This window comes from Mauremys reevesii, linkage group 18 (genome assembly GCF_016161935.1).
Source record: "Mauremys reevesii isolate NIE-2019 linkage group 18, ASM1616193v1, whole genome shotgun sequence".
Lineage (NCBI taxonomy): Eukaryota > Metazoa > Chordata > Testudines > Geoemydidae > Mauremys > Mauremys reevesii.
In genome coordinates, this window is record NC_052640.1 from 3,201,850 (window position 1) to 3,313,498 (window position 111,649).

The 111,649-nt window shown below is 41.5% G+C and overlaps 3 protein-coding genes across 15 annotated transcripts; 1 reads left to right on the plus strand and 2 right to left on the minus strand.

The window, feature by feature from the left end:
* Nucleotides 1–12,747: 12,747 nt before the first annotated feature.
* ANKRD13A (ankyrin repeat domain 13A) lies at nt 12,748–33,445 on the minus strand. Of its 5 annotated transcripts, none has more exons than XM_039505327.1 (15): nt 33,328–33,445; nt 29,904–30,036; nt 29,619–29,743; nt 29,040–29,085; nt 28,154–28,297; nt 27,397–27,592; nt 25,988–26,054; nt 21,679–21,760; nt 20,781–20,839; nt 19,484–19,614; nt 18,581–18,738; nt 17,614–17,727; nt 16,327–16,487; nt 15,807–15,874; nt 12,748–14,820 (listed from the first exon to the last, which is right to left on the minus strand). In XM_039505327.1, the coding sequence occupies exons 3-15, from the start codon at nt 29,706–29,708 to the stop codon at nt 14,622–14,624; spliced, it is 1,515 nt and encodes a 504-aa protein (XP_039361261.1). In that variant the 5' UTR covers nt 29,709–29,743; nt 29,904–30,036; nt 33,328–33,445; the 3' UTR covers nt 12,748–14,621. The 5 variants fall into 5 exon arrangements, with proteins under 5 accessions (XP_039361261.1, XP_039361259.1, XP_039361257.1 ...); XM_039505325.1 differs by having other exon boundaries at nt 33,316–33,334; XM_039505323.1 differs by lacking the exon at nt 33,328–33,445 and adding an exon at nt 32,856–33,109 and having other exon boundaries at nt 17,623–17,727.
* Nucleotides 33,446–33,826: 381 nt separating this feature from the next.
* GIT2 (GIT ArfGAP 2) lies at nt 33,827–91,813 on the plus strand. 7 transcript variants are annotated; one of them, XM_039505321.1, is made up of 21 exons: nt 36,128–36,326; nt 48,523–48,656; nt 50,943–51,055; nt 52,254–52,359; nt 52,780–52,866; nt 53,020–53,150; nt 54,194–54,288; nt 55,900–55,945; nt 61,278–61,329; nt 63,304–63,376; nt 63,723–63,820; nt 64,499–64,610; nt 65,711–65,853; nt 66,730–66,879; nt 71,203–71,451; nt 73,159–73,248; nt 77,822–77,904; nt 78,038–78,226; nt 81,248–81,373; nt 86,506–86,569; nt 87,330–91,813. In XM_039505321.1, the coding sequence occupies exons 1-21, from the start codon at nt 36,275–36,277 to the stop codon at nt 87,540–87,542; spliced, it is 2,406 nt and encodes an 801-aa protein (XP_039361255.1). In that variant the 5' UTR covers nt 36,128–36,274; the 3' UTR covers nt 87,543–91,813. The 7 variants fall into 7 exon arrangements, with proteins under 7 accessions (XP_039361253.1, XP_039361255.1, XP_039361252.1 ...); XM_039505318.1 differs by lacking the exon at nt 81,248–81,373 and adding an exon at nt 85,551–85,572 and having other exon boundaries at nt 87,330–87,486; XM_039505319.1 differs by lacking the exons at nt 36,128–36,326; nt 81,248–81,373 and adding an exon at nt 33,827–33,845.
* A 1,073-nt stretch (nt 91,814–92,886) lies between these two features.
* LOC120386231 (trichoplein keratin filament binding) lies at nt 92,887–105,167 on the minus strand. 3 transcript variants are annotated; one of them, XM_039505328.1, is made up of 12 exons: nt 104,753–105,166; nt 104,068–104,278; nt 103,167–103,223; nt 102,095–102,163; nt 99,675–99,848; nt 98,592–98,704; nt 98,195–98,261; nt 97,717–97,889; nt 96,594–96,675; nt 96,138–96,323; nt 95,622–95,765; nt 92,887–94,707 (listed from the first exon to the last, which is right to left on the minus strand). In XM_039505328.1, exons 1-12 carry the CDS (start codon nt 104,941–104,943, stop codon nt 94,675–94,677), a joined length of 1,500 nt encoding a protein of 499 aa, XP_039361262.1. In that variant the 5' UTR covers nt 104,944–105,166; the 3' UTR covers nt 92,887–94,674. The 3 variants fall into 3 exon arrangements, with proteins under 3 accessions (XP_039361262.1, XP_039361264.1, XP_039361263.1); XM_039505330.1 differs by having other exon boundaries at nt 104,068–104,339; nt 104,753–104,887; XM_039505329.1 differs by lacking the exon at nt 102,095–102,163 and having other exon boundaries at nt 104,753–105,167.
* Between the last annotated feature and the right edge of the window lie 6,482 nt (nt 105,168–111,649).

Consider the following 111,649-nt stretch of genomic DNA (forward strand, 5'->3'; position numbering starts at 1 on the left):
CCTCTGGAACCGGGCCTTGGGGCGCGCCGCTGTCTGCCCCACAGCCCCTGGCAGTCGCCAGGCCTCGCTCGGTCCTGGTGATCGCCCCGCTGAGGTGCCCGGTCTGGGACCTGCGGGGCAGGGGCCTGGCACCCCCTGAACTGCGCGCCAAGCCTTGGGGAGACCCATGGCCCGTTCTGCCGCGCTCCGGCCCCCGCGGGCATTTCCGTGTCGGGGAAGTGCCGACCCTCTCGCAATAGTTTGGGGGATTACAGGCTTTGATATTTTTTTCCTTTCAGAAAATTGATTTTGTTTTGTTTGTATTTTATTATACATATAAAATAAAGTCAAAATCCAAACAAAACATTTTGCTTTGGGCTAAAGTAATTTTTTTCCTGCGTTTTCTTTAGTAGAGAATGTTGAACTTTGCAGGGTTGAGTCCTAATTGGGATGAAAACATATTTGAAAGTCTCAATATAGTCCACAAAATATAACTTCTGTTCTCCACACAGCTGTAGAGCACTGACTCATTTTTCACAGTGAGGAAGGAAGGAGAGGCCAAGGCCATGCTGGTGGGTTTTCCTCTCCCTAGCTGTGAGATTGTCTGCTATTCCCTCTTCCCTTGTGGCTGCTAGCGCCAGAGCTAGCCTAGACAGCCAAACGTGCTGCTGCTGATTTGATTGTTAAACCTCTTGAAATGATGTAAGCCTCAATGGAAGACCTCAGAAGGTCCTGCAGAGCGAAGGCCTAGGTACAGCACAGGCACCTGCAGGGCAAGCTCCCCTCACCCTGTGTTGCAATGTGCCCCCAATTCTGGAGAGACCAACTCCAGTGGGTGTCTTCTATGGCCTACTTCTTGATATCTCTGAGATGGCTGAAGTCAGGGGACTCATACGTTGATGTCCGGTTCTGTGACATGGGCGGCAGCGGTTGCTCAAGCTGTACTGAGAAGAGTCACACTGAGGAGCCAGATATGTATTTGATAAATACATACAATCTGCGATGGACAACTTCCCCTTGTTGACCTCACCTCAAAACCTGCAGACTCATCAGTCTGTGCCCTGGGGGAATACAGTCTAATGTTCTTGAAGCTGGATGATGTAAATCACCCTTGACTGACTGATTCCTTCAAGTTCAAAGTTCTGATATTTACAAACTATGGCAGGAGTTCCTTTGTAGGTTTGTGAGCAAGGGAAACACCATATTTTGACGTTCTTGGAACAAAATGTTTTGTTTCCTTTTGAAATAACGTTTGTTTTGTATTGCTTTTATTTTGTATTAGATTTTATATTATAACACTTAAAAGTCAAAAGGAAATTGAAATGTTTCAATTGACCTCTTTTTTTTTTTTTTTTTTAATTTTCTGTAGAATTTTTTTAAATTTTCAGGTTTTTTTCCTAACTGGAATGAAAACAAATTTCAAAATCCTGAAAGCCTCCATGAAATGGAATTTCCATTCTCCACACAGCTCTGCTTATCTCCAAGTGGGTGTGGGTAGCAATTGCAAACTGAGGAGCAGGTTGGATAAGTGAACCTGAGTCAGCCCTATGACAAGGCTGGTCTGGTTAGGAAGGGTCTGATGTATCCAAGGCTACCCCAGCCTAGGTTCTCACCTTCTGCTGAAACAAAGAATGTGCCTACCTAGGGGAGTATGTAGCTTGCTGAGGGGAAGGTGGTGTGTGCATGCACCACAGAGCTTCAAGGGGGGAGGAGATGGGGATAGCTCAGTGGTTTGAGCATTGGCCTGTTAAAGTTAGGGTTATGAGTTCAATCCTTGAGGGGGCCACTTAGGGATCTGGTGCAAAAATCTGTCAGGGACAGTACTTGGTCCTGCTATGAAGGCAGGAGACTGGACTCAATGACCTTTCAAGATCCCTTCCAGCTCTATGAGACAGGTATATCTCCTTTAGTGGTTGCAGGCCCACTGTGGGTTGTGATCCTAAGAACTAGGGCCTGCTCTATACCCCAGCGCGCCAAGTGCGCACTTGGGGCAGCTTGCCGCCCGGAGAGTAGCAGGCGGCTCTGGTGGACCTCCTGCAGGCATGCCTGCGGAGGGTCCAGTCGTCCGGCGGCTCCGGTGGACCTGCCGCAGGCATGCCTGTGGTGGGTCCGCTGGTCCCGCGGCTCGGGTGGAGCTCCCGCAGGTTTGCCTGCGGATGCTCCACCGGAGCCGTGGGACCAGTGGACCCTCCGCAGGAGGTCCACTGGAGCCGCGGGACTGGCGACCGCCAGAGCGCCCCACGCGGCGTGCTGCCCTGCTTGGGGCGGCGCAATTGCTAGAGCCGCCCCTGCTAAGAACCCCCAGTGCCAGCCAACAAGGGGGTTACAAGAATATCTTGATTCTAGTATGTACATTCTGGTTCACCAAAGACTGTTGTAAGGTCTTAAATGAAAGCCAGGATCACATTAGTCATTAATGTCATTATTAGTTGTATGTGCAGATATTATGCCAAGAGTTATGCATGTACACTGAAAATGTGTTTAAAAACCTGTATCAAGGCAAAGTTGACCAATAGGTTTTCTGTTTGACACATTGGCTGCACATCTACATACAAAATCAACAGGTAAGACGCAGGACAAAGGAAAAACACCTTTTTTACCATCTCTGAGTACAAACAAAGAACTTTGGGAATATAAGTAGAAGACAACAAGACCTTTATCCTGCATCTTGAAAGTAAATGGTCAGCATGTTTACGTTCATGAAAACAAGATCTCTGCCTGCCTTGGTGGAAGATGTTGAAAAATACTTTGGGTTAGATAGATCTTCTTTAGACAGTAGGTTAGCATGTTTAGTCTCTAGAAAGAGTGTTATGATTTTGTTTTATATGTAACCCTTTTGTTTCCATTATTCTTACTCATTATCTCTTGAATCTTTGGTAAACTTACCCTCAGTTTCAGTAGAAATGTATCTCAGTGCTGTGATATTAAGTTATGATCTGATTGTAAGATGAATCAGCAGGGGCAGCTCTAGGGATTTTGCTGCCCCAAGCATGGCAGGCAGGCTGCCTCCGGCGGTTTGCCTGCGGAGGGTCCGCTGGACCAGCGGACTTTCCACAGGCACGCCTGTGGGAGATCCTCCGAAGCCGTGGGACCAGCAGACCCTCCGCAGGCAAGCCGCGGAAGGCAGCCTGCCTGCCGCCCTCGCGGCACTGGCAGAGCGCCCCCTGTGGCTTGCCCCCCCAAGCACGCACTTGGCGTGCTGGGGCCTGGAGCCGCCCCTGTGAATCAGTCAGGCTGGTGGGTTTAGGGACTGGGGTGCACCTACAAGGTAAAGTAAGGGCTGGCATTGCCCAGAGGAGATTTTGTTCAGGTGGCTAACAGGCTGGTGGTGTCAGGGAGCTGATACTCAGTTAAGGGCAACAAGTTTTCCTCTCACAGAAGACAGGCAGGCAACAAGGAGACTCGCAGTCCTGGGTACCCCAAACACCATCACAGGATTAGTAACTGAAATTCTTCTTTAGCTCAAGTAGCTCTATGGGTTGCATTAGGGGTTGTCTGAGCCAAAGTTTTTGGGTTCTATCCCTCATGCCCACCTGTGTCTATATAGCTGAGACCCCTCCTATTCCATAGCCTTAAAATTCATCCCTTGTTGCAGAATTGGGCTCCAGAATCTTTGATTTCATTTAAAAAACAGTTTCTAGCCCTCATGGTTATTGCAAAAATGACCTCAGAATGGTAAGCTGAGACAGTGCTGTTTTCCTGAGTTTGAAGATGGCCTGAAACTATAACCTGGAGAGCCGTGAGCTGCCCCATTCATCTAATTAGGTGGGGACTCTGGAACCTAAAGATATGTGGCATTCTGAAAACTGAAAATGTAGAGATAGTATAAGACTAGATTTAAATATAAAAATTACTCACAGCTGACGTACTGATGGATTTTTTTCACTCCAGTTGCATTCAATAAAAACTCCATTCTAAAATATATTGAAGTTGTCACAGAATTGAGGTCCAGTTTGCTGCAGACAGTGTGGGTGCTTGAGTAGCTGGTGACTGTCTGTATATATACAGACATGGATGCATTAATCTAACAAGCTGTGTCTTACAGCTGCCCAGTTTATATGTTTGGCAGATCTGGTAGTCCCAGGTAGCCCTGATCTAGAAATGCAGTAGTTTTCATCCTCCTTGAGATGGTAGCAATGGCATCGGGGTCACTGGAACTGGAAACTGATCTCTCCAAGTTTGGGATCCTCTCAGGGCCGGGCCTGTTCATCCACACCAGTGAGTATCCAGCATAAGCATCCCATCTTGTTGCTAGTTTAAACAGCAGTTAGGGGTGAGTAGAAAGTCTCATCTAGTTATCAGATTAAAATCAGAAGTGAACAAGGGAACAAAACTATTGTGGAATAAAAAGGATGCCAGCCGCTCAAGTTGTGTTCTGTTCTTATCTCTCTCTGGCTGTTGCGTACATTAGATGAAAGGTTTCTGAAAGCAGAAGCCTTTGTGTTGTATGTGCCAGTGAAGTAATTTTAAAGTTTCGTTTGAAACATTATCTCTAGGAAATACATTGTTGATAAGGAGATGTTCTTCATGTGACAAATTGTCTAATAGCAACAATCAAATAGACTGTGAAAAAAATGAGCATCTGAAAATGAGAGCAGCAAGTCGGGAGGAAAGATAATATGCTAGTAGTGAGCAGGGGAAAATACAAGTTGGTTATAAATTTTCAACTACGGCTGTTGGAGCCTGTAGGAGAACTAAGTGTATGTTACGTGCCCATAAAGCTTCACCTGTGAGGGAAGGAGGGGATGGATAGGATTTTCTAAATTGGGATGACCATATGGCATTATCCAATAATAAAATGCACCCCCTATTATATGGATTAAAAAATGGATAACTTGTAGTTCTCTAAAAGTAATCATATATGGGGAACCAGCATTCTAGTGGTGATGTTTCTAGAGGGGCCTAGTAGGGATCAGTTCTTGGCCCAGTGATATTCAATATCTTTTCCAGTGATGTGGAGGAAACCGCAACACGATTGTTGGTAAAGTTTGCAGATGACACAAATTGGTGGAGTAGTGTAAAAAAAAAAAAAAATTGTAAGGGCAAGTTGGGTCTATAGAGCCATCTGGATTGCATGGGAAAGTAGGCTCACTTGGGACAAAAAGAGGGACTGTGACTCTGACAAGGACTGCAAGGTTGGGGATCGGGAGGAGGGTAATCCTGGTGGATAATCAGTTAAACTTGATCTTGCAGTGTGATGTGGTATCTGAGAGCAAATGCAATCCTTGGCTGTATACGCAGGGGAATATTGAGTAGAAGTTGGTAGATGTTATTACAACTGTATTGGGCATTTGGGAGACTGTTACTGGGGTAGTGTGTCCAGTTCTGGTGTCACCACTTGAAAAAGAATGTTGACAAATTGGAAATCCTTCAGGAAAGGGCTACAAGAATGATTCGAGGTCTGGAAGACTTGCATCACAGTGAGAGACTAAAGATCAGTCTTTTCAGCCAATCAAAGAGAAGGTTCAGAGGCGCTATGAGTATCTACTGGAGAGATTTCTGGTAGTAAAGGCCTCTTCATTCTAGCAGACAAAGACACAAGATCTCATGGCTGGAAGCTGAAGCTAGACAAATTGAGGCTAGACACAACGTGCAGATTATTTAGTGTAATTAGCCATTGGAGCAGTTTACCTCGGGTATGGGTTCATTTTATCACTTGAAGTCTTTAAATCAAGACTGGCCCTTTCTAAATTCTATGAATTAGTAAGTACTAAAATCCTGCCTCTGGCCACCCACTCTCAGTAATCACACGTTATTCCAGATGAACTCAAACAAGCAGCAGTTTATTTTGCTTGATAACGCTATCAAAAAATACAAGCAAGTGTTCTAAGGCAAGTGGGTGGTGGGGCATGTTCAGAGTGACTAATGGCCCATGTGTGTGCACCAGGCATACGTTTCACAAGCGCTGGTGAGGGCAAATGTTCACATGCAGCTTTAAAAGGGTGAAAATCTGGCCAGAAATGCAAAGGCAAATTAAGGGGGTGGTCCAACTCCCATTATAGACCAGGGAAAAACTGACTTCACTGGGAATTGAGTGATATCTAGGGACTCCTGACAAATTCACAGCAGGACCTTTGATGTCACCAGTTTGGGATATGATACACTAAATCGGAAGATAAACATACACCCACGTAACCTTTTCCCTCTTATATTTGCACCTATTCAACACATGCCATTTCTTCCCTCTTGCAGTGCTCATGGGGAGCATCTTCAGTATCCTGTTGATCACCATGATCCTGATGGCAGTATGCGTCTACAAGCCCATTCGACGACGGTAGCAGAGCGGGAAGAATCTGAACAGATTGGTCACCTTCCTTGTGGAAATTTTGAGATCAAATCCCTGGCGCTCGAAAATGACCTGTGCTGTGCAGCAACTGTAAATCCAGCCTGATTTGTAGTCTGAGTTCTGGCTTGTAAACGACTACAGTTGCTTAGTAAAGAGACTGTGAGAAGTATTTTTTTTTTTCTCTAACATGTAATGTAACCAGTTGTTTCCCTTGCAGAAGCATGCCTACAACTGCTTGGCTGCTCTCAGACACCATAGCTAGAATCTGAAAATCTCCCAGATCTCTAGCAATTAGTAGCTCAACTGAGGTTTGTCTCTTCAAACGTGGATGCCTAAAATTAGACACTTAAATAAATGTGGCCTCAGTCTGGCAAATTTTATGTCGGTGACTAATTCTAAGCACTCGCATTTGAAAATGTTAGCTGTGAACTTCATTTAGTATTTGGCCTAACTCTGATAGGAAAGGCTAGGAATATGTGAAGTATTTTACTTTGGTATTGCCCACAGGAAGACACTACCACTTAGACTTGCTGTATTTCTGAATTCTGTTCTCAATTCCTGGGTGGGAATGTGACATGAGTAACCCTCATGATACTCCTTAAACACAGCCTCTAAGTGATCCTAACATGAAAACAATGTACTTTAGATAATGTGGTTCACGTGCCATTTTTGGCAGCAAGGCTGATTACAATTTCAGCTGTTTTGAATGTCGAAGTTTTCTTAATCTAGTCTGTCAAATACCCAGTGGACTAAAGTGTGGTGGTATCAGAAACAGAGTTAAATGGAAAGTTTATAACTTTTGATTTGTTCTAAAAATCATAATTTTGCAAGCAGGCAAGTGCATTGGATTCTGATGTATTGATTGGTTTTGCAGTCTTAAGGAATGCAACTCTCCCCTCAAGCATGAAGTCTATCAGGTTTCTAGAGTGAATCTTATAAAAGTCAGTCAAAAGACGAGGGCTCTAGTCATGAACTTGGCTTTGTAGGGCTGGCCTACGCACACATTTGAACTGAAATAAAAGTGTGAATTAAAACTGATTTCATTATTTTGGGGGCATGTTGGTTTGTTACTGACATTAGCGGCTTTTATTCTGAAATAAGTGTCTACACTCAGACTTACCAAAATAGCCATGTTGGTTTTTGGAATCCAGTCCAAGTTTTTTTTGTAGACCAGACCCCAGGGCTGAACAAATGTTCATGTCCTTAACTGTGTAATAGGTTTGGGCTCAGTAGATAAAATGACTAACAGTGTAAACTTCAGCCCCTTAGATATTTCCAAGAAAGTCAGTCAGGGTTGAGAGCCTGCTTTAATAAGATTGAGGGACTGTCACTTTCAAAACCTTGTGGAAGTGTTGTGTGTTTAAGTTATGCACAGCTCTGTTATGTGCATTGTACGTGGTAAGTGTTTACAGTGGCAAATCCCACTTGCATATAAATGCTGCTATTTTATTTTGCACTGGTATAAGTGTTAGTTGGATTTTTCTTGTTTGTTATTTAACAAAGGACTGCTTTGGTGGTGGTAATTTATTTTAGAATATTTTAATTTCACATGAGGAACACCTCCCTGCATCTCTCTATTGTTTTCAACTTTCTATTGTGGCTTACATAAGTAACAACTGCTGGCTCCATTTTATTTAAAGGGGCGATGTGATGGCTGGTGAAAGAAGTGATGACTCTTTGCTGCTTGTCTGTATTGTAATAAGATGATGCCCTGGTGTTTGTACCCTGCAATTCCCAGCCTTTAAGTAAAATTTGAGCTAAAGTGAGAGTAAACTGGTGGTAAAGTTTTAGTTCTTGCTGCTCCTTTTTCAGTTTTGTAAACTGTATCAGCCAAGTCATCTGTCTACTCCATCTGTCTTCATTTCACCGAAGATTACACTTCCATCTTCGCTAGTGTGGTAGTGAGGGAAAGTCCAGCTGCACTCAAGGTTATAGGCTTGTAGCTACAAGCCTATATCTGCTTGCTTGGAGTGATATTTTTGTTTACATTCTCCACTCCCAGCTACCTCCCTCGTTGTACAAATAAAAAGCTAACCCAACGAGTCTGTTGTGTGTGTACAGATATTCTGCACGTTATAAACTCTGCCACAGTTCTGTGGAAGGACTTGGCAAGCTGCCCTGCAGCCATTACTGACAGTCACTCTACAAGCAGTGACAACCCCAGGGTGAGTGAGGATTACCAGATAAGACCTTATGGGCTCATCTACATAGGGACACTCAAGAAGGTGAAGACCACATTAACTAAAGATGTGAAGTTACTGTGTGGATGTTGAAATGTAGGAAGCCCTTGTATGGATATTTAGAAGTAAAGTGGCTTTAGTTTGTTGTAACTTAGTCACAATCAACTAAGCCCATGTCATTTCTAAGCCACAGTCAAGTAAGCCCACCTACAGGTTTAATTCACTTTAACTTCACACTTTAACTCATAGTCACTTTCCTGAGTGTCCCCATGTAGATGAGCGTTAAGAGCTTTTTAGCTGTAACAAGCTACAATGTGGCCAAAATTCTCAAAGATGCCCACTATTTTAGGGTGGCATGTTGAGGGGGCTTGGGACAGCCAGGGTGTGAGTTTCAGAGCTAAGCACCTACAACCTCTTGTGACTGCATTTGGAGTACTCAGCACTAGTGAAAGTCAGGTTCTCGGTGGCTCCAGTGAGGCACCCTACATTAGGAAACGTATGAATTCTTTTCCCGGAGAAGTTGGAGAATATTTATCTGCAGCACTTCATGACAGTCTAGCCCCCATGGTCACCTGTGCTGATCAGCTCGCTACACTGGCCAAACAGGAAATGAAATTCAAAAGTTTGTGGGGCTTTTCCTGTCTACCTGGCCAGTGCATCTGAGTTGAGAGTGCTGTCCAGAGCGGTCACAATGGAGCACTCTGGGATAGCTCCTGGAGGCCAATACTATCGAAGGGCGTCCACACTACCCCAAATTCGACCCAGCAAGGTTGATTTCAGCGCTAATCCCCTCATCAGGGAGGAGTACAGAAATCGATTTTAAGAGCCCTTTAAGTCGACAAAAATGGCTTCGTTGTGTGGACGGGTGCAGGGTAAAATCGATCTAACTGCTAAATTCGATCTAAACTCGTAGCGTAGGCCAGGGCTCAGAATGTAACAGCACTTCTGAATTTTTCTGTTCCTCTGGCGCAACATACGGTACTTGCTGTACATGTTGCCCTCAAAACCTACCTGTCTCCCTTGATGGGCTCGTCATCTCAGACTGTTCGTCTGAAATATACTGAGGCTGAATAAGTCAGTACCCTGCTCACAGCTCCTCCCAGAATAAACTGAGGAACTACAGCCCTGATTCAGCAAGGCACTTAAGCAGACCTAACTTTAAGCCCTTGAAGTAAATGATACTGAATGCGTGCCTAAGTACATACTCAGACCCTCCTGAATCAGAGTCTTAAGTGAATTACAATTGATCCTGCTAATAATAATTGTCCTGTTCACTATGCTTTCCTATTGCAGTCATCAAAAGATAGCAATTCAGACAAATAAAACTTAGTTAGCTCCCTAATCGTAGACTGAACTCTCCCCTACATCAATACAGTAATGCAGCAACTGCACATCTTCCCGATACTTTCAGGATATCTAAATGCAGTAGAAAAGTGTCCATATTAAACTGTTCAGAAGAAATTACAAATATACCTAAGTGCTTGAAAGACAGCAGAATAGCACCAACAATTTGTCCTAAACATTTAGCCTCATTTTCAGGGACAATTATAGGCCTAGTGTAGATCACATGGAGATTCAATCACTGTCAAATTACAGCATGAATTTTAAGAGCAGAGTTAATCTGGATTTATAATCCATAAAAGATGGTTACAGCTTTAATGATTCATAGCTTTTTAGAGAATGGTACGTACTTTCTAAATAAGCTCTGTAGAAAGTGAGAACCACGTAAACTATTCATAAATATATATTTGCCCTTTTAAAAAAATGATTCTGTAAACATCAACTATAATATGCACTACTTTACTGTTCTACTCCTATCGCCTTCGCATACAAGGATACTTGCAGATCTCACACAAAAGGACTATATTTCTAAGGGTCTAAAATTCTTCTCATTTACTCGGAGAATATTTGTACTATACAAAGGGTTTCAAAACAGAAGATTCAAAGTTACCTATAAATGTCAGAAAATGTCTGCATGGATTATATGTGTCAGTTTTAAACTACTTAATAATCTTAGACCAACACTGCATATTTGATAGCTTTGTATATGAAAATGTCTCATTTAAGCAAAAAGGTACATCAAAAACATAGAAAAGTAAAAAAAAAATTTAAATATCAGACTTCAGTTACTGTGCTTCAAGGTAGGAGTTATTAAATCATTAATATGCACTGTGGTTTCAGACAGCTGCACAGAAAAAGAAATGCACTGAACAAACAGGCATTAAACTCAAAAAAATCAAACTGTGTGAATGAACTAGATTTATATCATTTAGAGGAAGCCTTTAACAAACTCAGGAGAACCCAAGGCTTAACAATCTTTGATTTGAGAAAAACAATTTCTATCCCAATAGAGCAAGGAACTTCGCTATTAGAAACATGCAGCAGCCACACAAGAAGTTGTGATCTGTTTTTTTTTAAACACCATAAGAACATACAGTGAATTACATGAGCAGGTTACACAGCTGATGCTTTTACTAATTAGTAACTAGCATTTAAAACAAAAAAGCTAGACATGTTAACCTTGGACTTTTTTCAGAGGAGGGATAGTAGCAATTTTCCACCATGACATTCAATTGCCTTAGCCATGAAACCAGTTCTCTCCTGGCAGTTCCCTGCCTCACTCATCGCCTGCCTTTCAAACTTGGAAAGTTCAAAAATCCTGAGTCAGACCCCTCCCAAAATTATGAGACAGAAAAATAAAAATAAAACTGTTTTTTGGTCTGTTTTTGAACCCCCAATATGCCTGGATGACAATGACAGAGAAAAGCGATTTGAGTTCTCACCAGAAAACCCAATTCAAGATCAAATTCTAGATTTGTATGAAGTGCTGCCTCATGGTACAGCACCTCCAGTTTCTCCCCAAACCCCAGAATCCTAGTTTATTTTGTGCCCTTTGCATGCCAATCCTTGCAATTAGTTATGCCATCCCAACCTTCGTCTCAACTTTGCCCACCCCCCAAGCTCATCACTGCCCTTCCTGCAGCTCCAGGGGTTTTTCACCCTTCCATTAGGGGGAGCTCCAGGGGCTTATCCTCTCTTCCCCTTCTCAGGCCTGCTGTTGCAAGGATGGAGAGGGGCAGAGCAGAGAGCAGACTGATCCTTTGCTCACAGGAGGCAGCAGGGGGAGCAGAGCTGCTGGGCTGTTTCTGCTCCCCCTCTCCGGAGCTTTGAGAATGCGGTCAGCTGGCACCTTTCCTACCCCAGAACTCCTCTGGCTCATGAGAGAGCTCTGACCTGCCTCTTGCAAGCAGCCCTCATTGGCTGCTCATCCCAGGAGGTGGCAAAGTGGGGAAGGAGAGGGAGTTCTGGACAGGATTGAGAAAAATCAGACAAGTGCTAGAAATTGTGTCATTGTGAGAGTGGCCCCAGCAGGGGCTAAAATAATGTTACAATTAATTCAGAAGTGCAGGCACTGCTAGTGTTCATCTCCTCTTTCCAGCCAGTCCCGGGCCCAGTCGTTTCCTAGTCAGATTCTGTCCCAGCACTCCAACCCTCCTGATCCCAGCTCCCGTCTCAGTCCCCTCCACACATTGCACGGAGGGTGTTTTCTTTTCTACATTCGCTGGGCACCCCAGCAAGAGAGAGTCTCCCTGGTCTCAGCTCTTGGGTACAGACAGTTCCACTGCAGTTACTGGTGGAAGTAAATGCAGTGAAAGTCCTGCTTAATTCCTTTAGCCCAAGGATAGAGCAATCAAGCACACTCAGTGCAGAGAATGTAGCTGCTAATTAATGACAAGCCTCTACTGTGTATGTAGGAATTGCTGTTTTTTCAGATGCTTATAACCTGGGCAAATTTGGCCAGATTTTGCCGGGAGCAGCAAGTATCACAGCCCAAGCCTACATCCCTGCTCCAGAGCATGGCAGCAGTAGAGCTTCTCAGTTAAATGATTTTAACAGTTTTACCAACATTTCCCCTCTCCCACAAGCTTGGTTCTCAAAAAGCAATGAAGCTTAAAAAAATAAAACAGTAATTTGGCCTGAGGCAGACACCAGGCATGGTAAGTTTCAGTCCAAATGGTCACAGTTGTACAGCAACTGAAAACAGCATTTTATAATGGAAAGTATTCAGCAACCTGACCTATGGTTGTTGGTGCCAGCTCTGCCTAGAATAAAATTTATGTGCTTAACAAAGAATTATTATCCCACCAGCTTCCACTCCCATTTGGGAGGATTCTTCAGTGAATAGGAAGCAAATACACATTTCATTTATGGTGACCAAAGCACAAAAAATAAATTGCTGGGGGGAAGGTGGGTTTGAGATCTTGTTTTTCTATTAGTAATCAGAATGCCAGACAAATGCTCTTAAAGGGAGCAATGCTCTTTATTTCCACATGAGGAAAAAAAACCTGAATTCTTGTATCTGTTATTTCACAACTTGTCACAACGCTAACGAAAGGCTTTAGTCCCTCAGGTAGGTTTGACAGTTACAGCAATTCTCTTTTCAAAGAGAGGAGCAATAATTCCAATGTATAGCTGCTTATGGGTAAGCAAGTGGCAGTGTTACTCCTAATCCCAAATAAACTATTTAGGGATGAAGTCAAAGTTTTATGAAATGCAAGCTGCATAGTCTGAAACAAACATGGCACAGATTATACTGGCACAAGTGTGCATACAAGGAATTTTAATCTGATTGCTACATAAACAATGGATGATTATATGGTATAAAATTGAGTTCTAAATTACCTTTTACTGATTATGATCATGTCAATTTTATTGCAAGTTAGACTGGTTAATAGTATGTCACAGAGCCAGAGGCAGCCCTGTGTTTTGCCTGAGTAACAAATGCAGGATAAGACCACATGTACCATAGGTTTCTTTGCACTTCTGCCAGCTATAAGTAGGAAATATTGCTCAGTAAGATGTTTCACTGCAATAAGGCTTTCCTATGGTTGTACAGTCTGTACTGGAGGAGTGCATTTAACAATCACAGCATGTATGCTGTGTACATTTACAGAAGTGCAGACAAAAGAACTAAAAATATATAGTATGAATAAAGACCTGAGAAAACTTGGTAAAAATACACTCCTGTATTGCTAATGATACTATTCCCTAAGAGTGTAATTGTATTGACTTGGTTTGTCTTAAAAATCAATAAAAAGATTTAGATAAAAAATATGTATTCACATGAAGGATTTACATTTGACTTTTAAAAAGCAATATTTATATTTCCCTTTGAGATGGCAGAACTTACTTATAGGCATACATTAAAATTTCATCTAATTTCTCTGTATGAATTCAGCACCCTACCTCCAAATAAGTGTAAATTTCTTTCACAAAAAAAGTAAATCGATCTTTTAAAAAAGCACCTATTTCTATGTATTTTCTTGCTGCCCTCTTTGATTGTGTGAACTAAGCTGGTCTTGAATCACTAGAGAAACCTATATTTGAATGAACAGGTAGTCCCTTTTCAAGGGAAAAAAAAACTTCTATTAGCTATCTTTTTTGCCCTTGGCCAGAAAGCATTAGTTTAATCTTGAGTGCACCTTTAGCCTGAATTAACTCAAGTTTAAAAATCAACCATATTGATAAGCACCACTGCATTTTAAATGCTCAGGAACTGAAAAGAGAAAATATCCTTAGCCATGTGCACCCAAACCTAATGGAAACCACTCGCTGGAGTGAAAGACTACTTCACACATTCTCCTCTCTATTTAGAAAAGAAACAGGGACTGGCATTCAATTACTAGGAAAGACTGAACAGATTAATATGCCTTTGGTAGGTAATAAGGAAGTTTCTCTTCTGAACTCTCTATATATCAGGTTCTCAAATATCGCTGTGCTCCTACATATATAGCCCAGGCAAGGTGTCCAGTTCTTTAATATATTTCTCTCTCTCTTCCCTTTATGAAATTTTTGAACAGGATATGGCCTGGGAGCCAAATATAGCTCCTGGAATTCTACCACTGCCCTCACCTTTAATCATGGAGGTAGCAGCCCATAGAAACTACAGGTGTCCGCACACAACACGCCAGGGCACTTGGGTCAAGATAGAGAACTGCATGCCCAGAGCTGTAGCATCTCTGGGACACATCTCTATGTTAAAGGTGACAATTAAAAGGTGGCTAGGACGTCCTCTACTTATGCAACCCAAGAGTGGTCCTCAGGCTCCTAGCTACTGCAGCCCTCAGTGTCACATACATTGAGGCACCTCCCTTTTAGAGGTTTGAAGGAGGAGTCTATTTTTCTGTGAGAGAGCGCTGCAAAGCTTGTTGAAATTCTTCCTCCTCCTCTTCACGACGCCGTTTCTCCTGCTCCTGCTGCTCTCTGACAGACAACTCCATGGCAAGCTGTAAGTCTTTATCAAAACTGGAAGACTCATTTGGAGTGCTAACATGGGGAGTACTTGAACTCATAATATAGCTCTCCTGAAGTGCCCTGGTGAGAGAGAGAGAAACAGTTTCAAGAGCTGAGAGGTACATATCCCATTTGACTTCATTTTCTTCCTATCAGTTTTTGAGCAAGGTCTCCAAGAGACTCTCCAACTGCCAGATAGCCTCCCTTTCCTGAAGGGGAAGAAAGCAATCCCCAGGACAGCTACAGAGAGGATTGTGTTCTAGGAAGTAGTCATGCAGTTTCCAAACATGAAATCCATTTTTCTATGAAAGTTCCTGAGAGCCTGCTATCGAAGATCTGCTCCCTAATGGCTGTTTTCAGCAGCCTCTAAATGTGCACTCACCTAGTTTATAAGCACAACCTTCTGCATGTACAAAGCTGATAGTGAGATGATATTCTTTATGCATACACAAATGCTTGTTTGCATCTGCAAGAGGAAGAATCTAAGATACTGCAACCTATTTTCAGAGGGCCATTAAAAATTTGCTCCTAAATTTGTAGGTAACAACAGGTAACTTAAGTTTGGGAAAAAACAAAAATTCTCAAGTGTCCAGGGTGTGGTAAATAAGTGTGAGGACACTTGTTAGAGGGGTGACATTAGCAGCTGTTGCAGGAGAAAAAGAGAATCTTCAATTCTGGTCTAGTTAGATAAAGGATCCTTTGTTCTGAGGGTGCTCAAGGGCTGGTCAAAGAAATCAAAACTCCAATCCTTAGACTGAGCTAGCAAGGCCATATTCTACTATACAAGGAAAACAAGGAGTTTGGTGGCACCTTAAAGACTAACAGATTTATTTGGGCATACGCTTTTGTGGGTAAAAACCCTCACTTTTTCTTGAAAGCTTATGCCCAAATAAATCTGTTAGTCTTTAAGGTGCCACCAAACTCCTTGTTTTCCTTGTATGCAAGAGTACAGCCAAGTAGGAGAGTACAACGTGCAGCATGCCTGTGGGCTACTGCTGGAAGTATTTACACTCTGGCCCAAAAATTTGGCCTATTGCGTTTAAGAATTTTAGAAAAGTTGAAATTACCTTTGATACTGTATATTAAAGTCCTGTGCATAAGCAACTGCTCCATTGGAATGCATTCCTAAGGCTTCCTGGGGAAAAGGGCCACAGTGATTCAGGAATTAGCAATGCAAGTCATATTTGAAAGTCATTTCTAAGTCAGACATGAATATCTCATTGATATTTGCTGTGACAAGTTTCAAAAACTTTCTGTGTTTAGATTCTTTTGAAAACTGCAGTATTACAGGGATCTGTCATCCATTCCTGTAGAAACTATAAATACCTTGGTATGAGTTTAGAGACGTGTCTTTCTATATACAGCTCATGTTAAAATAAAGAAATATTGCTTTGGTGGATAATATAAAGCTGAAACAAGAAGCTAACTCTGTATTAGGTGTACAATTACTTTGGTGAACTGGTACTTCATTTTTAAACTAGCCAAGTAAATTTTTCCAAGTCAAAACCAGGACTGAGGTAAAAGGAGACATACTATACTGTATCTAGAAAAAGAAAGAACATTGAACAGCTGGCAGTACAGACTTACTTTATTCCCACTGGACTCCAACAAACTCTGCCGAATAGCAAACTGCATTATTTCATTATCTTCATCTTGCACACGCACGTTCCTACCATCATGTTGAGTGTGATAAGATTTGGGGATCTCAAACACAGACTGGTCGACCTCAAAGCTAGAGGCTGTAGAAGCTAAAAATATAGTTAAAGATATACTGTATTGTACGCTTACAGCTTGTTAATCCAAAAATCAACTCCCAAAGCCCACTTTCAATTACATAAATAAGCCAAAACAAGACCCCAAGAACATAAGAATGGCCGAACTGGGTCAGACCAATGGTCCATTTAGCCCAATATTCTGTCTTCCGACAGTGGCCAATCCCAAGTGCACCAGAGGGAATGAATAGAACAGGGAATCATCAAGTGATCCATCCCCTGTCACCCATTCCCAGCTTCTGGCAAACAGAGGCTAGGGATACCTCAGAGGATAGTTTTGCATCCCTGCCCAATAGCCACTGATGGACCTATCCTCCATGAACTTATCTATTTCTTTTTTGAACCCTGTTATAATCTTGGCCTTCCGTTCAGATGAACCACCCATAGTATATCCATCATATGTGAATGGGGTCCGGAGAGGCTTACATAGCAGCCAAGGTACAGGAATAAATAGAACATAGATGAACATGGTGCCAGCAAGTTTTGCAGCAGGGAAAACCGACATGTGGCACCAAAGAACTAAGCAGGCTACACTGAACTTTGATAAGTAAAAACAAAAGAGAGGCAAGTTTGCCAAAAAGTTAAGAAACATGAAGTGCAGCCAACCTATCACTAAGGCTGACGACTCCTAGCAGAAGAGTGTGTCAGCAGTTCACAGGGGAATGCATTATACATCTGCAATGTTGTTTCCCCACTATCGTGCACACCCTCCCCATTGTAGCCCTTTCTATATAAGCATGGAAACAAATCCATCGCTGACGATTTACCATTGTACTTCTTTCATATGCAGTATTTGTATAAATGATAAAGGCAAGAACATTAGTCTCCAGTACCCAAGGAGTTAACCTGCAACAGGCAATTGAGTGGGGGTTTTGAAGTGAGAACGGTTATTCTGATTGGTGAATACACATTCCAGCCACTTAGATATTTTACTACACATATGGCTTTCCAGATCAGTTACAGTAAGAACTACAACCTACTGTAGTCTCTTCAGTTCAAGCCTGTACAGCCTACAGGTTTGCTTTATTCTATAAAGCCCATTGCTAGGAAGTACACAAACAAAGCCCGCACATAAACCCACCAGAGCTTTACACCTTCTTACCCAACTCACACTCTGCACCTTCAGCAGTTTGTGATGAAGTTTCCTCAGCTGTCCTGCAGCCATTAACATTTTCAAATGTAATTCGAGCATTAAGCACATGAAACAAGGGAATTTCTGTAAATGGAAGAAGTACAAGATTTCTGTGAGAGACAGCAGAGCTACACACTTTTCCACAGTTACAGCAGCAGCAATGGGGTTTTTATACATGCTTAAAGAGATAAATTTCACAGATATTATGTAGCCGCACAGTGAACTGCACCTCACTTTACCACAGAATAAAATGTCAGTGGTCACTTTGTCTCATAACTTAGCATTGTGCAAGTGAAGTTTTTAGACACATTATATTCACAGAACAGTCAACCAACCCACCTCCCCACAATACACCCGGTGCTGATCACTGCCATGCACTCTTCACAGGGACACACCTTGATGCCATTTGGAAGTTGCAGCTAGTGTAGAATGCAATGGTGGCCCCTTTATTAAGCCGCAGCTCTATGAAGAGAGCATATCACACCTTGCTTCTTGCCTGCAGTGGCCACCTCAGTGAAGTTTAAGATGATGATTTTGACCTATAAAGCCCCAATTATTTGAGTCCCAGCTTTGTGTGGAGAGAGGTGATCTCTTGAGATACTGAAACAGTTGCAGTTATGCAAGGCACTAATGCTAATAGACGGGACTAGCAATAGCTAGTTCTTAGCAACGTATCTTTGCCTTTGGAATTCACTTCCCCGCTTGGTCCTTCAGAGTTTAGATTTAAGGACCATCCAGACAGATGGTAAGGCTCAGCTGTTTTCCCAGGTTCTCTGACTGGGAAATGGGTGGGCTGACAGGTGGCATTTTTAGGAACTGAATTGTATATTAATTTTTGTCCCTGTTTTTAAACTTTTGTGCTGTGGTTAGAGAACACGAATAGAAGCAAAATGGAAATGAAGAAAGAGTCTATGTGCAAAAGATTGCTGAACAGTACCAATTTTGACAGGAAATCCAGGTGGAAATTCCAAAGTGATGAAGTCTTTAAGTCTAGCAAAATGAGCACTAGCTCTGGCCATCAGATCAATGATTGGAGTGACCTGCTCCATGAGAGAGAGGGGGAATTCTTCACACATCCACAAGGTTGCTTTAAACCTGTAACAGCGAGTTATACATGAGGATATTAGAAGAGTTTTCACTTTTCTACTATACATGTGGCAAAATACACATAGTATTAGGCTGATGACAATACCACTAGGGTTGGAAAATGAATTATATGGCCCTGGCACATCCTGGGATACATAGCTTCTTTTTGAAGCTGTGGCCTAGCTGAACTATAACCCCGGTAAGCAGTAAGGACCAAGAATAATTACCATCTGAATGGCTTAGAATGCATGCAGTGAGAAGGTGGTGTCAGTCCAGTTTCCAGCAGAGAGATGTGTGCATCACAGAAATCAAACCTCATAACTGTCCCACTTGTTGGAGGTCTCAGAAGCTGAAGACCGAACTGCACACCCAGTCAGACTTGAGGCACAGTATGGGAGAAACTAGTGTTGGCACTCTCCATGTTACGTCTGGTTTGCTGATAGACTTCAGCCTCCAGAGCCCTCAGACAGACTGGCACCATTCACTTGTATAAAGGGTAGGATTTTACTAAATGGTTCACATTCACCTAACTCTCCTCCCACTGGTTTTATAGGGAGCATGGGCAGGCCAAGACTGAGTGCTTTTGAAAATGCCACCCTTAATTCAATCCCCACTCCCTGCACAAAGTGAATTGTATTAGACATTTACAATATGATTTCTAAAAGCAAAACACTGGAGGAGAATCAAAGCAGGTAGACCTCAAACAGGAAGCGTTTAAGACAAGCATTTCAAGTTATACATTAACATTTCTCACTTCTGTGTTCTAATAGTGACTTCTTTGGGTCTTCCTATGTCTCTATCTTTCAGATCGAACTTCGGGTCAAAATATTCCTCCAGAGTAATGGCTGTAGGGTTATTCATTGTGGCATACTCTGTTTTGAGGTCCTGTAAAAATAAACAGTACATAATAGGTAGACATCAACCCCTCCTACAGAAAGCTTCAGCTGGTATCTCAGATTCTAGTGCAATCTAAGTGACAACTGCATAAAGCAGCACATTTCACCTAAATTGAGAGTCAGCAGTGAAATGAACACACAGATACAACAGACTAAAAGACAGATCTATACATTAATATAGTGATTTTCATGCAGATTGTAGATCTCACAATGCTTTACGAAGACAGGAGAGTCTACCTACAAAAATATAGCCAAACTAGAATGGTGTAAGGATTTAATATGTCAAAGTTAGAAACTATGAAGAAGAGCTCTGTGCGGCTCAAGAGCTTATTCCTCTCACCAATAGAAGTTGGTCCTATAAAAGATATGACCTCACCCACCTTGTCTCTCTAATATCCTGAGACTGACATGGCTACAACTACACTGCATACATAATATAAAGCAGTCCCAGGCTCCGCATTATTCAGAGCAGCCAGTATTATGGCGGGGACTTCAAATTCCAAGAAGGCCAAGTACCTAAGCAAGATCCTTAGCAAAACCCATGGCAGAGCCATCAGCTGGTAAATCAATTACCTACTCATCTTCAAACCCGTACAGATGTAAAAGCATTCTCTCTTATGCAGGGCTGGTAACATCAATAATTCACACTCTGAATAGAACCCAAGGACACCTCCCATTTCTCAAAGTTGCTATATGCTAGCATGCTGCTGCAGCATTTGTACCCCCTGCCACTTCTTTGTAGTGCTGGGTCAGCAGTGAAACATCATATCTTCAATCCAAAACTGCTGCAGGTCTGCATGTTTACAGTTTCAGTACATTTGGTTATTCCAGTCTTCTTGGGAGGTGTGGGGGGGGGGGGTAAGAACAGAAGCCCATGGCAAACCCTCAGAGTCTCATCTCACTCCAGCAGCCCAATTTCCCACTCTTCCTTCCGGATTCCATGACCCGCCTCCAGTACTGAGCTTCTTCAAAAGGAAAAGTACAATTACTCTTACAGCAACAGGCAGGGGTGGAAGGATTAAAACTCTCAAGTGTAAGTCTAGAACCCAGCGTTTGAACTAAGTTGTCTAGAACTGAAGAAACAGTCATTCGTGTTACTTCTCAACACTGCGTGACTGCTTTTAAAGTCAGTGATGAGAGAAAGATTTCACTCACCTGCGCACCATACTCATGCTCTACAGTACCAAGAAAAGATTCCAGTGGATTTCTGTCAGCTTGAGAAAAAGGGAGGGAGAAGGAATAGGCTCATTAGCAGAGTTAATTAACACAGAAGTGCACATGCATCCATCTCAGGCTCTGTGACAAGGGAAGCCCCAGCTCCATAGTGAAAAGAAGATGGACAGAGCCTTGTTTGCTCTGCTCATTCAATGGGGGACAACAGTGGCGAGGCTGGTTTTCGATGAACCCTTTGCTAGAAAAGCCCAAGATTTAAGAATAAAATAGGGGATGGGATGATGATTTTAAGGACACTAACATCAGGGGCATCTAAAATGTATCATTGTCCACCATGCCTGTTTCGGGGAGTGTCTGAAAACTGCTGAGAGGCAATTGTTCCCCCCCACAAGATTATGGTCTTGTTTCCACCTTCTACTATAATCTCAATATGCACCCCAGAATTAAGAGTACAAAAATAATGCAGACATCTTATAGTTTTAACCCAGGTAAAAAGAACAGCTAGGAAGTGAAAATACAGAGGCTTTCACGGCAGAGAATATGCAGGGACAGAAAATGAAACCATGGGGAAGGGTACCACTTTTTGCGGCTTTAGAGCAAACTCTGTTGCTAATTTTCAAACACGTTTTCCCAATAAATAGAATCAAAACTACAGAGAATCATTCACACTTACATTAGAACTTCAGAGAGCCAAGTAATAAGCCACCTCAAGTATACAGCAATTGGAATTAGCCTCAGTGGGTTCAGAGGCAAGTGAGAGTAACCTGCCTGGTTACTCTTCACCAGGATTGTGTTGTGCACAAAGGTTATGTCTTGCCTCTTTGTACAAAGATCTTAACAAAATGTTCTATTTAGTTTCCTTTAACCTATGGGAAGTTACCTTTATATCTTTTTTTCTCTTCTTCTGTCAAGTGTTCTGTTCGGATTTTTGTGACTACATTCACATTGTTTGCCGTATAGACCTTTAAAAAGGATATTATTATCATCATCTATCATACGTATTACTGTCTTGCCTAGGGGTTCCAGTCATAGACCAGGGCCCACTGACAACTATTAAGGATAAGAAAAGCAGCATCTTTAAAGATATCCAAGCAACAAATTCAAAAAGTTAAACCAAGAGGCAGAGGAAAGAGGAGGAACAAGAATCTGTCTACATTTAATGCATCAGAAATCAGTAAAACATGATTGTGTGATCTGTCTATTTAGCTCATTTTTCCATGAAGTGCTGAAAATGTTACAAATATGTATTGTTATGTCATTACGTTGACAGAGTCCCATGCTAATGCTGAGCTAGACAGCCATCTGCTGGGCAAGCTGCTAGAATCAATATAAAAATATCTATCCAAGAATCCATTAACAAAGGAAAACTAGCTAGCATGAGTCATCATTTAGGTCCAATCCTACAGCAGCAAAAGTCAAAGGAGTTTTGTCACTGACTCCAGTGAGAACTGGGTCAGGCCCTTCCAGAGACTCTTGGGAGAAGATTCAGGTGCTTGCAGACAAATTTCCTGTTAATGAAGTTGGTTCCAGCTGAAAGATTGGATGGGCACTTTAAACTGAGGAAGTGTAGAATCCCCCATTTGTGTGTTAATTTTGAGGGAGGAGGAACAGGGAAGAGCAGATAGGCTGCGGCTGTGCTCTCTTTCTACTTAAGTCACTGATAAGATTCTGCAGATGGAATTATGCAACAACTAGAAGGAACTCCAGTTCTCACAGGTGCACACTCATACTTAGGAGTGGTTCCGTAGCAGTGATATGATTCAATCCTTGTTGGTTTGATCCTAAGCAACCAGAGGGGCGAGAAGGTTCCATTTATGGTACCAATTTTTTGACCATACCAGAGCTTCAAATGAATTCAGTTACACATGGGTCAATTGTACAGGTTTAAGCCACTACACTTTAACAAAAAAAAAAAAAACAAAAAAAAAACCCACCCAAAACCCCGCCACATTAAAAGAACAATAAGTCTGCAAAGACCTACATTCACAAGTCAAGAAATGCCAGAACCTTAAATTGGCCCTCTTGAGCATCTACATTATGTTATGGTCACATACCACCCGGGATGGACAGTGCTCATTGAATGGGAGGCTATTCATTGTTTATTTTAATCTTCATTTAATGTACAGTAAATAATGCAGTAGACTATATACCATCCAAATCCTTCACCAAACAAAGGTAACTTAGAATTTCTTCATAGGTTTTCCGTGATTCTCTCATTGCAGTATCTTAGTTCTTTACAAAGATTAATGAATTTATCTTAACAACCCTGTGACCTGAGTGGGCATTACCCCCATTTTACACATGGGAATCTAAAGCACAGGGCAATTAAGGTCGGAAACGTCAACAAATTTTGAGTGCCCAATTTGACAAGTCAAGGAGCTGATTTTTTAGAGTACTTAGTGAGTGCTATGTTCAGAGTACCTCTCCCACTGACCTCAGTTGCAGTTTTGAGTTCTCCGCTCTTTTGCAAAAACAAAAAACAAACAAAAACTAAATAAAACCTCTGGACATCAAGATAGGCACTTGAAAATGAGGAACAGTTAGTGACTACCAGTGAAAAAGTTTGTTTACTTGACTTGCCATGTGATGCTGTGGACTCTGTGACAGAGGCAGGGATAGAATCCAATTCTCCAGAGTGGTGTTCAACCGCTTCAGCCATGTTTTCTCTTCCTGCAGTTCCCTGCCCTCATTCACCACGAAGTGGGTATTCATCCACGAAAGCTCATGCTCCCAAACGTCTGTTAGTCTATAAGGTGCCACAAGACTCTTTGCTGCTTTTACAGATCCAGACTAACACGGCTACCCTCTGATACTATTCTACACAGGTTCTTCTACCATGCTCATCACCATAGTATCTGAATGCCTACAGCAATGTGACTAATAATGGGCACATAACTGGTCCCTCATCCTCTCCCCAGAGGAAGGTGTGCGTGCAGGGGACGACTGTTTGGAATTTTATAATACACACCCCTACTGATATATTTATTTTAGAGAAGGCAAGGTCAAAGTAGTACACTTGCACTGAAAATGAAAGGTGGTGAGATTTGGATTGTCCTTCGTTTCTGGGAGAGTTCATTCCACAGTCTTGGGGGCAATCCCAAGAAAGCTCTGTCTACTGCACAGATGCACTTTACTCTTATGGTAGAAAGTTACACTGTGCCAGAGGAGTGGAGTTGTCAACCATGGTCTTCATCCCAGAGCTTGAGTTATCTTTTAGAGACCCTGGGTCCAGGCCACTGAGTACCCTGAAAATAAGGACCAAGACCTTAAACTTGACTCAATATTTTCTAGGACGCTAGCACCAGAAGCTGAGGATGGGTCTGATGTGTTCACAGTGTTGCTGAGGAGACATGATGCAGTGTTCTGCATCAACTGGAGTTTCCTAAGCACTGAAGGCTTCACGTGCAGGAAATAGTCCAAACAGCTGTAGTCCAAATGAGGTGACAAAGGCATAAATAATGAGGCCAGGTCACTGTCCACCAGTCTCCTAGCCAATGGGAGATGGTAGAAACAGTTACTTGCGTATGCTGCTATGACAGAACTTCACATCAGTGATGAATTCAGGAGTCTCCTAAGCTAGAAGACAGAATTGACCAATTGTGGGTATGTACCTTCAAACAAAAAGTGACTGGACCAGGGCTGTGAATCATTCAAAATGCCTTCCTCTGCCCACCAGCACAGCTTCTGTCTTGCTTCTGTTCAGCTTCAGCCAGCTGTTCTTTGTCCTTGGATTTCACCCAAGCCATAGGCAGTCTTTGTGGCAATGGGATGGGCATGTGGTGAAGGAAAACTAGAGCTCCATTATCCGCATATTGGTGGCACTGGAGTCCATGTTGCCTTACCGGCTCACCTAATGGCTGCGTGTAGATGATGAATAGGACTGGAGAGAGAATTGATCCTTGTGCAGCTCCACAAAGGAGGGGTCAGTTTCCCATCACTACTCAAAGGATGCATCCCTCCAGGAAGAACTTAAACCATTTTAAACACATTACATTGACTGCTACCACCTTTCTCAGGAGAGACAACGGTATCTTTATATGGTCAACAGCAGCAAATGCTGCAGAGAAGTCCAGATGAGAGTCAACATTTCAACAGTGAATGAGAGATGACAGGTGGAGTGGGCATGGGATGAAAAAGGGCTTTGAAAGTGAAGACAAGTAGCTTACATTTGATGCCAGAGAGGAGAGCTAGTGGAGGGATGCAAATAGATGGGGACAAGGTGGTCAAGGTGATGGCTGGTAAATTATCTTTGCAGCAAGATTCTGAATGGATCTGTGCAGGGAAAGATTGCTTTTGCCAAGACGAGAAACAAGGATTTTCTATTAACAGCAGATCATGCATTATTCCCGATTCATTCCCAGAGCACAGTCCACCTTGTGCACTGGATCTTGCAGAAAATAAATGTAATCATGTAATTTTAGATTAATCATCATGCATATGCACAAAGACAAATTAGCTATGCAGAGACCTTACCTATGGCATTTCCTAACTTCTGAGTGCTTGACTTTGCAACCTTAATGTTTTAAATACAATTTCAGTTTTGGGAAAGCTTAAGATGGGGGGGGGGGGGGAGGGGAAGAAGAGATTCAATCATGTTTAAATATATTGACCCTCCATATTGGTCATCCGCAGAGTTGGGATCTTCAGCTCAAGTAGTGGAAGACTCTGCTATGGATCTACTGGAGTAACTGGAGCAGAAGAAGGTTGTTATCTTCTCCTAGACCTGCCACTAGAGCGGATGGAGACACTTTGCTAGCGGGTTTCACAGCTACTTGACAGACAAAGGAATGTAGATACGCAGAAACAATGAGCTCAATTCTAAGTTCTGGAGAAAGCATTCTCTAGTGGTTATACCATTCTGCCTTTCTCCCCAGCAGCCTCTCTCTGTCTGCTTTTGCTCCTACCCCCACCTCCTGAGCTCCTGCCCCTTTATCTGCTACAATCTCCATGGTGTCTGTCATCCGATGTTCCCCTCCACCCCTTGCAGCTCTCACCCACAGACACCTCTCTTGCTATTTGGTACCCTCTCCAAGACTTGTCACTCCCAAAACAGATCTGGTGGCAAAACCACAGAAGTTACAGATACCAAAGCAAGCTATAAAAATCCAAGATACACAGGGGATACAGAAGATCACAATTCTAATTCAATTAGCTAGGAGATATCTTAGTTGTAAATAATTGGTTTTTACCTTTGCTTCATAACCATTAACACCTTCTGCTTTCTCTGTCCTCCATACCCAAAATCCAGATGTATTTCTGATAAAGAGTAAACACCACAATTATCTATGCATTTGCAGTTTATATTTAGCCCCAGGCCGCTGTTTTCCCTAACAACATTTCACCTGAATAGTGTTTTGAGAGGTACCAAAAGTAACAGCTCTAGAGAAAAGGTGCAGCAACAACATAAGCTGTCCCTGCAAACACCAACACTCTTTTCCAACACAGGACTCAGAGTATTTTAATTTCTGTTCACATTCAGACTTTGCCTTAATTGCAGAGACCAATGAACCATGACTTTAGTTTGTGATGTGAATGCCTGACCAGCTAGGAATTGGGAGTTTCTGGAAACCATTGCATCATTTCTATCACTATTAACTTGCTGAGCTTTATTTCAACTAGCAACGTGTAGCTGACAGTTGGGGGACCTGGACTGGTAGAGCTGAAGAAACATTTATCTATGAAATGTCAGGTAATGTTTTCAAACGCTCCTAAGTCCCATTTTCAAAATGAATTTAGAAACTTAGGAACTTAAGTCCCATTGAGAGTCTGTGAATTTTAGAACTTAAAAACTTTAACATGTTACCCCTTAAGTACATCTCAGTATTCAAGAACAAAAAAAACAAAACAAACAAACAAAAAAAACAACAATCTTTACACATCTAGTGGAATCAATTAGCGAGCTTTGATAGCTGCTGTCCCTCAATGGCTGCAATTCTGCATCCATGTTTTGACAAACTCTTCTTCCTTGCAGTAAAAAAACAAAACAAAACAAAATCCACGTCTTCCAGCAGTTATAACTGCTTTATAGCATCCCAAAAATGCGCAGCACAATCGAGATGCTTTCTAGAGAAAACAAGCTCCTTTGACCATGCAGATTAAACGTCAGATAAACTAATGTAACAAAAGGAGGAATATGGTTATAAGTAGTTTGCTGTATTCTCTAATTGATAATATTTAGAAATATTCTTATAGACTTATATGATTAAACTAAAGCCAGAGTAGAATGAATAAGTCAAGAAAAGCTGTAAACCCTACTATTGGTTTTTCAATACTGCACATATGCTTCACAAAATAAGCAGGAACCACCAGTACATATCTGAAATCAGAAGATATAACCCTTGCCTTACTAATATGGGAAACCATATCTTATGGTGCAAATAGACTTCACACCAAATGGAAATTGTTTGCCAGACAAAAAGTAATGAGCTGAGAGGTTATAAAGTGTCTATACGGAACAAGATAGGCAGTTATTGTTACATCCCATATTATTGTTAAGATACATATTACAAGACTTTTAAAAACTACATTGCAAGTATAATAATCTTGCATATTTCATATCTGGAGGATTTATTCATTAAGAGAAGCTTAAATACCTTACCTTTCAAAAGCAATATTTTTAGTATCAAGGCACGTATTAATAATTGGAGACGTAAGGCGTCTTTCCACCTCCTTTCTTTCTGGCATCACAGAGCCCAAAGTCAGACGCTTCATTTGTTGAGAGATTTCAAAACGCTCTGTCGTGACAACTTTGTCATCATGGTTTATCTCAATTAGTTCTGCCCAGCCTCCAGTGTCTGTTGAAAGGGTATATTTTATGGAGTAGACTTCAGAACAAACCTTCAGGATGAAGAGCTGACCAAGACACACACTATAGACTAAAATGAGGATTAAAGCTGCCTTGCAAAGTTTTAATCACTCACTTACCTAGGGCAAGTTACTAGACACCAACATGGTAAGGATGTGCAAGCAGACTGTGTGCCTGCCCAAGTCATTTTTATGATAATTTTGCATAATGGAATTAAGAGACTCTAATAATGAAGCTTCAGGCCTCCAAGAAGAAAAACACAGTGGATTTCTTTTTTGTTTTTGTTGAGAGTGGGAGAGAAGGGTAAAGTCAAGTTCTAGTGATTCATATGTGCTCCAGAAGATTTTTCTTAACAGAAAGTCCAATCACTTTTGCTTAGCCCAGTGACCTGATAGCCCAGAAAATGCATTTCCCAGCACAAATAAGTCTGTGAAAGCATGCAAAAATAAAGCTTATAATTACGTGTGTCCTTTTAGTAACACTAGGAATCTGTCAGGGTAGTTTGCGTACTAATTGATGATCAATGAATCAAATGTAGTCAAGCATTTACCTTCTCCCTTGAAAATTAAGCTACGTTTCCCTCGTTCCCAGCTCATATTTTCAAAGCCCAATAATGTGATATCAACGCGTAACTTAGCTCCGCTTTTCCAGATGCGACAGGTATCATTTGGACACACTCTGGAAACGAGTGGAACTATAAAAGAAACAATGACACACACACATGCAAATATAAAAATCCTTAACAGAGAGGACAAATGTAGGAAGACTAAACTCAACCAGAAGTTATGTGCTTGGTGAAAATGTTATGGTCTGTGTTATGCAGGCCATAAAATAGATGATTATAATGTTCCGTTCTAGCCTTAAACCTATGAATCAATGTCTAGATAACAAAGAACAGAGAGATTATCAGGACTGATTCTTGATTTATTGATTAACGCAATAGGGAAACGAAACATGAGAACAGACCAGTGGCCTGACGCAATTTTGTATCCTGCCTCATGCAATGGCTAAATATGTAGTGGTCTGGAGAAAGTCAAATCACCTGTAATGCTATTTTGCAGTTTCCTGAATATTAAGTTTCCTGAATATTTTATGTCTTGATGCATAATGTTTGTGTAACTGTCTTAACTTATATGTCTCCCAAAAATCAGGATGGCCTTAGAAGAATCTTCAGCACAGTACTCCTTTTTTTAAAAAAAAATATTTAAACAAGAGATATTTGAAGGAAGGGTATAGTTTGTGCAGCAGGCTAAGGTGGTCAGAAGCAATCTTCAAGACTTCAGAGACTTTTTGGGTTGAAGGAAAAAAAATATGGGTTGGGAGAGAGTAAGGGCTTGACAATTGTGTTTTCTTTGCAAACATACTTTTTATTTCAGCAATTTTTTAAACTTAGAGGTAAGAAAGATGTAAAAAATCCCCCAAAAAACCAAACTTACCCCAGCTAGTGAATTCCCATTTCATTTCCACATAAAAATCAGAAGTCTAGTGTAGAAACAAAGTATTCAAATGAACCACCAAGGGAGAGAACACTAGATTAATATTCAGTACAGCATGTCAAATGTACATTTTAGAAACAAGCGAAAGTAGAGGTTTTGAGATGCTCCTGATAGAAAGCACAATGAAACCAACAAGTATGAATTTTACATGTGCTGATATTTGTCATTTAATTTAAATTAATGGGCACAGAGTGTAACACTGTTCTGCAACAGTCTAATGCTATCATTGTTTTCTACTGAATTACTCTTCATTTGTTATTCTACTACAAAAGCACATAACTCTCAGCCTTTGACGTAAGAAGAATAAGCATCCTCCTCCAAGACCCGAGATCATTAATAAAAACGGAGAAAACTCCATAGTCTCCCACATGTTTATGTAGAGCTGATAGGCACAATTTTGAACTGAATAATGCATCATCCTGACTTTAAAGTTGCCAATTTAAGTCAACTAGAACCAAACTAACAATTCGTCCAGCTGCAACTGACCAACATGCCATTCAGGTCTCACTAAGCATTTACCTCATTAATTTTTTGGAGTAATTCAGGAACCCCTCCAAGTGTTGCAGACGTTTGGTGGTAGTCTCGATGCTGCAGTATTAGGTATGCCATCTCTGGGTCTCCTGTGCTTACAGCCTCATGTAAAACTGCAAGAAACCCAAACACAGGCAAGGTTTAATATTAACAAAAGCAAAGTGAATGCTGCAGCCACATCCCACGGTCCTAAGGTGACATTTATAGAGACAGATTTTAGACCCTCAATGTTTAAGGTGAAAACGATTAAGTGCCTGTGAGCTGATCTCTTACCTGTCCATCCCTGTGCATTCTCTTTGGTAACATCTGCCTTGTGTCGAAGGAGGACTTTGGCAGACTCTATATATCCCAAGGAAACAGCGAGGTGCAGCAAGGTCCGACCCCGTGGATCACGCTGATCGACATCCTGTTGAGTAATCAAGAGTTAGTGCAGCTTCAGCATTAGCTATCAAATGTACAATCAGAACACATTTAAGAAAGTTAAAACAAACATTTTCAGCAATAAGCTGTAATCACTCAATATGTATTCCTACAGAACAGTTTGTTGCTTGGAACCACTTATCCTACATGACGTGCTTTGATACTGCTATTGAATTGCCTTCTTAAAAGCCTGATCCTACCGCCCTACTGAAGTCAAACAGGAGTAGAATTGGGCACCATAGAAGTGATTGTGGTAAGGGAGGTATGTGTCACCATGACAAGAAAAGGGGAGGGAAATGAGAGGGAGGAAAAGGGGAGAAACAAAAACAAAAACATTCTAGATTATTCCTTCCCCCTCTCCCTCTCCCTCTCCCACTTCTTTATGAACAGTTTCTTTTAGGAGGAGTAGACAGTGCTCCATTCTTTTTATTTTGTACCATGGGCAGTCACCAGTTAAATGGCCACTGGAGGGTGTAATGGAAGATATCCAACATGTTGGAATCAGCAAAAAAATGTAAGAGCAGGTGACAGTTTACAATGCACATTTTGTATTTTTTTGGTGAGAATATGGACGAACATGACAATTAAAAAAGCATCTATTTGACTGACACACAGAACAATGAAGAGTGAGTGCATTCTCTACAAGTCACTAAGAAATGGAACTACACAAGGCACAAATATCCAAAACATGCAAGCACAACATACTCATACCTTACATATATTTTTCACTACTAGCTTTAGAGATTTGAAACAGAAGAGCATCTATAACTAAAGGAAAATGGGAAAAGTCAAGAGTGGGCTCAGAAAAGAAAGTTATTACATAACTTAACATGGTTATTTGACAGCATTATGTTTAAAACACCAAGTAGTGAACATAAAGGAATCTGAGTTAAACCATCCTCATCTCATTGCTGCAGCTCATATGATCTTCAATCCTACTTTCTCCAAACTGCAATGCCTATTGCAGTGACCAAAATATAAAGGACTTTGGAACCGTCTTATCTCAATTTCTTTGCTACGATTATCCTGTAGCTGTATATTATAGCCATTTATCATTTCATATGCTGACTATATCCAACTAGAGTTTCTTTCCATCCCTCAGACCCTATCAAAGCACATCTGCCACACACAGCAAGCAGTTTGTCCTGAAGATGTAAGAGGAAGTGTACTCCCAGAATGCCTTTTAAAACTTTCACTTAAGAGAGATGTTTCTAGGCTTGATGGAATATGTCTTTCCAACCCTTCATATGTTGTCTGTCTTCTTGTATTATAAGCTCTTTGGGACAGGGAACAGGACTACAGTGTGCACAAACAGGGCTTTATGCATTGTGGGTGATACCAGAATACAGATGATAAAAATAAACTGAGGCAGTAAAATCATATTTGTTGTTACAAGTGTTTATTTTAATACTGCTATAACCTTAAAAGAGAGAGATGAACACCCCAACCAAGGGTTCAATAATATCTATAGAGAATCCCTTGGTACAGACTGAAGATTATATGAATTAGAGACAGTAACAGCATTCCAAGATTCTCAAGAAACAACACAGGTATGCTTTAAGCCAATACTACTGTTTCATAGTGTACAGCTGGAGTTGTGGATGACCATCAGGATTTGTGTCAGAAGGTAGCATTAGCTGATGAGTTCAGAACACATACTCACTATCTCGGGCACAATACAAGCAAATAGGCTATGCTTCTACCAGTGTGTACCCTGCACTACTGAACCTCAAAGTTCAGTCTGTGTATTCCTAAAGCAGCTATAACCATAGTACCTGAGTTACACTAGCATGTTTATTGCTTGGGATTTGATGCAGATTTTTGAATGTTTCTCTTACTGCCTTTCTTTTAACTCTGGTACTTTCATCACAGCTCTTGGCTGACTACAGGATTTTTGTGTTCTCTGTTCTACAGTGAGCCATGATGATCAGCTATTTTCTACCACAGTTGTGGTTCTATATTCTAGAAAGTGCAGAGCTGCTGGGCTCCTATGTTCTAAGGCAGCCAGTGAAGCTCAGAGGACTACACTTGAAATAAGCCCTTTGTGTTTTAACAAGGAAGGAAATTACTGCACTGACAATCTTTGCAAAGAAGTTATCTTAACACCAGATCAGTACTAGGGGAAGGAAGATAATGGCTCAACACAATATAAAGAAAGAAAAATAACCCCCCTCAATTTTCAGTGAACTGTTGGCTCCCTGAGGGTGCCATTCTGATTTTTAAAAAAATCAATTTGTGTTTCATCTTCAGCAGTAGCTGACACCCCTTCTGTGTGTTGGTTTCCTCCTCTCTCTCTCTCTCCCCCCAGCTAGGTGGTACTTATCTGCTGCTTTTCTGGCAAAAAGCATTAGTGCCTGTCACATCTGCCTGTCTTTTGGCCCTGATTCAAATGATTTCTAACATTTTCCTGACAGCTACAGAGTTTTTTACAATCCATCTGTATCTCTCTCAATGCCTTGAATCTGGCTATATTGAAAGACAGTCAAATATTTAATATGCAGAAGTTGCATGACAAAGGGTATAATCTCTGTGCCTTCCTGAGGTGATCCCCTTTTAATCACAAAGAGCTGTAAAAAACAAACAAAAATAAACCCCTACTAAGTTTAACAAAGAGAAACTTAACTAAGATATAAAGTTACTTTCTAAGTCCTCACATCACACAAAATGCATATAGATGATCTATTATCTTGATCTAATGATCAGTCCATCATGTCCTGTACTGTGCCTTGGGCAGTTTCAGAGGAGGACAACCCCTATCTCTACAAGAAGTCACTGCACCACATGTTGGTCTGGTGCCCATTTTACCTTGCCTTCCAGCTCTTTATCCAGCTGTTTGTAGTCATTATTCCAGACTAAGACGTGCAAAGGAAACTTGCTACGAGCCTCGCACGGAGAGCTCATCTTGCCACGTATTAGAGGGCTCAAACCTCCCTGGGGGGGTGGGGGTGCCTGCCCACTCTGATCTCCCCCTCTTTGTTTCTCACGGGGCCCTTACCAAGCCCCTCAGCCCTAGCCCCACAAGACTCTCTCTCCCCACTGACTCCCACCCCCTTCTGGTGCCTTACAAATACCCTCCCCACATCAACCCCCCTCGAACAACCCACATGCCAGCCCCTCACCCTCTGCCCCCCAAGAGGCTCCAGCCACCAGCCCCCTCTGCCCCCCCAACAGGCTCCTAGCCCCCTCGCCCTCTGGGCCCCGCTCCCCTACAGTCTCTCCCCCTCCCTCCCGCGGCGCTCCCGAGCCCCCTCCCCTGACCTCTCACCCTGCCGCTGACCTTTCCCCTCTCCTGACCCCAGCCCCTCGCTTTCCTTCTCTCCCTAGAATGTTTCACACCGGCCAGGGCAGCGGCCGGAACGAACCACTGGGCTCCCGGAAGAGGGTAGGCGCCCGGCTCCCACAAGCCGCTCCGGGGCCAGTCCCTGGCCCCGCTAGCGAGCCCAGGGGGTGGGAGTTACCCCTTACCGCCCCCCCTTCTAGCAGGCAGATGGACCCTTCCTTCCCCCAGGCTCGCCCATTGCCTGGCGGAGGAAAATACACGGAAGTGGGCGCTCTTCCCCCGCCCTATCAGGGCATTGGTTTCGCCTACAGGCTCCGTAATCAAGTGGGAGGGAGTGACCCTTCCTAGTACTTCCGTGCGGCCGAGGTCACCGTTTTGGGTGAGGGTAGTTATCACGCACTGACTCCCCGGCCGCCATCTTGGGGTAGGGCAGTGTGAGGCTCCCCCAATCCGTTTCGTCCCGGCTGCCATCTTTGATGAGGGCAGCAATGCTCTCCCATCGGCCGACACAAACCGTGCGTGACAGCAACTTCCTTTCTACCCGTGCGTCTCAGGTTGCCATCTTGGAAGAGGGCAGCTGGCCAACCTGGGCAGAGCAGTGGTTCAGACCATTGGCTGTGGTAGTGTGTCTCCATCACTGGCCAGTGCCTTGTTGCTTCAGAGATAAGTGAGGGTGCCCTTCAGGGCCCTCAGACACTTTACTATTAGGTGCTTTATACATAAGATGGCAATAGAGAACTGGCTGGATAAATGGGTGTGCAGTCTGGAGACAGCTAGATAAATGGGCAAGTATGGAGATAGACTGATGGATAGATTAGTACATATCTATAGATTGGGCGACGGGTAAGTAGGTAGGGAGTTAGATAGCTGCCATAGGGTGAGACAGCTAATACATATCATATGATCAGTTGTGCAGATTTGTACACTTGCAAGCAGACCTCCCCCTCCCCATTCTAGCCCCCTATTAACTGGCTGCTAAGCTACAGCAGGAGGGTGGATCCTCTACTCTTCTCTCTGCCTAGTGCAGGGGTTCTCAAACTGGGGGTCGGGACCCCTCAGGAGGTCACGTGGTTATTGTTAGGCCTGAATGAATATATAGCAGACAAAACAGTTATGCTAACCTGACTGAAATCAGGCTAGCAAAGGTTTTGATAATCCCAGAGTGGAAAAGTATTAAAAAGCAGTATTGTTTAACAGAGCCCTGGAAAACGTGAGACAAGCCTGAAATAAACCAGGAATTGCATTGCTGGCATGCCATTAGCTGTGCTAAAAACAGTGTTTAAAAAGCTAATAAAAAACTCTAGCATCCCACGGTTCAAATTCTAACTTTTTGGTTGAGTTATAGGTTTGTTTAAAAACTCCCCTGTATTTCTAACTTTTGGGTGTTGTTAAAATATAATTAATAATCTAAAGTTGTAAACATAAAGTCTAGGCATGTATATATATTAAAAGTGTCTAGTTTTAAGTTGTTAAACAAAGAAAGGTGGGTTTTGCTCAAGTCAATAATGTATAACGTAATAAAACTGTCTATATAAGCTAATGCTAAGCTGTAAAAAGGGCTTGGTTCTCACTGGAAACGAGCGGCCTTTTGTTAATGCGTGCACTTGTCAATAAAAAGCTTTTAATAAAATCTTGCTGGTGTTAACTGTCTCTCTAGCTAAACAAACAACAAATTTCGCTGTTGGGGTTAAAGTCCCTAACATTATTACATGGGGGGTCGCGAGCTGTCAGCCTCCACCCCAAAGCCCGCTTTGCCTCCAGCATTTATAATAGCATTAAATACATAAAAGAGTGTTTTTAATGTATAAGGGGGGGGGGGGTCACACTCAGAGGCTTGGTGTGTGAAAGGGGTCACCAGTACAAAAGTCTGAGAACCCCTGACCTAGTGGTTGCAAATGATCAGACAGATGACCCTCAAGGTGAAAGATGGCAGCATTGTTAACACTTACAGTTTTATGGTAAGTCTTGCAATATTTTTTTTTTAACTTTAAGGCCCAGCTCTTGGAAACAACGGAATACATGAGAATTCCAGCTGTCATTTTTAATGTTAGTTTTTAGCCCTCATGGTTAGTGAGGAAAGCTTGAAATTGTGAGCCAAGTGAGCCCTAACAGCTTGAAAACCAGAAGCCAGAATCTAAAGTTCATTGCTAATTTTTGCATCTAATTATTTTTGGGGTCTAACATAATATTTGAACAGTTGGGCTTGGTACTGCTGTTTAGACAAAGGCAAGTTTATATAGTAATTATATAAGTTATACAGCCCTGTCTGGGATGGTTTAGTTGGTGTTGGTCCTGCTTTGAACAGTGGATTGGACTAGATGATCTCCTGAGGTCTCTTCCAACCCTAATCTTCTATGATTCTATGGTAGAACCTCCCTACTTTGCTCTCCTCCTTCTTTACCATGTGCTCTTGCTTATGGCGGTAGACAGAGCATCTCAGAGAGGGAAAAAGGTTAGGGGGACTAGCTTGGCCTTGAGTCAGCCTTTTCCACCCACCAGTCTGGTCTCAGACACCCACTCCCTTCCTGACTGCAATGATGGTGCCCCTGTGCCTTGGTGACAAGGAGCCTGTGGGATTTGCCCTTGTGCATGGTCAAATGGTGCTCTAAGAGCACACAGAGTTTCCTTGGGAGCAGTGGATGCACAGGTTATAATTTGTCTCTCTAATGTTAAAGTAGACATAGGAGGGCTCTGAGGCTAGTCTGTTTCTGGGCCTGTTTCTGCCAGGAGCTAAAATGGTGTCCGAGCCGGCTCCAGCCCTAGCCATGCCAGGAAGTAAGATGGTGGCCGCCGCCTTGGCTGCCTCCCTGTCACGTGACAGTCTGCTGCCTGGCTTGGTGAATGGCGCTGGGGGCGTAGCGAGCGGCGCTGGCGTACGCCTGGGGCGGCCCCTCAGTGGGACCCGTTAGAGCGGCAGGAAGAAGCGGCCCCCGCCCGCGCCAACATGTCGAAGCGGCTGAGGAGCAGCGAGGTCTGCGCGGACTGCAGCGCTCAGGGTAGGCGCGGCCGGGGCTGAGGGGGATGGGCGGCCCCGAGGAGCCCCGTCCCTTGGGACTCTCGCTCCGGGGCCTTCCCCACGGGAGCCCTGCCCGGGGGCGCGAGTTCGCCACGCCCGGCCCGGCCCGCGCGCTGCACCTGGACCTAGGCCGAGCCCCCGCGGGGCTGCGTGGCCGGCGGGCCCTGCCCCAGGCTCACGCCCCCGGGCAGCCGGTGGCGCAGGGCAGCGGCGGGCGCCTCGGGGCGCGAGCGGAAAAAGCCGCCCTGGCTGCGCGGAGCAAACAGGAAGCCCGGTGCAGAAGTCGTGCAGGAGCTGAGCGCTGTGCGCTCCTCGCAAGTGACAGCGGCTGCTCTGGAGCGAGGAAACAAGCCCGGTCTTTGCATCTGTGGTGACAGGAGTGTCCTGCCCGGGGCTGGAGCCTGGGCGTCCCCGTTTCCGCTCCCCGGGGCCGGCAGCACCCTGGCACCCTCTCTGCCTCCAGCCACGAACCGTGCTGCGTGCCCCTGTTTGAAAACCATTGTCGAGCCCGGCTGCCCTAGGACTGTGTCTGACAAAGGTTGCCAAGCATGGTCGCGGCTAGTCTGGTTTGGACATGGGCTTTTGAAATACCTTTGGTGTATTCTGGGCAGGGTCTGTGTTTATAGAGTGTAGGGCACAATAATTGGGGCCTCTGAGCACTATTGGAATATAAATATTGATATAGACTAACATAAACAAAAGAGGGTTTCTAGAATGGTTTCTGATAACTTGCCTGTACACTGAAAATGGTTTTAAACAGTTTCTAGTTTGGGCAATGGCCATCTGGCCAAATCACAAAACTAGAAATCAATAGATGTGGGTGCTGCTAGCCCGTGGGGAAGGGATAGCTCAGTGGTTTGAGCATTGGCCTGCTTCCCTTCCAGTTCTAGGAGATCGGTATATCTTATTTAATCAGTGTGTATCACTTTTGGTGTGTCACTTCCCCGCTCTGCCCCTGTGAAATACGAATAATAATACTTTTCTACGTCTTGAGTATTGATGGGCTTAACTCATCTGGGTTTGCAGTGGGTTTTAATTTGTTGGATGAATGGATGGTATGGTAGAAGTGCAAAGTATTAGTGTTATTCTGACACTACGTCACCCAGACTTCATAGAAACATAAACTAGTTATTCACTTACCAAAAAATAAATAAATAAATAAAATGTAAATAAATGTATGGAGATATACCTATCTCATAGAGCTGGAAGGGACCCTGAAAGGTTATTGAGTCCAGCCCCCTGCCTTCACTAGCAGGACCAAGTACTGATTTTGACCCAGATCTCTAAGTGGCCCCCTCAAGGATTGAGCTCATAACCTTGGGTTTAGCAGGCCAATGCTCAAACCGCTGAGCTATCCCCCACATTGAAGTTGCAGTTGTAGAATAGGGCAGCCACCTTTCCATGCCCTTCCAGAATGTGGACCTAAAAGTCCCAAACTGAAATGTTAGAAAACTAGTTTCTGAGTTAAGGACTCCCTGTTTATGTCACCATATACAGTACTACTATTACTAGGTAAAAGCAAATTGTTTTCTTTAAATTAAATTGTTGCTCCTGTCTCATTTCTTGACATTTCAGTCCTCCAGTTATGCTCTAAAGCAAGAATTACTGCTTTAAAATGATGCTTTGGTAAAGTTTCTTAATCTTGAGGAACCATCTCTAGAAACAAGAGGTTGTAGCTCATTCAGCCACTGACATTTCCAGAGAAGGAAGTGAAAGGGCATATTGGACCACCAGCTTGTTAGCCATGGGAAGCTGTTTGGGTGTGTGCTTGGGGGAGCTGTTTAAATATCAGTACTATTGTAGTCATTCACAACTTCAGTTTACTATCAATTTCAAGTTTGAAACATGAGCTGTACAATGATACCAACATCATTTAAAACAAAATTATTTGGTGGCTCAGCTACTAACATTTAGATTGTAAATTCTTTGGGACAAGGACTGTCTCTTTTTTTGCATGTTTTTAGATTTTTAGCTGCAGTGATTTAAATAGGTTTGGGGTGGGGCAAGGCTGTAGCAGCCAAGTTCAGAGAGAAAACTTGTAGGTAAGCAAGATAAGGTGAAGGTCTGAATGAAAATTGTTGTGTTGTGAACAAAGAGGGAAGGCCAGAGGAGAGTGTTTGTGTGTATATATATGAATCAGCAAGATTTAGGCATGGTCTGGTAGACTGAAGAGACTGGAAGGATGGTGGTGTCGTCCCTGGGTGATGGACAGCTGAGGGGAAAAGGGTGGCCTTTCAAGGCAGGGAGTGTGTGGGGTGACGACAGACAATGACTTTAAGGGTCTAGAACAATGGTTCCCAAACTTTAACAACCCGTAAATCCCTTTCATTAAAATATCAAATCTTGTGAACCTCTTCCCCCCCCCCCCCCAAATTAATATTTCCAGGGATTTTCTCCTTTGCCTGAGCATAAATTATAGAAGAAGTGGCTTGGAAATAATTTGATTTTTTATGACATTTATTATACACTATTATATTATTTATTTTATTACATTATGAAAACGGCAACACTCTTCCAAGATTTCATTTTTGTAGCTTATATCACTTCGATTAAGCTTCCTACATGTTTCATCAAGGAGTACCAGACGTGAAACAGCATGAAGGTATTTAAGAAGCCCACTCAATAAAGAGTTCCTCCCACAAGCATTCGAGTCTTGAGCAGTCCAGGCAAGCAATGCACGACTACAACAAAGCTTAAACTTGTTCTGCCAGGAAGTCATGGTCATGGGGCTCGGGGTGCCATGCCCGGGATCCCTAGGGACGGTTCTGTCCGCCATTACAGAATTTTTTTCTGAGAACCCCCTGATACATTTCACGAACCCCAGTTTGGGAACCACTGGTCTAGAATGAAACTTCTAAGTCTGCGAAGTTACACCTTACTCATCTCACAATTTTAAGTATCAAGTTTAAAAAATAAAATGTCTAACATAAAATTTGACGGAAAAACATTTAGTGAGATAAATCTTGTAAATTGGCATACTTATATAATGTAAATTGCTAATTCCATGAGTGAACCTCCATTTAAGGAGATACAGTCCAGATACATTACCCTTTTAAACATGTTTCCATACATATGTTTATAATCCAACAGAATATTAAAATGGGAGAATTTAAAAATTGATTTACTTTTTGTGTTTGCTGTTCCTTTTTACACTTTTTTTTCTGCTTAGATCAGGGGTTCTCAAACTGGGGGGTCAGGATCCCTCAGGGGGTCACGAGGTCATTACATGGGAGGTTCCACTCCAAACCCCGCTTACCTCCAGCATTTATAATGGTGTTAAATATATTAAAAAGTATGTTTAATTTATTAGGAGGGTCGCACTCAGAGGCTTGTGATGTGAAAGGAGTCGCCAATAAAAAAGTTTGAGACCCACTGGCTTAGATGTTTATTAAAGACTTTATTTCATAGTCAGTTTCACTTCCTGACAATTCAGTCAGTGTATTGTGGGTATGCCAAGCCATAGTAGTGTTGCCAAAGCATAAGCATGAAGCATAATCCTGTGGGATTTGTTGAAGGTAGGTACAGTTTTCCCAGGATAGGGCTTCGGTGTGTTCAGGAGTTTATCGTCCATGTCCATTCATTATGCCTGTACTGCAGAGATTGTATGAGAAATTGAATCATAGAATCACGGGACTGTAAGGGACCTCAAGGTCATCTAGTCCAGTCCCCTGCACTCATGACAGGAGTAAGTATTATATAGACCATCCATGACAGGTGTTTGTCTAATCTGCTCTTAAAAAATCTTCAGTGATAGAGATTCCACAACCTCTCCAGGCAATTTATTCTAATCCAATGATTAGAAATAGCGTAGGGCAATGTTTTAATTTGATGAGGTTTGTAAAACCTAAAGTATAGCTTTTAAACTATGATGGATGCATTTAAAATCTTTCAGAATAGTGGAAATGGTAACATTTCCACCAATAGTATCACTCTAACAGGGAATGCCTCTAAAATGTTACACATTTTAAGGGTGTGCACTCTACTTGACAGTGTCCCTTTACACATATTTCATGCTTCTTTTATATCTGTATGTGAGTGATCTATAATTTTGAAGGCTGTGTTCAGAGAAGAATTGTGCTTCATCAAGTCAGGTTAAAATAACATTGAAGTGTTAGCTTTTTGCATAAGATTGTTCATAATGTACCATACTACAGCTAAGTTTAGAAATCACATTAAATTTGTTGTGCTGCCATGAAATATGTTAATTTCTACAAATTCAGATCTCTTGGTCTCTTATAGCACAAGACTCTTGATTTGTAAACTGAATAAAGCAATTTTGTAAGTAGATTTAAACATTAAACTAGCATCAGAGGAGAAAAAAAATCTGTTGACAGATGTTGCTCTTCTAACATTACTTTCATTTTACAGTTGAACTAAATTGAGCTCAGAACTTGGGTAATTCCTTATGAGCTTGCACGAGGAATGACTCTGAGGGCATGTCTACACTGCAATTAAAACCCCCCATCTGGCCTGTACCAGCTGACTCAGTCTCGGGCTATGGGGCTGTTAAATTGTGGCATAGACATTTGGGCTCAGGCTGCAGCCTGGGCTATGGGACCAAGGAATCTGAGCTGCAGCCCTGAGCCCAAACATCTACATTGCAATTAAACAGCTCCTTGGCCTGAGCCCTTGCCTCTGCTATATATGTATAGTAGAAAAGCGCTGGTGTCTAATTGAAGTGTAGACATACCCTAAGACACCAGAATTTTGTCAGTAGTGAGTGATATTATCTGCTCAGTTTTAGTGCTGCTCAATAAAACTACTCAAATATTTAAATGGCCATGGTAAAAAAAAAATTAACATTAAATTATTTACCTTTCTTACAAATAACATCATAAATTGTTAAAACTGAAGAGTCTCAGCAATCAATTTTACTTTCCTCCATTGTAATTTACTCTCTGCATTTTATTCAGCTTGAATAGAAAAACTAGATTAGTGAGTTTCTACTTGGTTTTGCTTGAGAGGATTCCTGCACTAGTCCAGTGTTTTTGTATCTGAATTGCCCTATCTAAGTTGGCTTTTTGGGCCTCCTTTTGGCATCTTTCCTGCAAACCATTATGCAAATATGTAACTGTACTTATGAATAGTCCCATTAACTTCAATAGGGCTACTTATAAAGGTGAAGTTATACACATACATAAGTATTTGGAGGATCATGGCCTTAGGGGCTAACTGAGAAACCATAATTTGGAAGTTTTGTTTTAAAAATGTTTAAAAACTTATGCATTTTTGTTTTTTCATTTACATCTGCTCAGTAACAATTCTTTCTAAGGAATACCCGAGCATCATAAATAGTCTTTCCTTCTCAAGCTGTTGTGATTCATACTATATTTGTGTTTTGTGCTGTGATTTATTTGTCAGGCCAGTGATCCTCTCAAAAGAAAGACTGGAATTAATCACTAGACTGCAATGCACAGAAACTCTGAACATCCCAAAGTTTTGGAATAGTAATATAAGGCTGGAAGGGACTTTTGAGAGGTCATCAAATCCAGCCCCTTGTATTGAGGCAGGACCGGTAAACCTAGACCCATCCCTGCAGGAGTTTGCCCAACCTGTTCTTAAAAATTTCAGTGATGGGGATTTCACACTCTACCTTGGAAGCCTATTCCAGAGCTTGACTAACCTTATAGTTAGAAAGTTTTTCCTAATATCTAATTTAAATCTCCGTTGCTTCAGATTATGACCATAACTTCTTGTCCTACCTTCAGTAGACATGGAGAACAATTGATCACAGTCCTCTTTACAACAGCCCATAATGTAACTGAAGACTTATCAGGTCCCCCCTCAGTTGTCTTTTCTCAAGATTAAACATTCATATTTTTTGTACCTTTCCTCACAGGTCAGGTTTTCTAAACTTTTACAATTTTTGATGCTCTCCTCTGGACTCTTTCCTCTTTGTCCACATCTTCCTTAAAGTGTGGCGCTCAGAATAGTACAAAGTACTCCAGCTGAGGCCTCGCCAGTGCTGAGTAGAGCAGGACAGTTACCTCCTGTGTCTTACATACAACACTCCTGTTAATACGCCTCAGAACAATATTAGCAGTTTTTGTAACTGCATCACATTGTTGACTCATATTCAATTTGTGTCACCACTTATTTCCCCTTTTTTTATTTGTGCATTTGATTCTTCCTTCATAAGTGAAGAACTTCATGGTTATATTTACTGAATTTCATCTTGCTGATTTTCATATCAATTCTCCAATATTTCATGGTTGTTTGGAATTCTAATCCTGTGCTTCAAAGTGCTTACAACTCCTCCAGTAGGGATGTAAATATCGGTTTAAAAAGTTAACCAGTTAAACAAAATTACATCGTTTAACCAATTAATCATTAACTGAGGTCGCTTTGGCATGGCTGGGGCTGGGGTCTCTCCAGCCCAGCTGGGGTCCCGCTGGCCTGGCCAGTGCAGGGCCGCCAGGATTAACAGTTATGGTGGGTTAATGGTAAGCCTAATGCTTACCGGTTAACTTTTTACATCCCTATCCTCCATCTTGCTGTTTTTCTACAGATTTTATAAGCAGACTCTCCACTCCATTAGCCTAGTCATTAATGAAAATATTGAATAATATTGGACCCAGGACTGACTCCTATAGGATATGCCCTCCCAGTTTGATAGTGAACCATTGATACTTTTTGAGTATGGTCTTTCAACCGTTTGTGCTCCCACTTTATAGCAATTTCCCCTAGACCACATTTCCCTAGTTTGCTTATGAGAATGTCATGTGGGACTGAGAAGCCTTACTAAAATGAAGATATCACATCTACCACTTCCCCCCCCATCTCCTAGACCAGTAACCCTGTCAAAGAAGAAAATCAGGTTGGTTCAGCATGATTTGCTCTTGACAAATCCATGCTGGCTAGTCTTTATAACCTCATTATCCTCCAGGTGCTTACAAATTGATTGTTTAATAATTTGTTCCATTATCTTTTTAGGTGTCGACGTTAGACTGATCTTTAATTCCCCAGGTCCTCTTTGTACCTATCATTAAAAAGGGGAACAAAATATTCTTTAACCTGTGATTTCCCTATTTTTGGCTTGTGTTCCTTTTTCCTTGGTGTTTATATTAATTGTGTTAAATATCTGGTCACCATTAACCTATTTAGTGAAGACTGAAGCAAAATAGGTATTAAACACCCCTGCCTTCATGATGTCCTCAATTATAAGCTCTCCTTCCCCTCTACACTTTCCTTTGTCTTTCTGTTGCTCCTAATGTATTTAAAGAACCACTTATTGCTTTTTATTTGACATGTCCCTTGCAAAGTGTAACTCATTTTGTGCCTCAGCCTTTCTGATTTTGTCCCTGCATGTTTATGCTATTCTTTTGTACTCCTCCTTAGCAAGTTGTCCATCTTTTTTACTGTTTGTAGGATTCCTTTTTGATTTTCAGATTATTAAAGAATTCTTGTGGAGCCACATTGGCTTCTTGGATGTTAACAGCCTTAATAAAATTAGGGCTTTGTGTGTAAAAACAAAGCAAACAAAAAAGATAGTTTCATTTCTGTATCTTAATGAAAATAGAGTCTCGGGTGACCAGATTTGGAGTTTACCTGTACTGAATTTTTCAACAACATGAATGAGGATTCCAGAATTAATGTGCGCGGCTTTTCCCTACCTGATACCAAATGGTTAATGTCACACACATATCTGCTAAACTGTCAGGTGCACCAGGATTCTATTATAAAGCTTCATTTGTGCTGCTTAAGTGTATTAAACATTATGGAGTAAATTGGAGTTACTACCACAGTTAATCCTTCACTTCTTGTGTAAGTTATTTTTTTCCTGGCCTGCCTTTCTCTTGATGTAATTAATAATTGTTAATTCTAGCTTCTTAAATGCCTTAAAATAATAACACTTTGCATTCTGTAGCAAAGTGCAAGTATTTTGTTCTTCTTTGACATAATGTGATTTCATATGTGCTTTGTCATTATACTTCCTATTTTGTATTATTTTACAAATTCACTTTTCAAACTTAGCTACGTCGATCACATCATACTTCTTGTTTTGAATTGCTCTGTAGTGTTCCTGTAAGCATATTTTGGCCTATCTCTCTGGCTTCCTTGAACATCTTTCAGCAACATGAACTTAATTGTGGCTAAAACTAGGCGTTGTCTATATACAAAGTTTCACCAGTTTAACTTTGTGTCTGTTTAAAAAAAATGATTGTTAAACTGTGTGCGCACAGGATTTTGCACTAATTAATTCAATTTTTAAACCTGGTTTATATCCATTTAGTTTAACTCACCATTTCCTACCTCACACTCACATCACTCTGGAAATTTCCACCACGTGCATCTGATGAAGTGGGTATTCACCCACGAAAGCTTATGCTCCAATACTTCTGTTAGTCTATAAGGTGCCACAGGACTCTGTCACTCACATCATTGTCCTCCAAGCCACTTGAATTTAACTAAATCAGATGAAGATTATATTTTATAAGGCCAGAACGGTTCACTGTGATCCAGTCTGACCTCCTGTAAGGCAAGTTTAAATTGAATTAACAGGGTTCATGCAGCTTTTTGCACAGTCTGTCCAAATCTGTTTAAAACTGCACCTTTAGGGTACGTCTAGACTACTCGCCGTATCGGCGGGTAGCGATCGATTTGTTGGGAATCGATATATCGCGTCTCATCTAGACGCAATATATCGATCCCCAAACGCGCTCCCATCAACTCCGAAACTCCACCAGCGCGAACGGCGGTAGCGGAGTTGACAGGGGGAGCCGCGGACGTCGATCCCGCGCCGTGAGGACGAGAGTTAAATCAATCTAAGATACTTCGACTTCAGCTACGTGAATAGTGTAGCTGAAGTTGCGTATATTAGGCCTGGTCTACACTGGGGGGGGGGGGGGTCGAACTAGGGTAGCGTAGCTGAACTCGAAGTACCCTAGTTCAACTGACTTACCCCGTCCAGATGCGGCGGGGTCGAACTCCGCGGCTCCAAGGTCGACTCCGCCACCGCCGTTCGCGGTGGTGGAGTTCCGGAGTCGACCGGAGCGCGCAGGGAGTTCGAACTATCGCGTCTTGATTAGACGCGATAGTTCGAACTCCGAGAAGTCGAACTCACCGTGTCGACCCGGACGGTGAGTATAGACCTACCCGAAGATTGATCCCCCCCACAGTGTAGACCAGCCCTTAGTTAAACTAGTGCAATTCTGACTATAATGAAACTCCTCAGCCCTTTCCTTTCCTTCTCTGCCTCCACTCCCACACACTCAGTCAGAACCCATTATCTTCTCCGTCACTCAGGCCTGTAATCTGGGGGTCTTCTTTGACGCCTCCTGCTTCCTTGCCTAACACATCCAGGTGTCGTCTAAATCCTGCTGCTTCCTCCCCAAACACTTTACAAAATCAAATATTTTCTTTGAGTCCATGTTGATAACTCTTATTTAGACCCTTAGCATCTCATGATTTAATGATTATGTCCATCTTCTCTCTGGTCTCTAACACAGAAGCAGCTAAGAACATCATCTTGGCCCATCACTTTGATTGTGTCAATCGCCTGTGAATCCTTCCATTGACTCTCCTGTTTTCCACTGTATCACATTTTAACTCTGTTCTTATCACATCACTCCCTACACTCTGCCAATGACTCAAGGCCTTAAATGCTTATTTGTCATCTTCTGCCACAAGCTTCTGCTTGCTTTTGTCCATACTGCTCCTCATGCATAGAATGCACTCTCTGAACTATTCAGGGAGGCTGCTGTCTTCTCAATATCATTACTCTTGTACTCTCCCCTCTTGGTAGTTCCACTTGCAATATTTTGTTTCAAATCAGATTGCAGGCTCTTTGGGGCAGGGACTGTCTCCTGCTGTGTGTTTTTTACAGTGCCTGAAATTGATTCTGTTTTTTGGGTCCAACAGCAGTAAGAATAGTTACTATAGTTAGCAAGCAGAATGCACATGGTCTTTGCACAGTAAACTATGCCCTGTTAAAAATGTTCTCCAGTTACACAGATATTCTAACATCTGTCTAAGATGTGATGTGGGTATATTTTGTTTAGTGTGTATACTGCTTTGAAGTGTCCACATACGAAATATTCTGTCAGTATAAGCTGTAGTGATGTTCAGATAAGGATAGCTGTAGGAATCGACATACTCATATTTATTTTAAACTGTTTAAATTTTATAGCCCTTGCTATTTTGAGCAAAAACTTGTTTCTGTATAGTTGATAGAATATTAATTCTCTGAAAGCTGACCACGTTCTGGTTGTCCACTTGTTGGCTTTTGGTCTTTTGAAACTTCGTACTATCTGAAACAGAGTCTTAAGTACTTGAGTCTGAAAATCCTTGGAAATAGTAGTACAGTAGCCAAGCTTAAATTCAAAAAGAATCTTGCTTTTTATCTAAAACAAACTTTATGTAAACATAAGAAACAAAGGAGGGCTTGTACACTTTGGAAACTTCTAATGTATCTGAAGAGAGGAGAAACACGAGGAACTGAAATGTTCTGTTTAGATATTCAGTACTTAAAAATATATTGTCGTTTTCACTGATTTATGTTGAAGAGCATGCTGGCATCAAAAAGCTTAGTTTGTTAATTAGTTCTAATTATATTGAATGATCCTGTAAATTAACTGGCATGAATTAGCTAAATAACACAGGTCATCATATTACCTTTATTTGTGTTTTGTTCTTGACCAGATGGGTTTACTGTGAAGACAAACACCTTGTTTAAACATCATAATCTTAAAAAAGTGGTGTAAGTGAAGAATCCCATTGGCACATGTCCTGGGGGGGTAGTCTTTCTTTAAAACTTAACACAGCTTTATTTTTTAGTGGTGAAACTAGCTAAACTGTAAATAATAATTGTATTGGTTTTACTAAACTTATCTTGCTTGCACTACCACTAAAAGGAAACAACATCTCTGACCTCAGGCTAAATTGCAGCTTGTTTCATGTGATGCTAAAGATGCTATATAAAATACATAATCCACTTCAAAAGAGTGACGTACATTCAGTAAAAAGAGTGTGTATTTCCCATTTCCCCCTAACCTTTGTGCGTTTGTCTGTTAGTTTGTGAGCCCTTCAGGGCAGGGACCATTGTTTCTTGTCTGACCTGAAAGTGCCTGGCACATAGTAGGGCACTACCATAAACCAATAATAAATTATAAAAATAGGAATTGCAACTTCAGAAGTAGATTGGGAAATGAGTTAGTGACTTCTTTTGAGACCATATTGGAATACAGTACAGGAGTTTCAAGTGACATACACCTTTAGTATGTGGGTAAAGATTGTAGGGATATACTTTTATCTGGTTTTTCTCACATACCAGAATGGCAGCGCAATACCCTAGGGAATTGTGACGTCTCATGATGGTCAAAATCATTCCATAGAACACTGAACATATCTCATTGACCGGCCTAGGTGTCTTTTACTTAGTCTTACTATGGGGAACTGTTGATAATGAAACATGCTGTGCTATAACATTAGATGATTACTGGCTTAGTGTAAAAGTAGCATTGTAAGGAATTGTCAGTGTGGCATTTAATTTTTGTTTTAACCAGTTCTTGAAAGTAACATAGCTATATTTTTCTCTTTTGTCTTACAAAAGTAGTGCCTCTTATTTGTATATTAAAATAAAAATACATAAGAATACACTGCAGATTTAACAAGGCAGGACTTAAAACTTTGAGCAATAAACAATAAATACAATACTTATTATTTATATAGTATTTTGCATTTAGAGATCTCCAGGCCGTTTACAAAGATGGGATATGTATCGTTATTCCTATTTTACAGACAGGAAAACTGACACATTAATAATTACAGGATTTTCTATGGCACGCCTCATTGTAGTATCTGAGCACCGCATGACTGTAATGAATCTAGCCTCATAAAATTCCTATTGAGGAAGGGAGGTATTGTCCTCACTTTATAGATGGGAAACAGATCAGAGTAAGTTGGTTTTTTCCTCAAGGTCCCACAGCAAGTCAGTGTCAGAACTTGAAACAGAACCCAGATCTCCTGAGTCCCAGTCCAGTGTCTAACCACAAGACCCATATTTCCCCCAATATCTTGAGGCCCAGGGAGTCTGACTTTCCCAAGTTCATATAGCAAGTAAGTGATGGTAGATCCAGGAATAGAACCAGTTACACCTGATTCCCAGTCTCGTGCTCTAACCACTTGCCCATGGTGCTGCCCATATTATAATAAATATACCTGCTTCTCTTTTCCAGACCCCTGCTGGGCATCTGTAAACAGGGGAATTCTGATTTGTGATGAATGCTGTAGTGTTCATCGGAGTCTAGGACGTCATATCTCTCAAGTGAGGCATCTTAAACACACACCATGGCCTCCAACGTTGCTTCAGGTAAAAGCTGAGGATTGCTTTCTGATGAGAATCGGAAAATGCAGTTCTTAGAGAATTCTAATTACTAAACTTTCTGATGGGGAGGGTTGCTTCATTAAGCTCTTCTTAAAATAGATTTCTTGGTTTCTGTTACATTGCTGTAATAGATTATTAAAGTCAGTGTTACCTCCACATTTTAAACTTACTGTTAGGGCAAATTCAGAGCCTGGGGTATAGTTAAAATTTCCTTGGTTTTGAGAGTTAACTTCTGTCTGTCTGTCCAACCGGAGTACTGCAGTGCATCCACTTCTACTCAAATTGTCAGGTTGTAACAAGCCTTTTTTTCCCCAGAGCTACAGATGAGGTCTGTTGCTGTGGCTATTTAGGAGAATCTAATTCTAAGCGCCTGCCCTTTCTGCTTTCATTTCTTCTTTCTCACATGTTCTCTATTTTGGGAAGCCTAAAAGATCCTTTGGTAGCTACTTTAGTGAAGCCTTCTTGAAAAGTTGTTTTGCTCTTTCAAAGTTTAAATTTACTTGAGGGTATGTCTACGCTATAGAGACTGTACTAGCATAGCTACATCACCACAGCTATGCTGGCATACCCTGGGATTGTAGATGTAGCCTACACTGGTAGAAGGGATTTTTTCCACTGGTGTAGGAACAACACCTTCCTGAACAGTAGTAGTATGTGTCTACACTGGGGTCTATATTGGCATAGCTTTTATAGCTACGTCATTCAGCTTTTCACACCCTGACCCACGTAGCTATGTCAACCCAAACTTTTAAGTGCAGACCAAGCAGTAGTGTTTGTGGGTGAGAGTTTGTGGACCATCTGCACTTGCAGCAATAATAATAATTTGCCTGGCATCTGCAGGCCAGTTAACAATGAGTAAAAATTGCATGATTTTCCATTTCTTTGCATTTTGCATATTGTAGCAGTTCTCGGTCAGAACATATACTGGCACGGACACTGATTGTCAGACGTATACAAATATGTGCCTGTGAACATTTATTCCCAAAACAAAGGCTTTCTTCTAGTTAATTTAAAGGAACTATCCTTGCTCAGTATAGGAATCTGGTATACACACAAATAGATCTGACATTCCATTTAGGGTACAGAAACATGCAAATGTGTTGCCATTCTCATTTACCTCCATGTGAGCCTGTCCTTTTTTCTAAACAAAAACCACAAACCAAAGGCTTCTGGATGAATAACTTAAAAAGTGAGATGTTACTTTGTAGCATGTCTGGATTCCAACACTTTCACTATGTAAATGTGTATGAAATTAAAATAAAAGTGAGAGTTAGATTAAGATTCAGGCAAATTATATTTTATTTTAAAAATAAGTTTAGATTGTATGTGTCTGATTTGTCTCCCTTTCCCCACCCCAAAATGCACACTACCTCTCTGCTCTGTGCAATGGTGCCAGTTTCTAAGTACAGAAGACAGCACTCTTCTCGAGATAGGTGGCTGCTGCTTTTAACAGCAGAAGATCCACAGCTGGGAAGAAACCAGTCCATATGTCTCACCTGCACACCCTAAAAAAAGATTACTCCCAGCCAAAGTGAGGAGAAGCCACCCATGCTTTCAGTTCCTACGCAGTAGGGAGGTCTGAGGAGACAACCAGTTTCCTCTTAACCTATATCCCTACAGCAAAACAAAGAACCTGTGGGGAAAAGAGGCAAGTGGATAATGTGCCAGTTCATGGAATGTAACTGGTTGACTGATCTCCCCAGGAATTCTGCCCATCTCTCCTTCATGGCTGAGTTTGGGTCTCTTTGGGAGAACAAAGTCTTCTGGTGCAATTTAAAACAGCATTAGGTGTCTGCCTTCAGGTAAATGCTGCCTTCCCTGCTTGCAATATAATCTGTGAAACTACTTTATTTTTAAGGCACATCCCAAGATATTCCAGGTGCCATACAACAATAAAGGGAATAGAATAGGTAAACATACATGATGAACCTCTTCTTGAACTCAAATTGAGGGGAGGGGAGGCTCTTACTGAAAACAAGAGCTGCAGCAAGCTTAACTGGGCTTTGGGACTCGTACAATCTAAAATTGATAATGGAAAATATAGACAAAAGAACATCATCCTAACTCACTCTCTTTTTAACAAAATAAGTTTTGACACTAGCTGTCTTTTAATATTAATAAAAAAGTAAAAAAAACAAACCCTTTTCCATGGCAACTTTCTGTAGTAGCGTAAAAATGCTCTCCACTTAGGAAATACCATCTGTGAGCTGCTCTGCCTGTGCGGGTAGTAATAAAATACTTAATGCCTGTTGCACACATTTTGGGTTTCAGATGGTTGAAACACTGTATAATAATGGTGCTAATTCCATATGGGAACATTCTTTGCTGGACCCTGCATCTGTTATGAGCGGAAGACGCAAAGCCAACCCACAGGATAAAGTGCAGTAAGTAGAATGTTTATAAAATTCTCTGTCTTCAGGAACCCCTTTGTAAAAATGTACCTACTTTGACTAGTTGTGAGAAGGGCAGCAACAGATGAGTAAAAACCTGATCTTGTATCAAGTGTAATCAAGGACATTAAAGAGTATTGCTGATGTGAATAAATCTGAGAAAACCCAGTCTCCTTTATTCACTGACTTAACCCCTGATCTGTGCTCACAGTAGAGGAGATGTTAAATATTCTCTGAAGTATCCTTGAAGATCACTAAGGTTCTTCTTCGAGTGATTGCTCCTATGCATTCCAGTCAGGCGCACACACCTGACTGGAATGGATAGGAGCAACACATCTCGAAGAACAACAGTTACTACGGTGAGTAACCGTCTTTTTGGGTTTCAAAGACTATGCTGAAATGAGTGAAGAGGTCTTTTCATTCTATTGCATCATGTGCATCAATAGTATTAATGTATCATCTGTGGTCCCAATTGTTGGGTATTGATTTTTTTTTCAAATCTTCTCTTATATGCCTCAAATGTCATCTTTTCCATTTCTTTATCAGTATTTTCTTTCAGAAGCTCAGCTAATTAGTTTTAAAAGCACAGTTTCTTATCTGACTTTGTATATTAGTTTAAGTTGTTGATCCTGAGAGGTGCTGAGCACCAGCAGCTTTCAGTGAAATCAATAGAAGTTGAGGGTTTTCATAACATTTCAGGACAGGCCTTAAGCTTGTAAGCAGGATAATTGAAAATAGTGAAGTAACTTTATTACTTTTAGAGTTGGTCAGAAATTTTCACCAAAAATCTCAATTTTTTTCCAGCATTCTAAGGGTTATTGTCTGAAAACAAGCATTTTCAGTTTTTCTACGAACCTCAGCCCTCCTCCCCCAAAAATGTTTGTTGTTGTTGAAGAAAATAACATTTTCATTTTTTATCAAAAATTTTCCCTGGGAAAGAGAGAGAATTTCACTACTAGCTTTAATTATTTTGACACTATTTTCAATAACAATACCCTTCAACAGGGAATTAAAATCTGGATTGAATTATGTACCAGATGACAATATTTCCTAGTGTCTTACACTGTCATTTGCTCTATGCAAAAATCAAATCTGTTAGCATATTTCAATACAGAATGCCATGTGCTTTAATTTTATTTATAAAAAGCCAACATTTATTTTGCGACTCCTTTGCTTTGATTTCTTCTTACAGTCCCAACAAAGCAGAATTCATTAGAGCTAAATATCAAATGTTAGCATTTGTTCATCGCTTGCCATGCCGAGAAGATGACAGCGTTACTGCCAAGGACCTTAGTAAGGTAAGTATTGCTTTCTTGCAGTTTGTGGACTGAAACAAAATAGCTTGCAGTTGTCACAAGATACTGTAAGACTGATACCTGAGTAGACTTGAATTACTCTGATCTTAATATGAAAGATAACTAGTATCTCCATGGTACTGCATTTTTGTGTATACAAATATATTAAGCATTCAAACTTAACCCTGAAGGGAAATATTTTTCAACAGTGTCTGGCACTAACAGAAGTTATATATGGATGTTAGAGAACCACAGGCCTCAAGTTAACTGACACACCTTACTAGAAACTGTTGGAAAGTAAAATATTCAGTGGCTATATATAACTAGTTTTTTTAATATCTGTTCCTAATACAGTGAAGATTACTTTGACTCATTGTTCTTGTATAGCCAGACTTTTAACATACTGTCCTTTTTGTTTTTCAGCAACTCCATTCCAGTGTGAGGACAGGGAATCTGGAGACGTGCTTGAGATTACTCTCTCTAGGAGCTCAGGCCAACTTTTTTCATCCTGTATGAAAACCTTTTTTATTAGCTTGGTGTTAGATCAATTTTTAGTCTGTCATTATATTTATGTTGATTTCAGCTGACATACATTTTATATCAGTCACGTATTCAGACCTGCTGATTGAACATAAGCATGTGTGGTTTTTAATGACTTTTTAGGAGAAAGGAAACACCCCGCTTCATGTTGCTGCCAAAGCAGGACAGACTTTACAGGCAGAGTTGTTGGCAGTCTATGGTGCTGACCCTGGCACACAAGACTCCAGTGGAAAAACTCCAGTTGACTATGCAAGGTAAATGGCTTTGATGTTTTGATTTTTAGTTTTGATTTATTTATTTTTTTAATGGTAAATTATCACCTCTCCCAGGTTCTCTGGGTATCCTGACAGACATTTAATTTCACAATTAAATCTCAAATGAGTGCTTTTCCCAGGATAAAATAAATGCACACAGGACAAATAAAATATCTCCAGTCTTCAACCTAAGGGAACAGATTGGCCTTGCAGGGTCTCAGAAGGGCTTTGCTCTACCAGCTAATGGCTCTCTAGTATTGGTGGGGACTCGATTCCAAATTCCCTACCAAAGAACACACTGCAGGCAGCTTCCGCTCTTTTGCATCAAGGGAGCTCCAGGGGCATGAGTGCCTGTATGATTTCAAGTGCAGCAATATGGCAAAGGAAGATGGACATCTAAGTAACCAGGTCTCAAATAATACATTATTTATTTGTATTACTATAGCAAGACTTAACATGCATTGTGTGTATGAAATTACAGACAAGCCACCAAGCTAAGGCTGTATTCCAAACAATTCCAGTAGCAGCAAGATTCAGAAGTCGTGCAGTCTCAGTGCTTGGATTTATTTATTGCTTTGGAAATGGTATATGAGGAGACACGGAGGACAGAACAAGTCTTCTGTGAGAATCAGATACCATGTACCAGAGTTGTTGCCACTGTTGTTATTCCAGTACTAAACTGGACATGGTTGGTTTACCATCTCAAAAACTGCTCAGAAAAGACTATTGTGCCTGTTTTGGATAAATTGTTAATCAGCTTCTCTAGCAGGTAGATAAGCAAAGCTATTCCAGAGTACGCAGCAACTCATTTTGAACAGATCAGAAAAGTCTTATTCCCTTTTAGTATTTACTTCTGAAGATTCTGTTGTGATTCTGACACCCTTTGGAAAAATCTCAAACACATACTAAATTGAAAATGTTGCTATGATCTGATGTTGTATTCATGATGCTAAATTTAATATTTTCAGAGCAATTTTTGAACCTTTACATTTTATAGCCAGTGAATCATAAATGAATGCCATTTTCTGTTTTATGTCTAATAGACAAGGAGGGCACCATGAATTGGCAGAGCGCCTTATAGAAATACAGTATGAACTTACTGACAGACTAGCGTTCTATCTCTGTGGCAGGAAACCAGGTGAGTACAAAAAAACTATCCCAAAAAGTGTTATTTTTCAGATAGTGATTATTTGAACATACAAACTAAAAAGAATATTACACTCATGTCATTGATGTTAACACTAGCCCCATGAGATCATTTATAAAAATTCTCAAGCCTGTTAAAAATAGGCATGAAATCATAGAACAGCAAAGGAAATGTTAGTAGCTTAAATTAGAGATGGTACAATTAAAATTTGAATTACATTTTTGAGTGTTGCTAGACAAAATGGTAAACTAAAATCCCCTTTTTGTTGTAACAAAACATGCATTCTGTCTCCAATACCCCATGCTCTGACTAGTAGGGTTATAGGGTCACAAGGTACTGGATGATTTAAGTGACAGAATCTGCTTAAGAGCTACCGAAGACTACAAAAGAAACTATCATGGAGTGAGATGCAGCATGTTCCCACAGCTGGCTAGGAGACAGAGTAGGAATAAATGGTCAGTTTTCATCATGGCAGGGGGTTACAAGGGTGTCTCCCAGTTCTGTGCTGGGTCCAGTGGTGTTCAATATATTAACAATCTGGATAAGTGGGTGAACAGTGAAAATTTTCAGATGTCACACAGTTATTTAGGTTAGTCAAGTCCAGAAAGAACTAAAGAACTTCAGAAGACCCAAGCAATCTACGTGAATGGGCAACACACTGGCAAGTAAAGCTCAATATTGATGAACAGAAAATAATGCACATTGAAATGAAAACCTTAAACTACTCATACGCCTTTCACAGCTCTAAATTAACCATCAACTCAGGAAAGGGACCTGAGTGTTATTGTAGACAGCTCAATGAAGACCTCTGCTCAACCTGTGGTCAAAAAAAGTGATCTAAGGATACATAAGGAATGGGATGGAGAATAACATGGAAAATATGCCATTATATAAATAAATGGTGTGCCTCACCTATATTCTGTACTACTGGTCACTCCATCTCAAAATAGATGTTGCAGGATTAAGGGTGCTCAGAGAAGGGTGACAAATTATTAGGGGCAAGGAAAAAATCATAGAGAGATTTTGGGATTGTTTACTTTAGAAAGGAGATGAATAAGGGGAGACATGATGAAAGTGTATAAAATAATGAATAGTCTGAAGAAGGTAGATTTTGAGCTTCTGTTCTGTGTCTCACGATCCAAATGCAAAGGGATGTTTAGTGAAATCAAAATGTGGCAAAAGGAAATACTTTTTCAAATAACACGTAATTAAACTATGGAACTTCTTGTCACAGGATGTCATTGAGGTCTAAGTCTTAGTATATTTCACAAAAGGATTGGATATTGACATGGATAACCAGACTATCCAGCATTGTTAGTTAATGCTAACAAATTTTGGAAGAAGCCTTATGCTTCAGGGCTTTAGACACTCTAACTGAGGGGGATTAGAAGGAAACCTAATGTGGGAGGCCAATCATCCTGCATCTGCTAAATGCAGATTCCCTCTCTGCAGGTTGGAGAGCTAAGATCTGTGACTTTAAACAGTCTAGTAGTAAAACAAATATGTTGTATAGTCTAATAAAACTGAGAAATGTAGGCTAGTAACAATGGTTGTTTGAAACACATCCTAAGTATTTTAACATTTAGCTTAACTCATTTTCAGATCACAAAAATGGACAACACTTTATTATACCTCAAATGGCAGACAGGTAAGACTGCTGATTGAATAGCATGTATTTGAATAAATATCAAATAATTAATAATTGGTACTTTAAATTTTTGAATTTTCTGTTGAAATATCTTTCAACTTCCTTGTCACTACACTGTGTTTATTCCTTTTTTGACACGTTTGGTTCATCATATGAGATTTTCTGCTTTAGTATTTTAAAGAATCTGAGGAAAACTAGAAAAGTAAAAGGGTGTGAAACTTATTAGTTAGGTATGTGAAAGAAAATGCACAAGTAGTGTTGGAAAGCAAATTGGATTGATAATATCAGTAATTACTCTTGAACTTGTATCCTGATACAGCACTGTAAGACTTATATTTGCAGGAAAATGGTGTCTTTTCTAGTAAGCTTTCTGTAGTGTTTGCTGTGCTAGTGATAAGAATTTAGGAATGTAAAGGTCATGTTTGTTTAAAAGAAATATAAAGAGTTAACATATCATAACAAAGGCCATATATTTTTCTTTTATTGCTGTGCAATTGGAAATAAGACGGCTGTAAGTAAACGACAGACTTCAGTTTTTTTGCAAACACACTAATGAATGTAACAAAGTTGCTTTAAAAAAAAACTTTAATTAAAACCAGTTAATCTTCAGTTAGATATACAGGTGATGAGTATAGTTTTGTACAATACTTTATGGTGCAGTAAGGTCTTTTTCCATTAATAGTAATACTTAGCTCTTATGTAGGACTCCTCATCCATAGGTCTCAAAGCACTTTACAGAGCAAGGTGAGTTTCTGCAGCCCAGCATCTCACATTCTGGACATCTGGGCTGCTTTGCTCTCTCTGCAGCTCACTGAGGCGGAGTTTTGGAGCTGAGTGGTCAGGCTACACCCCCTCAGTTCTTGTTAGCTTCCTTTCTCTGTCTCCATGGCAGCATTCAAGAACAATCAAGGGGGAACAAGAAGCCCAGCACTACGTGCTGAAGCAATGCAAATCACACAGTGGGTGGAGCAGTTTCCCCTTTCCCTCAAGGCAGCTCACATAAAGAGAGACCTGAACCAGAAGGCGGACTGGCTCAGCAGGCACAAGGTGAACAGCTCCGAGTGGGGCCTGAATTAGGATGTCTTAGAATTAATCGTATGATCATTCGGCCTGCCCTCAACCAGCTTATTTGTGAACCATGTGAAGACACTAGAGCACTTTACCAGGGAAGTGGACCCCAGATCCATGGGAACAGAAGCCCTATTGCACTGATGGGTAAAGGGTCTGCTCTATGCATTTCCACCCTTCCCATTATTAGGGAAGATGGTCAAGAAAATAAAATGAGAATGGGAAACCCACATTGGATGAGGAGACCCTGGTTTTGGGACTTGTTAGGGCTGAAATTGGGACTGCTGCTACAAAGCTCCGAATGGGACAGGACATCCTCCCATGAGGTCCTTCTGCTTTCTCTGGACCTGAACCAGCTGTATCCAACAGCCTGGCTATTGAAAGGGAAGCACTAGTATCATTGACTCTGTCCTCCAAAGTCATCAGAACACTTCTTTATCCTAGAAGAGTATCAACCTTGAAAGCATACTCCTCTATCTGGACCAAGTTTTGCATCTGGTGCCAGGAACATGAAGCAAACCCAAGAAATTTGGGAATTCTGGCTATCTTGCGTTTTCTCCAAGAAGTTTTTGACAAAGGTCTCCAGCCCAACACTGTTACTTGTCAGGTGTCTTCCCTTGGTAGTGTGATGTTTTCAGGATCCACAGGTTCTCTGACAAAGAACCCCTATATAGCCAGATTCCTTAGGGAAGTGCAGTTAGCCAATCTGGTGGTTAGAACTCTTTTTACCAAGTGGAACTTGCCATTTGTACTGAGAGCCCTGACAAACCCTTCAAACCACTGATGTCAGTGTCACCATTTTATTTGTTCATCAAAACTTGTTTTGATAGCCATCACGTCCAACGGGCAGACATTGGAGCTGGCAGTGCTCTCTATGCAGGAACTTTGCGGCATGCTTCATGAGGACAAGGTGGTGCTCAGAATTCCAAAATCATTGGTCCCGAAGGTGATTTCCTCTTTCCACGGTTCCCAAGAGATGGTTCTACCTTTATTCTGTCCAAGGCCATAGCATCCCACCACAGAGAGGTGGCACACCTTAGATGTCAGAAGGGCTCTGAAAATTTGCCTTGAACAGAGTCCACAGGAGATCAGGTGCCATGTTTGTATCCTTCAATGAAAGGACTCAGAGCTTTCATTTCTCTATTGGTAGTGGATTAGACTATGCATTGTGGAAGCAAAAAAAGCATTGGAGATTCCAGTTCCAGAATGTTAAGGCATGCTCCATGTGATCCCTGGTGACCTCATGGACAGAAAGAGTTAGTGCCTCCACAGCAGAGATTTGTAATGCTGGTCAAATGTTCCCACCTTTATTAAGCACTATTAGCTGGACTTCCTGTCCTCTACAGAGGCATCCTTTGGCAGGAAGGTGCAGCAGATGGTGGACCAGAAATGATTGCACCCTTTGAGCAAATATTCTTATAGATGGGGATGGATACTGTTTTCCTTTTTCTGCCCTTTTCTATAACATTCTTCCCAGACATCAGGAATTGTGGGAGATGCTGGGCTGCAGAGCAGGAAATTTCTTACCAATAATTTCCTTTCTGCTAGTAGCATTTCCCACAATAGCCACCCTGGATGGCTCATGAGTCAAAGATCAGATATTAAGTGGAATCATTACCATATGACACTCTTCCTTGGTGTAATGTAAATAGTTCATTATCTCTGTAATATTTATTTGTTAGTGATGTTATGCGGGTTTTACAGCGTGGAAATAACTCATCTGGAAGCAAGCAGAAACTGAGAGGGCATGGCTGTGTGGCTCCAAAACTGTGATTCGCCTCCGTGAGCTACAGAGAAAGGAGAGCAGCCCAGACCTAAAGAATTGTGGGAGATACTGCTAGCAGAAAGGAAACTATTGGTAAGAAATTTACCTATCGTAAGCCCCATTTTACATAGGGTGAAACGGAGGCAGAGAGAGGTGAAGTGATTTGTTCAAAATCACATATCAGGTTATATGGCCTGCAGTAGAACTTTGGTCTCTCACTGCTGTATAGTGGCCTCTCCATTGGGCATTTCTTCCTCTTTATCCTCATCCAGGAGAATTGCTTGCAGGAACTTACCCAGAGCCTTCCATCAAACTACCCTATTTGAGTCTTTCCTTCACAAAGTTCCTTGGAAGAAGTTCTATTGAAAGGATTTTGTGTCTGTGCTGGGTGGGTTCCACCCAGTAATATACAGTGAGCTCACAATTTGTTGATTTTCTGGGTCTGGGGTTTCCACATTAAGTTCTGTTTTTGTTCTAACCACAAAGTTTGCAATTTGTGTGTCAATCTTGAGACAGGAAGCTAATAGCAGAGGATTGCTCCATAGTCAGTCAATACAATACATCTTGTGGGTGATGTTGAGATGAGGCCTTAGTGCTTTAGCGTATTTATTCACCTGGTGGTACCCACCTTTACCACTGATCAAGTAAAATAATCCTTGTGGGTTTATTACAGCTTTTCATTAGTTGACAGGACTTTTTTTTTTTTTTTTTTTTAGGGCATGGTCAGAAGAGTATTTATTTTTAAACTTCCCTCTAGGAGCATTTCAGTGTCCTATAACACATTCTGCCTCTTTAGATGTGCAGGATTGCCATTTGGAATGTTAATAGCCACTTGATTCTGTGTGTCCTGCAACAACTATGTACAAGAAATCCAAGGACAACCATACCTATCTTCATAGTAACCACCCCAAACACACCAAGAAATCTGATACCTACAGCCAGGCACTCTATCACAGTCCGGGATATACACCTTAATGCACTCAAAACTATCTTCACTAAACAAGGACGCTTTACCAGAGAAGTAAATCGCATCATGGAACAGGCCGCCCAAACATCCCCAGAGAACCTGTTTCAATACAGAAATTAAACAAAACCCTCTCCAACCACACACCCCTACTTGTCACCTTCAACCCCACCCTGGAATCCATACGGAGTATCATCAAAGAAGTACAACCCATACTTGATGGGGACCCTATTTTGAAAGAAATCTTTCTTGAACCCCTTCTTCTGACCTTCAAACAACCCCTCAGCTTCTCCAACCTCATCATCAGAAGCAGCTCCCCATAGACACACCCGGACTCACCAACTCAGAACAGCACCAGGCCTTGCCAGAACAACAGATGCAAAACGTGCATCCATAGCTCCATTGCTACAATGATTGTCGTCCTCCCACAACACACCTTTCAAGATCCATGGGTCCTACACGTGCCTATCTCAACATGTGGTGTACCTTATCTGGTGCACTAAATGCTCCAATAACAACTATGTGGTGAAACCAGACAATCACTATGCTCTCAAATAAACTCTCACAGAAAAATGATAAAAGACAAAAACACCCCGTCACATGTGGGTGAAAACTTGTCACAAAGCAACCCCTCTGTATCTGACCTGTCAATCCACATTCTCAAAGGAAATCTGCACATCTTCAAAAGATGAGCCAGGGAGCTTAAATTCATAACTTTGCTAAACACTGAAAATCATGTCTTAAAAAAGACACTGGACTTACATATTGTTGTAATAAGCCATAACACACTAACCCCTCTTTTTTTTTGTTTTGTTCTGTGACTACAGGGGTGGTAACAAACCACTTCACCTTGAATGGTCACTCAGAACAGTGTTTCTCAACAACCAGTCCGTGGACTGGCACCAGTCCCCGAGATCTTCCTGACACAATTTAGGAAGGCAGCAAGCTGGTGCCTGGTATCAAAAAGGTTGAGAAACACTGCCTTAGAATATGTGCTAAGTACTTATGCTAAACTATCTGTTCCATCTCATGTTTAGCTGTGATGCTCGGAGTGCCTTTCCCAGACCTGAAGAAGAGCTTTGTGTAGCTCAAAAGCTTGTCTTTCTCACCAACAGAAGTTGGTCCTATAAAAGATATTATCACACCCACCTTGTCTCTCTAATATCCTGGGACCAACATAGCTTCAGCAACATTGCATACATGTACCTGAAATGTAAGTTAAACTCTTAGGGCTTTTCTACATTCCTGATGTAAATCCATGTGTGGATGCAATCTTCAGAATAAGAGCATCTGCACATGGAGAAAATCAGGAATGGTTAATCTGCCTTAAATTTACACTCTGCCTTATTCTAGATTAATTTTCATGTGTAAACAAGCCTTTAGAGTTTGAAAAAATGTGTAGTCTTTGTAACATTCCAAGAAGTGTCAAATGAAAATGAACTGACTTTTTATGGAGAAACTTAGCAATAAAGAATTGCTGTTCATACTGACCTATTCATTGTTGTAGATATAGTGATCACTTCTTGTTTTCATAGCAGTCTAGATTTGTCTGAATTGGCAAAAGCAGCTAAGAAGAAGCTTCAGTCTGTAAGTAACGCATCTACTTAACCTATGCTATGCCACATGTAGTCTTAGTAACATGGCAAACTTCTGTACTTCATCTCCCAAGTTGTTACTGACTATAATGCAGTGTGGTTTTTGTTAGTTCCTGTCTATACAAATATCACTTCCATATTAACTGATACATTCAAAGGAGAACATGGAAGGAGACTGAAAAAGGCGTGAGGGGGAAATAAAAAAAACCCTCAATATTTGCTGGTGGATGGGAGATTGTTTATTTGTGTTTAGGAAGAACTGCAAGTAAGATCTGTGATTCTGCCTCTCATTAATAATGTTATCTCAAACTAATGACCTTTAATTTTATATTATCTCATGCCTTCATGTGTTCATACATATACTGCATGCTCAAATATTATTTTATTTGCCATTAACTTTTTGAGAAGTTAGAATAGCTGTATTAGTGTTTGCCCGATACAATTGCCTTTAATACTGGTTCATCTAGTATCTTTTTTTTAAATACTTTCCAAACCAATTTCCTGCTTAAGACAGGTCGAGAATCTATTGGGCTTGCTCTTAATACCATCAGTGTTCCCTCCGAAGAGAGAATTTTCAACTATTTCAGTCTGACTTTTCTTCAGGGGATGAAAGTTTAGTAAATTGGGGAAGAATGACTTTTGAATCATTCTCTTATGCAGTAATGTGGTTTTCTGCAAAGATTATAGTGATGGCAGTGAAACTTCTGATTAAACTAGGCAATAAGTCTGGAGAACAAAATGCAGTATAAGAAAAAAGGATTTCAGCCGAACACAAACCCTCCAAAACTGAACCCTATCTCCACTTTAAACCCACTCAGTTAGCAGGCATTACAACCTTGCACGTAAATGTAGATGTACGCTTGCTGACTCATTGTAGCGGTTGTTAACTCCACCCAGGACATAAGGTTGGGAGTAACTCTTTGGCTAGAGAAGGTCTTGGGCCAAACAGCCCTGAGGGAGGCTGAGGAGCAGCCCTGCCTGGGAAAGTGGGGTGATTTGGGCTGGGATTTATTAGTTTCTTTGTAAATGAAGTCAGATCCCAGGAAGGGTATTAAGTTGACTCTGCCTATTTGTCTTGTATTGGAGGAAGGAAGTAGGGCTGCATTCACTCATGCATTTTTACAGTTTTTAATTAGCAATTTATATTACAGGCCACTGTGAAGTCCCAGAGTCTCTCTACCTGAATAAAAATACTAGAATAACCCTGAAACCTTGGTTTACACAATCTCAGATCTCTCATTCCAAACATAAGCATCTCTCTTGAACTGTTCACATTAAGAATAAATTCTGGAACAAATAATCACTACTTAAGCCTGCTCACTTAATCATAGAAATGCCTCCCTCTCTCCGCCCCCAATATATTATTATTGGAAGGGCTGGGACTCTCGTGAGGTCAGGAAAAAAAGTCAGTTTTCCTTTACCTGTACTGGCCGGCTGTAGAACAGGCCTGATCTGTCTAGAGCAGGGGTTCTCAAACTTCATTGCACCGCAACCCCCTTCTGACAACAAAAATTACTATATGACCCCAGGAGGGGGGGGACTGAAGCCTGAGCCCGCCAGAGCCCTGCTGGGGGTAGGGGGGAGCAAAGCCAAAGGGCTTCAGCCCTGGGCGGGGGGCCTGTAACCTGAACCCCGCTGCCCAGGGCTGAAGCCCTTGGGCTTCAGCTTCAGCACCAGGCAGTACGGCTCAGGCTTCAGCAAATCTAACGCCAGCCCTGGCAACCCCATTAAAATGGGGTCGTGACCTACAGTTTGAGAACCGCTGGTCTAGATCCAGCACCCAGCAGGCTCTGAAGCTGCTTTGGAAATTGAACAGCTTCACTCTGGCAGTCAGTCAGTGCTTCCTGGACGGCAAAAGTAACAGATTGTCTGTCTCTCGAGTACAGACATGCACATTTGCTTTCTGCAGCATAAGAGATTTTGTTTATTGTTAGCTAATCCTTAATCACTTCACTCTTATTTTTAGCTAAGTAACCACTTATTTGAAGAACTTGCCATGGACGTATATGATGAAGTTGACAGGCGGGAAACAGACGCAGGTGAATAAGGCTTTCTGGAATATATATGTAGTTAAATTAAAACTTGAAATGCTTTGTTACACATAAGGTGCTAGTTCTACTAAATGCTATGGGTGAAGTAATTTTTGTGTTTAGGAGTTGATTGGTACTTAGTTTCTACTACATGTAAGGAGTGTTCAGTTTTATATTGGGGTATAAAATATGTTTTCCTAATTATTTTACTGAATGGAGAACTCTCAGAAAAAGCAGTTCCTTTGACTCTGATTACGCTTTGTGTTGAAACTGTGATCTCTTGACCTAGTTCAATGAGTAGATGCTTCACGGGGTGAAGCTGCTCCAACACTGGCTCTTTTTTCTCTGTAAACAGTTTGGCTTGCTACTCAGAATCACAGTACACTGGTGACTGAGACGACGCTTGTCCCTTTTCTTCCTGTAAATCCTGAGTATTCTTCAACACGGAATCAGGTAACTTATCTTGTTTGTGAGTGTTACAAAAGAATTTTATTAATGTAGTTCAGGTGTTTACATTAATAAACTGCGGGGAAAGGGACACTCCACTTAAAAGAGTTTACAATAGTTTCACATTACATCTGCCCTGATTTTTTGGTTTTACAGTTACATTTCCCTAATTTTTTAAAATAAGTATTCCTCTCCCTTATTTGAATCTTTCACAAAGCAGGAGAAACTGAGTAATCAGCTTACCATACAGGGAAAATGATGAAACTGAATGAAACAAAGTAGGGAAAAATAGAGGCACTGTTTCCCATATCTTTGTTACAGTAATCTTGGGTGTTACTTGTAGCAAGTGTGTGTGTGTAACTGTGATTAAGCAGATGGTGACACTTCAATTTTTTTGCAACCAATGTATTTTAAGATAAGGTACTATATTAATGTTAATACAAAAAGTTAACTATTGTAAACGTACTAATACTGCTTCTAGGTAGTCACCTTTGTATGCAGTTTTTATGAAAACAAATGTTTGCAGGACATTTTTAAAACCCTGAGAATGGGGTTATAATATAAATACAAAGAGCTTTAATTACAGTGCACAAATGCTGTTACTATGTATCTGTTTTGCCAAGAAATTGCTCTGTCCGTAAATGGTATCCTGTGTAACTTTTTGCATCTTGTTCTATGTTTTAGGGAAGACAGAAACTAGCTCGGTTTAATGCACATGAATTTGCTACACTAGTTATAGACATTCTAAGTGATGCCAAACGAAGACAACACGGGAATCCTGTCACTGGCTCTAAAGGTGAATATGTTTTTGACTAATTGTCTAATATTCTATACTTGCTGTGGTATCACCGAAATTACAGTTATACTAATTCATTATCTAGAAGTACCTCATGTGACTTGATCATTTTTTGAAATGAGTAAACAAATTTAAGTCCATCGCTATAAAGCGATGGGTGTATGATTTGATTGATGTAAAGAGGCCAGTAGTGTTTGCTGATGACAGTGCATTTGAGCTCAAGAGTAATGCTTAATTATAGAAGACTTGAATATTACGGGTGATATTTCTAACAAAATGGACTTGAGACATGTACACAATCCAGAAGTGTCCTTTCTGATGGTATAGAACAGCATTTTGTGGAATTCCCCAGGTGGCTTCCTAAGTCTTTGGAGACCAGAAATTCTATAACTATATCTCTACCAATCAATGGAATGTTGATCAGGAAAATGCCAGTGTTATAGGGATTATGGACATGTGTCTAAATTTGGGACTCTGCTTGAGAACATGCTTTAGAACTTGCTAAGTGTTAGGTTGCTTGCAAAGGCTCACTTTCTGTGCTATTTGAGCGTATCTGAAGTTCACTGATATCAGAGTACAACCATTTAAAACAGCAATCAAAAAGTAACACACAGCTGTAGTTCCAACACTGGAGATACGAAGCAAACATTTAAATACAAAAATATTCTCTCTAAAGAGATGCCAAAAGATCATATTTTATTAAATGATTTTCCTGTATTACCTAACTGAATAATGATGTAGATATGTTGGCAATATCATTCTCTTTTGTACCTTATTTTCTTCACTGTGAAGTGTGTTAACTCGTAAACCTTAATTCTCCTTAGTTACTTGAAGTTACCTAAATACTTCAAGGAGGTCAAAGGAATAAAATTAAGACTGCAGAATTAATCTTTCACTGCTACTGTAGATTTGGCTGTTGTAGGCAACACACTAGGTGGCGCTATCTTAATATTTTTCTTTTTCTGCTAGAAACAAAATATTTTTTCTTAACATTTCTCCTCATGTTTTCTTCTAGTCTGCTTGAAGTTCTCTTCTGATATTATTAAACAGCATAAACCAATTCTGCATACAAATCCTAAATTTAACTCATTTGTTTATAGAAAATGTGGAACTGATATTGAAAGCTATCACCAGTCAGCATAGTAGTGAGAGTCAAGATAACGACCAGCCTGATTATGACAGTGTTGCATCAGATGAAGATACAGATCTGGAAGCAAATGCAGCAAAAGCAAATAGGCAGAAGGTAGGTTAAGTAATGATATAGGCTATTAAACCCCGTTCTTGCAAATACTTATGTACGTGCTTACATTGAAATCAATTGGAGAACTCATGTGAGTGAAGTTAAACACATGTGTAAGTGTTCATGGGATTAGGGCCTCAATGATTATTTCAACTCAATTTCACAGTCGCTTCCCACCTTCTATAAAATCTCTATGCAGGATCAGAAATATGACTTAAAACATTTGTAAGTGAAGCATTAATAAAACAGTTCTAAAAAGGAGTCCCTTATAGAATTTATTTTATTTGGAGACAAACTATGGACCCAATAGCACAAATACAGAAGCACTCCAGCAGTTAGTGTATTATGTCACTTGGCTTCTTTCATCAGAATATCTCAAAATACTCTACATTAAATTTCACCTACATATCAATGAGATAGAAAGTACAGATGGATAAATGAACACTGAGAGATTAAATAATTCCTGAAAATAATCCAATAAGACAGAGAACAGGGAATAGAACGTAAGAATCTTGGCTTCCTCACCTGCTCTAACCCATAAACTAATGTGAATAATAAGAGCCAGAATATCAAATACTAGTCCAGGCATACTTATCAAAATCTTTATTAAATACCATCCTTTTCTTGTTTGAAATCCCAAGGCTAATATTATTGCATGTAAATGAGCTAAGAATTCATTGAGACCAGGTTTCTTCTGAGATAGTCCATAGCTTTAGTTATGTAAAGTGTGCTCTTAGGTTGTTGTTACTTTCCTCAGTGACTCATGTGAAGTCAGTTTTGGAAATCTGTTAAAATCATTGCAGTTTTGCTTCCTTACGGTAGACTGTCTGTCTTATAGGTGTGGTAAGTATTTGATCTGATGATTGATTTTATTTATAGAGCCTGGATTCAGACTTGTCAGATGGACCAGTGACAGCACAAGAATATATGCAAGTTAAGAATGCTTTAGTGGCTTCTGAGGTAAAGATACAGCAGTTAATGAAGGTGAACATCAACTTGAGTGATGAACTGAGAACCATGCAGAAAAAGGTAACAAGTATAGTAACATAAGCAAAATTAAAATCCTATAGCAAATGGGGTTAATTTTTATATAAATATAAAATAAAGGACCATGTGTGAAGACCAGTCAAAATATTTTGACAAATTAGAACTATTTTGGAATTGATGTAACAAAAATGAAAATATCCATGCAGAGCGAACTCTTAATGTTTCATCTTTCATGGAAGGTGTTATTGGGAACTATTTAGTTAAACCTAATTGATTTTTCCTTATTTCCAAACCATTGTTTAAAAAGAACTCATTCCATTGTCTTGATTCAAAATGAGCAATTGTTTGAGGCTTTGGAAACAGCTGATAGTGGACGGGCATAAAGTGCACCTTCTGCTTTCTGTTAGGTCAGTTATTTAATCCAATAATAAGGGCTAGTGCTTATACGCATTTTAAAAGTCTCTATTGCCGGCAAGCCCAATTTAGCATATGTTAAAAGTATACATATGTCAAGTTTAAAGCCAGGCTACCAGACCTTCAAATCCTAGTGGTGACAAGGTCACTGTGTCCCAACAGGCCAGTAACAAATACAGTACATCACATGCTTGCAAATTAGTTGTCTTCATCAAACTAGCTATAATGTTGGTCTACATGTATGCTAAGATATCTGCTAGGTTTTAAGAAAACATAGACAGCTTTATGGGACGATCACCACCAAACAGAGTGAGTGGAAGCTAAGGTTCAAAAGTTCATTGCAGGGGAAGAAAATAGAATTGTTGAAACTGAAAATGGAAAAGACCCACTAGATCTCTTGGTGCATAAACTTCCTCTGTCTGCAGGCTATCAGTTACTGATACTAGAAAGTCATTAAGATTCTAGAATTTAACTAGTTGCCTGACATTCAAATAGATGAGGGTAAGATCTAGTACCCAAAACATACAGGATTAGTTGTATATTTTTCAGTGGGTCATTGTACATGTGGATTCCTTTTCAAAACCTATAATTGCTTACTCTCAGTATTTGTTGTTGGTTTTATTTTTTTGGTCTGTTCTTTATTCTGGATTTGTCTGCCATGCTGTCCTGTCTGCTTTGTCAGAAAGAGATTCCATTAATTGACATAAAACCAGTCCCCCTTGAAGTTGTGCAGGTGTGGAATGGCACATAATTGTAACTGCAGTATTCTATAATTGTAGAGAAAAGCAGCCCAGAGCTGCTGTCAAGCTACAGTACTGGAGATGTCAACTTTCCTAAGGTAGCTCAAGAGTTATCGTAGAACAGGGGTTGGTGACCTTTCAGCAGTGGTGTGCCGAGTCTTCATTTATTCACTCTAATTTAAGGTTTCGCGTGCCAGTAATACATTTTAACGTTTTTAGAAGGTCTCTTTCTATAAGTCTATAATACATAACTAAACTATTGTATGTAAAGGAAATAAGGTTTTTAAAATGTTGAAGCTTCATTTAAAATTAAATTGCAGAGCCCCCTGGACCGGTGGGCAGGACCCGGGCAGTGTGAGTGCCACTGAAAATCAGCTCATGTGCCACCTTCAGCATACCATAGGTTGCCTACCCCTATCATAGAATATCAGGGTTGGAAGGGACCTTAAGAGGTCATCAGGACCAAGCCCCAGAGAGATTTTTGCCCCAGATCCCTAAATAGCCCCTTCAAGAATTGAACTCACAACCCTGGGTTTAGCAGGCCAATGCTCAAACCACTGAGGTATCCTCCCCACTCCTGATCAATGAGGACTAGAAAGATTGTCCTACCTGCTTTCTCTAGTGTCCTGGCATGATGCCACTGTGCAGTGCTGCTGCTTTCAAGAGCCTGGAGTGTTTGTGGGCCTCTGCGCTATTAGGATTTAATACAAGTCTAATTCATGGCTTGAGAGTATCTTCAGTTTTATCCCGAACCTGATAAACTGAGTAGCTGGGACATGGTTTCAAATGTTATTGTCCAAGTTGCTCTCTCACATAGCAGGTAACAGCAGATGCAAAACACATCTGTGCATACAAGGAGGGCAGTTACCTGTTTTTGCCTTTGAGATCTCTGTTGGAACCCAAAATTTATAGAGGAACCTAATACATCTTATGGGACTTCTTTGCTATTTTTGCAGGTGTCTTGATTAAGCAGCTGTTTGCATCATTTGAATTAATTTTTGGTTTAGAGATAAATGTATGCTTTAAGGAACCTAATCTTAGATAAAGCTTTTGCTGTAGGAGTGGGGTATCCATTGTACATTAGGATTTTAGTACATTGATACAGCATAGTGGGAGGAGACAGGGCCAGATTTTCCTGTGCAGCAGATGTGGGGCATAGCTCCCTCATTCTGAGGATCAGTTTGTTCTGGCCCCAGATCCAGTGATGTTTCGAACAGCTATGGGGCTGCACTAATTTGTCACTGGCTTAGTGACTTACACCAATGACAGCTAGGCATAGCAAAGCTCACAAGAACAGCCATACTGGGTCAGGTCCATCTAGCCCAGTATCCTGTCTTCTGACAGTGGCCAATGCCAGGTACCTCAGAGGGAATGAACAGAACAAGTAATCATCGAGTGATCCATCCCCTGTCGCCCATTCCCAGCTTCTGGCCAACAGAGGCTAGGGACACTATCCCTGACATGGCTTCTCCACCTTACCCTCTGCGCCAAGGGGATAGATGGCATAGTACCTAGCTACAGTAGCTTTAGGCCAATAAGAAGTTGCCCTATGCCAGTGTAGTTTTCTGCTGGCCATTTGTGGTCAGAATCTAAATGTTTTGTAGCACCTGAGCAGAGCAAAGGAGCCAGATCTCATTTGAGAATATGGCCCTTGATCTCTTAATTGGCATAAGTTTATTTGATTATTTTTTTTAGGCATAGATTAAATTTAAATATATAAGCTAAAAATTGTCTGTCTCGTATAGTTGTCTAGTAGCATGATATGTATCTGATTTCTCACACTTCAGTTACCTGAAAAGGATAAAAGCAGAAAAGAGTCCTGTGGCACCTTATAGACTACATCTGTGCCACAGGACTCTTTTCTGCTTTTACAGATCCAGACTAACATGGCTACCCCTCTGATACTTGAAAAAGATACCAATTAAAGAAGAGGCGAGCCTCTATTGATGTATGTCACTTATGGATGGGTTCTCCTTAAATCGAGTGAAAGGGTGTTCTTATGAAAAACAGATGACTTTCTGACACATGGGCACTTGTCTGTGAACTTAAACATTGATGGTGGTGAATTGATCTGATATGACAATAGATGAAAAACAGCAGACAGCTGAAATTATACCACACCTGGTTTATAAAATATGTGGTGGATAAATAAATGGAAAAGGCGATTGTGCAGCATGGACCTGCTTGATTGTATTAAAATGTCAAACTTTTAAGGAGTAGCATTGCTCTTTACTGATCCTTAAATCTTAACACACAATACATGGTATGACAGACTGCACAGAGTAGGAAATGGCAATATTTTAAATGGCTTCAGGATGCTAGTCAGAATCTTCACTTATGGGTACTGGACAGTGTCAGGCAGACTACAATTTTACAGCACAGACTGATTTTCTTGAAGGTTCACATGATGCAAAGCAAAATGCAAGTAAATACCGAAATTGTGACTCCTAATGAATGGCCATCAGCTGTCTGAAACCGTATGCTCCATCTGTTGTTTGAGAAGATGTACATAATATTTAAATATTTTCAGTTTTCTTCATGATGTGTTAATATAGCAAACTTATTCTGAGATTTTTTTTCTACAACAAAATTTAAATTGCTGCACTTTTTCCCCACCCACAGATTTTTAATAATAATCTCGTTGGCTTCTTTAAGAAAGCAGTAGCTGATATCCTGTTTTCATAAGCTTAACTCCACTGTCCTCTTGCTTTGCAAAGCAAGCTCTAGTTTTCTTTGTGCTGTATCTGTGGTATCTGTGCTATAATTTTAGCAGTTGCATATTCAGAGGCTTTATTTAAGTCATCTTTATGTTACTGTAGTGACTTTTTGCTGAACTGGAGTGCTTTGCTTGAAAAGAATTTATTTTTCTGTTGTTCAAACAGCCTTCGTGGTAATGAAAAATTTATTTAAAAATACAACTAACCTGGAAATGGATCTTATGCTTTTAACTGCAACAGCCAAATGTAAGATCCAATTTGACTTGCATCCCAACTAAAATAATAGTAAGTTGAAACTGACGCTTGTAAACCTACCAGACCTGCAGTAAAATATTTTTGTCTGAGCAAATGAAGTAAATTTTAAAGAGAATTCCATTTAAAAATAATCTAGTAACAGCTAGATGGATTTTTTTTTTAAGGTGACAAGCTGTGTTTGTATATTCAGTTTGCTTGCTATAGAAAAACAAAGTCCCACTGCTAAACATTTCTTTCAGCTTCAAACACTACAGAGTGAAAATACGAACCTCAGAAGACAGGCCACAACCAATATATATCAGGTCCAAACTGGTTCTGAATACACAGACCCCAGCAATCATTCCTCTTTAAAGCGACGACCATCTGCACGAGGTAGCAGACCTATGTCTATGTATGAGACTGGATCGGGTCAGAAACCCTACCTCCCAATGGGAGAAGTCACATATCCAGAAGAGAGCATAACAAGACTGCAGCCTTTCCCTCCACATGTAAGTAAAACTGCTAATGCTTCTGCTCTTCTTTGTATGTTCAGCTTTTTCTATTGCAAATCTGTTTGATTATTTACCAAAATCTCTAGACTGTCTGCTTCCTAGTAAAGTAAAACAGTAAGAATTATCACAGTTTGCTGTATTAACATGTCTGCAGGAGCTTGATGGTTTGAAGAATAAAAGCTGTAACACAATTCTCTGATATGTAAATTGAAGCTTTTGGCTTCTGCTCAGCTATTTCCTTTAGCCACAATATATTTGCCAATATATGCATGCATGAATGTTTCAAAAGTAGGAGAGAAGAACCCAGAATTTAACTGGATATAGGTGTAGTTTGTGGATCTCTGATCTTGGGGCATACAGGTATGTGCTTATATGTAGAACTTGCAAGCCTTTTCAAAACAGTAGGATTGAACTTTACTGAAGATCACTCATGCTACATCAAAGCACCCAACCCTTTCTTGGAAGAGAGTTTACTTTCATGGATCTCTCTGCAATATAGCTTTTCGTTATTGTCTCTTATTTTGTTTGTTTTTAATCTAGTGTTCACAGCCTAGTTTTTTAGGTGTCCAAGTCCGTCCTGATTAGTACTTTCCTAAATTATTAAAGTTCCAATAGTGTGGTCAGCATAGACACTGATTCTGCCCTAAGGAACTTGCATTCTAGACTGACAACAAAAAATACACTCAAGAGTTCATTCTTTATCGTATCTTTTTTAAATTGCCAGAGGCAGGGGGAAATGTGTGGCAGTGTTTTTTGCTGACATTAATCAGGATTTTAAGGCTTTGTCAGTATGTTGTCTGTGAGGCAGCACTATCTTGTATTCTCCTCAATTCCAAACACTAAATGCATTTGAAATAGACTGCTTAATTGTTTGAAAGTTGAAATTTCTTTCCTGGCTTGAAAAAAGTGCCATGTGCATATAAAACAAAATGCTTCGTGCAAGCAGTAGTCATGAATGTCTGAAATATTTTACAAGAAGCACCATTTTGGTAGATGATGCTGAACCATCCGACATTAATGCCACGAGCTTGGATGTTTTTCAGTCTGATGAACAAGTATGGGACTTCTCAAACTGCTGGAAATAATAAAGGGCTTATTAGAAATTCAAACTAGATGATAAAAGCGATACCATCATAGATTATGTTGACTTGCTGTGAAAGATTTCAGTATAAAATCAGTTCCTGCAGCAAGAAATGTCACAATTCTTTTGTACACAGCAATTTATTCAAAGTGTAAGAAAGCTTCATAGGTTCCTGAAACTTCTCATTTGTTAACGTCTTGTTGGTTTAGAACTAACAGTTCTAAAGCATTGCTTTCTTGTGAAACTTGGTTACAGAAACATACTTTTTTTTTTTCTTTGAAGTCTTTCTACTGAATCGTAGTGGGATATATTAGTTAAATGAATGCCTTTGCAGAAGCAGAATTTTAACTTCACATTTTGGTGAATGTATTTGTTCACTTTGGAATTCAACACCTTTTAATACTGATACCAGAAGTAGCTTGAAGAAGTCAAATGCATTTTGCCAGAGTTACAAGTCCAGTCTAGCTCAGTAAGTTTTCTCAGTCATTCTGATCATGTCATCTCTTTGATTATCCAATTTTTAAAATGAACATATGTTTAAAAGTTATTTTCAGAGTATTTGTGGAGTTTTTTTTGTTTTCCCGAGTGTTTCTCTCCCCTCCCCCCCCCTTTTTTTTTTTTAGATCGGGAGGAGTGCGTTTGTGACCTCCTCTTCATCTCTGCCTTCCTTCCCCTCCACGCTTTCCTGGTCAAGGGATGAAAGCACACGAAGGGTTAAGTACCTTCTGAATTGGTCTGTTACCTGGAGGAGGTGGCCATCTCCCTTGAAGCCTTGTGCCTCTGTCCTTTCCCCTCTATCTGCTAACTGGTCTTCATCCCTGCATGAAGCAGCACTTCATCACTTTGTTTCTTTTGCCACAAACTATGGATACACTTGCTTCACTCTTGTTTAACTTCACACCAACTAAAATACCTGTAGCATTTAACACCATGCACAAGTTGTTCCAGATCACTTATCCCACAATATGCTATTGAAAATGAGCTGGTTGCTGAAGAAAAGTAGTTTAGCAGGCACTTGCTGGCTCACGAAATATCAGTATGTACTTTTTCTGCTGACTAAAATGCATTGCATGGGACACAGGTATGCTCAAAGGGTTAGTAAAAGCTATGGAGCCTGTTACCTCTAGGGGTCACCGCTTTGCATCCAGTCCACGTTGGTACTGATGGACAGAGGTGTTACTTTTTGACAGCTGTTTGAAATGAGTGAGCCCTTTGTTCAGTTATATCAGACAAGCATCCATATCACCCACCACTTCATTTAACATTGTGTAGCCCTTTTACTGGTGGTACTGAAAGAAGCAAAGGCTTGAATGGGCCTGGAGACTCATTCTTAGCAATGCTCCTTTTAGGTCAGGGTTAAAAGCACATTCATGGCACAATGTAGAGGAAGCTTATATTGCCGATGCCTGAGAATCAACAAACACTGGTTTCTAGGACCTTACAAAAGCAGTGCACTGACTTTATTAAAAATAAAAAAGCCATTGCATTATGGGATTTTAATTGAACTATAAAAGTCTGTGGTATTCCAAAGATACCTCTATTTGCATTGTTTCTGACTCATGAACGAACAATTTTGGTTCTGAACTACAGAACTGGAGGGTTCCTCGAGGCATTATGGTCTAGATAATACTTAGTCCTGTCATGAGTGCAGGGGACTGGATTAGATGACCTCTCGAGGTCCCTTCCAGCCCTGTGATTCTATGATTATGTACGTTTTTATGAAAACATTGAAATGTGAAACACGTAAGTGTGCTATATTCCAGCAGTTCTCAGACTGTGGGCTGAGATCCCGAAGTGGGTCGCAAGCCCATTTTAATGGTGTTGCCATGGCTGGCTTACACTTGCTGTGGCCTAGGGCCCAAGCCCAAGCGCTTCAGCCCTGGGCGGCAGGGCTAAGATTAAAGACCCGCTGCCTGGGGTTGAAGCCCTGGGGCTTCGGCTTTGGCCCCCTGGCCTGGGGAAGTGGGGCTTCGGCTTTGCCTCCCTCCCGGGATGGCAGTGCAGTGAAGTTTGAGAACCCCTGCAGTATTCTCATCCTTGTTATACACGGTTCCACTGCGGTCTTAAAGCCAACCCAATGTGAGGACAATTAATAGAAGCATAGAATGAAGTATCCTCACTACAAAATCGCAAGGTTAGGGATGGTTGGCTAATTGAACAATCTGATACAGTAGACTGGTCATTCTTGATTTCTTTTTTTATAGACTTTACATTTTGTGTGGGATCTTAGAAATATTTCTATGTATCCAAAAAATTGCAGAATAATGTTATCTGAGCAAGCCCCAACTACAAGGTAACCATTGTATAAGAACTGTGCTTTTAACAAATAGATTCTTGCTACACGTTTATTCAGCATATTTCAGAATAATTTATCATTTGAAAACTGATATCTTTTACACACTCTTTGAGCAAGATGAAACATTCGCATAGTGGGTCATCAGAGTGAGTGAATTGCATTTCTCAACTGCAGCTTGGATCCGCAGTTATTAAGTGTCTTTAATGGATGTAACTATCATTGCTATATATTACTTAATCTATTTGTATTCTTCCTATACTTTTATGTCTGTTTTATATAAATATATTTATGGGTAGTTTGACAGAACCCATTTTGTAGTATTGTGTGTTATTGATTTAAGCTCCACTTTTCAATATTAAAGCAGGACTTTCACAGGAGCAAACTAAAGGATAAAAGCATTCATAGATGACTTTTTAAAACATGGCTATTTTTGGAGATACCTTTCTTTAAAAAGACCTTCTCTCCCTTTTTAGCCCAACTGTTCCATGTGTCTGAATACTGCAGTGAAATCACAATCCTGTAGCTGACACTGTATCAGTCTGTTTCTTTGGCAGCTATGCAGTGTCTCAAGTCAAGCTTTATTATTTAACAGTTGAACTGTGAGGAATAGGGCTTTGTATATCAACATTTTGAGGATTCATTTGCCTTTCAGTTGCTTATTTTTTTTAGCCAGATATTTATTTTCTTCAGCATGAAGGTCCCTCTTTAAAACCTCAGAACACAAGTTAATTCTGACTACAAGTGACATGGTGACTTCTGCTCAATCTGAAAAATACTCGATTTACATGGAATAGTAGCAGATGACAAATCTTTAAGTGACCTGTCTTCCTTCACAGTAAAGTGTGAATTGCAATTTGGGTACAGTTAATCTATCACTGGAACTAAAAACTTGCTCAGATTTGTGGGGTGTGGGGGGGGGGAGGGCGGGGGTTAATCCTACCTTACCCCACATCTCTAATTCCAATACTAAAGCTAAATCGTGGGTTTTTTAACTGGCTGTTTTTGTTTATGACCAGAGTGTTCAGCTTTGCCATTTAGCAAAGTTTCAGTCTGTGTACCACCTGATAAATAAACGCCATACAAATGCTATTACATACAGCTTTCTATTGTCAGAGTGTGCCGAGCATTGTTTTCAGATTCTGTCTTCTCTAGTTACCTTACTAGATGTAATCTAAAGAACACCACAATTTAGGTTTCTTTCTATGCAAGGTAACTGTAAATTGGATAGAAATTATTTTAGTTTGAGTTGTTCAGAGCAGGGACTGTCCTTTAGTGTTTGGAAAGCACCTAGCACATGGGGGCACCTCTGTAACTAAGAATAATAGAAAGTGTTGTCTATCAGGCTTAGCCTCATTTGTGCGTGATATAATGGAAAGTGCATGTTAAGCATGCTGATTCGAGCCTTCCTTTAAAATCCATCACTGGAGAGTCCCTTGATCCTCTCTCTGTTTTTCTAATAAAGATCAGTGGGAGGTTAATGTGACTGCGAATGAGGAAATCCCATAGCATTGTTGGGATTGGTTTTACTTCAGTTCCAGGATCTGCTCTGTGCAGTAAAAGACCAAACCTCATAGTGACATTAATGTGGCATGTTCATAGGTGGGAAGGGTATAATTGTCTGTTCTCTAGAAAAATGTGTACTAACGTAGAATGCCCTGGCCTGGGCACCACTGAGGAGAGTTGCAGCAACTTACCAACTACATCTTTGCTGTTCTTTGGTGTCAGGCCCAGAAGATGAGAATAAGTAACCTAGGGCTGCTGTTTGAGGAAGGAGGGAGAGAGCTCCAGAGTATACTTCCCTTTCTTGCTTTTGCATTATGTTTTCCAGTTCCATGGAATTATTTTGGAATTATGTAAAAATCCCAAGTTGCAAACTTTCCATGGATATGAATTCCTGAGATTGGTGTGGTTGTGAGGTATTCAGAACAAAAATCATTGGAATGTATATCCCCTGGCTATAAACTCTACTGGGAGCTCACAGAAGTGGTAGAATAACTCGTTACCTGAAAGGTTACAGGGAATCTAATGAGGGAAACTTCCTGAATGTAGAGGACCATATGATGGCATCTCCAGGGATACAAATCCCAAGTCATAAGAATACAAGTAAGCTCAGTTATTGCTGTCCCTCTGCTCAGGGAGAAGTATGCAAGTGTGTCATATTGAGGAGGGTTAGAGGCAACTATACCCAATAAAGCAGTAATAGGTGATGTCCCCCTCTTGCCCATAAAGTGGTCATATGTTGCATTGGAAGACTAGGACTTGCAGTTGTCTGGGAGTTGAACTAATTCAATTTTCCAACTCCAGGCTTCTGCAAAAGCATATTTGCTCAGTCATTTGAAACGGGGTGGTTGTCAGACTCCAGAAGTGATCCGAAAATCATTATGTGGGGTCCCTTTTGAATATCCTGGGAACAGGGGCAAAGTTTTCTTGGGGGCAGGAAGATCCTCAGTGGCAAGTAGCTGAATGTTGGGTTATGATGATAAAGAAGCAGAACCCCTGCTCTGTAAAGCTGATCAGCTTGTAATGGTTGGGGAAGAACATTCCCTGCTATGTCAAGGTATAAAATGTATTTTAAAAATAAAATACTTAATGTACTTTATGAAGAAACTACTTACTAAAGAAGGAATAACTAGCCAGGCAAGAAACTTTATTTCTTGTAGGTGAAATGGAGGAATAACCTATGGTATTTAACTCATTTCAGCATTGCTGCTGCATATAGTGACGTAAGCATACATGACAGCTGTCAGTGAGAGAAATTAACAAAATCTCAGCCCGTAAGATCTTAGCCTAAAATGTGTGAGTGAGTATAACGTAGCACTGAACAGAGACTAATGGCCATGACAGCTTGAGCTTGTAAAGTAAGGTAGGACCTAAATGAAGTCTTGTGCAAAGAGAATAAACTAGTTTACCCAGAGACTAGTTCCCTAGCGAAGTTCTTGACCCTTTCTCTTTTTAGGTACTGTCCTTAAACATTTCTTTATTCTTTGTAGGCATCGAAATTAGAGAAACAGAATAGCATGCCTGAAAGTGACTATGATAACCCCAGCCCCAGTTTGGAGTTGGATGAGACGGGGTATGTCTTATTACATGAATGAGCTAATGTTTGTGTCTGTATAGTGTCTGAAGACATAACGCTCTAGTTAAGTGCTAATAGAAACTGCTCTGTAGTACAGTGACCACTGCAACATGCTTCTTTTTTTCCCCAGGCCAGGTAGGAAAGGAAGGCAGAGAAGTATCATTTGGCAGGGGGAAGGGTCTATCCCCGAGAACTCAGATACAGATGCAACCCCAAGTTCCACTTTGCCCAGTACAGAAGATGTTATTCGAAAAACTGAACAGATCACTAAAAATATCCAGGAGCTGCTGCGAGCAGCACAAGAGAATAAGCATGACAGGTAAGAATTAGAGTCTAAGTGCGCTGGAATTTCCGAGATTAAAAATATAATAAAATGCTTCCATGTGTAGAGACTTTAATTTCATGTAAATGAATCATGTATGGTCATGTGTTCCCTTGGTTGCGAGGAGCAAAAGGACATGGAACAGGTTCTCTCCATGGAACACTTCCTCAAGACTTGGCAGATATCCCTGGGAGCAGCTGCTGTTTGGAGCAGTGTCTGCTCCCAGTCTGCCTGCATCCCACTCCATAAGAAGCAGTACAAGCAAGGGGAAGTGTTGGGAGATGGCTCCCTTGCAGATCCTGTTGCCAAGAAAGCAGAGGTCAAGGGACCACTGCAGAGGCCTGGGGACAAGTGGGATTTACCCATGGATCCTCAAACTACACAGGAGTTATAGATCAGGGCACCTAGAAGGTAACATTCAGCAGTAACTGAGTGTAACCTCTGTGAAACAGCTGCAGTCAAGGATTTGGCCCTTAAACTGCAGATGGTTTTGTTTGTGTACATAATTGCTATGTTCTCTGTAATAGGGGCCCTACCAAATTCATGGCTGTGAAAAACACATCATGGACCATGAAATCAGACCTCCCCCATGAGATCTACCTATTTGGGCAGGGGGAGGAGGAGAGCAGGGCTATGGGTGCCCCAGATGGGGGCTCCTACCATGTACTGTGCTCCAGCTGTTAAAGCGCTGGGCTGGAGCGGGATGGGACTTCCTCTTCCCTTGCATGGCTACTCTCAGGGGTAGATTGGCCCCATCTCGAGGTACCTCCCTCAGCTGCAGGAAGCTCTGTGGCTGCGCTGCCTTCAGAGCTTCCTGCAGCCAGAGGAGGTTCCCGGAGGTGGAGGTGGGTCTGATCTCCCCTGTGCTGCTGGGAGCACCGCAGTCGGGTAGTCCTGGCTGGGCTGGGGAGGCAGAGGATTTCCTCTTCCCCTGTATGGCTGCTTGGTGGGGGGAGAGATCATGCCCACCGGTGAGTACCTCCTCCGGCTGGCGAAAGCTCCATGGCTGCACTGCCGTCAGAGCCCAACTCTGAAGGCAGCACAGAAGTGAGGGTGGCAATCCTACGACCCCTCCCCCCCCCAACCACTTTGACCCCCTCCCACAACCCCCAGGCTACAACACACTGAAATTTCAGACGTAAATATCTGAAAATGTGAAATTGACTAATTTTAAAACTGTTAAATTGACCAAAATGGACTGTGAATTTGGTAGGACCCTAGCAATAGCCTTGTATCATCTGTTTTTTTTATAGCAATAGATAAGCCATCAGCATAAGCTGTTCTGAACTGTTAGAGTAGAGCCAAGAACTAGATAGGCTTTTCTCAAGTTTGCCAGTGCTAAAAATCAAAGTGGCCTATTTATCTGAACATCAAATTGGTACTCAACCTGAGCTTCCCCCCATGCACTCTGACCTGACAGTTAACTTTGCCAGATCTCCATGAGTTGTTGGTAATGATTCTTCGTGGTGCATTAACTGCAGGTGGTTCTCCTAGGTAGTTTTTTATAGGCATATAATGGCAGGTATATCATAGGGCATGTTAGTGCATTCCATGTTAGCACTGAGAGGTCTTAGGCTCCAAACAAACTTCTCTTCTCCTGTGGCAGTTCTCATATTTGAACTGCAGCCTCAGCGCTGAAGGACTATACAACACATTACCCATGAAACCAGCTAACTACCCTTGTTAAATCTTGCAGCTCATCTAGTTCAGTTTCTGAGCTCCTTGCCTATTTTTCTCAATTGTGGAGGTAACAGCTGCATTCTGGGGGCCACTTGTGCTTCTTCCATGCTTATTTACTTTGTTTGCACTTTCCTTTGGCTAGGTGGGAGATGCACGATGTTTCCTGTGTGATCCTGGGTGGAGAAGTCAGAGTGCGTTTTCTGACTGAGCTCACTTGAGTCAAAATTCAGACTTAGTCCCCTTCCATAAACCACTCTTGTTGTTTGCTCCCAGGGTTCTTACAAAGGGGAGATGCAGTAAACATAAAATTTAAAATAAGAGTATTGGTTATTTGTATATTTTACCAGTAACAATAGTTGACACACCAAAATCATCTAGAATAAAGAATCCAGGACATGTTTTTCCCCTGCTAAATTGAGTGAAGATACTTAGTAAAGAATACTTTAATCCTTCCTCATGTTTTCTTGTGCCTCAAGTTAAGGGAGCATTTTTTTACACAAGGGACATGTATCTCTTTAGCTCTGTAAATGAAACAAATTAAATTCATAAATGCAAATAAGAAAAATGAACAGAGAAATCTTTTGAAAGAAATAATGATTAGCCTTGCAAAGAGACCTCTTCTGTCCCTTCTTTGTTATAGAAGAAAGATATTACATAAGAACATAAGAACGGCCGTACTGGGTCAGACCAAAGGTCCATCTAGCCCAGTATCTGTCTACCGACAGTGGCCAATGCCAGGTGCCCCAGAGGGAGTGAACCTAATAGGCAATGATCAAGTGATCTGTCTCCTGCCATCCATCTCCACCCTCTGACGAACAGAGGCTAGGGACACCCTTCTTATTGAAGGGAAGGCTTTAAGAGATCAGAGTAAGGAACAAGTTATTTGGTTATTAATGCAGTGTTTCTTCTGTGCCACAAATGGAACATGTTGGTTACCATACTTAGGTGAACGTGACCCTCCAAAGCTCTTAATCACAAACGAAAATGCAATATTGTATTGTATTGCATGGCTTTGCCTCAGATGTGCTACTGCTCAATGCATCACATAGTAGGGACAAGCTATATGGGAAAATAATGGAACAAAACTATTCAATTTAATTCTGATTATAAATAAGGCTATTTAGAGAAGTCCCATTGCAAATATATTGTCGTTTAATTGAGCTTCTGAGAACTGTAATGAGATTGCTTCCAAACTTTTGTTGGGAATATTGTAAATAAAAATGACTTGCCACATGCATAATCTGAACATGAATGTTAATTGTTCTTCCGTCATCCTAATGAAATTCCTTCCTTTTTCTCACTCTGTGTTCCTTTTCCTGTACTTATCTGTCTAAATAGACCATTAGAGCGTGCAAGCATGCTTAAGCTCAGACATAGCCTCGGCTGTTTCAGTACCCTGGTTCCATGGGCTGAGAGAGCTCCCCTGCAGCCTTTGACCCATCAGCAGCCTGATCCTACCTCCTGGTACTCTGGCCTCTGTCCCTGCCTTCCAGGCACAGTGTCCTTTCTCTTTTTCTCTGCTGCCTTTCTCCCCTCATGCACGTTCAACACCGGGTGGTTAGGGGTTATGCATGAAAGGCTTTAAATGATAAGAAAACGTATAGGTAACAAGTACTAAGAGTTATGGGGCCAATTCTATGTCCTGTGAAGTTAATAGGAGCTTTTACTGTTGACTTCAGTGGGAGAAAGATCAGGGCCTAGTGGTACGGCTAACAGAGGCTTGCGGTTTCCCTCCAACAGCCCTAGCTTGTCTCTCCATTTTGGTCATTGTCTATCAAAATAATTTTTTGTTGCAGTGTCCATGCACTGTTACTGCAGAAATAGCATTATTTGCATGACCCATAACACAACATTTATTCTTTTAGTCTAATAACAGTTGGTTTATAGTGAATACTAGAGCCTAGTTTCTAGCTTGCATAAATTACTATCAAAACTAAATTTTTTGTTTTAATAAGTAATGGCAACCCAAAACTTCAAAACCTGGCCAAAATACTGTTCTGATCTTCAATGCCTACTGCATCTGAGATACAAAACCTGTTTAAAGGAAAGTTTAAAATCCAGTGTTTATGGGCTGTGACTTGTCCCCAAGGTTTAATCCTTAACACTATTATGGCCAATCATCAATATCAAAGTGAGAGGAAGGGTTACAGGAAGTCTTCAGAAATTCTCTGCAATAAGAATTTTTTCAATTCCCTAAAATTTGTGTAGATTTAAGAAGCCAATTGAGTCGCACTATAACCTTTAATGTCTACCCAGATTTTAGTCAGTGTGTTTAAAAAAAATTTAAAAAATCATCATCTAGTGAGAAGTGTCATGTTGTTGTGCCTGCACAGTTTGTACAATAGGGCCCTGGGGTTGCTAGATGCTATGGTGATACAAATCATAGTACTAATAAGGTACTTAGAGTTTGAACTACTTATCTTACATCAGTAGAGGCTTTCCTCAAATATACATTGAAAACTTTGATGCAACAAACCCAAATGGCCTGGAAATATGCACCTAACTATTGCATCTCTAATACACTCTTACATTCCGTAATTACTGGGGCCTGTTGCTATGCCATGGAAATCAATGGAAGCTTAAACTACACCTTTTTTCTTGTTTTCTGTAGATTTCCTCTACTATTCAGTGTGGCTCATGGAGAGTAAATTGGTTATTAGCCCTACTCTCCTTTCTAGTAGAGCAGGGATTGCTACAGTGTGCTTTTGGTAAAAAGCTAGTGATGGTGGGAAGTCTCATTTTGTTTGGAAGAGCCCATGGGAATGCAACACACACAACCAAGATGTCCCCCTTTTATAGCATCTTTCCTGCATAACTCAAATGACCCCTCAGTGTGTTGCTTTCCTTTTTAGTGTATCTGTAATTTACAAGTGGGGTTTTTTGCATGTTCAGTATTGCAAGTTAATTGAATAAAATGATTGTGATTTCAGTCTGAAAGTGATTTTTAGATCTAGAATTGAGATATGCTAAGGAAAAATATTCTTCTTTTGAATGGTACTGCCTGATAAACTAATTTTAAAAATACTAGCTTAAAGTCTGAACTATACTAACTATCCTGTAGATTATTATCTTAAATGGAGTATTTGGAAAGTATAGGTTTTAAACGTAGATTTTTGACAGAAGGCTAAACTTTTTACAGGCTTCAGGTAACTTTAAAATTATTGACCAGAAGCTTCTCTTTTGAACAGAGATCAATTTTAATTCTAATTTTTAAATATTTTTCAGGGTCTAAAGCAGAATCTGTAAGGATTCTTAAAATCTACTTTTGGATTATTAGTTAGCACTTCATAATAGTTCTGCTTAACAGAATAATTGAAAGTTTAGCCTACATGATGCAGCCTAAAAGTAAACATTAACTATGATGAAATGCATGTATTTTACCAGTTGCTGTCTCTTGCTGGTTTTGTGTGGTACGTGTTCACCGTGTGTCTACATTCACCAGGCATTCTTCATTTTTTTCAGTTTGCCTTAGGTGAAGTTTTACAGTCTTGTAGTTATACTTCACCAAAAAAGTGAGATGTGCATCCTGAATAAGAATTAGGAGTTACATAACAGCTTCTCTTTAAATTGGTAATCTTTGATTTATGCAATGAAGAATGGGGAAAATTTAACATCCAACAATACTGCATTGACAGCCTAATGTTCATGATGGACTGTCAAGTATGGAAATAAATGTTCTCTAAAGTGAATTGTTTCCTGGGCCTGTGTTTTCACAGCAAGCTAAAGAATGCACAAGGGTTAACCTTTGACCCTGAGAAGCCCTGACAAGTGACATGAGTTGAGATTGTGTATACTGTGCACTAGAGAGACAGGGTGGGGAAGTAATGTCTTTTATAGGACCAACTTCTGTTGGTAAAAGAGACAAGCTTTTGAGCTACACAGTGCTTTTCTTCAGGTCAGAGAGGTATTCAGGGTCACAGCTAAATACAAGGTGTAACAGATTGTTTAGCATAGTAGTTAACACATATTGTAGAAGACCATTCAGTACCTCCCACAACACACCTTTCAAGATCCATAGGTTGTACACGTGCCTATGACATGTGGTGTACCTCATTCAGTGCATTAAATGCCCCAATAACAATATGTGGGTGAACCAGACAGTCATAACAACCTCAAATGAACTCTCAGAAAATCAGACAAAAACCCCACAGCACCTGCAGGCCAACACTTTTCACAGAACGATCTCTCAGTCCTCATCCTCAAAGGAAACCTGCACAACATCTTCAAAAGATGAGCCTGGGAGCTTAAATTCATAACTTTGTTAGACACTGAAAATCATGCTCTTAATAAAGACACTGGATTTATGGCTTATTACAACAATCAGTAACCCACTGTGACGAAGTTCCTCCTCTGCCTTGGTGGGTCCTGCACTTATTTGGCAGATTTGCTCACCTCAGTGATCTTGCCCACAGTCTGGGTCAACTTCTCTTGTGTCTGATCAGGAGTTGAGAGGTTTGGGGGGAACCCGGGCCCGCCCTCTGCTACGGGTTCCAGCCCAGGGCCCTGTGGATTGCAGCTGTCTATAGTGCCTCCTGTAACAGCTGCATGACAGCTACACCTCCCTGGGCTACTTCCCCATGGCCTCCTCCAAACACCTTCTTTATCCTCACCACAGGACCTTCCTTAATGCTTGTATTCCTTAGTCCTCCAGCCGCATATCCTTTCACTCTCAGCTCCTTGCGCCTCTTGCTCCCAGCTCCTCTCACGCACTTCCTCTCCTCTGGCTCCCCCTCCCTGACTGGAGTGAGCTCCTTTTTAAACCCAGGTGCCCTGATTAGCCAGCCTTGATTGGCTGCAGGTGTTCTAATCAGCCTGTCTGCCTTAATTGGTTCTAGCAGGTTCCTGATTACTCTAGTGCAGCCCCTGCTCTGGTCATTCAGGGAACAGAAAGCTACTCATCCAGTGACCAGTATATTTGCCCTCTACCAGACTCCTGTACCTCACTGGCCTGGGTCTGTCACACCACTAACCCCCCTTTTTTGTCCTATGACTGCAGAGGTGTTAACAGGCCACTCCACCTGGAATTGTCTCTCTCAACGTGTTGTAGCTGTGTCAGTCCCAGGATATTAGAGAGACCAGGTGGATGTTGGTAATAACTTTTTATTGGATCTTTTATTGTCTTCAGTCTCCTGAAGAAAAGCTCTGTGTAGCTCGAAAGTTTGTCTCTTTCACCAATAGAAATTGGTCCAATAAAAAATATTGGCTCACCCACCTTGTCTTTCTAGCATCCTAGGACCCACATGGCTACAACAGTACTACAATATCCTGTGCACTGTCAGTTTCTGAGCCTTTGATCTATCTTTATAATGTGTGTTTCAAAGCTCAGTTGGGAGATTACTGGTGAAAATGTCTGTGGAGGTCATATACCTTAGATATTGCTGCTGAGCATTTGAAAATAGCTTTATGCAGATTTGATGTAAAAGGTAAATAGCAATTCTTTTCTTGGAGAAACTCTGAACTTCATAAATGTAACCAAAGAAGATCATTTGTAGGAAAGCAGTCTGCACTGGCTACCAGGGTATGGACAAGGTGACCCAGTAGGTCTCATTTCTAATTTTGATGATCCCAAATTGTTGACAAAATATTATTTGTGTAAAACTTAAACGTTTAAATAAAAGGTTTTTTTGTTTTTTTTTTAAAGATTTTTCAGCTCCACTTCCAAGGTTAGTATATATCTAAATCTGCATAGATCTTTCACTTGGCAGCTTACTTACTTTAGTAAAAGATTTAAGTTTGGTTTCATAGTACCTTGGGGCTTGTACAGAAAATTCCATTCTTAAAATAATAGCAGATTAAATCTGATCTCAGTCTACACGCACAAGAATGTGTTTTGTGTTTGTTTTTTTGTCAGCCCTGCACACTCAGCCTGGGATCTGAGAGTCACTCTGGGATCTTAGATACACTTGTGCAGTCCTGATGTCTCCAGTTAAAATACCCTTCAAACTGCAGAATCTGGAACTTTTATTTTGTGCCTGCAATTGTCTTCTAGCCATTTACTTACACACACATACACATACACACACACACATATTTTTTAAAATCTCTGACATGTTACATTTTGAACAGGCTGATAAACCCCTCTAGAACATATTGTGCCACTTCTGTGGGAATGCAGAGCCAAAGTCTAAAATTTGAATGTACAAATCATGACTTTAGGAAATGTCAGTCATATACACTGATGTGCCATTTTCACATTTGTAAGCATGTATTTCCATACTTGAGTACGGATTAGGATATTAGTGCTGGATACAGGATAGTGTGTGCAACCCATTACTCCTTCCCCCACAACTTTAATTTACCTAATGCAAAGCTGTGAAGTTCTTGCTTTTCCTGAAGTTGTTTGTAGTACAGTGTGGTTGAAACACAGATTTGTACATAATTTACTAATGAATGTTTCAATGGGAAGCTTCATCAGACTTATGTGTTGCAGAGAATCTGCTACAGTTGTGTTTGGAGGCTGTGCTAAGACAATGTTAGAAGATAATGTGCCATTCTGTTAACTGGTTTGCTTTTGGAGAAATAGTCACTAACTAATTGAACGTCAAGAAAATTCCATGTGTTTGCTGCTTTTGAATATCTTGTGCATCTTCTTGCAGTTATATACCATGCTCGGAAAGAATACATGTGGCAGTAACAGAAATGGCAGCCTTGTTCCCAAAAGTGAGTCGCTTTATTTCTTCAGCAGTGGCAATGTTTCTCAAATGTATTCTGCACTCAGTCTCACTCATTTTAAGGCTTTGTGACACAAGAACCTTTAAGGGAAGTTGGTGCAATGAATGAAATATTTCTCATTGGACATTCTGATTGTGTTGATTTGATAGGAAAATCAATAAGGAAATTTAAAATTCCTGAGCTTTCGCTCCTTTTTGTATTTCCCAGTGGTTCTTCCCTGGGTTTAGATTTTTTGCAATGAACAAAAAGCAAAAGATGGATAGATAGGAGGGAGGAACGTTACTTTCATCAAGAGGAGGATCTTTGTCAGGCCTTGCACCTTTGTATTTGTCACCATGCCAAGTGGGTGGGTAGTTGGTACGCCACAGGCTGGTTGAGATGAAATGCCCACAGTTCCCATAGGCCAAGGACGCTTACATCTTGCTTGAACAGCGATGGAGCTATACCAGAACTTTGCTTGACCTGTCATCTCGTGAGTCTTTTATAGGCAGCTTCCTGGGAGCAAATAATTATCTCTGGGTGGGTCTCAGTGAATTCCAAAGGGTCTGCTTCTGCCCAATGTCTTACCCTGCCACAAGGTGCCCTACAAGCCCTTCCTTTCCTGGCCTTTGGTAAGGAAAGAGCTACTGAGTCCAGGCCACCTTGCTACAGTATTAGAGCATTTGCAAACATGCTCAAAGTCATCCTAAAACAGTTGCGTATAATCCGTGCTAGCTTGCTCAAGCTTTGTTTGCTTTTCCCTTCCTAGAAACCCAAATCTGAGCTGGTAAGGACGTCGCTGCGGCTGCTGACATCTAGTGCCTACAGACTCCAGTCTGAATGCAAAAAAACCTTGCCCATAGAGACCTGCCCTACCACGGACATCCAGCTGGTCACTCAGCAAGTGATTCAGTGTGCATATGACATTGCCAAGGCTGCTAAACAACTGGTTACCATCACAACCAAAGAGAACAACAACTGAGTCCTGTCGGGTTTTTTAGTCTTGGTTTTTTAGAGATTGGAGTTTAAATTTAGACATGTAACTTTTCAAATTTTTACAAGAAAACTAAGGGGGCAAGTTAAACTTTTATAAACTCAGTATTATTTTTGCATGTTTTCTAACAGAACTTTCAAAGATTAATTTAACCCACTGCCTTATTTTTGTGCCTGTGTTGCCAGTTTAATTACAGAATTTAGTGTGTTGCAAACAGCTGTTGAGCCAATATCACATGCCAGCATTGTATCAGAGGTTCTTATAGGAGATTCCTTGGAGCTGTATTCTGCTTTCGGATATTGCACACGCACACAACTCTCATTGAAGTCAAATGCGCATATCAAAGGGCAGAATCTCGCCTTTGGTCTGTACATCCTTGAACTGCTCTGCATGGTGAATCCCCTTGAATAACAAACTCTCAGCAGGACAGTGGACCGTGAAGGCTGCAGGAGTGTAACTGTTGAACAGTCAGTAGAATGAAGTTTTATATAGTCTTCCTGAGAATTGAATACAAAGTTTTATTCTCTGTTCCATATCAGCTGTTGTGCAATAACCAGTCCCTAGTCTGCTGAACCTGTAGTAGTTGTGGGCATCCAAACCTATTAAATATTAACTATACAAGGTCTTTGTCACTTTTATCTATTTTGGAAGGAAGCATGAGATTAAGTAGTTTATTTTAGTTGTCACTATGTCACTAGTCTATAGATTTGATGTTACTTTAGAAAGGCATTAGTGGTTACAACCCATCATTTTCCTTTCTCTGAAAAACTCACTTTGAAGTTTCCCACAGCATTTATTCCCATTTTAGTGTCCTCTTTAAGGCAGTCTTGTTTGCAGCAGTATTGTTGTTTAATATCTTTTTAGATGCAGTTTCACTAAAGAGTTCTGTGATTTCTTTAAAATGGAAGATAAGAGGGCTGGTTCAAAAGAAGCCATGCCTGACACGGTACATCATAGCTATACCTCACTGTAGTGGAATGTGAAAAATACACTTTTTATATAGTACCTCTCATGCCAAGCTTCCAAAAACTACAAACTATATACAGGTTGACACCTACCTTCAGGGTCACCTTCAATACACAACCCACCATGTGCTAACCAACCACTTTAATGTATTCTCTAGCCAAGTTCCAGTACTTTTTTTCTTTAAAGATCATGAGTAAAATTTTCAAAACCACCTGAATCCTCATTTTCAAGGATGACGCGGGTACTTAAAGAGCCAGAGTCTTACTGATAGTCGGTGAGACTTAGGGTTCCTAAGTGCCTGTCACCTTTGAAAATGTGGACTTAAACTGCTAAGTCAGGTTCTTTGAAAAACATGACCTCATGCCTACTGACCTGTTTGATGATCACTTAAAGCACTGTTCTACTTGCAAGTGAACCTGTGAAAATGAGATTGGCTGGCTACAAACAATTTGTTCAGTTCATATATAAAAAGATGTTTTTCCTGTCTACCAAGGTCCTACAACCTCCCCTGGAGATCTACACGTCAACTGTTCTGATTCGTATGTAATCAGTGATGAAGATTCAGAGGCACTCAATGACACCTGTACAGTACCAATATCTGCAGTGAGTTAAACAGCTGAGGGCAGACTTTGGTCTTGCAATGGGAACTTAGTTAACTATCATGTTTTGTGATTCTCTGTAGCTGTGCAGATGCTGTTGAGCTAAAAGGAAGTAGTAGTTTGAATTATTTTTGTTGTTGAAGTGAGAAGATAAGACTCTGAATGCAAAGAGGGAGCAGATATGTTGTAGTTCTTGGTATAGTTAGAAACAATAACAAACACTTTACATAGCTATTTCCCAGTGATGCTAAACCATCAGATAATGACTGGATTATAAACCCTGGATGTTATACATAGTTACACGCATATAAAAACATGAGGAAGTTTGAACTCTGAAGGCAGGTTTTCCACCATGCTAACCACCTTCCCTTGTTATAAAATACTCCTACAATTCATAGTTTCTTCTGGAGCCCCAAAAGCCATAGGACCATACGCATGCAGTTTGCCATGTTAGTCTTCTCACTGTGTTACTGTTCAAGTGTGAGATTACAGGTAAACTGGTCAAGAGTCACCATATAATGTTTTGTCTGAATATACAAATGCTAAATTTATTTTTCACATAAATGTTTGATTCAAAAACACTCTATTGTAGGAGGCTGTCTACTGTTTTGTAAGCAGAGTCTGCAGTATTTAGTTTGCTAAATCACAGTTCTTTAGGTTGGTTTTTTTGGTGATAAAAATTAGCTGTGTTTTAGGTTAACAAACAAATTAAACCTTCAGAGGTTCCTTCCTTTTGAAATTGTGTTTGTATGTATATATAAACACTGAATAAGTGCCATAATATTGTTGGATGCTGATGATGTAATTAACTGCCTTTTTTAAAGTATTGTACTATTTTGGAATTAAAAGAAAGTAGGTAGGGGATAATCCTGTTGCAGTCTGATTCATAAATAATTTATCCTGTCCCCTCTCCTGTATCTAGCAGTGTCTCTAAGCATCTAGAAATGCATGTAGACAAGGCTGTGATTTAAATTGTAGAGAGGTATTTTTAAAACCTATTACCAAAATTAAACCACTCATAATGCATTGTATGAAATAGAATAACCCCACTTAAGAACTTGTTTGAACTAGTACAGTAGGAACATGAAGCATGCTATTTGCTAATATCCATCAGGACATCACTACACATGGTTTTTACATATCCTGTTTCATGTTTTCTAAAATTTTATTCAAGGATATCAACTTTTTAAAATGCTTGCTCGGTGCCAAAACTGGAAAAGTCCCTTCAGATGAATAACTGTACATCTTTCCTTTGTTGGCGGCAAGTTTTGCAAGGACCCGATTCAATTAGACTCTGGCTTGATGAGCTATACAAGTGTGGCTAAAGTGTAACCCACTTCACATTCTGTATCTAGATATCTTTTTAAATGTCAAACATCAGTTTTATGGTCCTGTTGGTAAGCTGCACCTTGTCTAAATAGTTCTGTTCTCCTTACATATTGGTCATAGTAGCACGTTATTGCACTAAGCAGTTATACATCTGGTGTGATATCTGCAGTATTCTTATGGTACTTCCTTTCAAGAGGCCAGCAGGACAGAGGTGCACTTTATGGAAATGGCACTTGGAGCAAAAGCTGACTCTACTCTAACCAAACCCTGGTTAGCTCAATGTATTAATCTACTCCACCTATTGTTGGTGTTTGCCAAAGTAGTCAATTGGGCCCAAAGCTTGTGTAGCATTACGCTTTGGACTGAGTGGCTGTGTCTACACTGCACTGTAAGCCAAGGGTTTGAGCTCGGACTCCAACCTACCCCCAAATTGTGCTAGCCAAGGGTTCCAGAACCCGGGGGGTCAAGCCAGGACCCAGCGTTCAACCCCTATTGCTTTGCAGAGTAGGCACAGCCCTACTGGACTTGTGCTCTGGAGCCTGCCAAAAGTACCCCACAGGCTGACTTTCATTGTCCTCTGGACAGTCAAGTTTGGCAGATGGTCAAATTCCCCCACGCTGCATCATGAACAAAGGGCTAGATTAGCCACCTTTTGGAGGGTGCTAGGACTCAGGCCTGCATAATGCAGTGTAGATGCTGGAGCCCCCTGTTGGGACCCAGCATTCAGCCATTCCTAACCTGTGGTTATAAACAAGTGTAGATGCTCAGGGTACATCTACACTGCGATGAAACCATCTGTGGCTGGCCTGTATCAGCTGACTGAGGCTCACAGGGCGGGGTCCCAGAGCCTAGGCTTCAGCTCAAGCTCGGATATCTACACTGCAATGTTTGTAGCCCTGCAGAGCTGACAGTGGCCAGGGTGGGTGTTTTATTGCAGTGTAGACAAATTCTCCAGCCCTAGGTGAACAAACCCAGGGTCTGCTAACTCGAGTTCTACTAACCCTGGTCTTACATTGCAGTGTACATATGCTTTGAATGGCTGCAGGGCAGGAGCTATTAAAATACCTGGAGTAATTTAGGTGCAAAAAGATGTGGGTTTTTTCCTGTGGCTGGAACCCCACTTTCAAATAACTTGTATGTTTTCCCTCTTGCGCTTACAGAAATGTAATCCCTTCTCTACAAAAATGCTGCACAGGAAAGTGAAAATGCCTTTTTATGAATTTGTATTTCTGTCCATATTGTACTCATGATTTAGCCTTTAATGTTTACTGTATTACATAAAATTACTGTACAACCCTTTAAGTGTTATAAAATTGTTTGGGATTATTTGCCTGCTACTTATGCAATAAACGGGCTTTTAAAGTGCTTCGCCTTTGGCATATATGGGCCAAATACAACGTACAGACAAGATGGTACTATAAACAGTGCAAAGGGAGTTCATCTCTGTGTAACTAATGCACTGAGAAGCAGTGCGTATTTAAAATAGATGAATTAACCATAGTTCTTTATCCTGGCTGGTCCTAGTTTTCCTGCTATCTTCTGGTATATGCACATCATCAGTAGGCCAAATCCAGAAGAGAGAGAAGTGTCTGTCTCAACTGCTGTTACAGATGGGGATGTGGTAGCAAAGGGCCATACGTTATACCTCTGCCTGGTTCCCTAACTGTAGAGCATGAATATCCTCAAAATGAGTTCAGCCAGTTAAATTACAAAACTATAAAGGATTGAAAACTGCCAATAAATTCAGCTACTTCTCTTACTCCTTCATTCTGCCTCCATCAAACAGTCAAATTTTTTATCAGGCTGTAATAACCCATCCTCGCCACTTCAGGAGTGGCTTTGGCAGGTGATGAAGGAAATCCTGCACAATATAAAACTAAAAGCCACCACTGACAGCTGAAAGGGGACTTATAGCAAATGAGTGCTGGGGCAATATGAAATGTAATGGTGCCCAGTTGAACTACATCTAAGTTTTATTCTGTATTTTATAAGGCCAGGTGTACTCTAAAAACTCTTCCTGGTACAGTGATGTTGCTTAGGGGTGTTAATTTTTGGTGACATTTTTATATTGGCAAAGTACATTTGGTAGCGTGGGTCATTTCATGTGAGGAACTGGTGTGAGCTATACAGGCCAAGGCACGTCTTTGCTGGTAACTGCACCTCCACTAGAAGGATTTGCCACTAGAGCTATACCATCAAACCCTTTGTCTAAGGCCAGGTCCACATGAGAAAGTCTGACTTCATTCATCTAATTGTGTTTTGGTGCTGATCTTGAATTGAATCATGAACATGGAATGTATCTCATACCATTTTCCCCTCTTGAACCTCACTATACCCTCACCACCTGTGTGCTGATTTACATATGGAAATTCATTCAACTCATGATTTACTTTTGCAAGCTGAGAAGAGCTTCTGCTACTAGTGTTTGAATTAACAAGGTTCTAACTCCCTGTAATACACACTGGGTCTCTACTAGCAGAATGAGGGAATCTTCCAGTACAACTGAATCCACTAGCCTCAAGCAAATGTGTAGAATCTGAGTTGCGTAAACATCATTGTCCATTATAGTCGATTAAGTGAGACAGCTGCACCAACTTTATGTTCATAGCAGTAGTTACTTTAACTGTTGAGCTCAGTCACATTGCTGCCTTCTATTGCAGTGAAATAATCTGCTTGCAAAAATAAATGGGAAGATTAACCCACAACTCTGTGGAGTGAAAGTACTGGATAAGCTTGATGAATTTCAGGCAGCAGTTGCTCCTATTTCATGTTTTCCTTTTAAAAATACACATGATGTCAAGATCAGATTTTTACAGTAGAGGATGCAAACCTCCAGGTGCACAGCAAGGCTCAGACTAGCACTAACCACCTCTTTACTTGGGCTTTCTGGAACTACTGCCCCACCTCACTCCATGTACTAGGTTCTCAGTCTTGGTAAGCACACAACACCCAAACCAGGGATTTCACACTGGTCCCTAATGTAGCTGTGGGGTAAGAACATCTAACATAACATTGGTTTGTTTATAGCTGTTTTCATATGTTAACAAAAGGCAGAGTAAACTCAACTGGCCCTCCTAGTGCAGTTGAGTAGATTAGTAGGAAGAGGTAGTTTGAAGCAACAGCCACCACCCTACTCCTGTACAGGCTGAAGCTCTGATTCCAGCAGCAGAGATGAGCTGTAATGTCACTGAAGAGCTCTGAACCTCATACAAAGGTACAGTTAGGGGGCAGGGGAGAAGAATCACTTCTCCCTTTAGTGCGCTCTTCTAGGGTGGGAAGAAGGATGAGCTAGCTTTTTTTTTTTTTTTAATTAAAGAAAAGCCCCACTTTCAAAGCCCTAGGAGTGTCTAATTTCAAACCAGTGGCATCCATTGTGAAAGCCAGTGCTGCATTGTTCACGAGATAGCTGGTAATAAGCACATCCAAGGCAGGGCTCTCTCTTTGAAAATGAGATGGTGTGTGAAAACTTCAAAGAGTAAATCTAAACCAGACAAGTAAATATTTATTAAAATCTTTAAAGTCCTAGATCCTAAATGAAACTTGTCAACAATTGACACCCTGTGGCATTGCAATTCTCACAAACACGGTTTTACAATGCATGGGGATAAGGAAACACAGGAGGGATTTCTGGGCAAACATTACTTAGGGTTAATAGAAAAGGCATGATGCTAAAGAAACCCTTTCTGCTATAAACAGCAACAGTCAGTGGTTTAGTATCATTGATTCAACTGGGTTGCGTTAGTCAAGAATACATGCAGCTATTTTAAAGCTTTCTGCATATTTACTCTTCCACCACTGTTTTTCCTGGTTGAAGTGCAGGTGGACAGTCGACTTTGCCTTACATGTTACATCATGTCACTTCACAGCTTCTAAACACTGGAAGCAGCTGGAATGGTGTAGGGCCCTCTCCACACTTAGGATAGTATTTTCAAGTAAAGCTCCATTGGCCTACCTCTGCTGCTGCTGCATTCAAGGGAAATTTGACCTTGACTTCAAGGGGAGAATTTGGCTGAATGCTTTTGAAAACTTCACCCTTCATTTGCACTGAGCACAGCTCCATCAGCTTCATGGACTATTCCTGACAATTTCATGATGACAGCACCTTGATTCTTGGTTTTGAAATATTCCACACCATCCTGATCTTTAACAGGCACATAGCCTGCAACATCGAGTCCTTCATACTGATGCTACGATGCTCACACCTCAGAACTTAAGGGCAACCCTTCTCAGGTCCAAGCTGTTTTTGGACGACCACGGGGCTGGAAGAAAGTCAATAGCAAGAAGTCCCATAAGAATTTTACATTCAGAATTAAACTCCCAGGCACGTAATACTCAAAGTGCTGGCCCCTTAGTGGACATTCTGGTTTGTACAGGAAGTACCATGTTCTATTAATGGACAAGACAACACCCTTCATGAAAAGCCATCAGTGACTTGGATAGTCACTTCTCCAAAGAAAATCGGAGTGCCAAGCAATGAGAGTGTGTCAAAGGTTACTATCACTGCTATGGTAAAGGGAGAAGAATAAAGCCACTCTGCCATATCATCTAGAATTAGAAGCCAGCTGGCATAGGACATGGTTTTTTCTGGGCATGTAGGAAACTTTTCAAAACGAGTTTGTCAAATGCAACACTCCTGCTGCCAGAATACTAACAGGGTCCTCTTTCTTTTGCAGCTTTTTTGGGTTCTTAGGCAGAGAAGGGGATGTTAGGAGCAGCACTGAATCATCTGGTGATAGCCACACCCTAGTGCATGGACTGAACTAGGGATATACTTTGAGGCACTTGTGAAAGATCTTGCTTTAAAGACTTATAAAATGACTATCTGCAAAAGACAGGAAACGGTCAACGCCTGAGACAATACCGTGGCAATCTGAACCTTCCAGAGACAGTGGCCACTTTTCATTTGGGAGATCGATTAGAAATGGCAGTGTGGGAGAGGCAGTGAACTTGCAATGACATAACAGAGCATTTTTAGGTGTGAAACCTTTGCCCACCTCAGGAGCAGCTCTGACTTTTCCTGATGTAGAGGAACTGTGCTCAGAGGCAATTGCTGGTTACTCTCTGCGGCATGCTGACCTCCATTGTCAAACACCATGAACTACCTGGGGATGGAAAGTTAGCGTGGGCAACATGCTTGATTCCATCTGGTCCTGCCAAGGATCCTGCTCCTTACCTTACTGGGATAGCCCCGCTCAGTCATGCGCTTGGCCTCTTGCCGCACTAACTCCTCACAGTGCTGCTCTGCCAGCCTTGCTGCCTCCTCCTCCTCTTTCTGGCGCTGTAACTCTTCCTGCTCTTGGAGGTGACGTTCGGTAAGCTGAGTATTTTTAAAGATATGCTATTAAAGTGAGATCACAGGTAGAGACCCAAACTAAAAGGGGGGAAAAGGTCAGGACTCAAGGCTTGAATCAGTGTCAGATCCATCCTAGTTAATTGGATACTTTAATATGGGGGCAGGAGGTTACCTGACTAAGCGCCAGTTACATCTGCTTGTGTGTGTACTCTACCGTTGCTAGCAAAATTGGGAAAGTTTCAGTAGAAAGTTACCGAGAATCTTGTTCTGACACTAAGGAATCTAAGCGCATTTTTCCATGCAGTAAAATCTAGCAAAACTGGGTAAGCAAAGTAGATTTGCTAACAGCATCCTAAATGACCTGGGCTGCAGGTTTGATGAAGACCTGGGCTCTACCTGGGACTCCAGCTCTTGTTTGCGAGCTGTTTTTAGTTCCTCCTCTTCCTCTCTCTCTCGACGAGTTAGCTCTTTTGCCTCCTCAAGCTCTCTAATCAGCTCTTCCCGGTATTTTACACATTCCTCCTGGGCATGTCGATTTAGCTCCATCTTCTCTTGGATCTGACACAGTCTGCCTGCAAGGACCTGTTTGGAGTAAAATGGGGGATGAAGGGAAGAAATAGGGTAAATAGAAAGAAAGGGGCCAGACTCAGAAACCAAACCAAGCAGATCTTTAACTAGACAGTTAACCCAGTTCTCAGAAAATACACTGGGCCAGCAGAAAAGTCCATCCTCTAGCACAGAGCTAACCAGCATGCCTTTCTGAGCCTCTAAGATGTATTCTATGTAAATAATACACCCATGTGAAAGTCCTTATTTCAGCCAGCAGAGTAATCACTGTAGAGAAGGCACCACCTCATTCATCAGTCTGTCTCTGGCCTTCCTCTCTCTCTCCCATTCCTCTTCTCTTTTTTCCCACACTTGTTTAGCTTCTTCCCTGAAGGGGGGGGAGAGAGAGAGAGAGAGAGTGTTGATCTCCAGCATTATTCCTTGCAATAAAGAGAGACAGAAACAGAGAAGCCTTCAATACCTTATTTCCTGCAGCCTCTCTAGTTTACATGTGTATGCAGAACACTGCAGGAAAGCAATTTGTCTGTTATAAACCTTATGCTCAGGAGTGCTCCTGCCTCCAATAGGGATGGGAAGCCAGGGCCCTGCCAGAAAATTTAGTTTGCAAAGCTTCTCTTCCACAAGTGCATGTCTAGCAAAGAAAGTTCCTCTGCAGCCTGACTTGTCTGGGCATGAATCATCATACCGACTCCTCTAGCTTTCACTGAGCCAAATTCTGCTCCCACTCACACCCCATGGAAACTTTTTGAAGTCAGTGGGGTTACAGTGGATTCTCTTTCAACTTCCATCTCTCTTGAGAAACAAAGGAGACAACACACAACTTTAGAAGTCATATGTAGGCCCCAAAGCTCATTGGCTGGATGATCAAATGCTGGTTAAGTTCTTGTCAGAAAAGTCTGACGAGTCGTGATGTGGATGGGCAAGGATCAGACTTGTTCACCGTTGCCAATCCATTACTTCTAAAAATAGTTGCTCCCTGTTTATTAACTCTAGTACTAGTTGCAGCAAGAGAGACGGATTATGGAATCGCTCCCATCAAGGAGAAGGAACCAGAAGGTCTTAATGCTTTTCAGCCAAAGGAACTGCGTCCTTTCACCTTAATACCCTGGTGCTACCTCCACATTGTGACTGGATGGCTAAACCATTCAACAGAAAAGATGGAAAGTAGAAAAGGACCTAAAACCCATCCCTACTTCTGTAACACAGGACTCTAATCAACCTTTCCTTCTGCCAGACTAACTAGGAAGCCAGGAAGAAGATGGCTTCTAGTTGTCCCTTCCTCACCTGTGTGTATCAACAAAGTAACATTTACAGAGTTCTACCAACCTAAAAGAGGATGTTTTTAAAGGGAATCATTCATCACATTTAAACTCTCTCCAGCAACCTACAGGAGGCATGTCAGACTCACCTAAAAATGGTCTCCAGTTCTGCCTCTCGTGCCTTTTCTAACTGGAGCTGCTCCTCAATTACATGTTTCATCCAGGCAGCATCTGCAGCAGCCCGCTCCCGTCTAGCAGAGTGGAGGCGTTGGTCCTCATCTTCTTTCTCTATAAGGGCTAATAGTATTTGCCTGTCCATCTCCTAGAGAAAAGCCAGAAAAGTCACACACAGAGCAGGTTTTCAAACCTTGTTGCAAGTAAATTCTCAATGTGCACAAACATGCTAATGCCAAAACTGATCACAGACTGGAAGCTCATAACAGAGCCTCAGCACCACTCCTAATTTCCTCTTGCCTTAATTCCACCAGGGGGAGATGGAAGGAGCTTGGTAAGGCTCTGGACAGACAAGAGATATGCAAACAAAGTAATCAACATGTAGAAGCAGCAGTTTTTAGTGCAAGAAGAGTGTACTACATAGAAGTTAGGTGACCTCTGGTCTTGTCTTACCAGCTCCTGTTGTATCTGCTGTGCACGTCTCTTTAGTTGGGCATTATACTGATGTCTCAAAAAGCGACTAGGAAAAAGAGGATACAAAACCAGACTAGCTCCAAAGTCCCATGTTCTCTTTTAGCAACATTCAGAAAAGCAACCCATGACTAGTACCATCTGTAAGCATTGGTGGGGGAACAGTTCTTACTGCGTTAGTGCAATTTTTTTTCCTCTTGTCTATTTAAAGTGCTAGCCCATCCACTGCTCTGGATTTTCCAGACATACAATATTAAGTAAATTAACATATACAGCCCACAGTGACACTGATAATATTCCCATATACAGTAAGTGCTACCATGGACACAGGAAAGGCTTTCTCCCAACAACCACAGCATTGAACTATACCATATCATACCCAAGCTCCAACTTTTTCCTGCATGCTTCCATTTGCTTCCTCTCTTCTTCCAGCTCTTCCAGCTCCCATTGCTGTTTTAGTAAATTATCTTGCTCTTTCTTCAGTTTTGTTGCCTGTTATAAAAGGAATAGCATTTCAGGGAGCTAAGGTCTCCAAATTCCCCATCCATTCTCAGATTCATTATAGTTACAGGAGGGCAAAAGCAGCACAGAGAACCAGTTACACAGCACAACCTTTTATTTTCCATCAACACTGGAGTAGCATCTGCAATTCTCTTTATCCAGCACTACCATTAGAACAGGGTAAGTTCTTCAGGATGTACTTTCCATATAACAACCAGGCCCATTGAAGCAGCTTGACTCAATGACTGGTTGGTCCTTGTTGACTGAGCAGTAGCCCTAAAGCCTGATCCTGAGAGTTCCAGTAGGAAATAAGGAGACGGGAAGAAGATAAAATCCTCCCTGACCTGGAAGTGTTCTCAGGTATTGGCAGCTAGCAGCATGAAACACTCTTGAGACAAATTCCTTCCAGCAGGAGGCTGGACCTCACCTCAGAAGTGAACCTCTGTTTACTGCCAGCAGTGGGATGAACTTCTAAGAAGAACTAGACTCTCTTTCAAGTGGTTTCTTTTTGGGTATGGTAAATATCCCACACTAGTCTCACTCTTGCCTTAATGTGTTAGAATATTGGAGACATAACTAGGAACTCCTGTTGGAAAAAAGCCTTCATGCTTGATGAGGTTCCTAAAACAACCCTCCTTTCTCTGAGGCAACAGATGAAATCGGGGTGCTCAAATACTTGAGGAACACATGAAGGCCCAGGGCTAAATCTCACTGAAAGTAGCAACATGCAGGTAGAAAATAAGGAGCCATTGCTAGCAGAACCCATGTCACATCCAATTAGAACCACTGGCCCTGCTGCTTCACCTCCAGTGTTGAGAAACAAATTCAGCCAGAATCATAACATTGGCCTGCCCTCTCCCTTCTAGGATTCCAGAACAAACTCACTGCTCCGGTATCTCCCACCTGGACTGGAGGCTATCAAGTGCACTCTGCTTCAGATGAGGAGAAACTAAATGGTTACCTCCATCTCCCGGAACTTCAGTTCTTCCATTTGTTGCAGTAATGCTTCAGCTCGTTTCTTCTCTTCCAGCTGCCTCTTTTCTTCCTCTTGTTTCATTCTTTCCAGTGCTTCCCTTCGGGCAAGTTCATATTCATTTTCATACCGTCTTTTTTCTTCTCTTTCAGTTGCTTCTTGCTGATTGAGCCCAAACAAAAGGTTTAACGTAATAACTGTAATTCAATACCAAATCACATGTATTTCAACTAATAGAGTGTTTTATATATACAAATATTCTAACATTTTAAAAGCCTGGGTTATCAGTCACTTCAGTAGAAAGCCTGATTTTTCAAACATGTAGAGCACCCAGTGAGCCCCTGGATTCCAACATTTTTTTAAATTAGTTCAAAGCCTTATGCACCTCTAAAGGGATCAAAGAGACAATGCTGAAATGGCGCCCTCTTTATTTGAAATAATGTTCATATCTGTGTGATGCTGACAGACCAGGTGCCAACTCCATGCTAAGGCCCCTAAGCTTCACTGAATACTGACAAGTACATAGATGGAAACTAGTCTGGCTCACCTACGTGTTACTATTGTTAATATAGACATCAGAGTTAGAAGAATGCGTTCAGACTTTATGAAATGCTTGTAGGATGCTGCATGTATTCACAGCTTATGTTGGTACCCCATGTTAAAAGGTAATATTTAAGTGTTTGCTCTACAACTGTAAACGCCCCTAGTCTGAAGAGAAGCATTAACAAATATGAAATACTAATATACCACAAGAGGTGTCATCTCCTGCCCAACAAAAGACTTTGTTGATTGCTCCCCATGAAGAGGAGACATGCAATAGTTTGAACTTTGGGGGATGGGAATAAAAATCCACATCAAGAAGAAATTGTTATCCCTGTGCTGGCTGGACTTCAGGGAGAAGGCAAAACTTCAAAGTATAAGCACGAGATCCCCAGCTGTTTAGCTGGGTAAGCCCTAAAGGACATACAGAACCTGCACATTACGGCAGCATCTATTACCTTTTGGAACCTAAGATTATAACTCATTTGTGTGTGTTTACCTACTTTAACCTAATAACTCTTATTTCCTTTTCTTAGTTAGTAAACCTTTAGTTTATTATAGGATTGGCTACGAGCATTGTCTTTGGTGAGAAACCTAAGGTACAAATGACCTGCGGTGACTGGGAGTAACCTGAATATTACTGGCAAAGAGTCCTGTGGCACCTTATAGACTAACAGACATATTGGAGCATGACAGGACTCTTTGCCGCTTTTACAGATCCAGACTAACACCGCTACCCCTCTGATACCTGAATATTATTGTGATATTTTGGTGTAACGGTCTATCTATCATAGTGGCAAGATAACCCAGAGTGCCCCAAGGGACTGCCTGTTAAGGCTGTTATAGTGCCTGAGGAGTTCACACTTGATACTTGGTTGGTGAAATCTAATTATAGAACATACAAACAAGGGCACAAATTCCAAATTGGCTGTAAAGTCTGCCCTGTAGTTGGCCCCCATGTCCATGAGTCATTCCAGGAAGCCTGATAATCTGTACTTTCACTGCCAATGTAGCCATCTGCTGTGGGCTGCCTCCAGACTAACCAAAGAGTTAAATAAGACCTTGCTTATTTCGATATCTGAAACTGTTAAGTTTGACAAAGTTTAGTTTGTGGTGTAGGAACAAGTTCTTGAAGATGTGCTCACAGGGGTACTGCATTTAGGGCTCTTAGGTTGGAACAGTGCCATTGGTGCCACAACAAATCATGCAATATATTTAGTCTACTAAGCAATGCCACTGATTTTATATTATCAGGAAAACAAACCAGAAATAAAGCCAGAAAGGAGATTTATATACTTGCCTGACAGAGAAGATGAGGCAGAATTAAATTGCAAGATCCTATCTTCATGTAAAACAGTGAGGCACCACTATACATTCACTCACAACTGAGTAGAAGAGAGTATTTGGCAGTCCCTTCCACTTCTGACAATACTAATATCTATCCACAGGAGGTGGAAGGCTTGTAAATCTCTACAGAAAGCAAGGTTTCCCAGCGGGAGGTCAGATAAAATAAGCATTCCTCTCCCCAACCCCAAAAAACCCAAATAGTATCTGCTTTTACATTTCAGCACTCTTCCCACAGCTAAGAGGTACCAGTATGACTTAGAGCGGCAATTCTCAAACTGTGGGTCAAGACCCCAAAGTGGGTTGCGAATCCATTCTAATGGGATCATCAGGGCTAGCATTAGACTTGCTAGGGCCCAGAGCCTGAGCCCCACCACCTGGGGCCGGGGCCCAAGCCCTGGGTGGTGGGGCTCAGGCTACAGGCCCCCCTCCTGGGGTCATATAATAATTTTTGTTGTCAGAAGGGGGGGGGTCACAGTGCAATGAAGCTTGAGAAATCCCAGCTTGGAGCAATCCTAGCGTACCTGCTTCTTTTCTGTTAGCTGATCGCCCCAAACGTCTATCACATGCTTCCTGTGGAGCTCTGACTCAATCTGAAGAAGGGAACATAGAGATCATCACAAAATCAAGTGGTGCAGTCCGGTCTCCTATTCTGTACTATGTCATATGAAACAGGCTCTAAGAAACTATGATATGGATTGCCAAAGGTCTGCAGACAGAGAGAAATAACCAACTAGTAAGCACATCATTCCCAGACAACTGTCTGCTCTGGGGTAGCCACTGTGCAACAGCAGAATCCCCTGGGTTTGGCTGTATCAGGGAGATTCTCAGCCTTCAGAAGAGGAGACTAAATGATCCCCTGTCTCAGTTGAGATGCTGGTGAACCTCTTTGGCCAAGGAAGGTTAGACAGGGCTCTGTGGAGCCTACTGACACACCCCTACCCAAGCCATAGCTGTCACTGCTAAGGATCAGATTGCAGCATGGAACACTGAGCAGCAGAATTCCTTCCAGCAGATTTGCCCACCACCCCAGAAGTGAGCCTTTATACCAGTAGTTGTGGCATGTTTTACAGCCAGCAGTGGGATGCTCTTTCTGCCAAGGTCTGAACATGCAACTGGTACAGCCTTCCTCAGCCCCTGCTAGCCCTAGGACTCCGGTAGCAATTCCAAGCACAGGACTAGTTGGGAATAATCACAAATGTTAAAGAATATAGCAATAAGCAGGCAGAGTGGAGGGCCAGCAGAACAAAGGCTAAGAAAGCACTTTAGTGGTACAGGATACAATTTGCAAAAGAATCAAAGTCCCTTAGGAAGTTTCCAAAGGGACTTAGCGGATAAAATTTTCAAAAGCATCTAAGCCTATAGTACAAGGCCAGAGCCAAGTATCTGAGAATCTTGCTGTCTGTCTAGTTTCTAGCACTGGCATCAACCTCACCTCACAAGAAGGTGCTTCTACTTTAGCGATTGCATTTGAGGGTCTGCAGAGTCGGTGGAATAATTTTCTTGGCTTGACATGTGTTACTTCATTTTTAAAAATCTAAAACCTGATTTAGTATACACTCAGAACATTAGTGAAGTGATCCCAATAATTATCACCTCTCGGAGTTTGGTATTGTTCTTCTTCCAGTGTTCATACAGCAGCTCTTCAGCCACCTATCAACAAAACATGAGAGTCAGACCACAGCAGAGTAGATCAAATTTTAACAAATATTACAATCTCCCAAAACATCAATTAAGTATGATCAAGGTTGGGAAATACAACACTAGACAATCCCCCCACACAGCTAGTGAATACATCTTTGGAATGTTACTAGATCCATTAAAAAAAAAAATTAAAAAACACTCAGTTTAAATCAAAGGGACTGGCCATCCCATCAGCATGTCAGGAACATATACTATTGTAATTATATGGGGGGAGGGGGATTATTCTTATTACAGCTTAATCCTCCAATAAGAGATTAAACCCCAGAATTTTTAGGCATATTACTGGATAGAGTTATCTGGCATCTCTCCTCCAGGGGGCTCTCCAAATGCTTTGCAAACTCTATTTAAGGACTGACTCATCCACCAGTGACATGCAGCCAATTCATGGTTCAGAACCACCCATGGAACCAGCAACAAGAGGGAAAGTGAAGAATGACTGCCCCAGTTAAAACTGCTGCAGCAATATAAACTAGGCTGAATATAATTAGGATCTCAAGGATAGCACCCCAGCTCTTACAGAAAGTGCTGAGGGATCTTCAATAGCAAGATGTCAAGACTAGTTCTTCCTCTCATGTTGTCTGACACTCAGTTAACCAAGCCCAAAACAGGTATTTAGAAATCATGAGTTCCCTTTCCTGCAGGACACAGAATCAGGCAGACACAGGGGACACTTGTTTCTCTAATCAAGTTTTAAATCAAAGAGAGACTTACCCTGAGCCCCAGGTATGAGAAGGACAGAAGGGCACCCCAGCTCAGCCTACACACACATCTCAGATCACTTCTCACAAGTTACCTTTTTCCGACGCTCTTCTCTAGCAGATTTCAAATCTTCACTTCTCTCTCTGATCTTGTTCAGATCTGACTCCTTGTTCAGTCTCAGCTCCCTGAGTTCTGCTGTTAGCAATTCTCGCTCCTCATACAAAAGTTTCCTAAGTTGTTCTCGTCTCTGCTCCAAGCTGATTTTTTTTTCCTCTTTCATTTTCTCACAGTGATATGCATTCATGCTACCAAAGATACACAGTGGAAGAGAGGATTAAGCATCCTGCTAGCCTAGAGTAAGAGAGTCTGCAAAACAGGGGACCACGGTCAGTCTAATGACACAGACCACTTGCTGTTCCAAAAACCTTCTCAGTTTACCAGACTAAGAAGAAAACTGGACCTGCCAGTGTCCGCTGCCTCCCATACAAGGGCATGCACAAGTCCTTCTGCCCTCGTTACAGGAATGATGGCGATGCCCCAAGCCCTAATACCAGAGGCCCTAGTGCTGTGGCTCTCAAACTTTTGTCCTGGTGACCCCTTTCACACAGCAAGCCTCTGAGGGCCCCCCCCCCCATAGAGTAAAAACACGTTTTAGCACCATTCTAGATGCTGGAGGCAAAGCGGGGTTTGGGGTGGAGGCTGACAGCTCACAACCCCCAGTTTGAGGACCGCTGCCCTCGAACACAAAGCCCTGAGCCCCCGGCCCGGCCCGGCCTCACCTCTGCTGATAGGACCGGCGCGAGCTCCACTGGCTCTGCTTGGAGCTGCAGACTCCGGACTGTGTGAAATAGCGGCTGTTCCGCTCCCACTGCTGCCGCCAACGGGCCTCCTGGTCCCGCTGCCGCACGATCTGCTGCTCCAGGGCCCTGCTCCGGCTGGCCCAGCAGGAGGGCAGCGTAGGCAGCGCCATCAGCGCAGCGCAGCGCGGGCGCGCGGAGTCACCGCGGCTCGGCGGGGCGCAATCCCCCGGGGCTGGCCGCGGGGAGTCCCGCTCGTGCCCCCGGGCGAGATGCAGCCACCGGCTGCGGGGCCCGAGGCGCTGCTGGGCTGCCCCAAGGGGCCTTGACCGACAGAGCCCGCGGGGCGGCAGCGGGTGAGGGGCGGACTCACTCCGAGCGGCGCCCGCCGGGGAAACAGTAACGGCTTCAGCACTTCCGGCCTCCGCCGCGCAGCACCATGGCAACGCTTCCGGGCGGGGCTACGGGCGCCTTCGAGGGACACGCTGTCCTTGCCCCGCAGCTCAGCCTCGCCCCGCTCTCTCCCGTCCTGTGCGCGCGGGCGGTTTCCCCCGCCGAGCCGTGCAAACCTCCTCCACCAGTGTGTGCACGCACACATCCCCCCCCTCAGACCCTTTGTGCTCACACGTTTGCACACACACTCCCACTCAGACCCTCTGTGCTGCTCACACACACATTCCCCCTCAGACACTTTGTGCTCACACGTTTGCACACACACACTCCCACTCAGACCCTCTGTGCTGCTCACACACACATTCCCCCTCAGACCCTCTGCTCACACACGTTTGCACGCACACATTCCCCTTCAGACCCTCTGTGCTGCTCACACACACACTCCCACTCAGACCCCCTGTGCTCACACACGTTTGCACACATACATTCCCACTCAGACCCTTTGTGCTCACACGTTTGCACACATACATTCCCACTCACCCTTTTGATGCTCACAATTACATGCACACACATGCACTATTTGCACATGCATGCAGACTCTTTGCACGTACAGTCACATTCACTCTGCATGTATTTTCATTTTGAACAACAAACACATTTGAAAATCTGGCCCTTTATTGTTTAACAAGCCCAGCCAGATATTCAGGAACGTGAAGGACTCACTAACCTGTCACTGTTACTTGTATTTGTAAAGTCCCTGCTTTGTGCTGGACTTTCTACAAGATACAGAATAAGACATCATCCCTCCCAGGAGCTTACACTAAGTGGATGGATGGTGATCAGACACAGTAACCCCCACCATGAGCCACAGACAATGCAGTTTACTAGCGCTGCTGGCTTTTTACATCTATTTCCCTATATTGGATTGGCTGGCAGCATTTTATCCAGTGTGGGAGGAGCATTTAAATAGGTATTGTAGAAGGAGTGGTTTACTTTCAAGGGGGATTAGAAGGAAGAGAGTGTGGTCTCACTGGGCTAGGGAGAGTGCTCCAGAGGTATCTGAGTAGTAGGAGAATGCAAGGATGAAGAGAAAAGAAGAGGTGAGACAGAATTAATTCCATGGGCAGACACCTGCATTTTAAAGGGTCAATCTTGAAAGTAAAGTTATGTATTTAAATTTGCCTGTGCTGCTAATAACACCAGTACTGTTCACCCAGGATTTTTCACCATTTATGACATTTGTTTGCTTTTATCATTCCAGGCAGGATGACCCAGAAGATGGACTTGTTAGTTTTCCTTTTCCTTCCAACCAGTTTTACTTGCGATGAGGATGGGATGGGAGTTACGATGTTAATTAGTACTGGGAGGGATGACTCTGCAAAGACTCGGGTTATACCTCTGAGCAGACCCAGGACAAAGGAGAAGTTTCCAGTAGCCTGAGCAGCAGACACAAACTGACCTGAGGGCTACTGCAGTAATTGAATACATTGTGATGGGCCTTCTCTCCTGCCTTGTGAGCGCATTAGTAAATGCTACATTCTTGATTGTCATGAAGCAGCCTCAGGTGAAATAATTGAGGTTTCAAACACTGCCGGGGAAGGTTTAGTGCCAAACCGAACACCAATTCAACTGAATTTTGTAAAAAAAAAAAAAAAAAAAAAAACCATTGATATTAGGCATTAGAAAGCCTTGTTTTTATAAATACCTAATTTTTTGGCCCTGAATTGACTTGAGATGTCTCTTTCTAAGATAAAAAAATACATGTGAACATTTTAGGCACCTACATTACAGCCTTGCACTCAATGTGACAGTTAGTAAATCATGCTCTCTTGAGTCTGACCTTACGGAAACTATTTCTTTAGCAGGGAATATTGAAATGGCTGAATTGCCTTCAGTGTCCTGTGTGCAGAATAGATGGGTTTCAGAGATGAGCCAGTATTCAAAAGGAACGGAGCTGTCTGCATGTTAACCTTTGGAAAGCAGGCTGTATGATGAGCAAAGCATTACAAAACAGCCACAGGCTGACCATTAAGACCAGAGATCTAACCGGCAGTCAAGGAGATACCTCTGATAAGTCTGGCAGTACCACTGGGATGAATCTAACTGAATGGGGTTTTGCTCTGAGCTTTGAGCTGGTGCTGGGTTTTGAAAATGCTCTGTTATTGTCAGCAGTTATCACGGAGTAAGTTGAAATGTTACTTGCACTGGAGGGTTAGGAATTTAATTTCTTTCAGACCTGATTTAAAAGTTACAGTGAATGAGGAACAAGTTGTTGACAACAGCACTTGCTACAGGTGCAGGCAGTGTTGTAGTGGGGGTGAACTCAGAAAGACGAAAGGGAGCGCAACCTGGTGTTCTCAACAAGCTAGTCCCAAATCATCTGGTGTCTGTATGAACCTGAAGAAATCTCACTGATTCAAATCAACAATCTATTGATACTCACTCTAATAATCCGATGTCTTGTTGAATTCTGCATTTGGTGCAAGAACATACATAGGCTGATCATCATTATTAGTCACTTAATAAGAGCTCAGGGTTAGAATATCACTGTTATGGAGGGGGGCAAATTAGATGCACTGCCCTATCTTTAGACAGCAGGATGTGGTTGCAAGTTTCTAAGCTTCTGCATTTCCACAAAGGCTGGAGAGACTGTTCTGGTCACATTTTCTAACGGGTGGCAGGTTTTCCTGACATTGCCAAGCAAGGTTATAAACCTAATGGAGATAAGGTTGCAAACTGGATGCATTTTTTAAAGTTGGTGTTCTCATCTCTGGTTTCAAGTATCAGAGGGGTAGCGGTGTTAGTCTGGATCTGGCACCTTATAGACTAATCTCTTTGTTGCGTCTGACGCAGTGGGTATTCACCCACGAAAGCTCATGCTGCAATATGTCTGTTAGTCTATAAGGTGCCACAGGACTCTTTGTTGCTTTTATCTCTGGTTGTAGGACACCAGAAATGCAAGTCTCTCAAGTAATATTAATAATTTAGACTCATTCATTTGCTTACAGGCCTGGCCAGTAAACTACAAACCTCCCCTAAATTAGGTGCTTTTAATTTATATTATTACTACAAATCTTTCTTAAATAATCCTGCAGCAGGTTCTAGCTATAAAATACCACTCAGATATAGCAATAATCAGCAAGAAGGGCACCCTAATGACTTGAGTATGGCAAAACTGAACTACATGAACTTTCGACCTGGCTGATATAAATTCTCAGAGAGGACAGAGAGCTCATACTCAAGAAAGGACCATAGACTTGCAAACAGAAGTCAACAAACTCCAAGACATAGAACAAACGATTCCAAGTGAATCATATTCCAAATACCTTTTATTCACAGTTTATCATCTGTTCACACTCCTTCTTGCTGACAGGTCCAAGTTCTTCAGCTAGAAGTTGTAAAGAAGACAGAGATTGTGCAACTAACAAATACAAGTGTTTGTGGATTGTAGGCAAATAACTCACACTTAGCTAAATATCGCATACAAGTCATGAACTCTGAATACCTGTGACATCAGAATTGCTTCCAATCTCATTTCACAAAAACTGAGCTGTGCCATCTCTGAATTCATCAAGACAGAGAAGGAGGCTGGGTCTATCGGAGAAAGATTCCACTCAAATACAATTCAACTACTGGGCGCTCAGTCACACATGCTAGAGTGACAGTTGTTTAACAATGTAATCCCGTTTTCACATGCTCATTATTTACTGAAAAATGCTTCCTGAGCTGGATATTTCTATGATTGTTTTCTGCTTAAAGTGCTTTTGTTGTTGTTAAATTTTGAACAAAATCCAGCATTTTAAAAAAAGACAAATAGCAATAGGCACCATTCTAAAAAGGAGGTAAAAAAGTACAGAAATAGAAAGCCAGGTATATCCAGAGCTAGCATTTACAGCTTGCAAAATACATTCTCTTTATACAACTGAGCACAAAACATTTTTGGGGTTTTTTTAAGCATGCACCTAATCACCCTGAGCTTTAATTGCATGTCAATAGACACCTGTCAGTCTGGAGGCTTAAAGCAGCTATTAATATAAATTATTTATACAGTGCTCAAAGTCTACATGACACGTTATAAAAACAGAAAAGGGGTGAAATCCTAACCCTATTGACATAAATGGGAGTTTTGCTATTGACTTCAATAGAGCCAGGATTTCACCCAAGGTCCCGGCCCTCACGATCTAACAAACGAAGAGCCTGATCCTATGAGGTACTGAGGTCACACTGTGTGTGATGAGAGTGTCCAGCACCTGGCAGGATTGGGTCCTAAATAAGCTTAATCTCTTTCATAAGTGCACACTTGTATATGTGTGTTATTAGCAGTTTAAACAGTTATGCAGCCACAAATAAAATGGCTGAACAGGTTCAGTGATCTGTAGGATTTGAGTTGTTTTAGGCACTTGTTGCTACCTCATGTACTTACTGTGCCTTAAAACCTTACACCATTGTAAGGCTTTCATGCACTGTAAGTATTTATTGTGCTCTAAATATTTAAGGCAGTTTAAAGTTATCCTCTTCATCATTTGAGTTAACATAAGCACTTATGCCAACTCAAGACCTTTATTCTTTTTCTAAAACCCAGGAAATTAAATGCAAAAAATTGCACCAATTTACTATTAGTGCTGCAAAGTGCAAATCACAAAGACTCAGAAAATACAGAAATTCAGGTTCCAACAGCAACATTAACCTGATTGTGATGCACATATGCGATGTTCTGCACTTGTTTTGCTGGTTAAATGTCCTGTTTGATATCTTATTACGTGTAGCCCAGTGGGCCAGCTTACCTGTATTCCAGGCATTGCTTTGTTATCCTGCTTTATTATATTTAGTAGCAATGCAAGGAACCTCCAGGCTTTTATCCTGTAAGATTTGGCTTTAGCAGATAGTGTGAGGCTTGAGGCCTATAACCTTTGGCACAGATACATTTAGGTAACTCATAAGTTCTAGGGAACAGAAAGTAGCAAGCAAGAGGGGGATTTTGTCCAGAATACTGACATCAGCCACCCACAGAACATAGCCGACACCAGCATCTGGAAGGTTCCGGACAGAACGTCCGACCGCAAAGGTGCCATGACATCAAATTCACGTGTATGCTAATAGGGTAACATCATGTATACACTAACTGATAGAAAACGGACACCTTAAGGGGAGGAAATACAAATTAGGACCTCTATTGATTATGCATTGGACATGGCAGCGTCAGCGTAATCTACTATAAAAGTGACATCCCAGGGGCAGCAGGAGGGTGGAGAGACGTAGACCTTGTGAGGGGCCAGAATGATGGCCACTGGGGAAGATGAGGACGATGACGGTGATGAGAAAGATAATGGTTGTCTGAACAATAATGGTTAACTATGTAAGATAATGGTTAAGTTGGTTAAGAAAGATAAGGGTGTAAGTATGGATGACCATTTGTACTTTCTGTATTATCTCTATCTGCCTTGTTGAGTTTGTGTGTGTATAACTTTGCTAAATTATTTATAAATCATATATTTATATATAGAGAGAGTTCCTATAGTGTAAGTATTGCACCTGAGCACATTGGGGTTCCCAAATTATATGATAATTTTCCAATAATCTTATTGGGCCTGATCTTGGGACAAGAACCTGTTAATCCTTAAGTTACAATTATATATACTCAACTTTGGGTCAGGCTAAATATGCATACTGTAAAATGTATAATATACACCTCTACCTCGATATAACGCTGTCCTTGGGAGCCAAAAAATCTTACTGCGTTATAGGTGAAACCACGTTATATCGAACTTGCTTTGATCCGCTGGAGTGCGCATCTTGCTTTGATCCGCCCCCCTGGAGCACTGCTTTGCCGTGTTATATCCAAATTGGTGTCATATCGTCAGGGCCGGCTCCAGACCCCAGCGCGCCAAGCGCGCGCTTGGGGCAGCGTCCCAGCGGGAGGGCGGCAGGCGGCTCCGGCGGACCTCCCGCAGGCGTGCCTGCGGAACGTCCGCTGGGACCGCGGCTCCGGTAGACCTCCCGCAGATGTGCCTGCGGAGGGGCCGCTGGTCCCGCGGCTCCAGTGGAGCATCCGCAGGCATGCCTGCGGGAGGTCCACCGGAGCCGCGGGACCGGCAACCACTAGAGCGCCCCTCGCAGCGCGCCGCCCTGCTTGGGGCGGCGGAAATCCTAGAGCCGCCCCTGCATATCGTGTCGTGTTATATCAGGGTAGGGGTGTATATGTAAAACATAGAGGAGATGTCAAGTTAATGGGGTGTTGGAACCTCTACTTCTGCACTTTCTGATTTTAATTGTGCTACCTTAACATTGCATTAACATAATTTTGATATATTTAATTATGTACAGGACTTTTTATGAAATTGTGCTTTTGAGACAAATTAGTGAAGATGTATTATTATTCAGCAAGTTGCTTCTCAAGGATACTGCAGTGATAGACAATCTGATTCAGGCTTCTGTCACTAACAAATTCTATATCTATAATGGCGCCTGCCTCGCTTCATGGGATTA

Coding starts and splice junctions, on each gene's coding strand:
- ANKRD13A (XM_039505322.1), bottom strand. CDS start 32,951: ATGAGCTCTCCGTGCGAGGCTCGTAGCAAGTTTCCTTTGCACGTCTTA. Junction 26,055..27,396: donor AAAAATATTGCTTTTGAAAG/GTAAGGTATTTA, acceptor ACTCTTTATCAG/AAATACATCTGGATTTTGGG. Junction 18,739..19,483: donor GTCACTATTAGAACACAGAA/GTGAGAAATGTT, acceptor TCGCTGTTACAG/GTTTAAAGCAACCTTGTGGA.
- LOC120386231 (XM_039505328.1), bottom strand. CDS start 104,943: ATGGCGCTGCCTACGCTGCCCTCCTGCTGGGCCAGCCGGAGCAGGGCC. Junction 98,705..99,674: donor TGAAGTTCCGGGAGATGGAG/GTAACCATTTAG, acceptor CTTTTATAACAG/GCAACAAAACTGAAGAAAGA. Junction 94,708..95,621: donor AGCGGGGCTATCCCAGTAAG/GTAAGGAGCAGG, acceptor ACTTTCTTCCAG/CCCCGTGGTCGTCCAAAAAC.
- GIT2 (XM_039505321.1), top strand. CDS start 36,275: ATGTCGAAGCGGCTGAGGAGCAGCGAGGTCTGCGCGGACTGCAGCGCT. Junction 61,330..63,303: donor CTAAGAAGAAGCTTCAGTCT/GTAAGTAACGCA, acceptor TCTTATTTTTAG/CTAAGTAACCACTTATTTGA. Junction 66,880..71,202: donor TGAGAACCATGCAGAAAAAG/GTAACAAGTATA, acceptor CATTTCTTTCAG/CTTCAAACACTACAGAGTGA.